At 33.7% G+C, this 144,179-nt stretch overlaps 9 protein-coding genes and 1 non-coding gene across 37 annotated transcripts; 5 read left to right on the forward strand and 5 right to left on the reverse strand.

Moving 5' to 3' along the window:
* Positions 1 to 18,713: 18,713 nt before the first annotated feature.
* Positions 18,714 to 20,810, reverse strand: LOC126657206 (PKS-NRPS hybrid synthetase cheA-like). Its single transcript, XM_050351864.1, has one exon. The coding sequence runs from the start codon at positions 20,808 to 20,810 to the stop codon at positions 18,714 to 18,716; it is 2,097 nt and encodes a 698-aa protein (XP_050207821.1).
* A 2,263-nt stretch (positions 20,811 to 23,073) lies between these two features.
* Positions 23,074 to 30,735, forward strand: LOC126655906 (NEDD8-activating enzyme E1 regulatory subunit AXR1). 5 transcript variants are annotated; one of them, XR_007633123.2, is made up of 16 exons: positions 23,074 to 23,304; positions 23,934 to 24,106; positions 24,211 to 24,374; positions 24,791 to 24,901; positions 25,228 to 25,307; positions 25,481 to 25,631; positions 25,717 to 25,810; positions 26,162 to 26,250; positions 27,292 to 27,365; positions 27,463 to 27,625; positions 28,786 to 28,871; positions 29,570 to 29,653; positions 29,743 to 29,923; positions 30,164 to 30,259; positions 30,332 to 30,370; positions 30,598 to 30,735. XR_007633123.2 is itself a non-coding variant. In XM_050350276.2 (15 exons), exons 1-14 carry the CDS (start codon positions 23,267 to 23,269, stop codon positions 30,245 to 30,247), a joined length of 1,572 nt encoding a protein of 523 aa, XP_050206233.1. In that variant the 5' UTR covers positions 23,074 to 23,266; the 3' UTR covers positions 30,248 to 30,259; positions 30,332 to 30,735. The 5 variants fall into 5 exon arrangements, 4 of the variants coding, with proteins under 4 accessions (XP_050206233.1, XP_050206231.1, XP_050206232.1 ...); XM_050350276.2 differs by having other exon boundaries at positions 30,332 to 30,735; XM_050350274.2 differs by having other exon boundaries at positions 30,359 to 30,735.
* Positions 30,736 to 31,198: 463 nt separating this feature from the next.
* On the reverse strand, positions 31,199 to 39,194 carry LOC126656028 (protein RRP6-like 3). 2 transcript variants are annotated; one of them, XM_050350470.2, is made up of 12 exons: positions 38,902 to 39,194; positions 38,581 to 38,819; positions 38,394 to 38,492; positions 37,506 to 37,589; positions 37,154 to 37,240; positions 36,879 to 36,999; positions 36,367 to 36,554; positions 36,249 to 36,287; positions 34,827 to 35,341; positions 34,252 to 34,750; positions 32,159 to 32,820; positions 31,199 to 31,560 (listed from the first exon to the last, which is right to left on the reverse strand). In XM_050350470.2, the coding sequence occupies exons 1-12, from the start codon at positions 39,149 to 39,151 to the stop codon at positions 31,488 to 31,490; spliced, it is 2,856 nt and encodes a 951-aa protein (XP_050206427.1). In that variant the 5' UTR covers positions 39,152 to 39,194; the 3' UTR covers positions 31,199 to 31,487. The 2 variants fall into 2 exon arrangements, with proteins under 2 accessions (XP_050206427.1, XP_050206429.1); XM_050350472.2 differs by having other exon boundaries at positions 31,453 to 31,589.
* Positions 39,195 to 39,237: 43 nt separating this feature from the next.
* Positions 39,238 to 41,098, forward strand: LOC126657443 (probable protein S-acyltransferase 1). Its single transcript, XM_050352133.2, has 5 exons — positions 39,238 to 39,654; positions 39,857 to 40,039; positions 40,134 to 40,397; positions 40,472 to 40,705; positions 40,872 to 41,098. Exons 1-5 carry the CDS (start codon positions 39,376 to 39,378, stop codon positions 41,037 to 41,039), a joined length of 1,128 nt encoding a protein of 375 aa, XP_050208090.1. The 5' UTR covers positions 39,238 to 39,375; the 3' UTR covers positions 41,040 to 41,098.
* A 799-nt stretch (positions 41,099 to 41,897) lies between these two features.
* LOC126654487 (ubiquitin-like-conjugating enzyme ATG10) lies at positions 41,898 to 78,471 on the forward strand. Of its 22 annotated transcripts, XR_008789497.1 has the most exons (10): positions 41,906 to 42,101; positions 43,829 to 44,171; positions 44,384 to 44,476; positions 44,598 to 44,713; positions 44,896 to 44,993; positions 45,449 to 45,662; positions 62,794 to 62,900; positions 63,022 to 63,922; positions 64,016 to 64,395; positions 64,469 to 64,873. XR_008789497.1 is itself a non-coding variant. In XM_056103701.1 (8 exons), exons 2-7 carry the CDS (start codon positions 43,882 to 43,884, stop codon positions 45,659 to 45,661), a joined length of 708 nt encoding a protein of 235 aa, XP_055959676.1. In that variant the 5' UTR covers positions 41,909 to 42,101; positions 43,829 to 43,881; the 3' UTR covers position 45,662; positions 48,199 to 48,740. The 22 variants fall into 22 exon arrangements, 18 of the variants coding, with proteins under 18 accessions (XP_055959678.1, XP_055959680.1, XP_055959670.1 ...); XR_008789496.1 differs by having other exon boundaries at positions 63,022 to 64,395; XR_008789498.1 differs by lacking the exons at positions 62,794 to 62,900; positions 63,022 to 63,922; positions 64,016 to 64,395; positions 64,469 to 64,873 and adding exons at positions 77,381 to 77,568; positions 77,639 to 78,471.
* On the reverse strand, positions 50,299 to 50,406 carry LOC126658925 (small nucleolar RNA R71). The gene has a single exon (XR_007634491.1). It is a non-coding gene; the product is annotated as a small nucleolar RNA R71 (small nucleolar RNA).
* A 10,115-nt stretch (positions 78,472 to 88,586) lies between the features above and the next one.
* Positions 88,587 to 89,550, forward strand: LOC126657207 (ribosomal protein S4, mitochondrial-like). Its single transcript, XM_050351865.1, has 2 exons — positions 88,587 to 88,649; positions 89,002 to 89,550. The coding sequence occupies exons 1-2, from the start codon at positions 88,587 to 88,589 to the stop codon at positions 89,548 to 89,550; spliced, it is 612 nt and encodes a 203-aa protein (XP_050207822.1).
* Positions 89,551 to 107,923: 18,373 nt separating this feature from the next.
* LOC126656577 (probable beta-1,3-galactosyltransferase 2) lies at positions 107,924 to 112,473 on the forward strand. Of its 2 annotated transcripts, none has more exons than XM_050351171.2 (11): positions 107,924 to 108,511; positions 109,168 to 109,264; positions 109,373 to 109,446; positions 109,677 to 109,888; positions 109,992 to 110,055; positions 110,373 to 110,445; positions 110,579 to 110,699; positions 110,868 to 110,955; positions 111,029 to 111,154; positions 111,281 to 111,390; positions 111,979 to 112,473. In XM_050351171.2, the coding sequence occupies exons 1-11, from the start codon at positions 108,372 to 108,374 to the stop codon at positions 112,125 to 112,127; spliced, it is 1,254 nt and encodes a 417-aa protein (XP_050207128.1). In that variant the 5' UTR covers positions 107,924 to 108,371; the 3' UTR covers positions 112,128 to 112,473. The 2 variants fall into 2 exon arrangements, with proteins under 2 accessions (XP_050207128.1, XP_050207129.1); XM_050351172.2 differs by having other exon boundaries at positions 109,382 to 109,446.
* A 463-nt stretch (positions 112,474 to 112,936) lies between these two features.
* LOC126656336 (11S globulin seed storage protein Ana o 2.0101-like) lies at positions 112,937 to 115,867 on the reverse strand. The gene is made up of 4 exons (XM_050350880.2): positions 115,352 to 115,867; positions 114,429 to 114,679; positions 113,740 to 114,234; positions 112,937 to 113,520 (listed from the first exon to the last, which is right to left on the reverse strand). Exons 1-4 carry the CDS (start codon positions 115,734 to 115,736, stop codon positions 113,125 to 113,127), a joined length of 1,527 nt encoding a protein of 508 aa, XP_050206837.1. The 5' UTR covers positions 115,737 to 115,867; the 3' UTR covers positions 112,937 to 113,124.
* A 17,595-nt stretch (positions 115,868 to 133,462) lies between these two features.
* LOC126656524 (S-type anion channel SLAH1-like) lies at positions 133,463 to 135,521 on the reverse strand. The gene is made up of 2 exons (XM_050351109.2): positions 134,577 to 135,521; positions 133,463 to 133,936 (listed from the first exon to the last, which is right to left on the reverse strand). The coding sequence occupies exons 1-2, from the start codon at positions 135,480 to 135,482 to the stop codon at positions 133,661 to 133,663; spliced, it is 1,182 nt and encodes a 393-aa protein (XP_050207066.1). The 5' UTR covers positions 135,483 to 135,521; the 3' UTR covers positions 133,463 to 133,660.
* Between the last annotated feature and the right edge of the window lie 8,658 nt (positions 135,522 to 144,179).

A 144,179-nucleotide genomic window follows, 5' to 3' on the forward strand; every position in this document is an offset into this window, starting at 1 on the left:
GATCAGACAGACCGTCTTTGGTGTGCTGGGTACAAGTCCCCTTGGTGCTGCAGTAGTATATGTGTGACGAGTCTTAGTCTAGTATAGTTAGGTCTTATAGGTTGTGTACGTGTTTAATGTTTGTTTGATGTGACATCTTTTGGTTGTCAGTTTTTGTATTGATCGATAGATGGGCTAGTACGTACCAGTTACGGAAGTGAAATGCCCACTATGATTGTATCGATGATGTGTCTATATATGATGTTATGTTATGATTGTAAACGTGTCTTTCTTATTATATGTCTATAGGATAGTTGTGTTTGCGTTTCCGCGAAAAAGTTAGAGTGGTTTTAGGCTTGCTACGGGTTTCAGAGCTACCACTCCCATTCCCTAGCGCCGGTCTCGGCTCAATAATTTGGGTCGTGACAAAGTTGGTATCAGAGCAGTTGGTCCAGTTACCTCTGCTAATATATGATTTGAGTGCGGTTGGTCCATGATACCACTGCAAGTCTGTGATTTATGTTTGTTTGTTCCTAGGTATTATGTCATTAGACTAAGTTAGGAACTACTGCAGCTATAGAATTGAGCCATGTCTGATCCAAGTCGTTTGTATTATTTGTTTTAAGATCGAGCTGATTGATTGTGAATTTTTGATTGATTGAGAATTCTTGTTTGTTTCATTATGACAAGTATGATCGATGGATTGTGAAACCTTTGTTCGTTTCCTTGTGAAATATGTATACGATGTATAGATGGTATCGAAATCGAATTATCGAAATGTCGAGATGTGCATGAAGAAGAAGTATGAAGTTACAGAAGTGGAAGAACTTATCGTGAACAGAGTTTAAATGTCTAGAGAACTTACAAAACTCGAAGTTTAAAACTTTTTGAAAGTTGTTTGTTTAAACAATTTGGAAAACATAATTGTGCCTAGACCCGCGATAGTCATCGATAGGTGCCACGACATTGATAGAAATGCATCACTACATATATATGTACACACATCGATAGGACATGCATCATATGCATTATGTTCAGACAAAGAGGTGAGATGTGGCAACTCTTTGGGGATGAGAGACGTCATCACCCTAGTGCACAATTTTGTTAAAATGAAAATGAAATTTGATTTAAAGTTCAAGATGAATCGTTTTATCGAAAGAGTTTTGAAAGAGTTTTGTTTTCATGTAAGTATACCTAGACCAGAACTCTGTGACGGAAGTGAAGTGCTCGCGAGCAAGCTGCGGTCAAGACCAAGAGGCGAATGAATACGTATAGTTGCGAAAATATAGACGTTATGCTTCTAGGATATGAACTTAGTTTCGAGTTAACGAGCTAGTATATAGTTAAGATCGTGAATACGTTGGACAGTGATATGTATCCGATTAGTGGTAAGTTAGAAAGTAAGTATCTCTTTGACGGGATGTCAAAGATCTTAAACAACGATATAAGAGAAGAAGTGGATATGAAAGATGAAGTTTATATACGAGAAGTGAATAATAGATGTGCGTGAAAAACGGAATGAAAATGATTGGACGGTGAACTAGGACGTTCATATAGTATGAAAAGAGGATAGTTGAGTATAGGAATCGATTTATAGTTTATGCTTTGAAGATAGAAGATTGCCCTTATGATAAGATGAGGTGGATATTGTGTGATATTAGAAAGACGTCGGATTTAATAAGGATATCGACGATAGATGTACAAGGATAGGAGCGACGAGTCAAGAAAGCGTGTGATGGAATACAAAGTATATAGTATTGAATGTTAAACAAGGAACAAATGAAAAAGGTCAAGGGTTTAAGATAAGTAAAAAGGTTGTATGAAAATTCGAGGACGAATTTTTATAAGGGGGGAAGAATGTAATACCCTGTAAGTTCAGGTGTCGTTTAGTGCAACGTGTCCGGCAGAGAAGGACCGGAGTTGCAGAGATAAAGATATTGGATATTAAAGAAAAGGATAATATGGAGTAGGACGTAATTGTTTATGGATTGGAATAAGAAAATAAGGAAAAATATCAAGAAAGTCACAAACTAGAGTTCAGGGACTAAAGTGGTAATTTAACCAGTTAAGTCCGAAAATGAAATTATTTCGCCAAGGTCCGCGAAACGTTTTATAGTATTGGTGGTAAAAGTTTCAGGTCAATCGGAGACCTTTTAAAATTTGGACGCGGATTCATTTTGGGCTAAATTGTCAATTTTGAAGAGTTCAAGGACCAAAGTGTAAATTAGCCAATTTAGCCTCGAGAATAGAAATTGGAAGATTATCGACGGAAATAGTTATATTTGGAGTAGTATTATTTATTTGGATATAAATAATACGTAGATATTCGAGTTTAAGTGAATAAATAACCGTTTAGTTTAAATTGAAAGTTTAAAAGAGAAATGGTTTAAGCTAAAGAAATGAGGGATCAAAGTGAACCTTTAGCCAATACATATATTAAGAAAGAAGAAGAAGAAGATCAGAGAAGAAAGGAGATGAGCGAAGGAAAAATCGGCGATAACTTCGATCCGTCGCCGTTTCGCCGTTTCTCGTCCGAATCGAGTGATTCTCGCGCCGTTGGATTAAAAATTCGATTCTCTATCATCTTTAAGCTTCAAATCGAGGTAAGTTTGACGTTTTGGTTTAGGATTTCGAGCGGTTTTACCGTTTTAATGATTTTGAGTTTGAATTCGACGTTTTAAGCTTGAATCTTGAGTTTTTGATGTTATTAAGCGTTACGGATCGATTTAGTATGTCGTAGCACGTCGGAAATGGCCCGGGGAATGAACCCCGGGGCTGCACATCGTGCAGCCAAAGGCTGCACGAACGTGCAGCAGACTGCACGTTCGTGCAGACTGCTGCACGAACGTGTAGCGAGTGCTACACGATCGTGCAGCACAGCAACTGCACGATCGTGCAGCGTACTGCACGTACTGCACGAACGTGCAGTACACTGCTACACGAGCGTGCAGTCCCTCGTTAGCGGGAATCGACGATTTTGGCTTCCAGAGCCCTGACGCGACGCGGAAACTCGATTTCAAACAATTTCAAGTCGTGTAATCAATCGTGATTCGATTGAATATCAAAACGTAAACTAGGACGTTTAAAAGAGAAGTGTGATTAAGAGATTATCAAAGTTAAGAATCGTATTAGAGATACGATTGTGTTAACCTAAGTTTATAACTTAGGAGTTTGAATATTAAGCCTACGTTTATGAATTAAACGTACGTGTGATTTGAATAGGAAGTGGATACATCGACGAGGTACGAGATCGACGAGCTGGAATAGTTAAAAGAGTGAATGATGTGTGGAGCTTACGTTTGGATATAAGGAATAGCGATCGTTGTGAGTTAAACTTTACTTTGAGTATTATTACGCAATAGATAGTTTTTATATTATAAATATAATATTAAACTACATCGCATGCTATATTATTTTATCGATAGAAATGAATTTGTACATCGTATTATCGAATATATATAGATTGTGAAAACTAGTATATGATCCGGGGGAAACAAGCTACCTATTGGGTGTCAATAGGCTGTGTGATCACCAGGGTCCGGGTAAGTCATAGATAGAGATTTCATGGGTCGTCTATCATACTTGTTTGTGCATGCGATACAGAGCCTATCTGGTTGAACTATCCCGGGGCCTGTATCTGCGAGTCGGCTGGTTGAACTATCCCGGACTCATATCGATCGATCGTTAGATGTTGTGATAATGTTCATTATGCATACTAAGATATTAGGGTTTCGATCGGATCAAATGTTTGAAGTATAATATGTTTGTATATATGTGTTTTGTTTTAAGTGCGATGTTATTTTCTATAATACCCTAGTAATGTGTTTTCTCACTCAGTATTTCCCCAAATACTGACCCCTCACATTGATGTTTTTCAGGTGTATAGAGTCGGATCAGACAAACTGTCTTTGGTGTGCTGGGTACAAGTCCCCTTGGTGCTGCAGTAGTATATGTGTGACGAGTCTTAGTCTAGTATAGTTAGGTCTTATAGGTTGTGTACGTGTTTAATGTTTGTTTGATGTGACATCTTTTGGTTGTCAGTTTTTGTATTGATCGATAGATGGGCTAGTACGTACCAGTTACGGAAGTGAAATGCCCACTATGATTGTATCGATGATGTGTCTATATATGATGTTATGTTATGATTGTAAACGTGTCTTTCTTATTATATGTCTATAGGATAGTTGTGTTTGCGTTTCCGCGAAAAAGTTAGAGTGGTTTTAGGCTTGCTACGGGTTTCGGAGCTACCACTCCCATTCCCTAGCGCCGGTCTCGGCTCAATAATTTGGGTCGTGACAGCTTCGGTGCCATAGGCGAGCTTGAAAGGAGTTTCGCCCGTTCCTTTTCTTGGAGTTGTCATATATGCCCATAGGACGCTGTAGAGTTTGTCTACCCAATTTTCTTTATATTGGGCAAGTCGTTTCTTTATTCCTTGCGCTATGATTCGGTTCGTAACTTCAGTCATCCCATTCGTCTGGGGGTGCGGCACCGATGTAAATTTTAGGTTTATCATCAGGTCTTCACAAAATTTCTTGAATCTTTTGCAATCGAATTGTTTTCCATTATCTTCTACTATTGTGTGGGGTATGCCAAATCGACATATTACTTCGTTTTTGAAGAATTCCTCCACTCTAGCTGCAGTTATTGTCGAGACTGGTGCTATTTCGACCCATTTTGTGAAGTGCTCGACAGCTACAATCAAAAATTTCATTTGGTTTCTCCTAGTCTCGAATGGTCCTACTATGTCAATTCCCCATGTGGCGAATGGCCAAGGACTTTCTAGGGATCCTTGTGATACTGCCGGCCTATGGCTGACATTATCGTGCCTTTGGCATTTGTCACATTTCTTGACTAAAGTTTTCGCATCCTCTTTGATGGTTGGCCAGTAGTAGCCTTGAAGCATTGTTTTTCTTGCGATGGTGACCGCTCTTTCGTGTGCCCCGCATATTCCTTTCATGGATTTCTTTAAGGATTGAGTTTCCGCTTTCAGGCGAGACGCATCTTGACCAAGGATGAGTTAGGGACGTTCGTTAGAGAACTCCATTGTGATATGAGTAGTTGGCAGATTTGCGGATGATTCGGACGGCTTCAGTATTGTCTATTGGCAATTCTCCTTGGTCTAAGTACTTGATTTACGGGGTCATCCAGGAGTCGGCTTCGTCGATCGTCATTATTTCTTTTTCTTTGATGCTCGGAGATTCGAGGGTTTCTAGTTGCATCTTTGTGAATATATCTCCCAGCTCGGATGCTGACTTGGCGATGGCGTCAACATCGATGTTTTCTTCTCGTGGGATTTGTATAATTTCCCATTGTCCTCCCTGTGCTTCTAGTTGGCAAAGTAGTTTTGTGACTTTCTCTGAATATTCAATAATTCATGCTTCTTTAGCCTGGTATTCTCCCTTGACTTGATTCACTACCAGCTGGGAGTCGCTGTATATCTTCAAGATTTCTATTTTTATTTCCAGAGCTAAACCGAGTCCTGCGATCAAGGCTTCATATTCCGTCGCGTTGTTGCTAGCGGTGAATTGGATATTTACTCCGTATTTGATTTTTACCTTTCTGGGTCCTTTGAGAATGGCTGCCGGTCCTGCTCCTTATTCATTCGAAACTCCATCTACGTGAAGTTCCCATATTAATTCTGGCACAAATTCTTCCGTTTTGCCGGGGGTTATATCGGCTACGAATTCCGCCAAGGCTTGCGCTTTGAGTGTTGGACGGGGTTCATATCGGATATCGTGTTCGCTGAGTTGGATGGACCAATGAACGAGTCTTCCAGACGTTCCAGGTCTCTGGATCGCCTTTCGCAGAGGCTGATTTGTTCTTACTACCACATTGTGGCTTTGGAAGTAGTATTTCAATTTCTTAGCTGTAGTTACTACGGCGAGTGCCATTTTTTCAATCTCCGGGTACCTTGTTTCCACCCCTTTCAGGACTCGGCTAATGTAGTAAATTGGTTTTAGCTCGCCATCCTCCTCTCTTACCAATATTGTCCCTATGGTTTCTTTCGTCGCACATATATAAGTAGAGCGTTTCCCCTTTTAGAGATCGACTAAGCAAGGGTGGGGTGGTCAGGAATTTTTTCAGTTCTTTGAATGCTTCTTCGCAATCTTTGTTCTATTGGAATTTTTGTGTCTCTTTCAGAGCCTTGAAGAATGGTAGACACCTTTTGGGCGAGCAGGACATGAATCTTCCGAGTGCGGTGATTTGCCCGTTGAGTTTTTGAACTTCGTTTATATTTCGAGGTGCCTTCATATCCATTATTGCCTTGATCTCTTCTGGATTCGCCTCTATTCCTCTCTGGGATATCATGAATCCCAGGAACTTCCCCCCTTGTACTCCGAACGTGCATTTGTCTGGGTTCAGCTTCATCCCAAATTTGTTTAAGATTTTGAATGTTTCTTCCAGATCTTTTGCATGGGTTTCCTCATTCTCGCTCTTGATGATTAAGTCGTTTACGTACATTTGAACTCGCTTTCTGATCTCGTCTTTAAACATAAAATTCATAAGTCTCTGGTTTGTTGCTTTAGCATTTTTCAACCCAAAGGGCATCGCCGTATAGCAGTAGGTTCCTCCCTCGGCAATGAATGACGTTTTTTCCTGATCTTGCTCTTACATCTGTATTTGGTGATAGCCTTGGGTAGCATCCCCTAAGTTATACATAGGGGTGAGCACAGTTCGGTTCGGTGTAAAAATTCTCAAAACCAGATCGAACCGCACCTATAAAAATTAAAACCAAACTTTTGTACACGGTCAACGGTTTTTTCGGTTCGGTGCATCGAAAATTTTGGTATTTTCCGGATCGGTTCGGTCGGTTCACCATAAAAGAAAAACAGACAAAATTTTAATTGAAATCCAAACAAGAAATATACAACTATATATATGGAAAATGATTTAGTTACATTAAATGATATATATAGATACTGATCAAATCTAAATCTAATCTAAAACTAAAATAATCAACCAAACAAAGCTTGTTTTTCCGTAAATGTCCTGCAAAAATTCAAAATAAAAATATAATCAATTATTAAAGTCAAAAAGAACAAATAAATATAAATTAACCAAAAATTAAGTTAAACACAAACAAAATGAAATTCATTAATTTCTCAATTAACAATAAAAAAATTAGGTCAAAATATAAAACCTTGATTTAGAACTATCTGATGTCCTGTAAAACCTGAAAAACCAAAAATTAATTAGAATCGGTAACTAAAATGGAAAATAATTGATAAATATTAAAGAAGGCAAAAGACATTAACTACAGATTATCAAACCTCCAAAGATTTACATTCCTTCAAAGATTTACCTTAATAGAAAAGAAAAAGATTAGATCTATGGAGAAAAAAGCAAAACGATTAAATATATATGAATAATAATAAATAGGGTCGATCTCTTCAAAACATCACCATAAATTCCGTTGGTTAAAATTTGGCAACAAATACTGAAAATCCATTATAGAGAAAGATGGAGATGAAGACGAAAGTGAATAATAACTAAGAAAACATAAAAGAACTAATAAGATTTCATGATTGAGAGAGTGAATAGAGAAGATAGGGAGAGGATAAAAGATGAGGCCGCGTGAGAAGAGAAGAAGAGAGATAGAGACTTAGGGTTTTCTTTCTTAAAGGGACTATTTATAGTAGGGTTAAATATTATGTATAATTGACTGAAACTATGTCGTATTAAGTTCGGTGTTTTTGGTTTGGTTCGGTGACCGAACCTTAAAACCAAATCAAAACTGAAAACCGTGATTTTTATAATTCTTAAACCAAACCACTCCATATTAACCACGTTTCTAATCGGTTCGGTTTTTTTGGTTCGGTTTGACTTGATTTTTTGGTTTGGTTTGATTTTTTCTCACCCCTAACTATACATCGCATGTCCGGCACTAGAGTTCACAAACTGTTGGATATCGGGTAATGAGTAGCTATCTTTTGGGCATGCTTTGTTTAAGTCGGTGTAGTCTACGCACATCCTGTTTTTTCCATTAGCTTTCTTTACGATTACCATGTTGGCTACCCATTCGGGGTAATGCACCTCTCTGATGAATCCAGCTTTCTCGAGTTTTTCCACTTCTTCCGCTATTATCTTTTGTTTTTCTTCAGAGAATTTTTTCTTCTTTTGTTTGACTGGGTTCGCCGTTTCTGCTACATTTAGGTCGTGAGTGATGACATGTGGGTCTATTTCGACGATCTCTGAGGCCTTGGCGGCGAACGTTTCGATGTTCTTTTTTAGCATTGCTGTAATTTCTCTTTCGATCTTGGGATTCATGTTCGCTTCTAGGTTTACTTTTTTCTCCTCATTAAGCTCCAGTTTCTTCATTTCGCCTTCCGGGGCTGTTTCTTTTTCTTCAATGTCATGATTAAGGATTTCCTCAATCGGCAAAGCTTCAAAAGATTCCATTATCGTCCGGTCGTAACACTCTTTCGTCGTGGTTCAGTTTCCTTATACTATGATGATCCCTTGTTTCGTCGGTATTTTCATTGTCAGTGCTCTTACGCTGGTTACAGCCGCCGAGTCGTGGAGGAATGGCTTTCCTAGTATTGCGTTGTATGGCAAGTCGATTTCCACGACATTAAACCGTGTTGGTAATTCTTTGCTTTTCCTCGCCTTTCCTAACTTGACGTCAAGTATGATTGTATCCAGGGGTTTGATGGGAGATCCACCAAATCCGGTTACGGGAGTAGCATGCCTTTTCAATTCTGCGAGATCCCTTCCTAGGCTTTCGTAAGCCTTTTTGGTTATTAAGTTAATAGCACTTCCTTCATCGACCAAGATCCTTTCCACATTCCAATGCTCGATGATCACGGCTACTACTAGGGCCTCATTGTGTTCTTCTGCGATTCTTCCAAAATCCTCTCTGTCGAAAGTCATCGGCGGCGGAATCAAGTTTTCTGGTGTTTTCCTTTTTCTATATTGCGGCAGGTTCCTTGATTTGTCTTTCAGGTTCACTCTGTCAGAAGTCATCTTCTTCAATGAAATATGTCTGAGTTCAGAAAAGCTCCTTCAATTTTGAAGTTTAGTTAAGCTTTTCCCACAGACGGCGCCAATTGATGGAGTTTGCCTTCTGATCCGGTGAATGAGACCTGCAAAATATGGTAGAAGCTAACCGGACGGTGGTTGTCCGATCAACTCTCCGATGCTAAAGTCAGTTTAGAGCTTTGAACAGCGTTTTGAGTATATTAATGTATTTGTGTTTTTAGGCATACCTCATGCTCCTTTTATAGTAGATGATTGCATAAATAACAGTGTTGCAGTAGGAAAGTGAATCCTACTTTGTAGGGATTGATTTGGTGTGATCTTCCTTATTCAGACATGAGTCCTATTTAGAAATGTTTTCCCAAATAATCTTGTCTTCCTAAGTTAGAGCTTATCTTCTTAAGTTGGAGTTTGTATCAAAATAGGAAGATTGTGTAGTAGATGATAGGTGCATTTTACACCTATGTTTAGGAGTTGTTTTCGCTTGTTTTTAGTATATTTTGAAGCGTTTTTTCCCCGTATTGGTGTACTTATTTTGTGTATTAGCGTTTCAGGTAAAATGAAGCAATGCGAAGTGTTTTGGGCTTAAAGAATGAAGAAATCAAGTATCGGAATAGGAGCGAGTTGAAAGAGCGAAGAAACGACCAAGATTTGGGCATTTAAAGGAGGGGCTCGATCGAACCCTTCACTTATGAAGGAAGGCTCGATCGAGCCCTATGAGCAAAAGGGTCCATAAGTTTCTTGAAGGCATAAGGCTCGATCGAGCCCTCACTCTTAAGTGGATGGCTCGATCGAGCCCCTTAAAAAGAAGCTCAGAATTTGAATTTCGAGACAAGACAAAACTTAAGGGCTCAATTTCTATTTTAGGCCCAACACTCCTTAGAAGGGTGTCCTTTGTTTACCTCATTTGTAACCCATATAAATAGCACCTTATCTTTTTTAGGGTAAAAAAAAACAAGTTATAGACATTTTGATTATTCTCTAGTTTTACCTCTTTTAGATTAGCCATCTTCTCCTTGGATATTCCTCCATTGTTGGAGCTTGATGAAAGTTTCATTTGCTTTATGAGAACAAGATCTTCATTTTTATTACAAGCTACTTATTGTGAATCTTCATTATCTTTATGGTTGTTTGTTCTACTTATTTAATCAAGGTAATTATTCTTACTTTAATGTTCTACTTTTTTTATTCCTTAATTGCTAGTGTTAATCTAAATATGAGTAGCTAAATCCCCCTTGTTAGGGGGTTAGTATGATAACTTAGGGGTTTGATTGATTGGTTGGTTCTTAGTGTTGTATGCTTATGTTTCTTCCCTATTACTCATTGCTTGATTAGGATTAGCTATCTTAATCAATGTTTATAGTTTGATTGATACACCGAGAGGTGGTTGATTAGATCGACTTTTAGGTTAGAAAACCTAGATTTTAGAGCACCACGAGAGTGGGTTTGAACCTAGGTGACCTTGGAGCGGATTGATTAATCGTTTGATAATGATTTAGTTTGCCTTGTAACACGAGAGTGAGCTTGGTGTGATTGATTGATTAGATAGCGGTTTTGGCTTTCCTTGAGGCTCGAGAGAGCGGGAATGACGTTTTAGGCCTCGCTCGGTCCTTAGTAGCTTACACTTTGACCAATCATGATTGCATAACCTAGGTTGGATTACTAAATCCTTGACTTTCCCTTTTTATTGAATTAGATTCTTGATAATTAATTCTCTTTACTTGTTTAAATTGCAATTTCACGTTAGTTTAATTCTTAATTAGTAATTGGATACTTGAACCTTCAACTATTTGTGTCGCTAAACGAATTGGATCATAACTAAAATTCATTCTCATCAATTTACTCCTAATTCACTCCTTGTGGGTTCGATCTCGTATTTACCGAGTATTACGAGTTGGGTTTTTGCTCAACAGTAGATCTGACGATCTATCCGAATTCCAGGATCAACGTGCTTTGGCCGAGTCCTCAGGGATTCGGTCTTCATCTTGTTGAATGATATCATGGTGAATCCTACAGATTCGACCATGTTCCTTATATATATATTTGATTCTTCTGGTGGGAGTCCAATATCGTCTGAGAATGGATCTCCTATGACTCGGCTCCATTATAATTAAGATAAGATTCAGTATCCATCAGTTATGATTAGATTTTGAATTTTGGGTTTCATGTATTAGGTCTTGGTTTGAAGTTTTAGGTTTTGGATTTTAAGTTATGATTTATGTTTCTGGTTATTGATTTGGATTTTAGGTTTATAATTCAAAGTTGCGTTTAGAATCTAGGGTTGGGTTTAAAATTTAGGATTTTAATTTGTAAGTTTTACATTTCTGATATCAAATTTAAAAAATAACATGGTCGATTCATTATTTTTCTTTCTTCAGTTTATTTTATTAATTTTGAAAATTCCAATTAAAATAATTTTACTAATTTATACCGTTTTTATGGTATTTTATGGTATTTTTACATTGTTTTTATATTATGAAATTATAACGGCAACGACGATGAGCTATTTTTGAAATTACTTCCACAAAAATGGGGTAACGAATGTAATTAAGAAATCATGTGATATATTTTTATAATTATTTCTTAAAAGTAAGATATTTTTATAAATTTTTCATTTTTAATTTGATTCAAATATAAATTCATATAATTTTACAAAGGTAGATGAAATTTTTTCCAACTCATGTTTAATTTCAATTAAATTGTGTATATTTAGAATTCATAAAAAATAAAAAATTTGTATAATTAATATTTTAAAAAAATATTATGAATTCAATTGTTTAATATCTTGACAAAAATAATTGTTTTATAATATCAAAAAACAAGAATGATAATACATTATGGGCAGGGATTTTCGCACTCCATTATTTTAATAATTGACAATATTATCCTTACCTATCATTATCATTCTATATGCCATCTTCCTAACAAACTCCATAAAACACTAATATAATTTTCTTTATACACATTACAACTAATATATTTTTATCTTCATACGTTTGCAACACTTAAAAACAAGGTCATATAAAATTAAATTAAATATATTCATTAAATTTCTTAATATAATGATATTTCATATAAATAGTACTACTAACAAACATTAGATTTAGTAAAAAAAAATTATGGCTTGAATTTTTATTTGTAATATTCATTATCTAAAATATTTCTTAATAGAAATTATTTATTTTACTTTTTATTTAAAATACCATGATTCATAAATATCATAAAAAATTTGAAGAATTTTTATTATGGCTTGAATTTTTATTTGTAATATTACTATCTATAATATTTCTTGGGTGGCGATATTTCCAGATCAATTATTTATAGGGCCAGAGCAGTTTTTATATTTCAGACATTATTACCCTTCTATTAATTAGGCATTTGTTTTCTTCTTTTTGGTTATATATTTATGGGAAAAGGGTCAGATACACCCCTAACGTTTTCCCTATGGGTTAAGTAGGCCCTCAACGTTTGGAAAGGTGCAAGTAGGCCCCTGACGTTTTACTTTTCCCCTTCACGCTAACTCCGTTTCGTTAACCGTCTCTTTTTGCCAGCGTGTTAACCTCGCTGCTGACATGGACTAACCCCTCTGGCCAAACGTCTGTTGACGTGGATCGTACCCCTTAATTCATCCCCAAAATAAATCACTTAACTTCTTCTTCTTCATTTCCCCCCAAATCTAAACCTAAATTCAGTTTTTCTTCTTATTTCACAAACAGAAAAAATGGTTTACTCAACTTCATCATCGTCCATCAGGAATCGGCAAAGAACTGACGAAGAGGTGTACGAATACGATGGTGGTGACAGGTACTGTAGATGCTATTCAAACCCAATTGCTCGAGTTTATACTTCATGGACTGAAAAAAATCCTGGGCAAAGGTTCTATGGATGTCGAAATTATAAGGTATAGGTATTTCCACTTTGTTTTGGGTTTGTTTGTTTATTCTTGAATTGCAGCTACTGAATTTAGGGTTTTTAATTTTTGTTAGAGAGGTGGTGGCTGTGATTTTTTCGAGTGGTTTGAGGAGCCTATGAGTGATAGAGCCAAAACTGTAATCAACGGTCTCATTCCCCGAAGGTCTGAAGAAGCTATCATGAATAATAATTTTTATACTTGGAGTGATGAAGTTGACTCACTGGCGAATGAAATCAGGAGTTTGAAGATTGCAGAGGAAAAAAGAAATGCTGAGGTGATTTCTGCAAGGAAGAAAATGAAGATTGCATACACTATTGCTGCTATCTCATGGTTGGTTGTTGTATGTATGGTTATGTAATGATGGCAATATAACAGATTTCTCTAAGTTTAGGATTAGTAAGTTTATGAATAATTTGTAAGTTTGAGACAATGGCTGTAATGTTATTATCAGTTTATGAGCAATATGAGCAATATGAGCAATTTATGATCCAATTAATAGTTTATGATACATTGTTTTAGTGCAATTTATGATGCACTAAGTCAAACTCATTCCATTCAAAACTGTAAATAACAAAAACTTGCATAAAAACTAAACTACTGTAAATAACAAAAACTGTCTGTAACAAAATATAACTAAAATTTCCAACAACTAAAACTTGCATTAACAAAATATAACTTATGGCAATGTTTAAAGCCATTACAAGTTCATCATGAACATCCAAAAAACAGTAACATGATCTAAGCACCAACTTAGGCAATGTTTAAAGCTGTGCTGGCAAAAAAATTTCCTAAGGAACTGCTAGGCAACCAAACCAGGCATTTTTTAAAGCCATGAATACTAAAACAACTCCTAAGGAAATTTCAAAAACAAAATTATGCACTAAATGTACAAGCATAAACCACTAGTCTTTTTTCCCCTCTTCCTTGTATTCATTGCAACATCATCATTCTTTTGTCTTTCTAAGTGTGATCTAGTGACTGCAGCAAGTCCTTTCCACTTTAACCCCCCTCTTGGCTTGAAAGGGAGATTCTCTGGATACTTAACATCAGATCCACTTCCCTTGAAACCAATTTTTCTTGAAGCTTCACTGTCATTGCTACTGGACTTCAACCTTGACACTCTATCCTTTATTATGTCAGTCTCATTTGGTATGGAGAATCTGACATTTGGATCAGCAGCCATTGAACTCCTAGCAGCAATATGTTGTTCCCCTAACATACCAGGCTGTTAAGAAAGTTAAACATTACACATTACAACATTGTCACACCATACAGAATATCAAACATAGAACAAATATCAAACATAGAACAAAGTACAAATATCAAATAACTTACATGTAAAATGGTGTCCCCTGAAACTGGATCATAATTGATTCCAGCTCCAACCTTAGGCCTTCTGAAATTATAACTTCTCCTGCTAGGTTGACTTGATTGGGTAGGTTGACTGGATTGAGTTGGATGAGATGCTTGAGTGAGCTGTGAAGCTTGAGACAATGGTTCAGGAGATTGGGCTTCAGGAGACATAGGCTCAGCATTGTCGGCTTCAGGAGACAGAGGTTCAGCATAGGAACTTGCTGTTTGAGACTGCTGCAATCCTGCCTGTGATGTTTGTCCTTGTTTCCCCTACAATAAAATAAGCAATATGTTATGATCATACATTACTGAACCACTAATAAAGAACTTATTACAAAAACAACCTTAGTAGTACCTTTTTTTTGCATGAGGCTTTGTTATGTCCTGCTTCTTGACAATGTCTGCATCTCTGCTTCTGCCCTTTTCTTGCCAGTTTCCCACTCCCAGATGTTGGATTTGGCTCATTAACATTTCTGATGCGCTTCTTCCTTGGTCTGCCAGGCTGTTTTTTCACTTCTGGTGCATCCATAGGCAGGTATTGATCACATTTCATGAACTTTTTCCCAGGCACTGGTTGAATGGTGAAACTGTAGGTAGCATCATATTGGGCCCTATGGTAGTACCCTGAGATGTGATCCAGAGGCTCCATGCCTAGATGTTTGATTGCACAAATTGCATGTGGGCATGGAATGCCAGACACATCCCAAACCCTACAAGTGCACAACTTCTTATCTATGAAGACTGTATGCTTGTCATCACCTTTCCCAATCTCAAACCCATGATCACCATTCCAGACTGCCTTGCATCCTAAAGACATGTCTTTATAGTCATGGAACTTCTGCATACTTGCAGGACTCCAGTCATTGAACCATGTACTGCTCTGACTCTTCTTACTAGCTATTCTCTCCATAACCTTAATTCTGATATCCTCAAGCATGCTCACTATATGTTTGTACCTTGCTTCCTTTATCCATGAGTTGAAACACTCAGTGATGTTGTTGTCTACCATCATTGATTTGGATCTATTGCTAAAGAATGCTCTGCTCCAGTTGTGTGGGGGGTACCAAACCAGATCTTCTGCAGCTTTCTTGCTTGTTTCCCCAATCTTCTTCAAATTATCAATGAATTCTTCTTCATAAGTACTCCATGCACATATCCAAAACTGTTTTTGCAAGTGTCCTCCACCCCATTTCTTGGACCAGTTAGCCCAAATGTGCCTAGCACACCACCTATGTTCAACACCTGGAAGAATTTCTTTAACAGCTTTAATCAATCCCTGCATAAGACACAACAATCACACATCATAACTCATTGACAGTTTCACATAATAGTACTAAAAAAGTTAGAAAAAACCAACCTTCTGCATATCAGAAATAAGGGTAATTGATGACCCATCTCTTAGTTGTAATTCCTTAGCCAGCATTTGCAAAAACCACCTCCAGTTGCTTGTGTTTTCAGTGTCTATAACTCCCCATGCAATTGGGTACATCTGTTCATCAGCATCTTTTCCAATGGCTGCCAGTAATTGACCCTTGCAATTACTCTTTAAAAAACAGCCATCTAACCCAATAATGGGCCTACACCCATGATTCCACCCCTGTTTACATGCATCAAAGCATATAAACATGCGCTTAAAAACTCTCTTTCCAGCCTTCAAACTCCTCCTGCATACTTGTATTTCTGCTGCTGTCCCAGGATTTGATCTTTTCAAGGCAGCTACATAAGCTTCCAAGTACTGAAACTCCTTCACAAAACTGCCCTCTAACTCCTGCTTTATCATCCTCTTGGCCCTCTTACACATTATTTCTGAAACACTAACCTTAAGTTGCATCTCAACAATGTTCCTCAGTTCCTTAACCTTAGTTTCAGGGTTTTTACAAATTAGAGGTCTGAAGTGGTTTGCTAAATATTTAGCTGAGACAATAGGGTTCTTAAAGGTCCTATAGCATTTGTGTTCTAAGTGTAAGGTTCTCAGAGTCAATCCTGGATGGTCTGAATCTTTGGACATGAACACAAGAAATTTACATCCCTTGTCTGTCACACATTTGGCCCTGACACGTCCTGATTCATTAGGATGGATTTTTAACTTCCTACCCACAGCAACTGCATAATTAGCTATAGCTTGTCTGGCTTCTTTTGCATCTGCAAATGCCATCCCTAAGATGAAGTGTGTACTGCCATCTGACTCATTATAATTAACCCTCTCAGTAGGCACCTCTGCAAAATCACTATCACTGTCTTCATCCTCCTCATCAGCACCTTCTTCTTCATCACTACTAGAGCTGCTACTACTTCCATTATCAGGTACAACCTCATCATGCTGCCCAACACTCACACCCTCAGTTCCACTCACAGCCTCACCCACTACCTTATCCTGCTCTCCAACACTCACACCCTCAGTTCTACTCACAGGATCACCCAGGACCTCATCCTCCTCCCTAACACAGCCACCCTCAGAAGGGTCAATCACAGGATCAGGTAAGACCTCATCCTCCTCCCCAACACAGCCAACCTTAGAGGGCTCACTCACAGGATCAGGTAGGACCTCATCCTCTTGCCCACTCACATTTTCAATAAACCTATCACCAAGTCTAGCAGTTCCTTGTACAGCTATAGGCAATGGACTATTTGCAATTACAGGATCATTCTCATCCTTACTAGCATAGATGATAATGTCAGTCTTCCATGAAACCCTATGTATGTGGTTCAGTATTGTTCTAATGGACTCATCATTTTCCACTATCATCAAGCCATTACTTAAAGTTCTCCCAGGCTGTAAAAAAAATATTTTAAAAACACTAGGGTAGTCCAATTCAGTAATGTACTTTCTCCTAATTTGGTCCACACTTAGGTAGTCTGAGTCAAAATTAAATTTCATATCTACTTCTCCATCCACATAATCCAAATAAGGTTCAGCAACCCAGGTCCCACCATAGTTAAAATAAACATCAATTGATTCACCCATGTCTGCCACAAACATATACAAACAACATAAAAAAACAAGTATAAGCACAGCAACCAACTTTAATGTCTCAACAACCAAGAAAGCAATAAACATATACAAAACAATTTTACACATTCTCGTGTCTGGACCACAAACAGTAACAAACTATAAACAATTCTACTTAAAGCAAACAGTTTTCAAAAACAAAATTGCAGTTAACAAATCTTACATCTACACCATGCTTAACCATTTTTCGAGAACCCATCCACTAAATCTTACAAAATATAAGGGGAAAAGAAAAACCTGTAGATTACGAAGCGCTTCCCTCGCAGTTAAAGCAGCCTTCGATTTTTAGAGTTATGAGTCTTCGATTTAGGTTTTCCTGCGACTGTGGAGAAGAGCCACCGCCACCCTCAGATTTGAAAGTATAGAGTCTTCGATTAATCTCTCCTGCAATGGATAACCCCAATTCGATTTTTCAAGTTCTGACTTCGTTTTTTTTGATTTTGCGATTTATGTTGTATTAGATTTAGGAATTAGGGTTAAGTGATTTATTTTGGGGATGAATTAAGGGGTACGATCCACGTCAGCAGACGTTTGGCCAGAGGGGTTAGTCCATGTCAGCAGCGAGGTTAACACGCTGGCAAAAAGAGACAGTTAACGAAACGGAGTTAGCGTGAAGGGGAAAAGTGATGCGTTTTCAAAACGTCAGGGGCCTACTTGCACCTTTCCAAACGTTGAGGGCCTACTTGACCCATAGGGCAAACATTAGGGGTGTATCTGACCCTTTTCCCTATATTTATTCCTTAATTAAGCTTATTTGATATTACTAATCAAAACACTTAAACTTGGAAATTCTTTTTACATCAATATCTTTTTCTTTAATTGAATCAAATCGTTTGATAAATCTCCGCAACTAATTTTTCAACGACATAAGAATAAAAATACAAACCCCTGCCAACATATATCACTTGCACTCAATTATATTGGACAAATGTACGCCAATTGGCATACCACTACTAATGTATATCACACCTGCAATTAATATCACCACTAAGATATTATTTTTCTCAAATAACATGAGAAAATGGACACTTAACGGACCTCAAATTACCAAAAGAAAGCGAACACTTTAGCAAATCATACTAGATCATTATAATTATAAAACCAATCAGAAACAAAGTTTGCTAATTATACCGTCAAATTAAATTGTTACAATCACAAAACCAATAAAATAATAAAACTGCAAACAGAATAAGTATAAACAGAAAGTTACAGCTTTATGGACTAAATTTGAAGATATAATGACTCTTGCCAACATGACGGGGGATTTAAGTGATCAGCTACCCAAAAATGATCCATTAAAGCATTACTAAGTTGGTCTACGTGTTTCCAAACCAGAGATAGATACCTGTATTAAAAATATCATACACAAACAATGAAATCAATTATCACTAGATAGTAGACCGTTAAAAAGTTGATTAGAACTACCGCATTTAAGTAAATTTTTTAAAAAAATTAGATACTTACTTGATGCTTGAATTTTCTTCAAAAATTGATTGGATTGTAATCCAAGTTTAGATCAACTAAATTTGACTGACCACCTTCATTCATAGAAAAATCCATATTCCTTGAATCGAGCTCATCAACTACGATAGTTTCTTTACAAGTACGACTATTATGTCCTACACCCTTACAAACGCGACATCTTCTTCTATTCTCTACCATCTCAAAGTTAGAAGGAATATGCTCTGTAGTACTCGAGTTGTTTTTTCTTGCATTTTTTATGGGTCGACCCTTATGTGGTTGAATAGTCGGCTCAAGATACGACGAAGTTGATATATCTATACACTGAGATAATGTCTCTCGGACATACTCCTTTTGAACAAGAGGACATTGTTGATATTTATATTGAAGCTCAGTAAACATCTCTTGAATGCCATCATCCCTATTTCTAGTTTCACCAAGGCTAGAAATAAAATTTGAATCAATTCTCCATTGAGAGTGAATGAAATCAAGAGGAATCATCCCACCCTTCCAACTCATCATCTTATGAGCACAAGGAAGACCCATAGTTGCTGTAAAATGACCTTTGCACAAAGGTGTTACTTTCCCATATTTCACCATTTCATATTGATTATGCAATTGTCTCATTGCAAATTTTGAAACACGAGTAGTGAGATTCTTAAAAAACAAAGAGTTACAACAATGTGGTAAATGTAACCTTTCAGTAGCCAAATGAGCTTTAATTTCTTGAAACTCATTTTCAATAGCAAGACATATTTTATCTTTTAGTTGACAAAAGTCACCTGTATAAACTTGCAAATATCTTTTGAGTTTTGCATGTGCACTTTCAGCTCTTGAGGAGACACGATTACCAAAATGAAGATGTTTCTCTGTCCATGCACTAATAAAATATTCATGATATGGAAGCCAAGTACCATGAGTATAATTAATGACATTTTGCTTTTGTGCATATTTTCCTTCAAATTGTTTCCAATTTTCTGCATATTCAACTTCATTTGATGCATATATAATTCCATTCCATGAAGATAAAAAAGAATTCCATTCATCTTGAACTTCAAAATATCGCTTGCAGTTTGCCAATATATTCTTCTTAATATGCCACACACATAAAAGATTTATAGTTTTGGGAAAAACTACTCTAATAGTATTCATTAAAGCCAACTCCCTATCAGAAACAATTACAGATGGTTGAACATTATCTCCAAGAATTATTTTAAACATATCTAAAGCCCACACATAATCTTGTTCACACTCCTTCTCTAAAAGTGCAAAACATGAATAAAAGGATGAGTTCAAACTAGAAATTCCAATTATGTCTAATACTGGCATCTTATATTTATTTGTCTTGTAAGTGCAATCCATTACAAAGACATTTTGGTAATTTCGCGTAAGTGTAATAGATAAAGGATGAGCGAAAAATAGATGCGTTAAATGGCCAGTTTCATTATGTTGAACATTGAATGTAAAATCGCCATCTCCAAATTCCTCAAACAATGCTTGAATTATAGTTCGACAACCCAAATTTTCTCTATAGATTTTAGCTTTGGCATTATACACACTCCGAGAGACTGCTTGAAGACTATTATTTTTTTGTCGAAGTGATGTCAAAATATGACGCGGTGCTATGCCTGATTTACTCATTGTTTCAACACTACTGATTTCCTCCTTTGACAAACGACGACAAGATGAATGTCCGGACATGTCTACGGAGGCCTCATGATTATGCAAGTTATTTTTTTCTTCTAATGTCCAAAACCCTTCATCTTGCTTTTTTCCTTTAATCATGAATGAACAATTTCTAAGACGGCTAGAAGTTTTTCTTTGTCGTTTGTCAAAAGGAACACAATGCCTATTTCGGTAAATACCTCCTAAATCACAACCAATAGTGACATATTTATCTTTTCTAGAGCTTTGAATGGACAAAACATAACCTTTCTCAAAGAAAAAATTTCGAACATGCACAATGAGCTCATCATGAGTTTGAAACTTCTTACTCAACAAATCTAGCATGTTTCGTTGTTCATTGCATTCTTGGCTCTCCGCTTCTGTATTTTGCTGTTGTAAATATTCTGTAGAATTTTTTTCCATCATGCTTTCAATGTTTAATTTGTCTTCCATTTTTCTGTAATTAAGAAAAATAAATAATATGATAAATATCAAAAATATACTACAGTTTAATAGAAGTGATTACTTTAACAATTTAAATTTAAAATAAATTCATAAAACCAATTCTGTATACATACGAAACAAATTGATATCACAAACATGTTAGAAAAATAACAACAAATCATCATAATTTTATGATTGATTTGAACAAATTAATTAGTGTAATTATGAGCATAGCTAGAAAAACGTGATTATTTAACACTCATTAGAGAAAAATATATGAGAAGAAGTATAGAATTTTTAAAAGACATACTAGCATACCTGACCAACAATGATGAATATGCGTGCCGGTAGAAAATTAGTTGCAGATATTATCAAAAGGTTTGATTCAATTAAAAAAAAGAAATTGATATGAAAAGAGTTCCAGGTTTAAGTGTTTTAATTAGAATCAAATAAGCTTAATTAAGGAATAAATATATAACCAAAAAGAAGAAAACAAATACCTAATTAATAGAAGGGTAATAATGTCTAAAATATAAAAACTGCTCTGACCCTATAAATAATTGATGTGGAAATATCGCCACCCTATTTCTTAATAGAAATTATTAATTTTATTTTTATTTAAAATACCATGATCCATAAATATCCTTAATGTCTCATCAAAATTTGATTTTTTTTTCAAAAATAAAAATTTGGGACAAATAAAAAATAATTTTATTAATAAATTTAGATCATTGTATAAAATTATTTTATGATTAATATAAATACAACACAAATTGTTTCATTTATAATTACATAAATATTACTAAAATTATACCATTTTAATATCACAAATTAAATTTAATTAAAACATTATATTTTGATTTCAGAATTATAATTATAAATTAAACTAATAATTTATGGATTAATATTATGTAAATTTTAGCTACTAAGTGTAGAATAATGACTATTTTAATTAGTAACGAATGAGTATACAATTCTGATGGACTTCATAATATTTTACTAAAATAAATTAATATAGTAATCAATATATATAATTTAAATTTTGAATGAATGATAATAATTTTGGATAGGCTATAATTATAATAAAATTATATTAAGTAAATAAAGTGATGAATTTTGTATGATAAACAGTTTTAACACTTAGAAATGTTTTTTTAAGAGCAAATTACTTAAAAGCCTCTGAGATATACCATAATTAACAGTTTGTTATCTCTTGTTTCAAAAATCTACTTAATGGTCCCTCAGTTTTAATTCCGTTAACTGAGAGATCTTTTTGTTAATTTGAGGGATCAAATCGTTTAACGGATTAAAACTCGGGTACTAAATCGTTTAAAAGTGAGGGAACAAATCGTTTACAAAAATAAAGGTGGTGTACCAAATCGTTTGAAAGTAAGTGTTGAAATTAACGTAGGGAACTAACAGTTAACGAAATTAAAACTGAGTGACTATTAAGTAGATTTTTGAAACAAAAGGTATCAAACTGTTAATTATGATACACCTCAGACGCCTTAGCGTAATTTGCTCTTTTTTTAATTGTATTATACAAAAGAAAAACTAAATTACAAAGTATTATTATTGTAGCTTTTTTATTTTTCAAGGCTTTTGTGAAAATAGATATAGAAAAATACTTATATTTGAGGTAGAGCTAGTCACGTTTCATAATCCGGCGGTTCCGAACTCACGGTGCAAGAAAAAGTGGAACCGGCCCGATTCCGGTTTAAGACGGTTTAAAAAAAATAGTGAAAATAAAATTAAAATTTAATTACTAAAAAATGTAATTTAACAATAAATTAACTCATGGAGATAGTATTACATGAAAATAAAGAATATTTTTTTTAAAAATTAAATATTAACCAAAAATTTAACTAAACCATATATATTTAAATTGCAAAAATATATATATTATATGATAAAAATATAATATATATTTTAAACATATAATATATTATTTTTTATCAACGTGTTCGATTCTTGAACCGCTGGTTTAAACTCGAAACTACCGGTTCACGGTTCAAAAAATTTAAAACCAGCCCGAAACCGTCCTTTTTACGGTTTCGAACCGGTTTTAATCCAGTTTCAGATTTGACCGATCCGGTACCGAGCCGGGTCACTAATTTGAGGGGTTAAAGCAAAATAAAAGGATACATGCATTGCAGGGATAGATTAGTCTTTGGACAAAGATCTGGAGTGCGGTTATAAAGAGCTGGAGTGCAAAAATCGGTTCCCTACATTATAATAGCTCATAGTTTTTTGTTTGTTTTTTTGTTTTTTTTTTTAAATTTAGGAAAACTGTTGATAACTTAAGTATCCTGATAATAATGCATTAAAGCAAACAAATTATTTCTTGATTATTGGTTGTCGTTTTATTTCCTCTTTAGTTTCTCCGACTCGCAGACCTTCTGCGTAGCTACTAAGCGAAAAAAACAGACATTTTAACAGTAACCTAAAGCCCACACAAAAAAAAAATGGCGGAGCCAAAAATCAAATACGATCGCCAACTCAGGTACTCCTTCTTCTTTAACTTAACCTAACTTTTTAAATGATTTGTTAATTTTGTTTAAATCTTTGTTTGTTTGTATCAATTTCGTTTGAAGTTGCATTACTCAATAATCTTAGGCTGTAGTAAAAAAAATCATATGAAGTTCTTTAAGTAATTTTGGTTTAATATTCAAACTTACTCTGCTTAATGTGTTACTTTGTTTTAATTGAAAGTTTGTTTATTAATTTTGCAATTGGAGGCTGTTGCAGTGAGTAAGTTTGATTGTTTAGTTATTTAGATAAAACTGGAGATAATTTATTTTATTTATAATCTAAGCATTTAATTCTAAGTATTTAATTTGTGTTTATTATTGTTATCTCTAAGTATTCAATTCAAATAGATAAGGTACAGATTTAATAATGAAAATTCAGTTATATAAAAGGATGACGGAGTGAAAGCGAGCTTAGATTGTAACTAGGGTGCATTGGTTTTAATTTACAATGCGGACGTTCGGAATATAACATAGACAGAAATGCATTAGTTTGTTTAGCTGATGAAGAATGTAGTTGAAGATTTATGTGTAGAATGCTTGCTTTCTCAATGCAATCTATTGCGTAGACAAACTTTTAAGCGCTTGGTTGAATAACTTTTAGGATTTGGGGTGAGCAAGGGCAGGCAGCACTAGAGAAAGCCAGCATATGCTTACTTAATTGTGGTCCAACGGGTTCCGAGACGTTAAAAAATCTTGTTCTTGGTGGGGTCGGATCTATCACAGTGATCGATGGCACTAGAGTTGAAATTGGCGATCTTGGGAATAATTTCATGGGTATGTAGCGATGTGTGTTTTTAAATTGTTACATCTTATTTGCTTCTATATTTATGTGTTTTGCTCATGCTTATCTTTCCTTTTCTTTTGTCATGTTCGAGTAGTGGATGAATCAAGTGTTGGGCAATCAAAAGCAAAATGTGTGTGTGCATTTCTTCAAGAGCTTAACGATGCTGTTAGAGCCAAGTTTATTGAAGAGCTTCCTCAAACACTAATTGAGACTAATCCATCTTTTTTTGCCCAGTTTACTTTGGTTGTAGCCACTCAGGTATGTAATATTGTTTTCATTAATCAGATTTTTTTCTCTAATTTTACTAAAATTATATTTCTGTATCAAGAGAGTTTGTGCCTTAATTAATGGAGCGTCTCTTGTATTTACAATCTTAGTATCTTCAGTGTGCTTTAAATGGTTTTGGCAGTCCACTTTGTTATATCATATATGTATATATGCAGTTAACTTTGTTCATACACTTATTCTTTTTTCTCCTTCATATTGATATTAATAAGCTGATGTTAGTGATGTAGCTGTTGAGTTTGTGGTCTCATTTGTATTTTCTTGCTTTGCAAACATTTAATTGTTAATTTCTTTGATGGGTAATTTTGATTCATTTTTATTGTGACAATCTTTAATATCTTCTCTTATATATGCAATATTTTGATGGATAACCACTATATCATTTGCAGCTGATGGAAGATTCAATGGTAAAGCTTGACAAAATTTGTGGGGAGGCAAACGTAATGTTGATATTTGCACGCTCCTATGGCCTTACTGGATTTGTTAGAATCAGTGTGAAGGTAATCTGCAAGAACTGAATGTATTCAAATTGTTGCAACTATCTTGACATACCAGTTCAACAAAACAAATAATTAATCAGTGCACCATCATGTAAGGCCATTTAAGGGAGTACTGGTCAGTGCATGCATGACATCCTATAAACCTTATGCCTTTGCTGATATTTGATTTTCCGCAGATAGTGTAACAAATTATTATCAAGTTGTGAATACTTGAAATTTTTATGGGTACATACATGAGAAGAAAGAAACAAGTTGTGAAGTCATCATATCTGGGAATTGCTTGTTTGTTTAATGGTTGCTAATTGCCCTTTCTTCATTTTTGTTAGGAGCATACAATTATAGAGTCAAAACCTGATCATTTTCTTGACGATCTTCGATTAAATAACCCTTGGCCTGAGCTCAAAAGGTAAAGTAACTCTTTTATACTAGCCTCTATTATTGTTATGGCTGACAAGCATCTACACTTTTTATTTTTTTCTTCTTTTTTTTTTTCCAATTATTGCTGGTTGGAGCATAATTTGTTCAAGTATAATTCTATCATCTAGCCCTGGTTTCTTATTCTGTATTTACATTCGGTAGTTTTGCAGAAACCATCGATTTAAATGTGGCAGATCCAGTTGCTCATAAGCACACGCCTTATGTTATTATTCTTGTTAAGATGGCTGATGAATGGGCTAAAGCTCATGGTGGCAGCCTTCCATCAACCAGGGAAGAGAAAAAACAGTTCAAGGTTCATAATTTGATCCAAAGCTTATGTTCACTTTCACTCTATTGGTGCATATAGTCTTATCCTCTGGATTTTTTGAATGTTTCAGGAGCTTCTGAAAACTGGGATGATTGCAATGGATGAAGACAACTATAAAGAAGCAACTGACGCCGCTTTCAAAGTCTTTGCTCCTAGAGGAATTAGTGAGTAAAATTTTTAGAAGCATGTATTTAATTTTTTATGAATATGATTCGACCTGTTTATTGGGATGGGTTTGGCTAGCATTATGTAATATGCTTCTAGGAAATGGTGTTCTGCCGTAATTCAACTGCTAAAACTAGTCTATTGTAACTTGTCAAGATGCTATTAACATCACGAAGTTCTCGTTTTCTCTGATTTTTAATTTAATAGCTGTTTACTTGATTTTGTTGACAGATTTGTTTAAGATGCTCGAATGTGAGGCATATGTAATAATATTGGTGGTAATTAAAAATGTTTTGCTTTCAAGTCAATGCCCGCTAATATCTTACATTGTTGTCTCTCGTATGCCTTAGGTCCAGAACTACAGCAGATAATTAATGATAGCTGTACAGACTTTGATTCTAATTCATCGGAGTTCTGGGTGATGATGGCTGCTTTAAAGGTGATAAATCACAGTGAAATTCACATTTTGCTTTGTTGTCATTAAGTTTACAGTGAAATTCATGCAAATATACTGAGGGAAACTCATGTGCGTGCTTGTTTTACAGACCATAGAATTAATTTGTGGATTCTTTTTCCTGGTCACATTGACAAGCATGTGGCTATTTCGAGGAAAATAAACTCTGATCATTAATGAATATTTTTGTTGCCAATCACTGTCTCGTGTTGTTTATATGTAGCAATGCACATTTATTTTGGTCATCAGTGGATGTAATTCCTTAACTTTTTAGGACATGCTGAAAGAAGAATTTTGGTGAGCTGTCAATTTTACCTGCTTGTGTGGTGAGGGATGACAAAATGGGAGTAATAGGAAAATGTGGTGAAATTTGGAGTGAGAAAGGTGGATGGGCGCACCATATTTCAGCCAACTTTAGGAATTTTGAGTGGAAATGCTAGAATTATTATCTCTATTATTTTTATGAACCGGCTTCTCTTAATTTCACCTTGTTTTATTTTCTACTCATCCAAACAATTGGTGGGGAAAAATGCAACCCTCTTTTATTATTTTCTATTTTTACTTCCTGACATTTTGGCTTGCCCCTCCTTAGTTGTAGACTGACATATTTGAAGGGGTTCAAGGCTTAGGATTTCAAAGAAAAAAAAGGAGATTCATTGGTCGATTGGAGTTTTTGGTAGATTTTTAAATTGTCTTGTTATGAATTGTTTCTGCTTCCATCATCACCCCAGCCCAGTCCTGCTGTATAATATTCTAAAGCAATTTAGAGGGGCTCTGATGACTTCTGTACCCCCCCCGCGCGTTTTCTTAAAGCTTCAATTTTTTTTTTCTTCCATCATTTTGCACATTGTTTTTTTTTCTTTAAATTTTTTTGGTACAACGTGTAGCTCCTTTTGATTTGTGCATTTTTGTATGTTAATGGGATATAGTTCCATGATAGCATTATATTAAACATTTACATGGTTAGGCATCCGCACCTTATTTCATATGTTGTTGGTTTTTTGAAGTTACTGTGTACATTTCTAGGAATTTATTTTGCATGAAGGTGGCGGGGAGGCACCTCTTGAGGGTTCAATACCAGACATGACATCTTCAACTGAGTGAGTAACTAGTCTAGGATTTGCCTGTACTATTTAAATTTTTAGAAGGAATGAATAAAGATTTTGTTATATTATATTTCTATCAAATTGTCTGTAGGCTTTATATAAATTTGCAGAAGATTTACCAAGCAAAAGCTGAGGCAGATTTTCTTGCTATTGAGAAACGAGTTAGGAGTATATTGAAGAAAATAGGAAGAGATCCTAACAGCATATCAAAGGCAATGATAAAAAGCTTCTGCAAGAATGCTAGAAAACTAAAGGTGAGTTAATTTATAAAAAAATACCATAATTATCCTTATTTAGTTAAGTAGTGATTTTGCATCTTTAAGTGACTTTTTTCCTTTTCAATGCATTCTACTATAATTAATGAGGTATAAATAACTTTTAATCACTTAAGTAATAATTTACCCGTCATACATCAAAAGGGCATAAGTTGATGAGTTCCCCTCCTACCCAGGAAGATGGACAGTTATCTACTTTACTTAAGTTTTTTTTAATCCTGTTAAATCAGTTTATTAATTATCAAGTACCTGTTGATATGAATAACAAACAACTTTGGTGTCTTTGTTTAAGTATTATATCTTTCCTATCTTATACTGTTTTACCAAACTTTATGATTCCCTATTCCATAATTAGCACGACTTATTTTGTGTTGATAGTTGCTGTGGAAATCATTGGAAAAAGTAGTCTACCAAAAAACATTCCTCCAGTTAATAATACAACTACATTTACAGCTGTTTATCTGCATTTTATAAAACACTGTCCATTGTGGTTAGTTATTGCATAAAGAAAATTGCCCATTGCTATGAAATGTTTATGCAGAAGTTGTGAAGTGCTTACATGCAGAGAGTTGACAGATAAGAAATGCACATGGCTAGTAATGAGAATGAGCATAAAAGATTGATACATGATTTATTAGTTATTTATCAAACTTCAATAAATAGTGCAAAACAAAGGAACTAAGTTAGATTACAGATCTAGCTGTATCAATGCCATAATGAATTCCTCAAAGCTTTTGTGTAGAATGTCAAAGTTAACATCTTACTTTTACAAGAATATTCAGTGATGAGGCAATGTTGGGGTTGCAAAGGGAGTTGTTGGCTGCAGAAGTAGGAATACAGAGGTAGGTTGGCTGCAGGAGGACAGGCCTTTATAGTGGATAAAGGTCGTTACTTTACGCAAAAATAATAAGCAGAAAGGCCAGTACTGCCATATTAACAGTGCTTGTTGCCATTATATTGTGTTCTTTGTTACGCATGTTAGTACAGGTTTTAGCAGTGCATGCCCCTTCGTTTCTGCATGTAATGATTTTATGTGTCATATTGGCTGTTTGGAATAATGTGTCATTTTTTTCATACCTCTTTGGATAGGCTAGTAGTATACCTGACTGAAGTGAGAGTTTTTAAACTTGTCTTTGTAGGTGTGCAGGTATCGCCATATTGAAGATGAGTTCAACAATCCTTCCCTACCACAGTTGCAGAAGTATTTAACGGATGAGGATTACAGGTGACATGAAGTTTATTGCTATGTTATTAACTTATGAGATAGCATATATATGAAGCTTGAGAATTTAAAGTTCAGAGTAATTGTAGTATTCTGAAGTTGGCCTACCAATTGGAAAATCTGTGTGTTTGGATTAGCTTTTTCGGCATGTTGGTTTTAATTCCCTCGATTTTGTTTTTAGTGTTTCAAGTTGTTTTAATTTGGCACCGAACTTTTTATTTTTGCTACTCCTGAAACGGTTTTGACTATTAAATGAATAGGCTTTATACAAAAAGACTTTCGTGTTTCCATGGATGCATTTCAAATGACACCTACCCCAAAAAGTAGTGGTATATATTATGGAAATTTAGAACCCAGAACTTATCAATGAGGGGTACACAATCGTTCTCGCGCTTCCTGCCCGTCTCTTTTCTTTAGATTTGGGATGATTTTGCATGAGCCTGTTGGTCCCTATTTCATATTGCTTGTTAGATTAAAGATCCATTTTGTGACCAGTTATTGTCTTGTTACTTTTGTTTCTCCTAGATTATCTAGTTACTTTTCTTTTCTCCTTCCTCGTTTCTTACTCACCTTGATTATATCATGTGGTTGTCATGTTAGCAAGAAGATTCATTCGAGTTTCATATGAGACGGCAAATGGCTACATAAATGGTTTTTGGTTCTGCCTACTGATTTACAGTTCCAATTTAATTGTCTTGCAGTATTGCGATGGGGTTTTATATCCTGCTTCGAGCTGCTGATAGATTCGCTGCTAATTATAACAGTTTTCCCGGGCAATTTGACGGGTAATACCAAATTACCTGGCCTGCGACTTTCTCTTCTTTGGCTGCTTTTTTCTTGCAATAATAAATTAGTGTTTGATGGCATCTTGTAGGGCAATGGACGAAGATATTTCTCGTTTAAAAACTACAGCCGTTAGTCTACTTAGCGACTTGGGATGCAATGGAACACCCTTAACCGAGGACCTTATCAATGAAATGTGCAGATTTGGTGCTTCAGAGCTCCATGCGGTGGCTGCCTTGATTGGCGGAGTTGCATCTCAAGAAGTTATCAAGGTTTTTTTTCTCTCCCTTTAGCATAGTTTATTATGGATCTATGACTTAACACCATTACCTATTGTTGCATCTTCAAAATTCCATACTTATAATCTATTCTTATGAAAAGTATCATTTTTCTGTTTTCCGCTTCAGTACTTCCCGTTTCAGCATTATTGTTTCCGTTCTACATAGACCATTACAATTGATGTCAATTGAGCTTTGCTGTTGCTAAGATTGCATTTGTTTAAATCATTACAGCTCATAACAAGACAGTTTGTTCCCATTTCTGGGACCTTCATATTCAACGGCATTGATCACAAGTCTCAATTGTTGGCATTGTAGAATGCATCAAAAGTAAGTTCCATGTTTCTCTGAAAGCAACTACTGAACAATCATAGTTTCTTTTTTCGATATCTACCCTTGTAGATCCTTTTTTTTAACTGGACAGAGCAGCGAACAGTTGCAGGTATTATTACATCACCTGGTTGAGGCGTTTGTCACATTATTGAAAGGCGCAGGTTACTTATGCTCTGCAATGTAGAAAGTGTTTGCGATTTAGTCATTGATTCTAGATTCGGTAAATTAAAAATTAAACTAGTGAAAAAAAAAAACAATGAGGTGGTTGTCACCTTTTTTTGTATTGGCTTATATTCCTGTTTTTTTTTTAATATTATTTTCTTTACATGTGTCTTGGGAGATCTGGACGCTTTTGGGAGACTCGATCCCAAGACTATATTTCACTTGAACAGTTCATGCTAAACCTCCTCAGTAACCAGAGACATGCTACATCTTTTTTATATTGTTTTTATAACAAATTGCATTTTTCATTTTTTTTGATGTTTTATTTTTAAATTTAAATTAATAGTCGTTTTAAAGAGTGGAAAAAGTCAACTAATATATTTGGAATATGATAAATAAAATCTGATATTTTTTGTAAAAATCTATTAATGTGCTTGTGCTGTTCCGGCCTCCATGTTTATATGTGAACTCGAAATTGGTTGGTTTTTGTTGCTATTCGTTATTCAACATTAGAATGAGATGACCAAGTAAAATTATCGATTTGCTTCATTTGTTTCAACTTTATATTTTATACTAAAGTGAACTGGTAACATATCCAATCTGAAACTGAGACTTTAGTCAGTCCCAAAATAAATCAATTTTAACTGGTCTAACTAAAATCTAAACCAACCAAGCCAATAAAAAAATCATTTTGTTAATTAAATCCAAAAACAAAAAAAAACAAAAAATTTAAAATGTTATTTAGAGACCGATTGAACAAACTGAGAATCAATCTGAATAGAAAACTACAAATGACCATCCAATTCAATCACCGGAACAATTTTTAATACAATGTCTAGCGGACTAGCACAACTTATGTATATTGTTCTACATATCATTTTATGCATTGCGATAAATTGATTTTACTTGAAAAATAATAAAGAAAAAAAAAGGTCTAAGTTCGACCTGCCTACCTCTAAAATGGTAACATGAGAAAAAAAGAATTACAACAATTCCTAAATTTCAAAATAAGATTTCTTTTAATAAATCTACGTGACCCTCTAGAGTTTGGCAGCATTTGAACTCAAGTTGTTGCACCAGATGCTGCTCTCTTGGCCGGATTGTATACACTGAATTCACCGAAATCCCTTCTGCCTCTGGCAAAAATAGTGCTCACAGTCAAATCCTTTTACACAAATAAGCACTAGTTTAGCAGCTGAACTCATGCATATATATTCTATAAATAAATTAATAAAATAAAAGGGATAATAAGATTGCACCACATCCTAAGCACATCTCAAGAAATTAATAGAAAAAATTCAATAAAAAGACAATGACTCTGCTTGCAAATCTCCTTAAAAACAAGTCACATGCAAATGCAGCTGCGCCGAGCAGAATAGTGGTTACTTGCCCTAGCTAGGAGTGTACAAATACCAAGCCAAACCGAATAACACAGCAGAACCAATAAATTCGGTTTGATATTATAAGAGTTTTAAGTTTTTCAGTTCAGTTCAGTTTTCGAAGTAAAAAAGTTTCAGTTCAGTTCAAATTATTTTAAATCTTTATAAATTTGGTTTGATTTGAATTAAAGAAAATTAACATTTCAGTTCGGTTCAAACCAAATACACACCCCTAGCCCTATCTTCTTAAGGCATGCATGGTCAGAGTCTTATTGAACAATCAAATAAATGGTGTACTCTAAATTGTGTAAAACCCTGAACCAAGTCATATTACTAGCTTGATAAAGCAACATACCTGTGCATTACATCCCACCCAGTTGGTAAGTGTCGGGGATGAACTGTCTCGACAAAAACTTGCCGCCATCTTTGACAAAATTCACGAATGCCATCATCTCCACATTCTTTTAGTAATTTCTCCACAACTTGCTGTCCATGTGGCCCATGTCCTAACAAGGATAATTTTGAGTTATTCTTGGGCAGGACAGGTTCATCATGTGTAGGATCATCAAAACCAGCTATTTCATTTGGCGGACCTACTTCACAATCACCACCATCATTTTCAGCATATATTTCTTTTTTATCAGAAACTTCATTATCATCGGAATTCATATCCTTGCATGCAGTCGCAGAGTCTTGTACTGTAGAAGAGACATCTATATCAGTGTCTGTTATTTTACAGAACTCCTGATCTTCGTTTTCGCCAGTTGTTGGCTCTATATCAGTACTTTGTGAACCAGCTAGATAATCAATCACAGATTTGTTCTCAGTGGGAGATTTGGAGATAATAAGATCATGCACCAGCACATTGTTTTGAAGGCCATTAGTGGAAGAATGCTTCGAAATCAACCCTTTTTTCTTCTCAAATCTTCTTCTCTCATGAGGACTCATTCCAACCAGCAAAGCTCTTTCCAAATCTTCCTGCGATATTTCCCTTCCTCCATAATATTGTGATACAATCTGCAAACAAATAATTATGAAAATGAAAATGAAAAAGTTAATAGTTTCTAAGAAAACAAAAACCAACAAATAGGATCATGTCAAAGTGCATGAAAATGTTAAGCAATGATATGATTTTACATTCTTCATTCCAAATGAAAATGTATTTGCCACTTATGAGGAGGTATACATTTTGAGCACAAGTTCAATAGGGGAAGTTGTGGAGATTCTCACTACCATCTCATAAGCACGTTGAGTTTGAACATTAGAGTTACTAAGTATGCCAGAGTTAAAGACATAAAATATTTTATTGTCCGTTGAAGTATTTAGGTTCAAATCAATACTTATGTACATTAAACCAGTCAGCTTTGTGCCTTCAGACCCAGTCTTTTATTGAGACATTCTTGTTCTTTTATCTGAAGTTTTATATTGCAGTCCAAATTTAGCTTATGCTGCGGTAAATGTATTGTTGTTAATATAGATAATAAAATATCAAGCGTGTGGCTCAAATTCATAGTTCAACTAGAGTTCAATATCAATGCCTGACAAACCTAATTATTAGAGTGAAAAAATCAAATTTCATATATTGCATTCTGATTCTTTGACCGAGTAACACATTATTTAAAATTAATTATCAAGCCAGGTTTATAAATTGACCACATTTAATCAAAGAGTTGAAACCATATTATGAAGATCATTTTGTACAATAATCAAGTTTATGTAAACGTGCTTGCCATTGTTTGTACGCATATGAAAAGATGAATAAAAGAAAAGCTTAGAGAAGGCAGTGTGTTTAGGCTTCTAAAGAGAGAAATAAAGGACAACAAAGAAAATGAAGATATAGCTAACAAATTAATTTCCGCTTTTTGCCTTTGTATAAAGGCATTACTCAGACTCGTTGCTGTCTCATACACAGACCCATGAACAGTTATGCCATCAAGCCTTCAAAACATCTTATCGACATGGTTGCAAATTCAATGTTCAAAATTCTAGCCTCAATCACAACACAGGAATTGCTTCTTGAAAGAGCTTAAATCTGTATCCAAATGCAAGCGGAATTCTACGACGTTGTTACAAGTATCATATCTGCCGATTAAGACCAATGATTTTCACACTTACAGCTTCTAAAACAAGACTTAAGGGGAATATAGCTATCAGGTATACATAAGAACGATATGCAGCTATAAGAGCATTTAATAAAATCACAAAAATGTTGAGCTATTACCAATCATATCCACTTCAGTCCTCATAGAAACAAAGGAAGGCACTACCTATGAAATAAACCTAGATTGCTTTTTTGCTACTTAATCAACAATCAACAATAAAGAACTGTTACTAGTAATAATTCTGGTAAAATAGTCAATCCATTAACATTCCAGATTATAAGAATAATAAGAAATGTAAACAAGTATATATTTCAGATAAAATTAAAAAAATATTGTGTGCACTGACCTGTGTCAGTTCTTCTTGTCGCTTGGGTGGCATTTTTGACCCATGGCGCAACAAAGCCATAGCAGCTGTACGCAATTGCAAAGGAGATACCCCTGCCTCCTCAGCATTTATAAGAGATGAAGAAGGCCCATTTATAACAGAGTTTTCTCTACAGTCAACTACTTTAAGAACGAACAATGGAATCCCAAACTCCACAGCCACATGCCTTTTGTATTTCTCAGCAGCAGCATGGGCAACTTCATGACAGTCCACACAAAGGAGGACAATGTCATGAGATCGATGGCTTTTCAAATGCTCAGGGAAGTGCATTCTGTAGCATGAAGGAATTATTCGATAGCGTAAGTAATGACTTCCTTCACCACAGCCAACACAAATATTTTTCTTGCTTTGGATGTAAAAGTCATTGCCTTCATCTTCTGGACGACCCTTAGGCTCAAAAAGAAGCATTATGGCCGGAGGATTTTCATCAAGAAGTTTTGCTAGCTTTCTATCAATGTACCTATTCAACAATAACCTGGTTCTTAAAAGCAGCACATTTCTATAACAAAAGATTATAAAGATGTCGGCCCACTAACCATTCAAGCTTTCTCTGATCGCAGTAACAAAGCAACCGTCCATCATTTGCATAGATCCTACAGTTGTGATATACTGGAGATTTGCAGGAGAACTTCTGAACAAACAGTTTTCGCGATAGCGAAGCCTTTCCAGCAAATTGCTTAGAATTTTTAGCTACACTTTTCTTTGAAATTGATCTACCTTTTGGTCTCAGTTCACAGTTGACCAATAATCCATAATTAAAAACTGACAATGGGCAAGTCCCCTTTGTACCCAGGCATTTTTGAATCAGTGAGAAAATATCATCAGTGTTACATTTATTCTCCAAGATTAAGCAACAAAATTCATCAAAATGGCTGCAAACGATAGGGGAGGGAGATGGTAGAGAAGAAACAGAGGTCGGAGGACCCAGATTCATATCGGCTTGAGCAATTGTGTCATATATTTCCATAGAATTTGTTAAAACCTTCTCGGCAAGAGAAACAACAGCCTGGTCTGACAACACATATTTTAAGTTCTCATCATGCACACGAGCCTGAAAGGGAACCCCAAACACATGATTTGATTAGCCAATCAAAATGAAATAACAAATCTGTAAGGAGTGCAATATTCAATAATGAAGTACAAATTTGAGAAAGAAGATCAAGGATGTCCTCTAGACAGTACCTAATATAATGTTAAATCTAACAGCACATTTAACTACAAAAGGGAGAGCAAAAGGTTGGACGTTATTAAGTTGAACAGATAAATAGCAGTTCCATAATTAGTACCAAGTATTGATAGATGCTTTGACCCATTTACTCCAAGGAAAAGGTAAGTTGACACCTATAAGTTACCAATGAAAGAGGCAGGTTCATGCAATTTATTTGCGAAACAAAATTGCATATACCAATTTAAGATAGAATGGTTCAACTATTCAATTAAACTATGCTACAATCTTATTTAGTCCTAAAAGTGAAATAAATTCCTTGACATATGGTAGCCGAAGACCAAGAAAACCACTAACAAGAAGTGCACAAATATTATTATCCCCATGAGAATTGCATTCTACATGGTGATGCCACGAACAAAAGCATGGTCAAAATGTGAAATTACATTGTATTGCATATACTTTTGTCTCATGATGCAAAAACCAGAAGACATTATTTTCTAACTAGACCATAAGTGAAACTCAACCTCTATAAAGTCCAGCAAGAAACATTTCATGCTTACAGATATTCATTGGAGGATTAAACTACATGTTGTCTGTGTCGTCATTGAGCAGGTTCTAGATGGATCTAAATATAAATTCTAAAGTAGGCATCCTGCGTGATGGTTGATTACTTGTGGAATGAAATGTAATTTCCGATCTATGCAAGCTTTGTTCAAACTCAATATGCCAACCTAAAAACAGTAGAAAAATTATTCTTCATATCATCAATTTATTGAATAATTTTACTAACCATTAGTTCTCTCCAAGTGCACAAGCGTCTCACAAGATCCTGAAAGTAAGACTGTAACATTAGTATGCATATAAAGCTTACTTAAAATGGTCTGATAAACATATGTTTAGTAATAGACCTGTGTCTCACATGAAACTGATGAACCTCCTTGGCCATTCAAATGACGAGAAAGAAGCGATGATGCAGCAGAATCACCCGGAAATTCTTCAACCTCTTTAGTATAGAGTTGTAGGCAAACCATGTTTGAACGGCGACTAGCCTCAATAATAAAATTTAATTTGTCATCCGGACAAGAAGATGAATTATCTGGTGAATTAATATGTTTAGATCTTTGATGCTATGAGGTACAGTTGATGCTTATTTTGAATGGCAATCTAGATAACAATAAGTACAGAGCATGCAAAAGAGCTGCTCTATGAATTAACTGTTCTTCTACAAAGCTATTCTACTAATAACAATAGTCCAGACAAAAACAAGTCCCTGTCTTTTTAGCTGAACGCAAAAGGATTACATAAGATTTCATAAACAACAATTGACTGATCTGGATTTTGATACTTTTTGTGCTTAGGTGATGCATTTGTATCATTTCTCTTTGACAAGGTGAAAATAAGCACAAACATAAAAACATACCATCATTTTGTTGTTTGAGCTCAGCAATTAAGCAACTTGCAATATACAACAGATAATGTGCATCCGTTTGAGCATACTGTAACATCTCTGCAGACAATGGACGTTGTCTCCAATCTTCACGCTACCATTCAATATGAGGAAGTATTTCATGATACATAAATAAGGCCACATCAACGAACACAAATTTGCATAGTTCTCTCAGGAAAAAAGAAATAGCTAAGATGCTTTATCATAGGAACGGAGATGCACAACCATTATAAGAATCAATCCCATACCTGTAGTAATTTATTTGTGGATACACTGCAGTAAGTTTCAAGTAAGTATGCCAGTGATTTCTGTGGCTTTGAAAGCACTTCACATGCCTGCAATATAGATATTCCAAGCAATTGCATTTAACTGTAACAACATAAACAGAAATCCATTTTTCATCTTATATGCAGTAATTATGCTGATAAGGATTCATTAATATAGAATGATGCAGAAGCGTGCTGTTTAAGGTATGTTCACGCAGACAAGAAACATCAGAATTCACCTTAGCAGTGTCGAATAAATTAACAACATTAATATGAAAGTCTCGTTGTGCTGTTTAAGGTATGTTCACGCAGACAAGAAACATAAAGAATTCACCTTTGCAGTGTCAAATAAATTAACTACATAAATATGAAAATCCCGCTGTAGCCAAAGCACATCATTATCAGCTCCATGAAACACCTACACCACAAAACTAACTTACAATCAATTACAAGAACCAAACTAAACTCTCACTATAAAAACGTCCTTCCCAGTGTTATTAAAAGCGCTCGCCTGAGCGCCTAAAGCGCTCAGGCGAGGCGCCACAGACTGATGGCGCCTCTAGACCTTCCAGTCGAGGCGCCTTCAGTAAGGCGAGCGCTTTATTTGCTTAAGCGCTTGCCTTGGCTCGCCTTGGAATATGAAAAAGCACGCTTTTTTGAATTTTTTGTTTTTTACGTTTTTTAAGTAACTTTTACTCTAATCTAGACTTTCCTATTTGATAGCCTTAATTAATGCTTTAAATGGATTTAACTTGGAAAGTTTAAAAGTCTTTTAGGAAGTATAAAAGTCTATTCAAGTTTCTATATGTAAGTGTTTAGGATTAAGTAAAACACAATAACTTCAAATTAAAATATACGTTTAGTAAAAAACAAAGAGCAGAGCCCTTTATTCTTTCTTCTCACGCCATGGATAGCCAACCTCAACCATGCACTGTTGGTTCAACACCCACTGAAAAGAAGAAGGATCCCGGATGGAAATACAACTACGTGCAAAATCCTAATGATCCAAATCCAGTGATTTTTTATTAAATATATATATAATTATATATATTTAATATTTTTAGGTATAGGCGCCTTACTTCGATAAGGCGAGCGCTTTTTTAGCGCTTCTTGCCTCGGGCGATACATGGCTATCTCGCCTTGAGAGCGCCTTGCGCCTTAAACAACACTGGTCCTTCCAACAAATACATTCATGATTCATGTAACTGCTAAACAGCTTTACCTTGCAAATTCTAGGATCAGCAAACACCGGACGGAGAATCCCCATAAAATCATGTAACGCAATCGTATCCAACAAGTAATCTCGTTCCCGAGTAGAAATCTATTCATGGACGATTTACAAAAATAAGACAAACAAATACACAATATGTAAGCCAAAATAAAACAAAATGAAATGAGATTATTAGAACCTGGATAAGAGCAGTAAAACCGAGAAAAGAACGCAAACCGTGCTGCTCAGTATCAGTAGCAAAAACTCTCTGTTTACTCAATTCATCAGCTAACTCCTTTAACTGAGACTCAGTCTCAATCCAAACAAAATCATTCTTCATTTCTTTCAAATCAATTGTATCAAATTCAATTCCATTGCTGTTATTCTCTATCAGATATGCAATTTCTTTTTCATAAGGATGCGAATTCGAAGAATTATCTGCCACATTATTAACAAATTTCAACATTTAATATGCAAAAATTTCAATCACATAAACAAAATAAAATGTATAAAATTGTACCATTTTTGTTTCCGTTTAGCTTCAAGTGTTTGAACTGAGAGAAGGAGTTATCAGCTAAAACACGTTTGAAAGAAGATTGCGGCTTGTGGTCCGACTGTAAATAACATGAGTTTTGAGTCCGTTTGTATTGCTTCCTTATACTGTAGCGTCGTTTACTACGATACTCCGTCGTTAAAATAAAAATTGAAATTGCAGCAACCGACGCTACTGCGGCGGCGATGGCGATTCTGATTTTCTCTTTGTTTTCCATTTCTTTCTGTTTTGTCTTTTCTCTCCGCCGCAAAGGTGGCGGCAACGAGGGTTTAAGGAGGCGGCGAAGGAGGGAAATCTTAAGATTTAAGGCTCAATTGGGCCTATTCGTCGGCCCAACATAAATTGGGCTTTTCAGGCCCATTAAAAGGTAACCGCCTTTTTTCAGTTTTTAAACTATCTTTTCCTTTGAAGAAATCAGAAACTGAACAGAAACGAGTGAAAATGGAGTCTGATAGTAATTCACAAGAAGGGAGTAGCGAAGATGAAATCCACATGGAAGCGATTTCACTCTCAACTCCTCCGCCAACCACCGCGACGGTGAAGAGAGCAAACGAAACCAAGGTCAACAACGCATCAAAATGTTTCAGAGATGTTTTTGGTAAAATAAAGGAGAAAATGGTAGCAGTTACAAAATTTGCCGAGGAGAAATGGCTTAAACAATGCGGATTTTCTGCTTATTCGGATAGAACAAGAGCTTATCAGATTTGGCCAGGGAACAATGTACGTATAAACAGGGGCGGAACTAGCTTAAGCGGAATTAGAGGCTTAATCGTATACAATTTTTCTGGAGGGCTAACTGTATAAAATTGACTATATTAAAAATTTGGGCGGGGAATGCCCCCTCAGGCGGCCGCCCCTGCGTATGAACTTGTGACGAAATTAATGAAAAACTATGAAAATTCATGTTTAATTCAATATGCAGGTGTTTTTCTTCCATGGAAGGCTTGTATTTGGGCCGGATCCTAGAGGATTAGTACTGACTACTGCTTCAATTATAATCTCAAGTTGGATTTTTACAATGTATAACGATGGTGACGATGGCGATGATCATTTACCAGTTCATTCTACTCTGCTCGTCACTCTCTCCTTGCTTCTAACAATAACTGTAATTTGATTTTGATTTTTATTTTGATCTTCTCGTTCTTTCTTTTAATTAATTCTATTCAATTTGATTTTGAATTTATAAAATGTAAATGCAGGCTCTAGTCAGTTTATTTCTAGTGAGTTCAAGTGATCCAGGTATAATTCCTAGAAATGATCAAACAACAATGGAGGAAATTACCGGTACGAGCAACGGTAACAGAAGGAAGAAGATAACAATCAATGGAGTAGAATTGAAACTGAAATACTGTCGAATTTGCAAGATTTTCCGGCCTCCGAGGAGTTGTCATTGTGCAATTTGCAATAACTGTGTAGAGAAATTCGACCACCATTGCCCTTGGATTGGTCAATGTGTTGCACTGGTAATCCTGATTTTATTCCATTCTCTATATAAATTGCAGCTTATTATACTTACATGAATTGCAAATTTGTGCAGCGAAATTATCGATTCTACATGACATTTTTGATCTCAGCTTTGTGTTTGGTAATCTTCATATTCGTATTCTCGTTTTGGAGAATTCAACGAAGAATGTTGCGAATCGGGTCTGGATTGCTTGGGATGCTTATGAACTCTCCTGAAAACCTAGCTTTAACTTTGTTCAGTTTTGGTGCTATTTGGTTCCTTGCTGGCCTTACTATCTTCCATTTCTACTTGATTGCAATTAATCAGGTTGGTTCTCAAGTTTAATTTTTTTTTTTAAAAAACCGGGTGGCATTAACTTTTTACTTTTGATCAATTTGGTACCTTAATCTGAAAAAAAATTAGTATTTGATTTGCATTATAATTACTACATTGTTGGGTTTCTTAGCAATTATAATTTTTATTATTTTGGCAGACATCGTATGAGAATTATAGGCAAAGCTACGTGGAGTCTGAAAATCCATTTGATAAGGGGTTATTACGTAATATTAAGGAGGCTTTGTTTTCGAAATTGGCTCCTTCTAGAGTTGATTTTCGTGTTGAAGTTGAACCAAGTGGACATTCAAATGCTGAGGAAGTTTAAGATAAATATGTGAAGATACATAAATATTTTTCTACTCTTTTTTGACAACTTTTATTGTAAATGGGATGGGTCAACTCGTGATATATTCAACATTGACTCAGTATTAATCACTTTAATGTTGAAATATCTCATACTATAGATTCAACATTGACCCGGTATTAATCACTTTAATGTTGAAATATCTCATACTATAGATTCTTGATCTAACCCAATCCACCTCCTTTAGTAAAATGACCATACGCAAACAACCATTTTAATTATAAAGAATATGGTATTACCTTTAAAATAAGTGATAAAATTTTATTAGTATATGAAGTTTTGATACCTCTATCATAATTTTAAATATCGTATAACAATAATAATATAAATTTTTGAAATATTATGCTTAAAGAATAAGTTTATCCAGTGCAATAAGCAGATGAAGTTGAAGTCTTTTGAAAAAAAAAAGACGAAGGTACTGTTAACTAAATGCTACAAATGGCATGAATTAGAGTTAACGGTTTTAAAAAAAAAAAATAAAGGGTCAATTTCGGTTTTTGAATTGTGACTCGGATCAAATAACTTACTCGTATCCATTTTGATTAATTAAAAATAAGAATCTTAATTTTTAGATCAATTAAGATAATACTCTCTATTTTTAGATAATTAAGGATAAAACTGGATCATCTTGATATCGAACTTGTTCATATTAAATATTTTATTCTTAATAGATCTAAAAATAAAAAGTTTTATCATTAATTGATCAAAATAGCTGAAAGTGAGTCATTACAGCTTAAATTATAAATTGAGGGACTGAGTTAACCCTTTTTCTGGGACCGATTAGCGACAAACTACTAGTCCGTACTTATTCTTGAAACGGTGGAGACTGAAAATAGTGACAAACGTTTCCGTCATCGCTAACTTTTAATTTTCCTTCGTTTCAAAAAAAATAATATCGATTGTCTTTCAGAAACTTGATTTGATCGTCGCTGCTCCTCCCTAGATCTCCGTTATACTCCTCCCTCCGCCGTCTTCCCACTTCCTTGTTAATCATCCAACGGCGATCTGGGTCCATTAAACCGGGTTTGTTTTTTATTTATATTTTTTTTATATAAATTTTCATTTGATCTTGTCTCATTTGCAAACAATTAATGAGGATTCTCATATATCAATTTACTGTGCTGATAGTGAGGATTCTCAGATATCAATTCAAAATTATTCTGTTGCATTTTTAATTTTTTTTTGTTTAAATAAATGTACTTATTTTAGAGGTGCATACTCTGCAAAATTATCTTGTAGCCTATGGATAATTAAGTTCTCTTAGAATTTTGGTTTTGTTCTTAGGAAGCTGGTGTATATAATAAGCTGTAAGCTGCACCCATGGTATGCTTATCATCCTGTATTAAGCTTGGGATTATGTCTGTTTGATTAGGCCTTTAGGTCAATAGATTTTGAATCATATAGGCTTTAAAATAGCAGAAATTATAATCTCTTGAGTAGAGAAACCAACTCCATAGCTTTCGATTAGCGGAGGGGGAGAGAGTTGAAAATGTCAGCAATAAACGCTTAACAACGGAATCAAAATGTCAACAATAGGACTGAGTGTGTGGCGTATGGAATAGAGGTGGCCAAGGACCAGGTTGATGGGTTGAACCGTGAACCGGTCTGGTCTGGAACTGAAACCGGCGCAGTTTCGGTTCCAAACAAAATTTCTTTTAAAGAATATGTTTTAATTATTTACTTTACGTATTTATTGAAAATTAAATGATTTTATTAGTTGTAAGTATAATTAGTCACTTACTGTAAAATTTAATTATAATTGCAACTTAATTTGACATATATAGATTTCAGGGGCGGAACTAGCTTTTGTGAAATGGGGGGACGAAATCATACAAATTTTATTTTGAGGGGGCGAAATACATAAAAATTACTATTTTTTTTCAAAAAAAATAAAAATTCAAGGGTGTTTTTGTTTAAAAAAAAAATTTGCAGGGGCGGTCGCTACCTGGTTCCGCCCCTGATAGATTTACTATTAACTTTTTTTTATTTTTATTTTTGGAACCGGCCGAAACCGGAATTATGAATTGAAACCGGCTGGTTGCGAACTGGCCCATAACCATCCAAGGGCCGGTTCAAGTGTTCATTGAACAGTAAACCGGCGGTTCCGGTTTATGAACTGTTGCCACCTCTAGTATGGAAGGAAAATATATTAGAGATGACTATGCTGGGAATACGTTTGCTTCTCTCCCTATTTTCTTTGGGTTATTGCTTTTTGATTAATTAAGCAAGTGGGTATGTCTGTGTGTTTCACTTAGTTCATAGATGATAAGTTTAAATACAGAAAAATTGGATACATGGAAAAGTTTATTGAATTGATCCATAGTTTTGGTTTTGAATTTGTTTATTGGGTGTTTTAGATACTGGACTCTTCTTGATAATAGTACTTACTTCCATTTATATACATATCTCCAAAACTGTTGCGAGTTGTGGCTTGTTGACTGTCCGCCATAGTGATGAAAACTAAAGTAGTTTGTTATTTTTTTACATGTATGTAATAGTACTTGCATCCATTTATATGCATATATCCAGAATTTATGGTTTTTTAATGTAATTTTTTGCGCATTCCTATAGTAGTTTGTTAGTTAATCCTTGGTAATTGATTTTGGTTCTTATTTTTTGTTTTAAATTTGGGTTACTCTTTGATTATAATTGTAATTCTGATTTTGAGTGTGTATTGTCAATTTCTCATGCTTATGAAATGAACCCTAAAAGCTTAAATCTAGGGCATTTCCTTGTGGTCTATGTTGTAGAAAAGGCAAATCAATCATGGAAGTTTCAACTTGGAGTGGAACACTTACATTGGATGAGTTCACAGTTGCAGCTAATGCTTTTGCAGATAAATGGAAAAGGAGTAACTCTTCTTTCCCTCCTTGGTTATGGGTTAATAACACCCCGAAACCGCCTTTTCTTGGTTCTACACGAGTTAATTATTCTACTTTCAAGTAGCTATTATTGCAATACTGATGCAGATTCGCTATCTTTACGTAGCTGTCTTACGACTCTTTATCTTTGTTTTCTCATCAGATGGATGTTTACTTATCATTGGAGAACATATGTCTTCATGATCTTGACAACAAAAATGATAAAAATGTAGTAATTATCTACGTCCTTATTTGCTGTTCATCACCATAATTGTTTCTATGTTTATCGTTTACTCTGGGTTTGCCACACCTTGCTATTTCTATATTGCCACTGAGAAGTGATTTTACTTAGAATAAGTGGCGTTCAGGATTTTGGATTGGTGTTGTAACACAGCTCGAATCACAAATTTTTTTGCATAATTAATGTGAATTTTTTTTTTCTAGTACAATTGTGATGAAGGAAGTTGCATCAAGGAAGAAGAGGCTTCTTTCTCTCGGAAAGAAGAGGCAATTGATGGCGAAGATGATGCCACTTTGGTATTCTTTTCTCTTATCTTAAGGCCTTAGCTTATGTAAAGTGGTTCATGTTTCAGTTGTGCTAGTTTGTGTTACAGTTAATGGATAATTTGTTCTTGATCTGGCTTTTTTTTGTACTAAGGTTTGTTCAATGCTGCAAGGTACATAGCAATAATCAGCTACATTACTACGATTTCCATATAGTTTACAGTGCTTCATACAGGGTTCCGGTGTTTTATTTCCGAGGATATTGCAGTGGTATGTTTTGGTCAGCAGAGCACTATGGTTGTATGATATAAATTTCTATATGTTTTGACATGTTGATTTCGATCAGCTACTTGATTAACATCCTAGCAGCTGTTTTAACTAAAATTTAATTTTGCAATTAATCAAGTTAATTGGATGTTTGTTGAGCTCCCTGATTTTGGTTTATTCTATAGATGGAAGTCTGTTACAGTTGAACCAAATTGAAAAGGACCTTCCTACTTGCTCTGCAAAGGTGTTGCTGGAATCAAAATGGACTTTTATAACTCAGGAGGTGTCTTTTCCCTTTTTCTCATTTCCGGCTCTTGGTTCAATAATCTCTTGCATATATTTACTAGTGTCTACTACTTGCTCGTTTGTTGTGGTTCCATGTTGAATATGATGCAGGAAAAATAAAATTGCATTGTCCATTTCATGTAGTATTTACTGATGTGATCTTTGTTTTTTTTATTAAGAATGAAGTGGATTAGTTTTAGTTCATTCAGGGAAGTTATCACATGAAACATTCAACAGATGTTATAGTTTGTGTTTGGCAACATCGTCTATGAAATTGCAGTGTAGAAATATAACAATTAGGCTGTATTAGAGGCTTACAGTTGTAAATCCTACATTATGCAATTGATATGATTTAAACGAGGCATTGCCCTATGCATTTTAATTGTGAAAGAAATTTCTTTACTTATTAAATTCATGATAATAATTTGGCAATAGTAATTTATATGAATACAGGAGCATCCATACTTGAACAGGCCATGGTATAAGTTACATCCTTGCGGAACCAGCGAATGGATGAAATTGCTTTTTATGGGCGACGCTGCATCAATTGAGAAGAGAGTGCCATTTGAATTGTATCTCATTTCGTGGTTCTCGGTCGTCGGACAAGTTTTTAGTTTCAGGATTCCTGTAGCAATGGTGAATCATGCTACTGTAACTGATGGCTAAGGTATGCTTTAGATAACAAATATGAGTTGGCGGCAAATGATCAAACAAAATCACCTGTCTTATAAGAGTGTGTGGTGGGATTCTTCCGATGAGCATCAGTGTTGGGGTTTTTTGACATTTTTGTGCCGGGTTTTTGACATTATTATGCGCCCATTGCATTGGTATTTTCGGATTTGTGCCCCAGGCAACATAAATTCTCATTTTGTGCCTGGGGCTCACCCAGCCCGCAATGGCATATTGCTGGCTAGTTTCTCCCCAGTCAGTGATACACTCTCTTTCCAATCATTGGACCAGACTATGATTGGGTAATTATTAATTGCCAAATCAATTATTTAAAAATAAAATCAAATAAAATTTATTGTTTTGATCGTTTTTAACGTTGAGAAATTTGGCAAAAAATAGGATAATAAATTTAGTGTAGACTATGATTGAGCATTTTTAAGTATTTTACTGTTATAGGATTTTGAGTGTTTTCAATCTTTTTTTACCGTTTTGAAATTTGATAAAAATATATGATAGTAATAAATTACTAGTGTTTTGTACATAATTTTTAAAAAGACATACACAATAATGGAAGTAATCGTGAAATGTTATATATATAATTATTTGTACAACAATAAAAAATATAAAACACAACTAATAGTTTGGTTTATCCGGGGTCCGTAAGTTTGTCCTCATGTCGTAACCCCTGTTCAGACGTCGATTCATTTAGGAATTAGTCAATCGCCGGTAACCTCTGCCATCTGGGGTGGTGCTGCGGTCATTACTATCACTGTTTGGACTGTCCACATCCTCTCTCGTCCTCGCCACAGTCGTCATCAAGAGTAGGCGCTTGAGACGAGGGGTTCCCTAACCCCAGGGAAAAAGGAGGCTGAATGTCACGAAACCCACTGAACGACTGTGAGTCAGGATCTAAATTGTACACCTAGTCGTCAGTAATCGAAAATGCAGCTGGGAGGGACTCTGAGTCAGGTGGAAAGAGGACGTCGGGTCATGTGACGTCGGGTCATGTGACGTCGTGCCATAATCAAACTGACGTGGCGGCTCTGGAATGTAGCCCTCAAGAAGCTGAGTAAGACTCCCAACTGGAAGTGCACACGGAGTGGACCAGTTGTCATCAAATAATCCACCAAACTGCTGAGCTGGAGGTGTCTGCGTCGGCGGTGGAGCCTAAAACGGGGTAAAAGCGAAACCCGGATGCTAGGAGAAGTCTACCGGCGTGGCCAGCGGAGTAGTGTAAGCTGTCTGCCCAAATGACTGGTCAACATAAGGCATAGACGCAGGCATTGCTGAAAAAAAAGAAGCTGGTGGCCCCTGGGTCTGCGAAGAGGTGCTCTCGTGGTAATGCATAGGTCCGAAATACCGCCGCATGAAGTCCTCAATATCTCCGTGAAAGTCAAACTGAAAAAAATGAGCTAGTCACTATAATTATTGATTTTAGATCCATAAATATGTAAACTGAAACTGAAACATACCGGCGTGGGGAGAGGGTCCTGCGGCGTGGCCAGCGGAGTAGTGTAAGCCGTCTGTCCAAATGACGGGTCAACATAAGATTCCAAATGACGGGTCAACATAAGACAGACGTAGGCGGTACCGAAAAAGACAAAGCTGGTGGCGCCTGAGTCTGCGAAGAGGTGCTCCCGTAATAATGTGTAGACTTGTAATACCGCCGAATGAAGTCCTCGGTATCCCCGTGAAAGATGACCTAAAAAAAACGAATTGGTCATTATAATTACTGATTTTAGAACCATAAAAATGTTAATTAAAATTCAAACGTAACGGTTGGGGGAGAGGGTCTGCCGGGATCTCATGGGTCTCCTCTTTCTGTCTGGCTCTGCCTCTATGACGTCCTCGTATACGCTGTATATCCACCGCCGGGGGATCGATGTGAGGTAATGTGTGTGGCGGAACAGCACGCTCGGGTGGTGGCCCTCTGACGTCCCGCTTGCTAACTGGGAACTGCGAGCGTAAGTCCCAAAACTCAACCCGCCTCAGACTGCAAGCGGATCCTCTCCATGGTTTCTCGCTATAAAAAGTAAAATTAGATCGTCATGTATTATATATTATTAACAAAAATAAATAATGAAAAATAGTAACAGGGTTACGTACATGAGAATTGGTCTCTGCCCCGTGATGCGTAATCCATCTCCTGCTGATGCGCCTACACCAGTCCTTGTACTCTGAATGGAAGTGGGGCTGATGCTCGAATATCTTGCTGTGTACCACAAATTTCTTTCTAGAGTTCCAAATGTCGATATACTCTCTAAAAGCGGTCTGAAAGTCTGAGCTCCCCTTGAATTGGACGCCATGCTGGATGTGGAGCTGCATGGGGGCTTGCGGAATAGGCTGAATCAGTCCAAACTGCTGAAGCACCCTGTCCGGCTGGTGCCACTCGATAATGTGGTAGTAGATAAGTGGGACGCGCGTGATAGGAGTATTTTACTCCTATCTAGAGTGTCGTTTCCGCATGCTTTTATAACGTTTTATCACGGTTTTATGGTATTTCGAATGCTTTACTACGTGTTTTAATATTTCAGGTACTTAGGAGCATTGCGGAAGCATTTTGGTGCAAAAGTTGGAAAAGACGACAAAAGCAATGCGGAAGCTCATTTGCAAATCTGAAAATCTGACCCCTGTGCACTATTTGACCAATTTGGACTAGCTAGGAGCCTCAAATGAACTCGTGATCTTCACGAAAGTTAAAGTAGACGTCCTAAGCTTTGCAACGGTTCAAGAATCGACTCAATCGGACATTTCTACACCGAGTTATGAAGGTTTGAAGATCGAGTTCCGGAGCAGAAAATGGTTGCTCGAATCGAGCTCCTCATTTAGCCCAAGGAGCTCTATTCGAGTTTGGGCTTGCTGGAAAGGGGAAATCTGATTTCAAGATGCAACAAGGCTTTATTAATTTGCTATTTTGGGCCCAACACATGTGTAAATGAATGTTTGTCTTTTTCATTCTTTTGTAAGTACTATAAAAGCAACCTTACCTCTATTTTAGGTTAAGAATTATTCCTAGACTTTATTCTATGATTGTACTTTTGAATTCTCTCCTAATTTTAGAAATCCCTAAGTTTTAGTCTTCTTCTTCAATAGAATTTCCAGATTTTTATATTTCCACCATTGTTGAGATCTTTGAAGCTTTATTGGATGAACAAGTTTTATTTTCTATTGCAACTTTTATTGTGGGTTTTTCATCTTATTGTAAGTACTCTTTAACCATATCTTCCATTTATGATTTTGTTAATTTAGCTCTTAGTATGTGTAGCTAATCCCCCATGTTTGGGGTTGAGATGATTTCATTCATGTTGTGTTAATTGGTATGTTTGATTGGTTATATGCTTGTTCTAATTCTAGTTTCTAATGCTTGTGTTAGCTTAGCTATCTAATGCATGATTTAGTGTTTGCTTGACTCATTGAGAAATGGTTAGGTGAATAGACTTTGGAATTAGAAGCCTAGATTGTAATACCACGAGAGTGGATTAGGATTTAGGTGACCTTGAATTTGTTGATTAATTGATGTTGGGTAATTGGTTTTGTTTAGTATCACGAGAGTGAGCTAGGCATTAATTGATTACTTGATTATTGATTTTGTCGTTCTTAGAGGCTCGAGAGAGCGGGAACGGTGCACTAGGCACAACTAGGCCCTTGCTAGATACCAATTCATCCATTACTATGTATGCATGACCTAGGAATAATTTCAACCCCTAGGCACCTTTTACTTATTGATTAAAGTCGTTATTATTATAGTTGCTTGAATTGTTAGTTTAATTGTTTAGTTGTTTAGGGGCTATTTAGTTATTAATCTTACTTGAAACTTCAACCATTTATGTTTCGCTAAACGAATTGAATCATAACTAAAATTCATTCTCATCAATTGCTCCTAATTCAATCCTTGTGGGTTCGATCTCGTATTTACCGAGTATTACGAGTTGGGTTTTTGCTCCACAAGTTTTTGGCGCCGTTGCCGGGGAGTGACAAATGTTTATTGATTGATTGAAATTAGTTATTGTTCGGTCGAGTTAGCTCTATTTTCTGTTTTTATCACTTTTGTTGTTTTTGCTTCTTTCCGAATTTACGCGTGGTTTGTTTGTTGTTGTTTGTGTAGGAGATCGACTATAATGTATGCACAATACACGAAGGGCCAATCTTCCGCTAGAACCGTTTCAAGACAACCTCGGGAGATTGGAAAGAAGTGTGAGAAGGGAGAATCGTATACCTGTTATCATGGAACATGGGGAAGATAACTATGAGGAGGAGCAATATCACCCTCAAAACGATGGAGTGAGGCAACATCCGCCTCCTCCACTCGATGAGAGAAATCGGCAAGAGCAACAAGGGGACAATCACCCTCAAGTTCATTGGGTGCTTTGCAAGACCGGTCACCGCGGCTACTTTTTGAAATCAAGCCTAGCACGATTCAACTCCTAGAGAATTGGTGCCAATTCTTTGGGTTACCAAGTAAGGCTCCGAATGAACACATAGCCAAGTTCTTGGGAGTGTTGGACACATTCAACACCGCCGATCAAATCAAACTTCAGATGTTTCCAGTCTCACTAAGAGATAAGGCTAGCTTGTGTCTTCGGTCATTACCTAATGCATCATTTCACAAGTACTTTCTGATGGGGAGAACCGCAAAGTTGACAAAAGACATCATTGATTATTACCAATATGAGGGGGAATCTCTCTATGAAATTTGGGAGAGGTTCAAGGATCTCCAAAGGCACGTACCTCATCATCGACTTGTAAGGGAGCATGTGCTTCAAATATTCTATAATGGTTTGGGTGAGATCTTGACCATTGATTCGGCCGCGGGAGGTTCTTTGATGCAAAAGACGCTTGATGAGGCTAATGAGTTGATTGAAAAATTGGCTATGGTGAGTAGCACTTGGTCCTCGAAAAGGAGAAGACCACCGGCTCAAAAGGCATTAATGACACTTGACCAATCCAAGGAGTTTGAAGCAATGAAAGCTATGAATGCCTCTTTGCAAAGTCAAGTTGATGCCTTGAAGAAGCAAGTGGCTCCACGGAATGCTCCGGTTGCGTATGTCCAAGTAGGTTGTGAGCATTGTGGAGATTTCAATCATGGAAGTAATGAGTGCTATGCCACGGGTCAAGCGTGGAGCGAACAATGTGGGAGGTCAACGCCAAGGGAATGATCCTTACTCGAATACCTATAATCCGGGGTGGAGAAACCATCCTAATTCGGATAGAAGAATCAAGAGGGCCAAGGCAATGTGCAAGCAAATCAACAAGCGGATCCTAGTTTCCAAGGAGGAAGTAGGCCCCAACAACAAGGTCCTTATCAAGGCCCTTATCATAACCATAAAGGGCAAGGAAACAACTATGGTGGTAGACCTCAACACCCTCCGGGATTCAAACCACAAAAGAATACGGATGAGGGAAATGTGCTTTCCAAGGTACTAGCGAAGTTAGAGAAAATGGAGCAAAGGGAGAAGAATCAAGCTTCTACTACCCATCATTTGGAAACTCAAATTTCTCAAATGGCGATTTCGCTTCAAGGAAGATCTCAAGGAGGGTTGCCATCCACTACGGAAAACAACCCTAGAGAACAAGTTAAGGCGGTAGAGCTCCGAAGCGGGAGAAACCTTGAGAAAGCCAATGGGAAGAAGCATGTTGTTGAGGAGGATGAGCCTCAAGTGGTTGTTGATGTAGCAAGCTCAAGTCAAGAACTACAAACAAAATGTGAGGAAGTGGTTATCGAGGTTGAAGAGCCCTATGTGAGGCCATCACCGCCGCCACCGTTTGTACCACCGGTTCCATTCCCAAGCCGGTTAAGGAAAGCTTAAGGGAACGAAAAATTTCACAAGTTCCTTGAGATTTTCAAGAAATTGCAAATCAATCTAAGCTTGGCGGATGCACTTCGGGAGATGCCCCAATATGCCAAATTCTTAAAAAAACATAATTATGAACAAGCGTAGTTGGGAGCAAGGTGGGACAATACCGCTCACGGAGCATTGTAGTTCCATAATCCAAAGCAACTTACCGATAAAGCTTAAAGATTCAGAGAGTTTTTTTATACCTTGCACCATAGGAAATATGAATGCTATAAATTGCTTATGTGATCTTGGGGCAAGTATTAATTTGATGCCATTGTTTCTTTTTAGGTCTTTGTTTGGTGATCAACCGGTAAAACAGACCTCGATGGTATTGCAACTTGCCGATCTCTCTCAAAAAGCCGTATGGGATAGTGGAAGACGTACTCGTTAAAGTGGATAAATTCATCTTTCCGGTGGATTTTGTGACCTTAGACTATGCGGTAAATAAAGAATGTCCTATGATTCTTGGTCGCCCTTTTATGAACACCGGGCGTGCTCTCATCGATGTTCATGCCGGCAAGCTCACCTTGAGAATTGATGAGGAAAGTGTGGAGTTTGATATGAAGAGAGTGATGTGGAATGCCATCGAGGAGGAGTATTGCATGAGGATTGATGTGATTGATGAGATTGTGGAAGAGCAACTCCGGGAGAATGTGCAGTTGTTGAACGAAGCAAAGAGGGTAGAAATTTGTCCTCAACAAATCTCTCAAGTTTCGTTTCATTTCGGGTCGGGGAATGATGAATATACTAGAGAGGATGAACCGAAGCCGGAAAGTTTAAACAAGAGCAATGGTGTGACTCCACCATCTTCGGAGTTTCCCCCGAAGGTTGAAATGAAGTCGCTTCCGCCACACCTCCGGTATACTTTTGTTGGGGAAAATGAGACCTTGCCGATAATCATCTCAAATAAGATCTCTAAGGATCAAGAAAGGAAGGTTGTGCAAGTAGTGAAAGAGCACATGTTAGCAATGGGTGGCAAATCTCCGACATTCGAGGTATAAGTCCTCAAATTGTGATGCATAAGATTAATCTCAAAGACGAGTCAAAGAAGTCGACTCAAAGGCAACGAAGATTAAATCTGAATATGAAGGAGGTAGTTCACAAAGAGATCGTCAAGCTCCTCGACGCCGGAATAATCTATCCAATTTCGGATAGTGAGTGGGTTAGTCCTATTCAATGTGCTCCTAAAAAGGGAGGTATGACAATGGTGGAGAGCGAAAAAGGAGAGCAAATCTCCACAAGGACGGTAACCGGTTGGCGAGTATGCATCGATTATCGGAAGCTCGACGAGGTAACCCGAAAAGATCACTTTCCGTTACCATTTATCGATCAATGTTAGAAAGGGTAGCGGGACACAAGTTTTATTGTTTCCTTGATGGGTACTCCGGTTACAATCAAATATTAATTCTCCCGGAAGATCAAGAGAAGACGACCTTCACATGCCCCTACGGTACCTTTTGCATACCGGCGAATGCCCTTCGGACTATGCAACGCACCCGCCACATTCCAAAGATGTATGACCTCAATCTTCAACGACATAATTGAGGATATAATGGAGGTGTTCATGGATGATTTCTCCGTGTTTGGCGATTCGTTCGATGGTTGTTTAGCGAATCTAAGGCGGGTTTTAGCACGATGTGTGGAGACAAATTTGGTACTAAATTGGGAAAAGTGTCATTTCATGGTGGATGAAGGCATTGTACTCGGGCATAGGATATCGGAGGCGGGAATTGAAGTGGATAGGGCAAAGACGGCGGTTATTGAAAAATTAGTCGCTCCGGCTACGGTCAAAGGAGTTCGGGCATTTTTGGGCCACGTGGGTTTTTACCGGCGATTCATTAAGGATTTTTCATCTATTGCACGGCCTTTGACAAGTTTGCTAGTAAAAGATGCACCGTTTGACTTCACAAAGGAATGTCAAGATGCTTTTGAGAAACTAAAGGAGGCACTTGTGACCGCTCCCATTATCTCATCTCCAGATTGGAGTTTGCCTTTTGAGCTAATGTGTGACGCTAGTGACCAAGCATTGGGTTGGGTGTTGGGGCAAAGAAAGGACAAGCGGGTGCATGTGATCTACTACGCTAATAGAACTATGGCGGGAGCACAACTCAACTATACCACTACCGAAAAGGAAATGTTGTCGGTTGTCTTTGCCCTCGACAAGTTTAGACAATATTTGCTTGGGTCGAAATGCATCATATACACCGACCATGCCGCTTTACGGTATCTATTCACTAAGCAAGATGCGAAGCCAAGGCTCATTCGGTGGATTCTTCTCATGCAAGAGTTCGATGTAGAAATCCGAGATAAGAAAGTTACGGAGAATGTGGTAGCGGATCACCTTTCGAGATTCGAGAATCCGGAACCAATTCCTATTGGTGTGGAGATTAATGAGCGGTTTCCAGACGAAACGCTTATGATGATTCGGGAAGTGGAGACACCATGGTATGCCGATTTTGCAAATTACCTCTCATCGGAAGTCATGCCTCCGGACTTGACATCCCACAAAAGGAAGAAGTTCTTATCCGATGTTAAAAGGTACTTGTGGGATGAACCTTTCTTGTTTAAAATATGTGGGGATGGAATGTTGTGACGATGTGTGGCCTTGGGCGAAATGATGCCCATTTTGAGTTCATGTCATGAGACCGGACATTATGGTTCGGCAAAAAACTCAGCTAGAGTGCTTGAGAGCGGGTTCTTTTGGCCAACCTTATTTCGTGATGCCAAAGAGTTTGTTGACCATTGTGATCGGTGTCAACGTGTAGGCAACATCTCAAAAAGAGACGAGATGCCTTTGACTTCGGTTCAAGAAGTGGAAATATTTGATGTATGGGGTATTTTCAAAGGGTAAATTGTTGAAGGGATGGTGTGTTAACATGTGTTACAATTCGAAAGAAATGGCTTAAGGCTCAAAGGGGGTGATCTAGTGGTAAGGGTAGACTTTTTAAGTGGTCTTGAACAAAATGGTGATCCTAATGCCATATTCATTTAGCAATTGACACTCAACTATATAGTCTTAAATGGACACCAAGCAAGTTCTAGGAATATAGCACACAACAAACAAGAATTGTAATCAAGGCTCAACATTTTAGAAAAGAATGTGGTGTTATGCACTTATTCAATTCCTATGTTCTCATGCCATTCATGCCCAATTTATTCACAAATGACACAAAATTTTCAAAAATTTGCACATCATGCATCCAAATCCCAAAACAACTATCATGCTCACAATTGTTTTCACCAAAGAACATTTTCACCCAATTTCCATCAAAATTCGTCACACAAAAGCATTTTCATCAGTCAATCAATCATCCTTAGAAGTTGTTTGAATTAGAAAAAAACACATTCATGCCATTAAAGATCGAGAGATGTCACAAGTTGATAAATTTCCAAATTCCGCCGCAATCACAAACATTCAAAACATTCACTATCATGCTTAGAACAAAGATTTAGCGGAGGCGACTCGACAACTAGACCACTAACACAACTAAACAACAAAACAAAATAAAGCACACTAAAGCATAAAATAAGATAAATTTCAACTAACGACATACAATTGACTAACCCTCCTCACACTATTTCGAACTTAGTCCCTAAGCAAGAAATATAAAGCAAAATTGTATGAGTTGAGTTAGAGAAATGCAAATCTTGTTTTAGTCGAATTCCGGTGGTTCAGGCGATGGAGTTGGAGATGGATAGGGGCCCCCCTTGGGCATTGAAATAGGCACGTAATTTCTCCTCGTGACGCCTTTGTCGATCATGAAGCCTCTTTTGGCGATATTCCATACGTGCCCACATCTTGCGTTGATCTTCCATGAATCGGAGTTGTGCGGCTTCAAAATCATTCCTTGCATCCACATTAGGAGCCGGTGGTTCCCATTGTACCCCTTCCGGGACATCTTGATTCTCGGCACTAGTGCCGGCCGCATGTTTGTCTTTCCTCCGCACCGGCTCTTTAGCTCGCCTCGGCTCTACCTCTTGCCTTGGTGATGCGCACAATCTAGGCGGAATTGGTTCGCCGGGATGTCCTTCCACCCAATTATCGTACTTGTATTTTCCCAAAACTCTTTTGTTCCTCACATACCCTCCTATACTCAAGTGATCCATATCGATCATTCGTGGCGGTTGAATTTGATACTTGCTTTCATCAAACTCCGGATCTTTTCTTGCAAAAAACAACACCAACCATCAGAAACCTTTCTTCTTTTGAACTCTAGGAGTCTCTTGGAGCAACTTCATCAAGCGATACGCCAAATGCACTTGTTTGTCCGGTTCCGTGGGTGATACAAAGCTTGCAAAAGGAATAAATCCGACTTCGTTATTTTGTTATGTTCATGGCGTCCATAAAAGGTGTGGCCATACCACTTGAGCAAGACTATGGTAGCAATATCCCGAACCTCTTTCAACTTGGAGACATGTGAGTCGTGGCTCGGTTTACCCGATACCTTGTTCCACACCTCGCTTGCCTCAAAAGCACCCATTTCCGGCAACTCTTTCAATCCCTCATCATTCAATGCAAAATCTTGAAACAAGTTTTCCATGGTGTATTCCAGCTCCTTGCCATCCAACCGAAATGTAATAGAAGTATCGTTGGTTGGTGCAAGAGTGGTGAAGAATTTAAATGTGAGCGCCTCGCATTGATCGTGCGGTATCCTTATCAACTTGTCAAGAAAAAGGAATTGAATATCCCCCTCCAACTTCTCATGAATGCCCAATTTCTTCATAGTCTCCCAACAAATAGCATAAGCATCGGTGACACCCAATTTTGAAAGCTTTTCATAGCGTTCCCCCTCTCTAACCGAACGGATTTCAAAGGGTGCCTTGTATTTCCTTTTGAGAGATCCCGGAGTGTTTACTCCTACTACTCTAGCCCCGGAGGCGGTTGTTTTCTTTGAAGAACGGATAGGTTGTGGTGGTAGCTCCTCTTGAAATTCTTGCTCACTAGGAGGTATGGATTTTTTCTTGGAGGCTCGGCTTGCTCTTGTATTCCAGGACATTGTAGAGGAAGGAAAAGGGTGTTTGAAAGTGTGTTTAGTTTTGAGTTTGGCTTTAGTATGGTGGAGATAGATCTTGGGGAATATTTGTTAAGAAGTTTGTCTAACTTGAATGACTCTTAACTATTAAGAAATTTGTCTAACTTGAAGAATAGGAAAAACATGAGCAAAGAAGTAATTATGTGCCAAAAGAAAAGAAAGAAAAGCAAAAGAAAGAAAGAATAAAGAAAGATAAAAAAAAATAGAAAAAAAAAACAAAGAAAAAGAGTAAAAAGAAACGTTGAATAAAAGGCATGAAAATCAAGATGAAGTTCAAATGTGCAAGAAAATTCCAAGTTAGACAAATAAATGTGATCAAATATCTAGTCGTCAAGTCAATTTTTGTAGCCAAACTATCCCCCTTTACCTACCCCCTAACCCCTAGCCAAGTTACAAACCATACAAAAGACCATATGATAGCAATTGATTACCGAACTAAGTAGGGGAGAATCGGACTAAAAGCAAGCCTATGGTGAATTAGCATTTTTCTTGAGCCTAATTGTGTACACCCCAAACACTTGTGTGTTAGAGTGAATCTTGTAAGTGTAGTTTAATTGTCATCACATTTTATCATTAAAAGTGCATTCATCTCTTGTGTGCATCATTAGCGGTTGTTGATTTTAGACAATATCATTTGAGCCATTGATGAATAGGAGTTCATTTGTTGATACTTGTTCGAGATCGCCATGGTTAGTTACCGTTTGATTTGCCTAAGTTCATTTCTTGCTTGGGACAAGCAAAGATTTAGTGTGAGGAGGTTTGATATGAGTATTTTACTCCTATCTAGAGTGTCGTTTCCGCATGCTTTTATAACGTTTTATCACGGTTTTATGGTATTTCGAATGCCTTATTACGTGTTTTAGTATTTCAGGTACTTAGGAACATTGCGGAAGCATTTTGGTACAAAAGTTGGAAAAGACGACAAAAGCAATGCGGAAGCTCATTTGCAAATCTGAAAAGCTGACCCCTGTGCACTATTTGACCAATTTGGACTATCTAGGAGCCTCAAATGAACTCGTGATCTTCATGAAAGTTAAAGTAGACGTCCTAAGCTTTCCAACGGTTTAAGAATCGACTCAATCGGACATTTCTACACCGAGTTACGAAGGTTTGAAGATCGAGATCCGGAGCAGAAAATGGTTGCTCGAATCGAGCTCCTCATTTAGCCCAAGGAGCTCTATTCGAGCTTGGGCTTGCTGGAAAGGGGAAATCTGATTTCAAGATGTAACAAGGTTTTATTAATTTGCTATTTTGGGCCCAACACATGTGTAAATGAATGTTTGTCTTTTCCCTTCTTTTGTAAGTACTATAAAAGCAACCTTACCTCTATTTTAGGTTAAGAATTATTCCTAGACTTTATTCTATGATTGTACTTTTGAATTCTCTCCTAATTTTAGAAATCCCTAAGTTTTAGTCTTCTTCTTCAATAGAATTTCCAGATTTTTATATTTCCACCATTGTTGAGATCTTTGAAGCTTTATTGGATGAACAAGTTTTATTTTCTATTGCAACTTTTATTTGTGGGTTTTTCATCTTATTGTAAGTACTCTTTAACCATATCTTCCATTTATGATTTTGTTAATTTAGCTCTTAGTATGTGTAGCTAATCCCCCATGTTTGGGGTTGAGATGATTTCATTCATGTTGTGTTAATTGGTATGTTTGATTGGTTAAATGCTTGTTCTAATTCTAGTTTCTAATGCTTGTATTAGCTTAGCTATCTAATGCATGATAGTGTTTGCTTGACTCATTGAGAAATAGTTAGGTGAATAGACTTTGGAATTAGAAGCCTAGATTGTAATACCACGAGAGTGGATTAGGATTTAGGTGACCTTGAATTTGTTGATTAATTGATGTTGGGTAATTGGTTTTGTTTAGTATCACGAGAGTGAGTTAGGCATTAATTGATTACTTGATTATTGATTTTGTCGTTCTTAGAGGCTCGAGAGAGCGGGAACGGTGCACTAGGCACAACTAGGCCCTTGCTAGATACCAATTCATCCATTACTATGTATGCATGACCTAGGAATAATTTCAACCCCTAGGCACCTTTTACTTATTGATTAAAGTCGTTATTATTATAGTTGCTTGAATTGTTAGTTTAATTGTTTAGTTGTTTGGTGCCTATTTAGTTGTTAATCTTACTTGAAACTTCAACCATTTGTGTTTCGCTAAACGAATTGAATCATAACTAAAATTCATTCTCATCAATTGCTCCTAATTCACTCCTTGTGGGTTCGATCTCGTATTTACCGAGTATTACGAGTTGGGTTTTTGCTCAACAGCGCGCACGCCAGAATTGTGCCCCCTCCAATGAATGCGGTTGTAGGTTTCTGATAAGCTCCTTGGAGTATGGCTGCCAACCGATTTGCCCACGTAAATTAAAGAAGTTAATATAATTTATTTGTACTTTTGATTATGGAATGAAATGTTTTAAAAATAACTCACATCCGAATAGCGCAGCCCATCAAGTGCTAATCTGACGGCCGTCAAGTTGCGTCTCGAGACGTCTTGAAAAACGAGGTGGTCTGTCCATCTACGAAAGTGAAATATTTTTAGCTTGTTAATATTTACAACATCACACTTGTGTAATAAACTTTAGTGAAAAAGCAAAAGTTTGATAATAAATATATACATGTCGCCCAACGGTAGGTGCGGTGTGATGTTATCGCGTCTCAACGTCGGCCTAAACAGTATAAGTCGCTCGAATGCCCAGAGCTGAAAAATCCAAAAGCACCCCCCCCTAATATTGACCATCCTCTCTGAAATCATGGTGGAGAAGCACATCTCGTGTTAAAGGTGTGCGAGAACTGCTGATTCCCAGCTGACGGCTCGTAGTCTCGTCAAGTCTTCCAGATGCGGGATGATCCTCAGTCCAGTCTGACCGCGTTGTTCAAGTCCGAGAAACACAAGGTCTGTAGGGCAACAAAAAGATAGGCCCGGGCGGTCCATTCCACCTGCTCCTGTCCACCTAGTGCGTGCAACTGCTCAAATTTGTGGAACTCTCCGTATAACCAGCTCGTGGTCACAAACCCGCCATTGGGAGTCTTGCTCGGCTCCCTCGGTCTCCCAAGTAGGCTAATGGTAATACTGTTCCAGTCTCTCATTCTAGGTCCGGTCACAGCAGCTCCATCAATTGGGAGTCCCGTCAAGATCGCCACGTCCTGAAGCGTGATGGTGCACTCCCCCTCCGAAAACATATAAGTATGAGTTTTCGGTCTCTACCGACCAGGGCAGTTACCAGGGACTAGGGGTGTCAAAATGGGTTCGTGGGTCGTGTTCGTGTCGTGTCGACCCACTCTGTTGACACGATTAGGGTCAACACGAACACGACCCATTTAACTAATCGTGTCAAAATTCTCAACCCTAACACAACACGAATTTTAAACGACTAACACGACACGAAACGATTAACACGTTAAGATAAACGGGTAACACGATTAACACAATTACACGGCTAACACGACACAATTAACACGACCCACTTAACATTTAAGAATTTTTTGAAACCATATAAATATAATTTTAACCTCAAATTTATCAATTAATCTTGTAAAATTTAATATAATTAATTTTATTTTTAATATTAATATCATTAATTTAGTAATTTTTTTTATTTTTATAACTATAACTATTTTTATTTTATATTATTATAAATATTAATATTTGTAAACAGGTTAGGTGGGTTCGATGGGTTCGCGAGTCAACCCGTGACACGACCCATTTATTTCGTGTCATAAACGGGTTGACACGCTTTCGACACGAACTCGTTAAGCCTCAACCCGGATTCGCCAAACTTACGGGTTAGGCGAATCGTGTTATCGTGTCATTACCCATTTTGACACCCCTACCAGGGATGTGTCCACCTGTTACTGCCTCATCTCGATGAATCATGAAAGTCCTGTCCGGATGACTCCCTCTCGAATGAGCGGATGAATCGAGTCTAACCGAAGTACTGAGGCGCTCGAACGCGAGCATGACCCACTGGTTTTCTGAAATAAAAAATGTTTCAAAAAATAAGCTTGTCGCCAAAAAAAACATCACAAAACATTGTTATATAAAAAAACACAAACATTGCTTACCGGATGCTCTCTAACAGTCGTGGACCTGTGATCAAACTGTCTATGCAGTATGACCCCATCTAGGGGTCCGGGATGGTAGTAGTCGTGGGGGACAGGGTCAACCATACCTACAAAAAACAATTAGCGCCAGTTGTATTCAATTTTTGTTATAAAATACGAGTGAAATTATAACATACTATATTATAACATAGAAATAGAAAAACAACTACATTTTTATCAACTTAATAGAAATGAAGTACGAGTTTACAAATTAGATAGGAGTTTACAAATTACAAATAAGGTATGACTTTAAAAATTATAAATGGTAATTAGAACATTGTGCACAACATCTTGGCAAAGTCCACGGGAGATATTTCTTAAAATCTTCGGAAACACTACAGTCGTAATCATGTAATTCCAAAGTATTCCATGCCGGGGGACAGCTTTCTTCAACTTCAAAGTAATGACTCAGGCCCAATTTTTCATGATAAACCGCCAGTCTCCGAGTCATTACATGAATTTCAATCCTGAGACGTTCCATCAAAAATTCTATTGCCAATTCCGAGTTTTTCGAAATTGTTGCTAACATCGGCTTTGGTACAGATATGCCGTGAAAATCACAGTAAGCCTCCATTTCGCATTTGATTTCCCATAACCTCCCCATGAGGGCTCAAATGATACAATAGCATCTTAGAAATTAGGCAAATTTTTGAAGTGTCGACCGACAAATATATGTCCGGCTTGTGTTTTATCCATGGAAGGACGGATTGGGCTGTTTTCAAATGCTCGTATTTTTCCATGCCAAACTTCACAAAAGGAATCCTCATATTTTTGCACAATTTGTAATGTCGAAGAATTCTACGTCTTGCAAAACTCATACCTGAATATTAAACAATACGATGTAATAATTATAGTAACGTCAATTTTGTAATAATTAAAGTAACATCAATTTTGTAATAATTAATATAACATCAATTTTGCAGTATTAAACAATAAGGAAAGGTAATTTTACATATCACATATCTCTATTGTTATTGGTGCAAGTAATAGTATTGTGGCCGGCGATACTACATTTACTTCAAAAGTTAGGGATATTGTCCTCTCTATAAGTCTGGTCCATGTCGTTTCTGATCTGTTTGTTTACCGGTCGTCCCTTTTTTATCATCATGTGAGAACCTCCTGATAAATTATTACGTGATCAAGAGTACTTGATTGGTTCTCAAGAGGTTCTCTTTATTCCAGACATTAACATGATGAGAAAGATGGGACGACCGATAACAGTAGAGATATGTGATATGTAAAATTACCATTCCTTATTATTTAATACTGCAAAATTGATGTTATTTTAATTATTATAATATTGATGTTATTTTAATTATTACAAAATTGATGTTACTTTAATTATTTCATCGTATTATTTAATATTCAGATATGAGTTTTGCAAGACGTTGTAGAAAGTTTTCGACATTATAAATTGTGTAAAAACATGAGGATCTCTTATGTGAAGTTTGGTATTAACAAAAACGAGCATTTGAAAACAGCCCAATCCGTCCTTGCATGGATAGAACACAAGACGTGCATATATTTGTCGGTCGGCACTCCAGAAATTTGGCTGATTTTGGAGATGTTATTGTATCATCTGAGCCCTCATGGGGGAGGTTGTGGGAAATCAGATGGAGGCATACTGTGATTTTCACGGCATATCTGTACCAAAAGCGATGTCCACAACAATTTTGAGAAACTTGAAATCGGCAATAGAATTTTTGATGCAACGTCTCAGGATTAAAATTCATGTGATGACTCGGAGACTGGCGGTTTATCGCGAAAATTTGGGCCTGGGCCATTACTTTGAAGTTGAAGAAAGCAATCCCCTGACATGGAATACTTTGGAATTACAGGATTACGAATGCAGTGTTTCCGAAGACTTTATGAAATATCTCCAGTGGACTTTACCAAGATGTTGTGCATAATGTTTTAATTACCATTTGTAATTTTTAAAGTTGTACCTTATTTTTAATTTGTAAGCTCCTATCTAATTTGTAAACTCGTAATTAATTTGTGAACTCGTACATTATTTTTATTAAAATGTTAGATATGTAGTTGTTTTTCTATTTTTATGTTATAGTATAGTATGTTATAATTTCACTCATATTTTATAACAAAAATTGAATACAACTGGCGCTAATTGTTTTTTTATAGGTATGGCTGACCCTGTCCTACACGACTACTACCGTCCCGGAACCCTAAATGGGGTCGTACTGCATAGACAGTTTGATCACAGGTCCACGACTGTTTGGGAGCATCCGGTAATCAATGTTTGTGATTTTTTTATATAGCAATGTTTGTGATTTTTTTATATAGCAATGATTTGTGATGTCTTTTTTTTGCAGCAAACTAATTTTTTTTTTGAAACAAATTCTATTTCAGGAAACCCGTGGGTGATGCTCGCGTTCAAGCGCCTCAGTACCCCGATTAGACGTGATTCATCCGCTCATCCGAGAGGGAGTCATCCGGACAGGACTTTCAGGATCCATTGATATGAGGCAGTACCAGGTGGACACATCCCTGGTGACTGCCCTGGTCGAGCGGTGGAGACCGAAAACCCATACTTTTATATTTTCGGAGGGGGAGTGCACCATCACGCTTCAGGATGTGGCGATCTTGACGGGATTCCCAATTAATGGAGCTGCTGTGACCGGGCCTACAATGAGAGACAGGAACAGTGTTACCATTCACCTACTTGGGAGACATAGGGAGCCGAGCAGGACTTCCATTGGCGGGTTTGTAACCACGAGCTGGTTGTACGGAGAGTTACACAAATTTGAGCAGTTACCCGCATCAGGTGGACATGAGAAGGTGGACTGGGCCGTCCGTGCCTATCTTTTGGTTGCCCTACAGACCTTGTGTTTCTCCGACTAACAGAGGGCAGACCGGATTGAGGATCCTCCCGCATCTGGAAGACTTGACGAGATTACGGGCCGTCAGCTGGGGATCGACGGTTCTCGCACACCTTTATCACGAGATGTGCTTCTCCACCATGGTTTCAGAGAGGAGAGTCAACATTAGGGGCACCTTTGGATACTTCAGCTCTGGGCATTCGAGCGACTTAGACCGTTAAGGCTGACGTTGAGACGCGGTGACATCATACCGCACCTACCGTTGGGCGAGTATATATTTATCATCAAACTTTTGCTTTTTCACTAAAGTTTATTTCACAAGTGTGATGTAAATACTAACAAGCTAAAAATATTTCACTTGCGTAGATAAGCAGGCCACTTCGTTGTTCAAGACGTCCCTATACGCAATTGATGGGTTGCGCTATTCGGATGTGAGTTATTTTTAGAACATTTTTATTTATAATCAAAAGTACAAATAAATTATAACTAACTTCTTTATTTTACGTGGGCAAATCGATTGGCAGCCATACTCCGAAGAGCTTATCAGAAACCTACAGCCGCATTATGTGGAGGGGGCACAGTTCTGAAGCGCGCGCGTCCCACTTATCTACTACCACATTATCGAGTGGCACCAGCCGGACATGGTGCTTCAGCAGTTTGGACTGATTCAGCCTATTCCGCAGGTCCCCATGTAGATCCACATCCAGCATGGCGTCCAGTTTAAGGGGAGTTCAGACTTCCAGGCCGCTTTTAGAGATTATATCGACATCTGGGACTCTAGAAAGAGATTTGTGGTACACAACAAGATACTCGAGAGCCCTACTTTCATTCAGAGTATATGGACTGGTAGAGGCACATCAACAGGAGCTGGATTACGCATCACGGGACAGAGACCGGTTCTAATGTACGTAACCCTACTAATATTTATTTTTGTTAATAATATATAATACATGACGATCTAATTTGACTTTTTACAGCGCGATACCATGGAGAGGATCCGCTTGCAGTCTGAGGCGGGTTCGAGTTTGGGACTTACGCTCGTAGTTCCCAGTTAGCCACTAGAGAGGACCGGCGAGACGTCATAGGGCCACTGATAGGAGTGAAATACTCCTATCTTTAGGATGTCTTTTCGTATGCTTTTATGTGTTTTCACCCCGCTTTTATATGGAATTGATTAGCTTATAGAGGGTGTTTATGTTTCAGGGAATCAAGAGCATTACGAAGAGTTTTGAGGCCAAAATAGTGGAAAATGAGCGGAAGCGGAAGTCGAGCGCGAAAGAAGTCGAAAGCCGGAAGCAAAAGAAGCAAATCCTCCCCCTTCTGAAGAGGTGTCTCGAATCGAGACATCCCACTTAAATGGGTGTCTCGAATCGAGACACAAGTTCTAGAGAAGCAGATTTTTCTGCTTAGTGTGTCTCGAATCGAGACACACTCATAAGTTGAGTGTCTCGATTCGAGACCAGAGTAATAGAGGGAGCTCAGATTTTCTTGGTTTCTTTCCCTACTGGGCCAAACATTCTAGATGGGTTGTATTTTTATTCCCTATTTTGGGTAGTACTATATAAGGATACCTTATTTTCCCTTTTTAGGGTTATGCACTAGATTTAGATTTGTAGCCCCCATTTCCTATTACTATTCTCAGATTTTTAGATACAATTGTTCTTAGTTTTAATTCCAGATTCTTGTTCTTAACTTTGGTGATTAATGCAAGATTATTATTATTCAAGCTTCATTATTATAGTTATTGTTGAATGTTTTTCTTCTACTTATTAAAGGTAATCTTTCTACATCTTAATAGTATGTTTAATTCTTGTTTAATTATTGCTTTAGTTTTGATAATGGCTAGCTAAACTCCTTGTTTGGGGGTTGTTGATGATTGCCATGATTAGTTGAATAGTTGATTAAGGTTGATTTGTGTTGGGAGTTTGTTGTGATTATTGGGGCTTAATGCTTAGATTAACTTGATCTATTAATCTATGTTTAGAGACTAGTTAATTAGGCGAGAGTCAATTAATTAGACGGACTTAGTTGATCACAAACCTAAAATCTAATCACGCTAGGGCGGTTTAGGGATTAGGTGGTTAGAAGTTAGCTTCGCGATTGGATTAGATTGTCATTGTTGAATTCTAATTACGCGAGAGCGATTTAGACTTCAACTTGATAATCTAATCTCAATTAGACCTAATTGCGGACTCGAGAGAGCGGATTAGGCAATCTAGGAAAACTTGACCCGAGCCGATAACACTACTATACCCAATTTTCTAGGATTCGTTAGTGGCATGATTTAACAACCTCTAAACGCCTTTTCCTATTGTTTTATCCCGTTTATTAATTAATTGCTTTAGTTTTTAATTGCGTAAAGTGTTGATTTCACTAGTTTTAAATTCCGTAGTCATTACTATAAATCCAATTGATCGTTGCTTTCCGAATTGAATTTCCAATTACATGTTCGCTCACTTTAAACCTCTTGTCTTCGTGGGATCGATTCCGTATTTCCGGATTACTACAAGTTAGTATTTTTGCTAACAAGTTTTTGGCGCCGTTGCCGGGGACAAGGTTGCGTTTAATTGATTGAAAGTATTGTGAAATTCGGTCGAGTTAGCATTATTTTCTGTTTTTGGTTTATTGTTATTAATTATCTTTCGTGGTTTACACTCGGTTTTCTTGTCTTTGTTTGTGTAGGGAATTTGATTTTCGTGTATGCACAATACGCGACGAGCAAATCTACCACTAGAACCGTTCCAAGATAACCTCGGTAACTACGAAAGAGGTGTAAGAAGAAGAGCCCGTATACCCGAAGTTATGAATAACGAGGGGAACAATTATGATGAAGAGGGGAGGTTCAATCCTCTAATGGATGGAGGGGAACAACAATATCCACCCGCTCCTCCATTAGGGAATGTGAACCGACCAAGGCAACAAGACCACCTAAGGGATGATCGACCCCAAGCGCACGCGCAAGTGCCAAACCAACAAAGACAAACTTTGGGTGAGTTTTTCTTGCCGGATGTGGACAATGCAACTTTTGGATGCTTCGCAATGCCGGTTCAAGCGGCAACTTTTGAGATCAAGCCGAGTACTATTCAACTTTTGGAAAATCGTTGCGCCTTCTTTGGGTTGAGTCATGAGGATCCTAATGAGCATATCGCCAAGTTTTTGGGTGTTCTAAACACATTCAAGCTTCATGGGATAACGGCGGACCAAATTAAACTTCAGATGTTCCCTTTTTCCTTGAGGGACAAGGCTAGCATTTGGTTGCACTCTCTACCTAATGAGTCCATTCACAATTGGAGGGAGTTGGCTCAAGCCTTCCTTAACAAATATTTCCCTCATGGCAAGACTACAAAGTTGACTAAAGACATACTTGAGTTTGTCCAATTTGAAGGAGAATCACTTCATGAGGCATGGGAGCGGTTCAAGGATTTACAACGAAGTGTACCCCATCATCGGCTCAATAGAGAGCATGTTATACAAATCTTCTATGATGGGACGAATGTCACTACCCGAGCTACTATCGATGCGACTTCGGGGGGTTCACTTATGCAAAAGACCTATGAGGAAGCCCTTGAATTGGTGGAGAAATTGGCCGTGGTTAGTAGTACTTGGGGTCCTATGGAAAGAAGAGCGCCACCTACTCAAAAGTCACTCATGACTCTTGATCAAGTGAGGGAGATGGAGTCCATAAAAGCCGCAAATGCTTCGCTTCAAGCTCAAGTGGATGCTCTCAAGAAACAAGTCGCTCCTATGCAAAGAAACGCTCCGGTGGCTTATGTTCAAGTAGGTTGTGAATTTTGTGGTGATTTTGGCCATTCGGGAGGAGAATGCCTAGTTACGGGTCAAGCCTTGAGTGAGCAAGTCAACTACATCGGGGGACAAAGGCAAGCTAATGACCCCTACTCTAACACCTACAACCCCGGATGGAGGAATCATCCAAACTTCGGGTGGAGAAATCAAGAAGGGCAAGGCAATGCTCAAGGGCCTAATCAAGCGGGTCCAAGCTTCCAAGGTGGAAATAGACCTCCCCAACAACAAGGAAATTACCATCACAATCAAGGTCATGGCAACAATGCGGGTGCTAGACCTCAACATCCTCCCGGGTTTCAACCTCAAAGAAACATGGATGAAGGGAATATGCTTGCTAAGTTGATGGATGAGCTTAGAGAGATGAAGCAACTTCAAAAGAATCAAGCCGCCACTAATCAAATGCTTGAGACTCAAATCTCTCAACTTGCTATCAATCTTCAAGGTAGACCACAAGGGGGATTGCCATCTACTACGGAGAACAACCCTAGAGAACATGTTAAGGCGGTAGAGCTCCGAAGCGGGAGAACTCTTGAGAAAGCCAACGGAAAGAGGCAAGTTGTCGAGGAGGATGAGCCTCAAGTGGTAATTGACATAGCAAGTTCAAGTCAAGAGTTGCCAAAGGAATGTGAGGAAGTGGTTGTCGAGGTTGAAGAGCCCTATGTGAGGCCGCCACCACCTCCACCGTTTGTACCACCGGTTCCATTCCCAAGCCGGTTGAGGAAAGCTCAAGGGAACGAAAAATTTCACAAGTTCCTTGAGATTTTCAAGAAATTGCAAATCAATCTAAGCTTGGCGGATGCACTTCGGGAGATGCCCCAATATGCAAAATTCTTGAAAGACATAATTATGAACAAGCGTAGTTGGGAGCAAGGTGGGACAATACCGCTCACGGAGCATTGTAGTTCAATAATCCAAAGCAATTTACCGACAAAGCTTAAAGATCCAGGGAGTTTTTCTATACCTTGCACCATAGGAAATATGAATGCTATAAACTGTTTGTGTGATCTTGGGGCAAGTATTAACTTGATGCCGTTGTTTCTTTTTAGGTCTTTATTTGGTGATCAACCGGTAAAGCGCACCTCGATGGTATTGCAACTTGCCGATCACTCTCTCAAAAAGCCGTATGGGATAGTGGAAGACGTACTCGTTAAAGTGGATAAATTCATCTTTCCGGTGGATTTTGTGATCTTAGACTATGCGGTGGATAAAGAATGTCCTATGATTCTCGGTCGCCCTTTTATGAACACCGGGCGTGCTCTCATCGATGTTCACGCCGGCAAGCTCACCTTGAGAATTGATGAGGAAAGTGTGGAGTTTGATATGAAGAGAGTGATGCGGAATGCCATCGAGGAGGAAGATTGCATGAGAATCGATTTGGTTGATGAACTTGTTAGGGATACTCTTGAAGCAAGTATGGAAGAGTTTAATCAAGACGGAGTGACGAAAAATCAACTTCTGGGTTCCCTGCATGAGTGTCTCGATTCGAGACACCCAACTAAAGAGAGTGTCTCGAATCGAGACACTAAGAAAAAGGGAGCAGGAGCTCCCTATGGTTTTGTCTCGATTCGAGACAGTCCCATAAGTAGACTGTCTCGAATCGAGACAAGAGCAAAAGAAGGGGACCCAAATTTTTCTGAAATTTCGAAAGTCACCTTCCATTCCGATAATCCGAGTGATGAGTATTCCGAGGAGGATGAACCTAAGCCGGAGAATTTGAACAAGAGTAGTGGTGTGACTCCACCATCTTCCGAGGTGCCACCACAAGTTGAGTTGAAGCCACTTCCATCTCATCTCCGGTACACCTTTGTCGGGGAGAATGAGACTTTGCCAATAATCATCTCGAACAAGCTTTCTAAGGAACAAGAGAGGAGGGTGGTACAAGTGGTGAAGGAGCATGTATTAGCAATAGGGTGGCAAATCTCCGACATTCGTGGAATAAGTCCTCAAATTGTGATGCATAAGATCAATCTCGAAGATGAGTCAAAGAAGTCGGCTCAAAGGCAACGAAGATTGAATCCGAATATGAAGGAGGTAGTGCACAAAGAAATTGTTAAGCTCCTCGACGCCGGAATAATCTACCCTATTTCGGATAGTGAGTGGGTAAGCCCAATTCAATGTGTCCCTAAGAAGGGCGGAATGACAATGGTGGAGAATGAAAAAGGAGAACAAATATCCACAAGGACGGTAACCGGTTGGCGAGTATGCATCGATTATCGGAAGCTCAACGAGGTAACCCGAAAGGATCACTTTCCGCTACCATTTATCGATCAAATGTTAGAAAGGGTAGCGGGACACAAATTTTACTGCTTCCTTGATGGGTACTCCGGTTACAATCAAATATTAATTCTCCCGGAAGATCAAGAGAAGACGACCTTCACATGCCCCTACGGTACCTTTGCATATCGGCGAATGCCCTTCGGACTATGCAACGCACCCGCCACATTTCAAAGATGTATGACCTCAATCTTTAACGACATGATTGAGGATATTATGGAGGTATTCATGGACGATTTCTCCGTGTTTGGCGATTCATTCGATGGTTGTTTGGCGAACTTAAGGCGGGTTTTAGCAAGATGTGTTGAGACAAACTTGGTGCTAAATTGGGAAAAGTGCCACTTTATGGTGGATGAAGGCATTGTACTCGGGCATAGGATATCGGAAGCGGGAATTGAAGTGGATAGGGCAAAAACAGAGGTTATTGAGAAATTAGTAGCTCCGGCTACGGTCAAAGGAGTTCGGGCATTTTTAGGCCATGCGGGCTTTTACCGGCGATTCATTAAGGACTTTTCATCTATCGCACGGCCCTTGACGAGATTGCTAGTTAAAGATGCGCCGTTTGAATTCACAGAGGAATGTCAAGGTGCTTTTGAGAGGCTTAAGGAGGCACTTGTGACTGCGCCAATTATATCGTCTCCGGATTGGAGCTTGCCCTTTGAGCTCATGTGTGATGCGAGTGACCAAGCTTTAGGGTGTGTTTTGGGTCAAAGGAAGGATAAGAAGGTCCACGTGATTTACTACGCGAGCCGGACCATGGCGGGAGCTCAACTCAATTATACCACAACCGAAAAAGAGATGTTGGCGGTGGTATTTGCGTTAGACAAGTTTCGGCAATATTTGCTCGGATCAAAGGCCATCATTTATACCGATCATGCCGCCTTGAGATATCTTTTTGCTAAGCAAGACGCAAAACCAAGGCTTATTCGATGGATTCTTTTAATGCAAGAGTTTGATGTAGAAATCCGAGACAAAAAAGGAACGGAGAATGTTGTGGTGGATCACCTATCACGGTTAGAAGTTCCGGAACCTATTCCAATTGGTGTCGATATTAATGAACGATTCCCGGATGAAATGTTGATGGTAATCTCGGAAGTGGAGACACCTTGGTATGCGGATATAGCTAATTACTTGTCTTCCAATGTCATGCCACCGGATCTATCGCACCATCAAAAGAAGAAATTTCTGAGTGATGTGAAACGTTTTTTGTGGGATGAGCCGTATCTTTTCAAGATATGTGGTGATGGGATGATTCGGAGGTGTGTATCTTTGAAGGAAGTGATGCCAATTTTGAGCCATTGTCATGAGGCGGATTACGCCGGGCATTATGGGGCGTCAAGGACCGCGGCTAGAGTGCTAGAAAGTGGGTTCTTTTGGCCTACCCTATTTCGCGATGCCAAGGAGTTTGTGGGGCATTGTGATCGTTGTCAACGAGTAGGGAACATTTCCAAACGAGATGAGATGCCATTGACCTCAATCCAAGAGGTGGAGATCTTTGATGTGTGGGGCATAGATTTCATGGGGCCATTTCCGATGTCTCATGGAAATCTTTTTATCTTGGTTTGTGTGGATTACGTATCGAAATGGGTAGAAGCGGAGGCTTTACCTACAAACGATTCCAAGGTAGTGGTGAAGTTTCTCAAGCGTCTGATTAACCGATTTGGGACTCCAAGGGTTATCATTAGTGATGGGGGGTCGCATTTTTGCAACCGGCAATTTGAGGTTTTGATGAAAAAGTACAATGTGTACCACCGAGTTGCTACCCCCTATCACCCCCAAACGAGTGGCCAAGTGGAAGTTTCGAATCGTGAATTGAAGAGAATTTTAGAGAAGACAGTAAATGGGACAAGAAAGGATTGGTCCCTCAAGTTGGATGACGCCTTATGGGCCTACCGCACGGCATTTAAGACACCTCTCGGTATGTCGCCTTATCGAATTGTGTATGGTAAAGGGTGTCACTTGCCGGTTGAATTAGAACACAAAGCCTATTGGGCAATTAAAAAGTTGAACTATGACTTCAAGGCGGCCGGTGAGAAGCGGTTGTTGCAACTTAATGAGTTAGATGAATTCCGACTTGATGCTTATGAGAATGCCAAACTTTATAAAGAAAGAACGAAGAAATGGCATGATGCTCACATCTCACCCAAGTCATTTGAAGTTGGAGCTTTTGTGTTGCTCTATAATTCAAGGTTGCGGTTGTTTCCGGGAAAATTAAAATCTCGGTGGAGTGGTCCGTATAAGATCCGGCACGTGGCGGTTCATGGAGCAATAGAATTAGAAAATCAAAAGGGAGAGACGTTCAAGGTCAACGGAAACCGTTGCAAGCCCTACTTGGGACCTTTGACGGGTCAAATAGATGACAAGATCTATCTTGCTCCCCCTTCAACTTAAATGCCACGGATTGACGGTCGAGCTTTCGACCTTAAACAAGCGCACTTGGGAGGCAATCCCAAGAGGTTTGAATTTTAATGCTTTTAGTTGTTGTTTTTGTTTTACAATTACCTTACGTTTAGTGTTCTTTTGTAATTGTTGATGATTTGGCGTATTTCATATGATTGTTATGTTCGAGATAATGCGTGGTATGTTCGGTTTTTGGATGTGTAGGAGTTCGGTGGAGCGATTCTAAAAAAAAAAAAAAAATCAAGGTTCCCTAAGAAAGGAAAAACAGAATAATTTGTTTTCCCTTGTCTCGAATCGAGACAAGCTTCTTAGGAAGTTGTCTCGATTCGAGACAAAAGAAGCAGATTATTCTGCTTCTCTTTTCTTGGTGTCTCGAATCGAGACACCTATTTAACAAGGGTGTCTCGATTCGAGACACTTGACTTAAGGGGGGGACTTTGAAATTTTCTCATTGGCTCTTATTTGCTTCACATGGATTGATGATGTGGCACGATCCTAACCCTTTAAGATTCAAATTTTTGACATGGATCACCAACTTCCAACACATCTTGGCCCTTAAATCCATAGCTATGAATTTAGCCATAAAAAGGACTCCATCACTTCATCTTCTCCACCATTCCATACCTAAATTAGAAAACCTCCATATCCAAAAGCTTCTTTCTCTTTCATCAAGCCAAACCTTCAAGAAGCCCTAGCCATCATTCAATCTACCCAAATTCAATTCCAAACACATTTCCGAACACCCTTTACGCCACTCTAGCCATGTCACGAGTTACACGATCAAAGAAGACCGTCGCGCAAACTTCGAACCCACCACCACCGGAGGTTGAACCAACGCTAGGAACCTTCCGTTCCAATCGTAAGAAAAGTGCTTCCGGGTCCAACGTTTTCGGAGTTAACACTCCGGGGGCTCTCCGACACCGTTTTGATACGCCTTTTGATATCCGTACCGAGGCGGAAGGAAATATGTTCAAGAGCCTTAAGAAGAAAGGTATTTCCGTTCCATACAAGATTTGTTGGGAGAGCATGACGAAGTTGAAAATTCATGGGATTGTAAAGCCCTATTTCGAGTGGTTGGATTTTACAAAAATGGAGGCTTCTCCACATGAGTATTGTGAGGAACTTACTTATGAGTTCTTCACCACACTCAAACCATCACCAACAAGCGAGACAACTCTCACTTTCCGGCTAGAAGGGAAAGAGCGGGAATACACGTTGGCCAACTTGATTGAAGATTTTTCGTTGTGGGATATGGGATTGAAGTTTATGCCGGAAGAATTTGATGACAATTTGGTTTGGAATGGGGCATCGGGTAAAGCGGTTTTTGATAGCCACAATGCGAAGCTCAATGAGGTGAGGGATATCGCTGCCATAGTCTTGCTCAAATGGTATGCTCACTCTTATGTCAGGCGCCATGAGTCCAACAAGGTAACACGATCGGATTTGCTAATTCTCCGGGTACTCAAGGATGAAACCAACCCGTATGTGCAAGTTAATGTGGGCTATCGATTCATGAAAATTTTGTTAGAAGCTCCGGAGAAAAATAAGAAACTCGGCCATGGTTGGTTTGTGATGCACTTAGCAAGAAAAGACCCCGAGTTTGATGAAAGCAAATACAAGTTGTTACCTCCAAAGATGATCGATGTGGATCATCTCTCGCATGGGGGTTATGCAAGGAAACAACGGGTTGTTGGAAAATACGTACAAGAACATTGGGAAGACACCCATCCCGGCCAACCTTTCCCTAGAGCGGGTTGGAGTGAGCCAAGAGAAGAGCCCATACCGAGGCGGCCAAAGGAGCAACCTAGAAGAAAAGATAAGCATATGGCCGGCACTAGTGCCGAAGGTGGGGAACAATTTGCTAGTGTTCCGGAGGGAGTCCAATGGGAGCAACCGCCCCCATACGATTTCCAAGCGGATCAACGTGCTTTTATGGCGGAACAAAGAAAGATGTGGAAGAAGATGGAGTATAGGCAAGAAAGGATGCAACATCGCATGAGGAGGCATGAACAAAAGATGCAAGAGTTTTACAATGCCCAAGGCGGTCCGCGTTTCCCGTCTCCAACACCTTCGCCGGAGCCACCCGAGTTCGATTGAACTCGAAGATTTGCTTTCTTCAACTCTAACTCATGCAATTTTCCGTTTATTTCATTGCCATGGGGACATAGCATAGAAATAGTGTGAGGAGGGGTTGTTGAAAATATGAATGCATTAGAGTCTCGGTTTTATTGTTTTGTTTTTAATGTTTGCGTGTAGGAGTCTAGGTTGTTTGTTTTATGTTGTTTATTTTGAGTCACCTCGCACTAAATCGTTGGCTTGTGTATGTTGAAGCATGATTAGTGACCTTGGTGTATTTGTGAAATGAAAGTTTTATTCCCGATCAATGAAGTTAGCAAGTGCATTTTTCTAGTTTAAATCAATCAAATGTGGATGTGTTTAATAAGATGCAAGTTGTATGACATGGTTCAATGAAATTCGAGTTAATTCCATGTTAATTGGTGTTGGGTTTTGACAAGTTGTAGTGCTTAATACGGATGCATGATGTGTGCTTTTAAATTGACAATTTGTGCCATTTTTGAAAATTTGAGTATGATTGGCATGTTTTCATAGGAATTAAGTTTTTGGCATGACACCCTTTTATTGAGTGATTATTGAGCCTATTTGTTGTTGTGAGTATTGATTGCATGCTAAAATTCCTAGAACTTGCTTGGTGTCCGCTCAAAACTATAGAGGTTGAGTGTCAATGACTAGATGAGTATGGCATTAGGAATACCCCAAATTTTTGAACAAAAATCACTTAAAAGCCTACCCTCTACCTTTAGAATCACCATTTTGAGCCTAAGCCTTTCCTTGTCAAACACAAATGACACAACTCCTTTCAACAACTTACCTCTTAAAACACCCAATTTGATTTGAATGACTTAATGATGAGAAAAATGCGACACTAGCTTGATGACTAGAAAGAAATGTGAAAGTGTTAAAAGAATAGAAATTTGCCTCGAGAAAAAGAAAATCAAAAGAAAGAAAGAATAAAAACAATTTCAAGAAAAAAAAAAGAAAACAAAAAAATAAAAAGAGGAAAATGAAGAAAAGAAAAGAAAGAAAGGATAAACAAAGGCAATAAATAAAAATAATTCAAAAGTTCACAAGTGTTGAAAATCCGAGCTAGGTCGAAAGTATATTAGAAAAGAGTCGTTCAAATCAAGTTTTAGCCAAGTACCCAAATCTACCTACCCCTAACCCTTAGCCAAGTTACAACCCTCACAAGTCCATATGATAGTTGTTGATTACCGAACCAAATAGTGGAGTTCGGGACTAAAGGCAAGCCTATGGTGAATAAGCACGATGTGAGTTTAATTGTTTACCCTAAACACTTGTGTGTTGGAGTGATATCTTGTGAGTTTCATTGTGCTTTGCTTGGTTCCTATGAGAATAATGCCATGATTTACCATTTCATTTTGGCCAATGTGTGCATGTCCCGTAGATGATTGTAACTCCGAATTTGCTTAACACAAATGCCTTACCAATAGTATTCTCAATGTCATTGGACTATGTCATTATAATTGCATTCATCGTTGGTTGCATCGCTTACAATTGATAACACTAGAAATTTGTCTTGTGCCTTCATTGGTTGGGAGTTCGTGTGTAGTCATGTGTTTACAATCTCCAAGGTTGTTAATTATTGTGGTTGATAGTGAGATTCATTTCTTGCTTGGGGACAAGCAAGGTTTTAGTGTGAGGAGGTTTGATAGGAGTGAAATACTCCTATCTTTAGGATGTCTTTTCGTATGCTTTTATGTGTTTTCACCCCGCTTTTATATGGAATTGATTAGCTTATAGAGGGTATTTATGTTTCAGGGAATCAAGAGCATTACGAAGAGTTTTGAGGCCGAAATAGTGGAAAATGAGCGGAAGCGGAAGTCGAGCGCGAAAGAAGTCGAAAGCCGGATGCAAAAGAAGCAAATCCTCCCCCTTCTGAAGAGGTGTCTCGAATCGAGACATCCCACTTAAATGGGTGTCTCGAATCGAGACACAAGTTCTAGAGAAGCAGATTTTTCTGCTTAGTGTGTCTCGAATCGAGACACACTCATAAGTTGAGTGTCTCGATTCGAGACCAGAGTAATAGAGGGAGCTCAGATTTTCTTGGTTTCTTTCCCTACTGGGCCAAACATTCTAGATGGGTTGTATTTTTATTCCCTATTTTGGGTAGTACTATATAAGGATACCTTATTTTCCCTTTTTAGGGTTATGCACTAGATTTAGATTTGTAGCCCCCATTTCCTATTACTATTCTCAGATTTTTAGATACAATTGTTCTTAGTTTTAATTCCAGATTCTTGTTCTTAACTTTGGTGATTAATGCAAGATTATTATTATTCAAGCTTCATTATTATAGTTATTGTTGAATGTTTTTCTTCTACTTATTAAAGGTAATCTTTCTACATCTTAATAGTATGTTTAATTCTTGTTTAATTATTGCTTTAGTTTTGATAATGGCTAGCTAAACTCCTTGTTTGGGGGTTGTTGATGATTGCCATGATTAGTTGAATAGTTGATTAAGGTTGATTTGTGTTGGGAGTTTGTTGTGATTATTGGGGCTTAATGCTTAGATTAACTTGATCTATTAATCTATGTTTAGAGACTAGTTAATTAGGCGAGAGTCAATTAATTAGACGGACTTAGTTGATCACAAACCTAAAATCTAATCACGCTAGGGCGGTTTAGGGATTAGGTGGTTAGAAGTTAGCTTCGCGATTGGATTAGATTGTCATTGTTGAATTCTAATTACGCGAGAGCGATTTAGACTTCAACTTGATAATCTAATCTCAATTAGACCTAATTGCGGACTCGAGAGAGCGGATTAGGCAATCTAGGAAAACTTGACCCGAGCCGATAACACTACTATACCCAATTTTCTAGGATTCGTTAGTGGCATGATTTAACAACCTCTAAACGCCTTTTCCTATTGTTTTATCCCGTTTATTAATTAATTGCTTTAGTTTTTAATTGCGTAAAGTGTTGATTTCACTAGTTTTAAATTCCGTAGTCATTACTATAAATCCAATTGATCGTTGCTTTCCGAATTGAATTTCCAATTACATGTTCGCTCACTTTAAACCTCTTGTCTTCGTGGGATCGATTCCGTATTTCCGGATTACTACAAGTTAGTATTTTTGCTAACAGTCACCACCCGAGCGTACTGTTCCGCCACACGCATTACCTCACATCGATCCCTCGACCATGGATACACAGCGTATACGAGGACGTCGAAGAGGCGAGCCAGACAGCAAGAGCAGACCCGTGAGATCGCGACAAACCCTCTTCCCCCATCAGTACATATGAATTTTAATTAACATTTTTATGGTTCTAAAATCAGTAACTATAGTGACCAATTCTCTTTTTTTTTCCAGGTCATCTTTCACGGGGATACCGAGGGCTTCATTTGGCGGTATTATGGGTCTACGCATTATTACGGGAGCACCTCTAACAACTTCGTCTTTTTTGGTACCGCCTGCGTCTATGCCTTATGTTGACCCGTTATGTGGGCAGCGGCTTACACTACTCCGCTAGTTACGCCGCAGGATCCTCTTCCACACCGGTACGTTTCAATTTCAGTTAATATATTTATGGATCTAAAATCTATAGTGACTAGCTCGTTTTTTTTCCAGGTCGACTTTCACGAAGATACCGAGAACTTCATGCGGCGGTATTTCGGGTATACGCATTATCACAGGAGCACCTCTGCGAAGACCCAGGGGCCACTAGCTTTGTCTTTTTCTGTACCGCCTGCGTCTATGCCTTATGTTGACTCGTCATTTAGGCAGACGGCTTACACTACTCCGCTGGCTACGCTCGCAAACTTCTCCCAGCATCCGGGTTTCGCTTTTACCACGTTTCAGGCTCCACCGCTGATGCAGACACCTCAAGCTCAGCAGTTTGGTGGATTATTTGATGACAACTAGTCCACTCCGTGGACACCTCCAATTAGGAATGTTACTCAGCTTTTTGAGGATTACATTTCAGAGTCGCCACGTCAATTTGATTATAGCACGACGTCACATGACCCGACGTCCTCTTCCCATCCGACTCAGAGTCCCTCTCAGCTGCATTTTCTGTTACTGACGATTGGGTGTATAATTTGGATCCTGACTCACAGCCGTTTGATGGGCTTCATGACATTCAGCCTCCATCTTTTTCCCTGGGGTTAGGAAACCCCTCGTCTCAAGCGCCTGCTCCTGATGACGACTGTGGTGAGGACGAAAGTGAGGATGTGGATAGTCCAGCCAGTGATAGTAGCAACCGCAGCACTGCCCCAGATGGCAGAAGTTACCGACGATTGACTGATTTCCAAATGAGTCGGCGTCTGAACAGAGGTTACGACCTGAGGACAAACTTACGGACCCCAGATAGACCAAACTATTAGTTGTATTTTATAGTTTTTTTTTATTGTTGTACAAATAAATATGTATATGACATATTAAGGTTACTTCCATTTATTCTATATGTTTTTTTAAAAATTATGTACAAAACACTAGTAATTTATTATTATCATAAATTTTTATCAAATTTCAAAACGGTAAAAAAAGATTGAAAACACTCAAAATTCTATAACGGTAGAATGCTTAAAAACGCTCAATCACTGTCTTTCCTAAATTTATTATTCTATTTTTTTTGCCAAATTTCATAACGATCAAAACAATAAAAAAATTTTAATTTTATTTTTCAATAATTTATTGATTGGGCAATTAATAATTGCCCCAGAAACCAGCCTGCAATGGCATATTGCGGGCTGGGTGGGACCCAGACAAAAGGTGAATTTTTTTGTTGTTTGAGGCATATATTCAAAAATACCAATGCAATGGGGGTATAAAAATGTCAAGAGCTCCAGTGTTGGCATTTAAAGAGTTCCAGTTACATGTATCATCTCATAAAAAAGTTATATATCCTTCACACATTTTTAAAAAATATGTATAATTTATACTGAAAGTTTTTATGAAAATTGTATTACCTTTACACACGTGATAGTGATTCATTAAATTATTTTGTTATTGTTTATGAGTTCCCACTTCCACTAATAATGGAAGAATGGGTCCAAACTCCTTATGAGAAAAAATAAAAGAGAAATGAGTTGTTTTGCATTCATTATAGAGAGTGAAGAGGACCAACTCTTAGCCTGTCCACTCCATAACCAATCAGTTTAGGAAATTTATTGTATGCAATCAGTCTTTTTCCCGCAAGTATATAAGATAGAATTATTACATCTCTAAACGTATATATATAAGTATATAACTATTTACAATTTTTTATATGCCATTAAATTTCCATGCCGCTTATGTTGATTGCATCGCGAATAGTTCTATTATCGTGAAGGACGATGCCTCAGTCGACATTTCTGACGTTCGTAACTTGATATTATTCCCTATGGGACTCGACAAGACCTCTAAGATCTTAGACCTTCCTCCTAACCAATTGAGATAGGCGTTTATTGGTTTGTACTTTGTATACAATCAGCTTAATAAATAAAGATTTTAAAAATAATAAATATAACCCGGCATAATTAGTTTGGAATTGCTATAATATTTCAATATATTTTATTTTTATAAATTTTAATTTTAATTCAATTTAACAAAAACATTAAATATAAATAGTTCATAATTTATGTAATTTTGACCGATTAACTAATTATATAATAGTTATTATTTATATTAAATAAAATTTAATATTAATACTTTAGAATAATCCTTTATAATAAAATAAATATGTGCTTTATATATAAACTTAGAAAAAATATAATTCATATATCCAAGTAAATTTAACTAATTTTTTAACTTTTACAATATATAAAATTAAGTAATTTTTTAGAAATAATATTTTTTATAATATAAAAATTTAATTTAAAAATTGATACTTTAAATAAAACTAATAGTTCACTAAAATACTCTGTTAATGACATCTTTATTAAAATAATAGCTTTTTGGACATAATAACTTTTAAAATGAAAAATTTATTTTAAAATAATAACTTTTAAAATAAAAATTAAATAATTAAATTTTATAAATTTTATAAATTTAATTAAAAAATGTAATTTTGTTAATAGTTTGCACTACTTTTATAAAATTTAATGATTTTTATAAAAAAATATTTAAATATTTTCCACTATTTTAGATTTTAAGAAAGATAAATTTATATTGTTATTAAATGAAATATTTATAACCTATTAATGTAATTTTTTTATAAATTTCAATACATATATTTTTGAGATGTTCTTATGAACTTATCGTTAAGAAATTGATTCAGAATAAGAATAAGTTAAAACTTAAAAGTCTAACTTTGATTTTCTTTTCATCAACTCATCTCTTTTATTTTTTTTACTTTTGAATTTATTGAAAATTTCTGAATTAAATTAATACATGTTTTATTCATAATAAATTTATTTACGACACTATATTTCAAATATGTAAGTTCGACCCTTGTCTCTCCTCAAGCTGATTTGAAAAATGCATACAAATTTACACTGATCTCTGCTAACAATTAATTTAAAATAGCTCTATATCCCATAAAAAAGGGAAATTTAAATATTAAAAAGGCCAAATATTGTAAAAAGGCCAAACATTTTATAAAAGTTCCGATCTTTCAATTTTATCGATTTTAGCCAAAAACTGATTATTTAGTTTCACAAAAGTCCTGACTTTTCAATTTTGTCGATTTTGGCCAAAAATGGATTATTTGGTTTCACAAAAGTCCTGACCTTTCAATATTTGGCATGCCACATAGGCTCCACATAGGCAAATTGAAATCAAATTGAGAGTTGGCCACAATTGAAACCAAATAATTTGTTTTTGGCTAAAATCGACAAAATTGAAAAATCAGAACTTTTGTGAAATTTTTATAAAAGGTTTGACCTTTTTAAAACATTTGGCCTATTAAAAATCATTTTGTTTCTCCTAAGTATGACAACATCTTTGAGTGGAAAGTGGTAAGGTAAAGATGTGAAGTAGGACAATAGAGTATATGGCTTGTCGTTATTTCCTTGTCGAATTCATGCAAACGAAAAAGAAATGTGTTGGTATTGCTAAAGCAAATATGCAATCATGCTTTTACCACTATTTCAATCTTATAAAATATTGCTCTTTAGATTAAAAAATTTCATTATCATAATAGATGTGGGATTTACTCCAATATAATATGCTTGAAAGCTTAATTGTAAATTTATTCAACCAAACCAAATATAGAAAATTAATCATTCCTGTTATCGTTTTGTTTCATTCTCATTCTATTTACACTTTTTCTCAACTTTTAACTAAACAATAGCTTATAAATGGATAAATTTTTAGTTAGACTCAGTCTATCATATCATCTATGGACTAAATCTATCACATTATAATACGTTATTAAAATAATGGCAATATCGCAATATTACTATTTAAAAGTATAAAGAAGTAATAAATAAAATTACAGTAGTGTCACTATTTTAATGACGTGTCATAATATGATAGACTAGTCCACGAATGACATGATAGACTGAGTCTACCTAAAACTCTCTCAAATAAATAATTAGATATTTGTTTTTTTACTAAGATTTGGAATTATTTTCTAAAATATAGTTATTAACTTTCACCCTCAAACTCTCTGTCAGATAATCCAAAAATACTTGATTTATCTATTGTAAATGAATTGTGAAATGAAAATTTAAAAATAGAAAATTATTGTCGTTAAGAGTTTTCTTTTTGTTTTTCGCTTCGACTACCGTCAATAGCGTATTCTTTCAATTGGCGGTAGCCATTCCTTTTCTTATTGTTTTATTTACATAAAATAAAATAAATAACCACCTTTTTTCATCTTTTTTATTTTGTTGGTAAATTATCGATGTGGCACATCATATCAATATATACCAAATCAAAAATCTGAGATAAATGAAAATTTTTTCAAGACTGAAAATGAAATTGTTTAGATGTTATATTAGTTTTTTTTTGGATACTTTTTACTATGGTGTTTGTCTTTCTTTTTTGAAAGTTTTGTTGTCTTTTATATATCGAAAGGTTTGTTTGTTGCTTTTTTTTATGAAGTTTTGGCGAGTCTTCTGTTAGACAGTAATAAATTGGATTCTTATTATGGTAAAACAGTTATGTAATTTTAATTTTGATTTTGTAAAGCGATATGCAAATAAGGCTTTACTTCTTGTTTTATGTCAGATTATAGAAACGGTTAATACCTTTTTAAATTCTTACACTTGTAACTGCTTGATATTAATGAAAGATTATTTTGATTGTCAAAAAAATCTAATGTAAATGAATTACATAAAATTATGTTCAATTTATCATAAAAATATATTAATTGTGTTTGATTTAAATGAAAATTTTAAAACTCTACTTAATTCTTTTAAAGTGCTAAATCCAATAAAATTCACTTTAATTTTAAACAAATAAAGAATACAAATTTCCTACAACTCACATTAGATTCATATCTACCCACCAAATTGGTTAATTAAACAGTTATCAATCTAATTTTTATATTTAAGAATTCCATATTTTTTAATGTGGAAATATAAAATTTCAAAAAACATTTTTTTTATTTTATAATAACAATCCATTAATTATTAATATCTAAATTATAAAAGTAGTAATTTACTTCATTCGCCTTAAAACTATCATTTTCATACAATCTAGCAAAATACAATTAATTTTTTAATATTTATAAATTAATCTAAATTTTCTATTTTTTATTAAATACTACGAGTAATCAATTTTCTTGTAATAATGGTTATGATAATGATGAACTTACAATAATGAAAATATAAATATGTTATTTTAAAATGATTTGTTAGATATATGCAAGTATTTGAGAAAAAGAAGAAGCAGAAGAAAATGGAAAATGATTTTGAAGTACATAATTTTACTCCACTTAATAATAAAAAAGAAGAAGAAGACTTAATCAACCAAAAATATCCTACCTTCCTAATTTTTTCCGTTTATGGTCTCAATTTTTAAACTCTTCAATTTTAGCCTATTTTTCAATTTTCACTTTCAATAATAGCCATTTATTTAAATTATAATGAAACAAATTCAAAAACATCTCTCATATTACTTCATTTTCGAAATTAATTATAATAAAAACACAATTTGGAAGAATATAAACGACATATTTAAACTTTTTTCCACTTAAATTTGGACAAATGACTATAATTAAAAGTGAAAATTAAAAAAGGAGTTAAAATTGAAGATTTTAAAAAGTGAGACTGTAAACGGAAAAAAAAAAGATGAAATATTTTTGGATAGTTAAGCTAAAAAAAGAAAAAATAATCTCCCTTTGTTCCACCTCAAATGTCAAGTATCTTTATACAAATTGTTTATTACAATACATTAAATATAGTATAATTTTACTTTTTTATCAAATGGAGAAGGCCAAGCTTAAGGATCAGTCGCTTCTACACATTATAGGGAAGCATACTACAGCAATATCATCCAACATAAGGCATGTAAGGCCTATAGGAATAGAGTCGAAAAGAGTCAGTCCAAGAGCGAGCGATAAACCATGATTGACCATCCAATCTGCGCATCGGTTTCCCTCTCTATGCGTATGGCGAATGATCACTGTCCAATTCCTCTTCGAAATAGTTCTGATAGCATTGAAAAGGTTTGTGCTGGCATTGATGTGTTGCACACTGTCTAAAAGGGCGTCTACGACAAGCTTACTATCCATCTCGAGTATGACAAATCTATACCCCTTCGACCAAGCAATCTCAAGGCCATCCAGTGCACCCCGAAGTTCGGCTTGTAGGACTGAACGACTGCCAATGAATCTGTAGTAGCCAAAGGCCCAAGCACCATCTTTACTATGTGCAATGCCACCAAAAGAGGCAATATTGTTAGGAGTCTTCATCGCTCCATCCGTGTTAAGCTTAATCCAATTTGAGGGGGCGGAGACCAGCCAATGAGACAAGGCTTACGAGGCGCCACATCCATATTAGCAGATCGAGCGGAATGTTGAGCTTGCAACGTGAAATTCATCATGGACTTAATCAAGAGAAATATGTCTTATGTACTCCATCTTTCTCCTTTGAATCTAAAACTTGTTGCGCTGATTCCATAGACACTAACAAGTGAGACCAAAAAGGATATTCCAATCCTTCCTTTGCACATCCGAATCAACCTGCAAGTTTTTTAAAAACTAATCAATAAAATGTCTATTTTACTTTTATATCCTCTCATCACATTAAACATTACACAATTTACTAAAAGTCTATTTAAAAGTTAACTATAAAATAGAAAGAAAAAAAAACTAATTAAAAATATGATACAAAAAAATTGACTATTAAAATGGAATATCCAAAAATAAATTTTTGCCAATTAGAATGAGACATGATGGAAACCCAATTCCATATAAACATAATAGCTAGCCGAGTTCTGTGGGATTCGTCCATTGAGGCGGACCTCGGGACTCGCTAAAAAACAATGAGTCAAAGATAAGATCAACACTGACGAATCATATCGACGAGGTTGAATCCTACGAAGCTGGCCCGTCTAAGAACGAAGTTCATATAGATTCATTCAATGAGAAGAAGACCGAATCTCCTAGGATTCAGCAACTAAAAATGACTACTTAATCTTATTCCGAGATTGGATACAAAATCAACTACAATAACATTAATAAAGGAACATTTTAGAAGATCAAGATCTTCTAAATAGGCTAAATATATTTTCCTATTCGAAGTAAAATTCCTAATCAACAAGTATAATCCTATTTAGGAGACTTATTTTTAAATAGATTTACATGCCAAATAAGAATCCCTTTCATATTTGAATTCATATGCTAAATAGAAATCTCTTTTCTATTTAGATTCTATAAATTATATTCACTCACTACTATTATATAAGGAGTTTGAGATATGCCTAAACACAATAACCACATTGAATACAACTATTCTCCCATAACCTCAATATTGACTTAAGCATCGAAGAGTTAATCGGACAATCACCGTCTGATTAGTCATCTCTTTTAGAGGTTAAGCCGTCGAGATGTCCGGATCCATCAATTGACGCCGTATGTGGAAAAAACTCATAAACTTTGAATTGAAAAAGTTTTTTTACGAACCAAATAAATTCTCATTGAAAGATGACATAAGACAGTACTGATTCTAAAAATATCAACAACATATGATTCACGATGTATAATTCTTTTAACAATACTTACACTACTTTTATTAGAAATAGTAATTTTTATATAAAATATTTATTTTCATAAGTTTTATTATAGTTTCTAAATTTGATAATCTGTATGAAAAATATTGTACCTTAATAATTTAGGTCAAATATTACTAGAATAAATTTATTAAATATAATAAAAACGCTAAATAATGTTTACTATTTCTAGAACTATTGTCTAATATTATTTTTTATACTATTTTAGATTTTAAGAAAGTTATAAGTTTATATATCTATTAAATGAAATATTTCTAAAGTAGTAGTATTTATTTTACAAAGTTCAACATATATTTTTTGGGGATACTTTTATCAATTAAGTAACTAATCCAAAATAATAATACATGATTCATGTAAGTCTATATTTGATTTTCTTTTTATCAACTTGTCTATACTTCTTTTTAATTTACTTTTATAAAAATATAATTAATATAAATTTTAAAATGGCTGAATTAAATTAAGAATGTTTCTTTAAAATAAATTAAATAACTACACTAAATTTTAGATATTAAAGTTTATTTTGAGTTTGAGACATACAATTAACTTAAAGAAGAAGGGAAATTAAATGTAAAACATCATTTTGTCTATCCTAAGTATAACAATGTCTGTGAGTGGAAAGCTGTAAGGTAAAGATGCAAAGTGAGAGCGGGACAATAGCATACGGCATGTCGTTGTTGTCAATTTCATCCAAAAAAAAAATTGGATTAACTAAAGCAAATATACAATCATGCTTTTATCATAACTTCAATCTCATAAAGAATCTATCAAATAACATCTCTCTCTCTTAAAATCTCCCTTTTCTTTAAAAAAATCCAAATAAAAATCAATTTGCTGGCCGGAAAGTCACCTTTTAATTTTAACTAATAATTTTTTTCAAATTTCTATTAATAAATTTTTTTAATCAATTTGAAGAATCTTTACTCGAATTAAAAAAATTAAAAGCTCTTTTGATCGGATCTAAATTTTCAACTTAAAAAAAAATCTTTATAATTTTTTTTTAAAAATATGTTCTTTGATGTTGTGCTTGTATCTTATTAGATCTAAATTTTAGATTCATGTTGAACATGGGACTGAAAAATTTAAAGTTTTAAAGATATAGCGGTTTAAAGATCGTACTTTTAATATTTGAACTATAAATATTGAGTGGTCCATTCGATGGTTTGAAAAGCTCTAATCAATGACTGTATTTACAGCTCTCATCACTATCTTAAAATAATTTTTTCAATTTATTAAAAAACTGTTTGTTTTTATAATTTTTATTATTATTAATAAAAGTTTTAACATTGGAAAAAAAAAAAATCTCATAAAACATTCTTCTTTATACTTTAAAGATTGATTATCATAATAGATGTGGGATTTACTCCAATATAATATGCTTGACAGCTTAATTGTAACTTTATTCAACCATGCCACATAGAGAAATTATATTATTTCCATTACCCAACCACATGTAGAAAAATAATCATTTTCATTATGATTTCGTTTTGTTCACATTCCTATTCATTTTTAAATTACAACTTTGAACCAAATAAACCTTACAAAAAAATAAAATAATTTGCTTTTTACTAAGATATGAAATATTTTCTCAAAACTATAGATATTAAATTTCACTCATTTTTTTGTTAGGTATACAAAAATACTTAATTTATGAATTGCGTAAAATTTTATACATTTATAGAAAACAATAACCGTGTTTGATTTAAATGCAAAATTTATTTAAAACACGACTTAATTTTTAAGCTAAAGATAATAAGTATAATTAAGCCAATGAAATTCACTTTAATTTCAAATAAAACAATGAAAAAGCATTTCCTACGCCGTAAGAAATTATACAATCTTACTCGTTAGATTCATCCCTACTCACCAAATTAGTTAATTAAACAAATCGGCACTGATTTAATAAATCAACATAATTTTGATTTTTTATTAGATTAGTTTTGATATGTTATTATACTTTTTTTTGAGTTCTTATTATACTTAATAATATTATATAACAATATGTTAATATACCGGTGGCCTCATACAATCTAATGTTTTTAGTTTGTGTTTGGCAACCGCGTTGACATTGCAGTATTGCATTGTATAAAATATAGGCCTAATGGCAAAAAAAACTCAACCCTTTACGACTTGTTACAATTATATCCAAACTTTTTAATTTTTGCAATAATATCAAAATTGCATTATTTTGTTGCAATAATATCCAAATTGTATTTTTTGTAGCAATAATAGTCAAATTGATGGCTAGACTTGTTGTTTTTAATTAAGATATTAATCTATTATTATGTTTTGATGCATAGTAATATAGTAAAAGTCCCAAAAAATGACAAAAAACTCAAAAAAATTCACATAAAAAGTGCAATTGGATATTATTGCAACAAAATAATACAATTTGGATATTATTGCAAAAATTAAAAGGTTTGGATATAATTGCAACAAGTCGTAAAGGTTTGGGTTTTTTTTGCCATTAAGCCTAAAATATAACAATTAGCCTGTAGTGGAGGCGTATCTCATTTCGCGGTTTTCCGTCGTTGGACAAGTTTTTAGTCTCAGGGTTCCTATAGCAATGGTGAATCAAGTTACTGTAACTGATGTCTAAGGTATGCTGATTTATATTTTTAAGAAAAAATCGATTTTTTTTTTGTATTTTTGGTCTTTAATTAATTTGTTACCTATACAATATTACTGCGAGTCTGAGACCTTATTATAAAAAAATAAAACTAGTATAATTCCTAAAGTTTGCTGTATTTTAGAAAGGTCTAATGTCTTAAAAAACCCCGACCTTTTAGCCCCTTTTCAATCATACCCTGACGTTGCAAATTTGTCAATTTTACCCTATTTTGCATTTTTGTGTTTCAATTGTACCCTGAAAAATTAAATTAACGTCTTTTGCGTTTGGAAATTTGATTAAAACATTCTACATGTCTCGCATATATTAATTGTATATTTTTAAAATTTATTTAAATTTAGTTAAATTAATTAAAAATTTAAATTAGTGTTAATTTGACTATGGTTTTTAGTTAGTTTTTAAAAATAAAGGACTTATTTGTATTTTTTTGAATAAAAAAGAATTTAATTTCATCTTTAGACTTAATTAATTGAATGATTTCATCATTTAAGTAAAAAAATTAACAAAAATTAAAATATTGGGGTACAATTGAAAACGAAAAATTCAAAAATGGGTAAAATTGACAAATTTTTAACGTTGGGATAGAATTGAAAAAAAGTTTAAAAGTGAGGGGTTTTTGAGTGATTAGGCCTTTTAGAAAACATATCACCTAAGTGGGTCAAAGGTTGCATGATTATATCTCTTGACATAGTGGCTAACATACAGAAGTGGTGCATTGGTTGATGGGAGTGAGCGGAGAGCACATGTTCTGTAACCCCAGAGTATGTGGTGGGCTTCTACAGATGGGCATCAATGTTGGCATTTAAAGAGGCCCAGTTACATGTACCATCACCACATAATTTTACTTTTCTTGAGGTAGAGTTTGCATTTTTTTTTTATGAAATCAGAGAGTTGAGAGAGCCCTTGTGGGAGTTATTAAACTCATAACTTTAACAATTTATTTTCCAGTCGTGTTTTTAAAAAAGTAACGGAATTACTTTATTTAGAACATTTGTTCTTCGACAGTATCTATTGATACTTTCAAATCAAAGTTATAAGAGGAGTTCTCCGATTTCTTTTTCCTAGACGGCATACTATAATATTTTCTAAATTTCTATCGATCCAATATCATACCCATTTTTCTAGACTAATAGAAAGACTAATAGAACCTTATTCTATTTATTTTAGTATCTCAAAAAATTAAAATCGTTTTTTTTAAGTTCATCAGTATTTACTCCAAAAATTTCCCTTTCTTTTTCTTTTTTTGTTTTACATCCAATCACAAACTACACGAAAGTTGCCCCTTTTTCATGGGGATTTACCCATCACAGAGATGCACAGAGGAACAGAACGAACTTCATATATCCTTTTTCTACTTAATCCAGAAACAAGATCGGACGTTATTCCGGTTCGTCTCCATTTTTGTGAAACTATTCCTCAAGCAAGGCAGCCGATAAGTCATCGAAGGCTTTGTGTGAATAATGGAATGGTAAGCATTACTCATTTGAAAGTTTCCCACGGTGATTTAATATCTTTTCAAGAAAATGACGCAAGAATCCGCGGTGAAGAAATAAGGAGATTTTTCTATATCGAAATATCAGTTGAAAAAATCATAGGCAAATTCCTGGATCACCCGGTAAGAATGTGGAGAAGAACCAAAACAGAATGGTTCCACCTACTCAAAACTAAGAGGGGATGCCGCCTACTACTAAAATCCCGGTTTTTGCAACAGTTGCGTTCTTCTATGCAAGAAGAAGTTATAACAATTGATTTATAGTTAGGGGCAGAACCAGTCCTTTGAACCGAAATAGCGATTGCCCCCACAAATTTTATTTTATTACAAAATTACTCCTTTAAGTTTAATTTATTTTTTTATATATGATTACTAATTTTTAACTATTATACAATTAGCCCCTCAAATTATATTTTGTGTAAATTCGCCACTTTATAGTGAAATTTATAGCTCCGCTCATGTCTACAGATCGTTGGTTCTTTTTTAAAATTATTAAAAAAATACAAGGTTTGTAATTATGTATAATTTGCAAAAACAGTTCTATGTCCTTCACACAATTTCTTTTTGAAAAACTTATTATTTTTACCGATTTTGTTTTAATAAAATTATATTACCTTTAAATTGTGGAGTTTACATATACGGTAGTGATTCATTAAATTATTTTCTTATTGCTTCGAGTTCCCACTTTTCACTAATAATAGAAGAATGGTCCAAACTCCTTATGAGAAAAGAAGAAGATCAGAAATGAATTGTTTTGCATTTATGATAGAGAGTGAGGACCAAGTGTTAGCCTGTGCAGTCCATAACCAATCAATTTAGGAGATTTATTGGCAATACAGTCAGTTAGATAGATAGACTCTCTTACTATTTTATATGGTTAACCACAATTTGTATGCAGTGGTTTTAATAGCCGAAAAATTACCTTATAGTTTTAACTAGTAATTTTTAAAAATATTTATCAATTAACTTTTTTTTTTGAGTCGGTATGAAGAATATTTACTCAAATCAAAAAAGTAGAAAACTCCTTTAATCGGATTTAAATTTTCAATTTAAAAAATAAAATCTTCAAAAGTTCTTATGACTGTTTAATTTATTTATAGATATTTGTGTTTGCGTCTTATTAGATCTAATTTTTGGATTTATGTTGAGATTGAGGCTTGAAAAACTTGAAGTTTTAAAGATAAAACGGTTTTAAGATCGTACTTTCAATATTTGAATTATAAATGTATTAGGTGATCTATTTGGTGGTTTGATAAATCCTAATTTGTAGTTCTCATTATTTTATAAAATAGTTCACTCAAATTTGTTAAGTTTTTGTTAATTTTAATGAAAAATTTAAACTATGACAAAAAAGGGATATTACACCAAAAATTATCAAATTTCGCGTGTTTTTAGTATTTCATATGATCTTTTTTTACATATTTAACATTAATTTTCGTTTTTTGACATAATTAACATTAACTTTCGATTTTTGTCAAATATATTTATGACGCATTTAGAGACGACACATCACAATATTACACATTCACAATTATAAAATTATCATACTTGACATATTTAAATTGTGTCACGTCTTTCACAGAATTGAACAAATTGTAATCTGTTTTCTTAAAATGAAAAAGAATACAATCTTCAGCTTTTATAGTTAGCTGGAAAACTAGCAGAAATAACTGCTCATGACAGATGTCATGATTACATTGGCTAGAAATCTAACAAACTAATCACACAATTTACATCATTCTATAACTAACTCAACACACCAAAAGGAGATGACTTCATACACACGGCATCAATCCAGCTCAGCATATCAATCCAGCTCAGCAAGCTTTAGCAGAAGTTAAATCTGTTAATACCCCCTCTCAAGCTGGAGTATACAAATTTTGGATACCCAGCTTGGATATAGAATTCTTGAACACAGCAGGAGGGAGTGGTTTAGTAAGAAAATCAGCAAATTGGTTTTCTGAAGAAACTGGCAAGAGATGAATAACTTTTTCTTGAAGCTTTTGCCTAACTAAATGGCAATCAATCTCTATGTGTTTCGTAAGCTTTTGCCTAACTAAATGGCAATCATTCTCTATGTGTCTCGTACGTTCATGAAACACGGGATTCTGAGCTATGTGTATAGCAGATTGGTTGTCACAGAACAACAAAACAGGCTTGGAATGAGGAATACTAAGATCTGTTAACAGATAAAGAATCCACTGAATTTCACAAGTTGTTGCAGCTAAAGAACTGTATTCAGCTTCAGAAGAACTTCTGGAGACGGTGGATTGTTTTTTAGACTTCCAGGAGATTAATGACGAACCAAGGAACATGCAAAAGCCCGTTATTGATCTCTTAGTGTCAGAACATGCAACCCAATCTGAATCAGAAAAGGCCTTCAAGGTTAAATCTGTAGCAGCAGAAAAATTAATGCCTTGTCCTGGAGAAGACAAATGAAATATCCGGTCTAGTTGTGCACAGATAGATCAATTTGCCAATCAATCTTCTGTAGACAGAAGCATCTTCAAGAAGTGTGCCAGAGGAATCTGAAAGTTTTAGAGTAGAAAGCATGGGAGTGGAAACTGGTTTGGAGCCAAGAAAACCTGTTTCCTGTAATAGATCAAGTGTATACTTCCTTTGACATAAATTGAGACCTTTTTGAGATCTGGCAATCTCTAATCCCAGAAAAAAATTTAAATCACCTAAGTCCTTAATCTTGAAGCTGTCATGAAGATGTTCTTTGATAGACTGAATCTCAGAAAGACTATCACCAGCAAAAATCACATCATCTACATAGATTAGGAGAGTAGTAAAAGAAGAAGCAGTTTGTTTGATGAACAAGCTTGAATCTCCAGTAGCTTGGGAATACCCTTTTTGAGAAAGAGAATGAGATAATTTTGAATTCCATTCCCTACTTGCTTGCTTAAGTCCATACAAAGACTTTTGTAGTTTGCACACTTGATTAGATGCTGAAACAGGAAAGCCTTGTGGTGGTGTCATGTAAATTTCTTCATGTAAATCTCCATGAAGGAATGCATTATTAATGTCAAGTTGCTGCAGGTACCAATTCTTAGTAACAGCAATAGCAAGCAAGAGTCTGATAGTTGTCATTTTGGCAACTGAGGAGAATGTTTCTATGTAATCAATACCTGCCTGTTGTGTATAGCCTTTGGCCACTAATCGTGCCTTATGCCTTTCAATAGTCCCATTTGAGTTGTATTTGGTCTTATATACTCATTTACAACCAATTGCTTGCTTATCTTTAGGCAAAGTAGTAACTGTCCATGTTTTATTCTGTAATAGAGCATCCAATTCAGTTTGCATTGCATTTCTCCAACATTCATGAGTAATAGCTTCTTTATAATTCTTTGGTTCAGGTGTGGTTGTAATAGAGACTGAAAAAGCTCTATGTGAAGGGGAGAGTTTGTCATAAGACAAAACAGAATTAAGGTGATGAGGAGTAGAAGAAGCATAAGGAGTTTTTATATTGCAATGATAATCCTGCAAAAAAGTAGGTGCATACCTTGTTCTGGTGGATTTTCTAGTCTCAACTATAGGTGGTATAGAAGTAGAAGTAGAATGGTTAGTGTCAAAAACAGGCTGAAAAGATCCAGAATTGGATTGTGTAGGTGAATTTGATAGATTTGAAATGGCTTGTGTATCATTATGTGGTGTGAAATTTTGGGGTATAGGAAAATCTTCAGAAATTATATCAATATCATTAGTGAAAAATGTGTTCATAGCAGGATTAATGGAACAAATATTGGTAACATCAGAAAAAGCATTTGTTTGTGCCATAACAGAAAATGGAAAAATACTTTCATAAAAGATCACATTGCGTGAAAGAAAAATAGTTTTGGTTTGTAAGTCATAAAATTTAAAGCCCTTTGTAGTTGGACTAAAACCAATGAAAACACACTGAGATGCTCTAGCATCAAATTTTGAACGCAAGTGATTAAGTATACTAGCGTATGCCAAACAACCAAAGGTCTTCAAATTACAAAAGGAAATACTTGTGTCTATAATGAGAACTTATTTTGAAAGGACCCCAAATATCCATATGTATTAGATCAAAGTTGGATTTTACAACTGATGTACTAATTGGAAAAGGAGTTTTATTTTGCTTTGCAAAATGACAGACTTTACAGTGATGAATTTTTTGTTTTGTGATTCTTGAATCTATTGAATTCAATACATCCATTCTGGAATCAGAAAGGTGGACTAATCTATAGTGCCAGAGTTGAGAAGGTTCAATAAGAGGTGTGAAAGATTGTTGTGCAGTTGTAGTAGCTGCAAGCTTGATTGTAGGAAAATGAGGTTTATCCAGGATGTATAATCCATGTAGCTTTCTAGCTAATCCAGTCGTCCTCATTTTTTGGATATCCTGGATGAAACATATATCACAATAGAGGAGGATGTAAATCTGTTTTGTATCTGTCAATTGACTAGCAGATATCAAGTTGAAAGAGAAAGCAGGAACATAAAGGACATTTTGAAGAATGAAAGAGTCTGAGAGATGTACAATACCAACATGAGTAACTTGAGCCTTTTGATTGTTTGGTAAGTTTACAAAACAGTTTGAAACAGCTTTATATTGTTTAAAATAACTCAAAGAGCAAATAATATGGTCTGTTGCACCACTGTCAATGATCCATTTTTCCTTTTGTGAACATGATTTTTCAAAACATTATAAAGACATTATACCTGATTCTTTGCCTATGGAGTTGATTGAAGTTGAGACTATGTTGACATATGGTGATGAGGCATTTGCATTCTGCAGCAACTGCATAAGCTGAGAGTATATACTGAGCTGGATTGATGCCGTGTGTATGAAGTTAGCTCCTTTTTGTGTGTTGAGATAGTTATAGAATAATGTAAAGTGTGTGATTAGTTTGTTAGATTTCTAGCCAATGTAATCATGACATCTGTCATGAGCAGTTATTTCTGCTAGTTTTCCAGCTAACTATAAAAGCTGAACGTCAATTACAAACTAAGTATAGATATATTAATTCATAAAAAAATATGAATATATTTGATAATATTAAAAAAATAATGAATCAAAATAATAAAATTTTAAAACTATAATATATTAAGAAACGAGTTATAATCGCTCAAGGGAGCAACACGGATAGATGCAAGATTTTTTCTGCCACCCTTCACTTAGAATTATTGATTGATAAAAAAATTTCGCCTAGAATATCTTTAATAAAAAAATACTATAATTTTTAATATATAGGTTTATTTTGAGTTTGAGACATAATTTTACTTTTCTAAATTAATATAAATTAGGAAAAATGGTCGTTTATTTCATTAAAGTTGTCTACATAATCAAGTGAGCCTCTAACGTTTGAAAAGGTTTAAATATGACCCTAATTTTTTTAAAAGTGAACAACCATTGTCCCAATTTTAACTCATAAATGAGGGGTTGGGGACTTGATTGTCATAATCGGAAGACCTAATTATTTATTTTTAAGGCGTTAAGAGCATATTTAAAACTTTTCGACGTTGAGAATTTATTTAATTTTTGAGTCAAACATTAGAAATCCAAATAAACCTTTTCCCAATATAATATAATTTTGTCTCCCCCAAATATGACAATAAATCCGTTTGGAAAGAAGTAAGGTAAAGTTGTGAAGTGGGACAACAGAGTATACGGCATGTCGTTACTTCCTTGTCATTTTCATGCAAAAAAGAAAGAAAGAAAAGTATTGGATTAGCTAAAGCAAATATACAATCATACTTTTATCATTACCTCAATCTCACAAAGCATTCTTCTTTAGACTTAAAAGATTCATTATTATAATATGCTTGAAAGTTTATTTGTAAATTTAGCTACCTAGTTTGCCATAAATTAATCAACATTTTCAATTAATCATCGTATGGTCATACTAATCTACAACAAAAATTATTTAGTCCTTAAACTAGTCATAAAAAATCAAATAAAATTAAATTTGTGACTTAAAAAAAAAGACCTTAAATTTAATATTCTATCTCGTTTTACTTCTTCGGCTTTAGATTATTCGACGGTCTTCGGTTACCTCAGCTCCACCTTGTATATAATACCTCAATTAACAAGTTTGCCAAGTGAGCTTGCAGTCTAATAGAGAGGTGATATGGATGTTTAGACTTAATCTTCTTTAAGATTAAAAAAACTAATATTAAAACTAAAAGAAATTTAAATAATTATATATTCTAACTAAGATTCGTAATAATTTGTTTAATATATAAAAATTAGATTTCACCCTCAATCTTTTGCTAGGTATACAAAAATATTTAATTTATCAAGCAGAAATGAAATGGATTAAACTATACATAACCGGCATTAATGCTCTAAATTAAAGTTAAAGAAATTGGAAATCTGCATGAATTCTTTTGTGTGAGAGAAGTTTATAATAGTTTGAGAAGTAGAATTAGGTTAACTTGTAGTACAAGATAAGTAGAGAGTTTCCAACAGAATATCAGATTTTGTAATTTGCTGATAAAGCAGCAACACCTACTGCTCTCGTGCAATGGCAGCTTTCATAATTTTTATTCATTTTATTTATTTACTTATTTAGTTTCATTTGGATTGAATTGCAAGAAATGAAGAACAACACTGCCAAAGTGGTGTAGTAAAGCGACAGGGAGTCCTGTTGCAAGCAAACTACCCAACAACTATGTGATTTATCTCCATCATTTTCGACATGTAATTAATTCAATTCAAACCTCAAACTCCATTTTTATCTCTAATGCTTCAAAAATGAATTTATATATTTATATGAATTTATCGGTTTGATCCACTAATTTTATATTCTATGCTGATTATATTCAAAAAATTATAAATGGAAAATAAAAAGTCTAATTAATAAAACTAAAATACAGTTTAATATATGAAACGTTTTTTTTATGAAAAATTAGTATATTTTAAAAAATTTACAGCAATTTGTTTTGATAATAATGTAATTTTTAAAAAACAATTGATAATGATATGGACTTTTGATAATACTAAAATGAATAGACGATTCTTTTAATGACTTATAGTCATAAAAATATATTAAATTACAAAATTGTATTTTATTCCTAGCAGCTAAATTATTTTATCCTTTTTATTTACTGTAGGGATATAATTAATATAGATCATAATATATTATTCTTAGTAGATTTTATCACTTTCATAGAATACATAAATTTATCAAATTTAAAACACTCATAGTTCTTTTTAATTACAGTCCATTTAACGGATTTTAAGTAAGTGCAGAAGTTCTAGGGTCAAGCGGTGCTCTCTCGCTAGGGTTCTAGAGAGAGAAACATCAGTTTTTTTTAAAGAAAAAAGGGTTTTGATCATCCGATTTGGTGGGTGGGAGATGCTGATCTCCGGTCTTTGGCTGGAAATCATTGTCCTTCCGCTTGTTTTGTATATATTTCGTGTTTTTCATGAATAAATTGCTCAATTGTGTGGAGATTTGGTGTGTTCAGAGTATTTTTGCATAATATTATTTTTTTGGTTTGTATAAGTTCGTCAAGTGTTTTGCGGATGCGATCAAGATCTTTCGTTATGGACGATTACCTATTCCGATTCTTGATGAATCATGTTTTGTGAAGCTTTTTTATTTCTTTAATATTCTTATGTTGGTTCCAACTTGTTTTGTTGCGTGGATTCCGCAATTTTTGCGACGTTCCAAGTTTCTAGCGACATATTTCTTCGTAAACTCAAAATTCTATTCAACTCCAATGCAATTATTTATTTCACCTTTTTAAAGGCTTGTAAGGCAGATCTGCAATCAAATCGTTTATCATTGTAGTATAAGTAATTTTTTCTTTGCCAGATATACATGTTACTCTTCATCTTACACTGTAACTGCTTTTATTTATGTGTTAATACAATAATATCTATGTTGATCTCAAACAAATTAAATGTAGAAGTCAAATTCTTATTTAGTTTTTTTTTATGAATCTATTCAAATCTTTCAAAATTTGCATATGTATTTCAATTTTGTACAATCAATTAAATTGTGCCAAATTATAAGTTTTTGAACTTCAATTTTAGTTGAATTTTTATAAACTCTTAAATTAAAAAAGTTATTTTTCAATTATGAACAGAATAGGCAAATGAGTTTTGTATTGAAGTGATTGAGATGATTAAATTAATTATACTGAAAAATTAGATAAAGTTCAGTGAAATTCTCAAATTGAAATGGATATACATGCTTTAATAGTTATGAATAGATTTGTAAACTTTAAAAGTCTAATACAGATTCATAAAAATGTTAAATTTTTTTGGCTTTTTAAACCATTAGGTGAATTTAGATTAAGATGAAAACAACAAATAAGAGTAGATTAGATTCAAATTATAGTATTATTAACTAATATAAAATATTCTTCATGTGAAATTATGCCACAATAATCCAATCTAAACAATTGAAAATTGCAATCAAAGACATATGAGAAACAATGTTGCTAGCTAATTGGCTACTTATATTTTAATTGATTAGTCCTAACATAGGAATGTCAAAATGATATTTATATTAATGAAGATTCGTTAAAATTTACTGTTGTACATTACTCAACTCATATCATATAGTCAGTCCAAACCGACCAATAGCACAACTCCCTCGATACAGGAACTGCATCTGAAACTATCGAGAATCCATCATTTTAATTTTACCGTTAATTTATTTTATTATTTATAATTATTGGACCAATAATTATATATTTAAGGGGTATTCCTATTAAATAGCACCACCTTTAGCGTTTTTTGCGATTTAAGCCACTACTACAAATTGTCTCAATTGTTAGCCCAAACTTTCCAATCTTTTTAATTATTAGCCCAGGTTTCAATTCCGGCATCTGAAATCCCACGTGGCTTGCCGGATTGCCTCGTCAGCGCCAGCGTGGCTTTTTTATGCGACGTCGTTTTGGGTTATTCCTACCAAATAACACGAACTACCATTTTGTCTCAAATATTAGCACAACCTTTCAAATATTTTTAAATTTTAGCCTAAAATTTATTTTCGGCTATTGGAATCACAACTAACCCTACGTCACAGTCATAAATTTATAACCCTAAAATCACAACTATAAATTCACAAACTCTAAACGCTATGTATGTTATGTTACTATCAACTATTACAGAATGCTATATATGTTATCAACTGTTACTCACAACCAGTGTTTTAAAAACCGGACCGGACTGGCCGGTTCGACCGGTTTAACCGGAAACCGGACCACTGTCCGGTCCAATTACCACATAAGAACCGGAAATCCGGTCCAACCGTATTAGACCGGAAAAAACCGGTAAGAACCGAAGAACCGGAAACCGGATTGGAATATTGAACCGGACGGTCTAATTTCTCATATTGGAGAAACTCTGTATTTTAATGGAGCTTTTAAAAATTCAACAATCTTCACCTTTCATAAATATAACTCGTATTTATCATCTGTTTGTGAGAAACTTCAAAAAAAGAACCAATATGGACTCAAGAACAGAATATATAAATTACCCATAAATTTTCATGAGGCAAAAATAAATACCATTAATAAAATTTAATATCAGAAAATAACTGTCAAAGAGAACAATAGAGATGAAAAAGTGTAAAGAAGATGTTTATGGAAAAAAGAGGAAGGGGGAATAATATAAAGAGCAGAGGCGGAGAGAAATTTAGGTTTTATTAGGGTTTTGTTTTGAACATCTTAAAACAATAAAGACAAAACTTATTAGGTAAGTTGTGCACAAATTTCAATATAAAAAGCAGGTGTCAATAATATTAGTGGGATTACACAACTATTTTGTCACAATTATAGTAATTTATGGAAAGTCAGATGCCATGCTGCTGTAGGCCATAGTATTTTGTACCATATTATTCAACCGGTTGAACCGGCGGTTCAACCGGTTCAACCGGTTGAACCGGAATCTGGTGGTCTTACCGGTTCGGTCAGCGGTTCGGTTTTTAAAACACTGCTCACAACTACTGAATGCTATGTATGTTATCAACTGTCAAGCCATATAAGTACAATAAGTTAGTACTTGTGTTAATAGCGCCTACTTCATCTTAATAATGGGTCATATAAGTGCAACAAATTAGTTTAATTGATATAAATATATTTAACGGGTTATATAAATGTCGCTCTCATGCAAACAATTACTATTTAGAAATAAATATTATATTTTGATATTTTAATTAATTTTAATTGTAAATGAAAATAATTTATTTAAAGACAAAGTATTATATTTGACAGTTTTCTTGCAAGTATTATATTTCTAATTTAAAATACTAATTAAATTAAACTACTATATTAAGATAATTGTTTAGAATACTAATTAAAATAAACTATTATAAATATTTAACAATTACTATTTTAATTATATGTATATGATATAAAATTCTAAATAAGGTAAACTACTATCAATAAATTAATATTTTAATTATTATTTGATTTTTTTATTTAAATTCTTTATATATAATTATAAAATTTTATTATCAATTAAAAATGTTAAACTATTAAATTAATCATCCAAAGTATTATATAAGATAAACTATTCCTAATTAACAATTATTTTAAATATTATTTAATAATTTGACGAGTCACACTGCGAGCCAAGTGTGAAACACATGAAACGACACTAGTTATTCTTAAATGTGCACATTAGATTCCAATAGCTGAAAACAGATTTTAGACTAAAATTTAAAAATATTTAAAAGGTTGTGCTAATATTTGAGACAAAATGGTAGTTCGTGTTATTTGGTAGGAATAATCCAAAACGACGTCGCATAAAGAGGCCACGTTGGCGCTGACGAGGCAATCCGGCGAGCCACGTGGGATTTCAGATGCCGGAATTGGGATCTGTGCTAATAATTAAAAAGATTGGAAAGCTTGTGCTAACAATTGAGACAATTTGTAGTAGTGGCTTAAATCGCAAAAAACGCTAAAGGTTGTGCTATTTAATAGGAATACCCCTATATTTAACTTACTTGAAGTGTTGAACTAATTGCAATCTCCTGCATTAGTAAGTTGTTCAATCTGATAAATCCAAGACGTGTATGTGTTTCCAAGAAATAGATTTCATGATTCAAAAAAATGAATACTCCATTCGGTTAATAATATTTACCGTTTTGAATTTTTTTAATTATATGATCATTTTAGACTGACAACAAATTGATGATATCAAATGTGGATAGTAAATGTGAGACTAAAAGAACATCACAATTTCGAATTTCATATCTTATAAAGACTTATTAAAAACATTTGTAAATGAGTTGTTAAAAAATCCGTGCTAATGATCACCTTCAGAATTAGATATAATTCAGTAATTGCACGTAATTTTCTAATATCAATTGATCCTCCTATATTTAAATTTTACTTACTGATTTTATTTTTCGTTGGATTTTGTGATCTTATATAATTTGATTAAAAAATGAATTGTTAAAAATAGAAACTTATTTTAACATAAATCTATAAATCAACAAAAATTAATTTTGGTCCTTGAATTCAACATAAAATATCAAATAAGATCAAACTTGTGGCTTCAGATAAAAATGCCCTAAAAATATATTTTTTTTCTTGTTTTACTCCTTAGATGAGATAAATTAATTGAAACAAAGATGACGGCAAACTATCAGATAATTTGAAGCTGAAGGGTTAGAGCGAATAAATATTCGCTTTGTACCAAAAGATAAATTATTTTATTATTTTGAGCGTCCTAAGTTATATGCCACCTTCTTTATTTGGAAGATAATTTTAAAACTAAAATAGTTAGCTTCAAGTAAATTAATTGCTGCCTATTCCAATATAAAATAAATATCATTTTTAACATCTATATAAAATACACCAATAAAAAAAGCCACTATAGTGTATTATTTATATTATATTTTAAGAAAATTATAAAAGAAAAAAAATAGAAAATTAGACAAAATAATAAATTAACCAGCTTAACTATATTTTTAAATATCGTGTTTGTCCAAATAGCCTATCATTTTAAAACAAAAGGAGTATTTATTTGATGATATTTTTGTTCGACGTCAAAATGTGCTCTTACTCCATCAATTCCATAATATTTATCGTATTTGGCCATTTTATATATTTAAGAAAATAATAAATATATCTTAATTTATATATATTTTTAGTAAAAAAAATAAGGTTTTATTAATTGTTTTAGTCTCATTAAGTCATTTATGTACGAGGATAATTTTTTTTTAAATAACAATAAATATTTTTTTGATATTTTAGAGTGATATAAATAATGAAATAACTTTTTAAATACGATAAATATTATAAAAAATATTTGATTTTATTGTGCCGAATTTGAGGGACACAAATCTATAATTTTTGGACCAAGTCACTATACTTAGGGTCACAATAAATGGAATTGAATTAATCAAAGAGAATTAGTAGTAAATTAGATTTAACCTAGGATAATGAGAAATTAGCAAACCTATGATGATGCTAATAGTAATTTCTTATTCTTAATTCATTGCATGCATTAGGAATTAGTGACGAAATGATCACACAACTTATCCAATCGCGACGACTAAAGGTCAGCTTAGAAAAATACTAAAATCTTGATGTCATATTTAATTTTTTTAATTGGTGGAAGTAACATGAAACTCAGTGCATGTCAACTGTGTTATGACACGTGTCGACCTATGCTCGTGATGTGGGCCATGTCCCATGCAATGTCTTACAATATCCACGTGAGCTAAAATGCAATGTGTCACATGATTAATGGACATTCCAATGTGATTTCGCCCATTTTAAAATGCCACGTACCAACATGCTAGATCTAAAATCACGTGTTCATGACCAACATTTCCAAAATCCAAGCCTCAGTTTTTGTAATAATTGGCTAAATGAGTTTTTGAATTGTTAATCATCTATTTAGTCGATACTAATATTCTGTTTTATTTAAAAAGAAATATATTTTATTTTTATTTGTTTATTTAAAAGTCCATCTCACAATTTGAATGCTAGTTTTTATAATTTTTCTTTTATTTCTTTTAAAAAATAATTAATGACTATTACTTAATATAAAAATTATAAGACCATCATTAATAGAGATAAAATAATAATTTTTTAATTTATATGTAAGCATATTTATCTGTTTTTAAATGGAATGAAGGGAATAGCTTTTTCTGAATTGAACTTTCAAGATTTCAATTTTAATCATGGCAAAACATATATATTTGAGTTCTTATAGTATTATATTATTTTTAAAATTGGATTCTTTCATTTATATAGTTTATATTTATTGATTTTTTTTATTTTTAATTGTGTAAATATTAGGTACTCTTATCACATCGTCATAAATATAATATTAAGGAATAACATTGTTAAGTTGGATTGAAAAACCCAATGAAATGACTTATTTTTAACAAAAATAAAAATACAAAAACTCAATTTTTAAAAAATTAATGTAAAAAATGAATAAAAATATCATCTTAATCGTATTAACATAGTATGTGAAGTAAACGTATTTCATTTATATGACAAAAGGACTTAATATATATAGAGAGATTCAATTTCGACAAATAAAAATAGGAAGACTCAATTAAAAAAGTAACAACTTATCTTCATTGTATGCATAAATTTGAACATAAAAAAAGTGGCAAAGTGATTCAACTTTATCATCAATAATTCAAATTTTATAATTATTTTAGTCATGTCTAACTAAATTAAATTATATTATTGAATATCTCATTTATTATAACAGAACATATTTAAAAAAATTATTAAAAGACACAAAATCCCTATTTAATAAAATAAAATAGTTGTTGATTCATCAAAAAAAAGTTGTTGATTTGTTACAAATAAATTTATTCTTTAACATATTTATATTTGTCTTAAATTATCTACCAATCTGAAATAAATAAAATATTTGTTATTATTTGAAATTAAAATATCATAATGTCAAAATTCATAGATTAATAAAAGAGAGTTAGTATATAATTTTTTTTTATTTATCCGTGAGAATAACAATAATTTTAAAAATCAATTTTATTTGTGAGAAAATATGACTGCTTACATTTCTGAACTATACACTAATAAAAAGAACAAATGATTAAATATGAGTTGGCCTCCAAGTGCGTTCATCCATTTTTATATTTATTTTTAGAGAGAGTTTTGGCAAGAATTAATTTAATATTCCATGACTAATAAAAACACCCACAAATAAAGCTCCTGATGAACTTCATTACAAAACATATGTTAGATATTATTGAAGTATTGCATGTGCATGTCTTACAATCAAAGGAAAAATGTTTATTTAGTTTAGGGGATGTCTGAAATTATGAGATTTATCCAAAATTCTGAAGTTCTAACATTCTTTTTCTTTTTTCTAATTCAGTGCAATTTGTTTTTCTTTTAATTATCAATTTAGAATGGATGGCATTAACTTTGAGATATATTAAATCTCATTTCAAAAGCAAGATAATAATTCAAATCATGTGGACATACATCTAACAATAATATTATCACAAAGTTACCAAAGGAAGCGATAAAATGAAATTGCATTTTTGCAATTTAATCAAATCATTTCACCTTTGGTATTTTTATTTTATTTTCTCTAACTAATTGTAAACTTACATGCCTATCAAATTTAATTAAAACATTGTGTTAATTGGTTCTTAAAAGCATTATCGGAATCAGAAATTTTGCTCAAAAAAACAAAAAAGTTAGTCGAATGATATATCGTTAGACTATTTTAGCTATTCATTTGATTAAGTCAATGACTGAATTGAGTAGATCAATAATTAAACCGATAAAATCATTAACCGGACTGATTGAATCATTAACCGAACAATTGAACGATCAACTAATGGTAACATTATTTAGCTATTCACTTTGTCTTTACTAAATACAGTAAAATTAAAGGTAAAAAAAGCTATACAATATGATTTGCAACCATAATTCACAAGTTAAGAATAATAACCATATGTATTGTAAAGTGACTAATTTTACAAAAGGCTATATATCGACATATACCTTATCTATCCCTACCATGTGATGGTGATTGGTGCAAAATGATAAATAGTGATTAGGTAGGTTTGTCATTTCGATCATGTGCTTGCTTATCTTAGAGGACCACAATGCCATTGCCACCGAACGATAATTTTTAAAGAGAAAAATAATTCTTTATTCTCAAGTCTCTTTAAGGGGCACATATATGTCAAAAGGTACCTTTGTCTAGAGAGATATTAGAGATTTATTACTCCTAAAATAAAAATTAGAAGAAAAAATTTGAATAAAATAGTTCATGAACTATAATGTAGAAGGATAAAATGCAAATGGATATATTTATTCTATTATTTTTCCTGAAAAATAGTCATATTTGAACTCAAAATGTACAATTTGACAGTTTATGTGATTGATATATTAATTTAGTCAATGGATTGATTTTTTTATATTATATAATTGTTTTAAAATGTTAATCATAAGTGTTTAGTAGAACAAGGTACCAAAAACTCCCAAAGTTTTTATTAATGAGCACTTGAGTCCTTATATTATTATTTTTTATCATAAAAGCCTTCAACATTTTCTAAAACAATACAAATAAACTCTAAAGTTAAAGACAACTAGAAATTAGCCATTAACAATATGTACGTTTACATGGAAATGATTAACCATTTAAAAAAAATCACACAATTACATGTAAGAAACATCGTGAACCTGACAAAGCAACAGCGACCACCAGGCCACCTTTGTCTTCTAGCGCATCGGCAACCGCATTACCGCCAATACAGCTACAACAATATTGTCATTCTAAACAACACCGGCACAATGTTAGATGCGCGCCCATTATAGCAATTTCGTCGCCGACTACAATAACATTGTTTTTGTAGATTTTTAGTTTCGCCGCACCTGCAGTCTAGGCGCCTTTAACTTCGCCATCGGCCACCGTATATCTTTACAACAACAACAACATTCACAGTTTCTTTCACCTTTGTAGTAGTCAATTCCATATAACTTTATTTAATGAGTTCACGCCAGCATATTAATTATCTTAATATTCTCTAAATGGCTAGTATTTTCACGTCAGCATGTTAACGAGTAATTTCTAATGATATTTAACTTTAGATTTATTTGCGCCATTTAAAAAGATTAAATGTTTTTATGATAAAAATATAACAAAAAGCCTCAAGTGCTTGCTCATTCATAAAAAAATTAAAAGTTTTTTTTTATATATTTCTCCTAATTTTTTTAATGAATTTATTTGAACAAAATTTTACATTTTTTAGAAAATTAATTTATATGGAGTCAATTAAAAAAAGGTAATAACGATTTTTTAAATTCCAATTAACCTTATGCTTTGATATTGATAGCTAAACTTTATAATATTGAATGGTTATTTTTATAAATGAATAATATTTTTTTAAAGAGTTAAATAAATATTTTATAATGTAAAAAGGTTATCAAATGGTGCCATTTTTTTCTTCTATAAAGAAAAATAAAGTGTAACAAAAAGGACTGAAATGATAATTCTAACATCTTGATGAAGTTCTCTTCGGATGAGATGGAAGTGTCACTTTCCCTAAGAAAATTCAATGATAAAAGAATACAAATTGCAAGCCCTCATATATTTCTATTTCATGTACTATGGACATAAAGATCATTTGTAAACACATATTTCTTCTTAAAATTGATATATTTTTATTTTAAAAATAATTACCATCACTTTTAAATTAAATTAAAATCATTTTTTAATATTTTAGAAATTATATATATACCATGATATTAAAATTACATTTTCCATGATATTTTAGTTATATTTAATTAAAATTAAAGTATTAGAGAGAGAATTATAAATTTCTAAAAAATTGAGAAAAATAACAGTTTTAATTAACTTTTTAAAAATTAAATTAAGTATTTTTAAATATTTTTTTAATCATCGGAGAGAGTATTTACCAAAGAAATTGAAAGGAGTGTGAATATCAAAACAAGATAGATGTAATTAATTTTATGAGGTTTTCAATTTGATGTACATATATATGAGTAGAATCACATACCTATTTAATGGAGTGATAGAATTAGTGGATGGAAAAGTTAAGATCCCCACCTTCCCATATAAGCTATAAGTCCATGACTCCAGAACCATTTCGTAATTATGAAAAATAGTTAACTATATGGGTCGGATTTAATGTATGGAATGTATGAAATGGTTAAATGAAATATAAATTTAAAAAATTAGAATATGCACCATCTTTTTATACATTAACTATAAGTTTTTAGGATACTTATTAATTTTACTATGATATTAGTTAATAATTACTAATTCTTTCATAATTTTAAAAATTAAATATTTATCTTCTAATGTTTGATTAAATTAACTACTACTTTTCTGTTAATTAATTTTGTGATTTGATTTGGTAAAAGGATATAAATATAAAAAATAAAGTTCAATTGACCTTTATTTTTTAAAAAAAAGTTCATAAAATTACAAAATAATGAAATTATTTTTCAAAATATATTCATATTATTTATTGATGGATACCGAATCCTACAATAATTACAGTGGAGCCGAGTCACAGTAGATCCATTCTTAGGTGATACCGGACTCCCAATAAAGACCTAAATATACGAAGAAGGCGCCGAATCCTTTGAGATTCGCCAACATACCGATGAAGACCGAATTCCGTAGGATCCGCCCAAAGCGCGATTAATCCGGGACTCGGGTAGATCGCATATCTAAAAGTATCTTCCTATTTGGACACAATCTCCAAACATGGAAGGATAAGCTCTATCTTAAGAAGACGAGACTATTTAGGAAGACGTTCCTAAATAGAACTCATATCTGAATAAAGTAGATCACGACAAATCAGGGTGAATCCCTATAAAGTAGCCTGATCCCTACAAAGTAGGATTCACTTAGCTACTATGACTCTACCATGTATATTCAGCTACTATAAAAGGAGCATGAGGTATGCCTAGAATCACAACTACATTATATACTCAAAACGCTGCTCAAAAATCTAAACTGACTTTAGCATCGAAGAGTTAATCGGACCACCGTCCGGTTAGCTTCTACCCTGTTTTACAGGTCTCATTCACCGGCTCAGAAGGCAGACTCCATCACTTATGAAACCATAATATTATTACAATATTTTAATTAAATAAAAAGATTAAAAATAAATTTAAAAACATTTAAAAATTAATTAAATTTAATGTAATTTAGTTGATTAAAAAATTTAAAATTTAAAATATTTTGTTTAGTTTAAATTTAATATTTATATAATTTAAAATTAAGTCATATTGAAAATATATTGTACAATAAAAATTTGTAAATAGTTTAAAACAAAAATATTATTTCTAATTCATTTTCTTTAAAAAGGATCACTTATGTTTTTAAGTTTTAACTCCGAAATCAAGTAACCTTTTAGTGTTTAAAAAAATTCAAACACGCTATTAAAATTTTAAAAAGTGAACAATCAGCCCTTTTTTCTTTCCAATTTTGACAATTAGACCCTAGCGTTATATTAATGCGTTAAAATTGGAGCCTGCTTGTTCACTTTTCAAGACGTAAGGGATATAGCCGAATCTTTTCAAATGTTAAGAATTTATTTGATTCTGAAATAAAACTTTAAAACATAAATGATTCTTTTTTAAAAAAAATTGTTTAAATTTTTACTATTAAACAAGTTTTGAAATAATTATATAAATATATTTAAAGTTTGTGAGAAGCTGACCGACATGAAGAGAGTAGCGGGCGGTTAAGTAGAGTGGGAGTGGGTCGTCTTCTTCTCTCCTACTTACTTGTTTTCAACGTCCCTTGCCTCCAAAGCAGTCCTCCGTACCACTAATCTTATATTTTCATTTCTTCTTCATTTTCCATTTCTTTCTTTCGAATCCAAAAAAAAAAACAAAAACTACAAAAACTTGGAATAAAGAAAAGAACAAAACCAGAACTAACATTACCATCTTCATATTACAAAACACAGCCACCCAATTACTCTCTTTTATTCATTTCTTTCTAAATTATCCAATTTGGTGGATTCTGTTTCTTTCTCTCATCTGGGTTTGTTTTTTATTGCTTCAAATATGAATCTTTTTTTTTTTGATATTTTTCAAATATGAATCTTAGTTAGCTGTAATTGTATATAAAGAAGAAGAAGAATTGGTGATAGAAACCCAAAAATATGTCTTTGAAGAGTAAAGGTGGTGATCAGCAGATTAATTATTTCTCTTCTTCTACTAATAAAAATAATTCTGTAACTCAAAGATGGACTCTTTTCCTTTGCTTGTGTTGTTTCTGTGGTGGAATGCTCTTTACAAACAGGTATTCATTCAACTTCTTTATTAATTTTTATCTTACTTCAATCTTTTTTTAGATTAAATTTGATTCAATTGAGCTCAGTTTGTGGTTTGCTTAAATGGGTGGAGCCTGGTTTTGATAAATTTAATCAAATTCTCTTGCTTTTTGTGATCTGTGTTCATATGATACTTGGTATTACCTGGTTTTGTGAAGACAAATGTTCTTAATCAAAAGGGTAATTTTTCTTTAGTATTTGTTTTTTGTTGTTGAATTGATTGTAAATTTTTTTCATTATGAAATGTCTTATTTTAGGCCTAATATTTGTAAAGTGAGATAGATCCATATTTGGGTTTTGATTATGTTTTCCCATCTTTTATGAACTTTATGCTGTGATGACCAGTCAATAATGCCACCATAGTGAATGCCATTTGTAAGTCCTTATAGTTTTACCTTTTTTCAGTTTAACCCTTCCACTTATTTGCAGTAATGTTCTTGGCAGTGAAATTTGGAAAAATACTGGCAGAGTCAGATTTTCTCATCAAGTCTATATGTTATTATTGAATTGATTTCTTTTTTGGGACCTTTTGTTTTTAATATCCGTGTGCTTTCAATTTCATCAAGGACATTTTTAGTTGGTATATAAGTTATGATGTCCTGTTAATGAGGAAAAATGATGACAGGATGTGGACAGTTCCTGAGTCTAAAGGTATCACCCGGACAACTGCAATGGAAGCTGAAAAATTAAAGTTAGTTTCAGAGGGTTGTGGCATTAAATCTGTGGGTATCTCCATTTTTTAGTTTGTTTTATTTCTTTTTAGCTTTAAAAATGTACGTTTAGTTTGTTACTTTTTACTCATTTTGTAATCTGATTTTTGGTTCCTTTAGTTGCATCAGAAAGAGGTAAGGCGTGACTCGAATGATCTCATCGGTGAAGTGTACAAGACTCATAATGCCATCCAGTGAGTGTAGCTTATGCTCTTAATTCTTTATGTTGCACGGAGAACATTTTTTATAAGAATATAAATATGAAGTTTCGGAGTTTTAGAAGTGTTTTTCGCAAAGGGAAACCAAATACCAAAATGTAAGACTTGACAAGTTCCCGTGCAACATAATTATATTAAACTTGTTATCTTTGGAACAGTTACGTCTTTGAGTGCGTAGCTTATGATTAATAGTATGTGTAATGTAGGACATTAGATAAAACTATATCAAACTTAGAGATGGAACTAGCTGCTGCAAGGGCAGCACAGGAGTCCATACTGAGCGGTGCTCCTTTATCGGAAGACTTAAAGAAGACTTCATCATCTGGGAAAAGAAGGTATTTAATGGTTGTTGGAATTAACACTGCTTTCAGCAGCCGGAAAAGAAGAGATTCAGTTCGTGCAACGTGGATGCCACAAGGTTTGCAGTTCGTTCTTTTTATGCCTTGTCTTTTTCTTTAATATTCGTATGCTATTCTCTTGATGGTTGGATTTGCTTTTCTGATCACTGTTTCAAAACATAGGCGAGAAAAGGAAAAAGCTGGAAGAAGAGAAGGGTATCATTATTCGCTTTGTCATTGGTCATAGGTGAGGGTTCTAATCCCATTTTAACGATTTCAATGCTTGGATAATTTGAGGTGTTCTATGTAGCACAGAAACGGAAACTCTGAAATAGAGAACACCAAAACAGAAAACGGTGAAGCAATAGATTTTACAAGAATAGATTATAAATATAGAGTTTCAGAAGTAGTTCCGTTTCAGAAATGTAAAACCGGAGAAGTTTTTGTGCAAGATAGGATGTGTTTGATAAGCTTATTGTTTTCCGGATTAACATGAACTTTGGATTTTCTGGAATTAATGGCTCGATAGAGTTAGTGCTAATGAAACATTTTTTAATTTTATAGTGCCACATCAGGAGGAATTTTGGACAGAGCTATTGAAGCAGAGGGCAGAAAGCATGGAGATTTCTTGAGGCTGGTGAGACATTTGTATTCTCATCTTCCTTTCTTCTATGATAATCTATTAAACATATTCTTGCTAAACACAAAAGTAATGTCAAAAATAAAATAAAAGAATTAGTTGACACATCTGGATCCTATCATACTGGCAGGATCATGTTGAAGGGTACCTTGAATTGTCTGCCAAGACGAAGATATATTTTGCCACTGCTGTTTCTTTATGGGATGCAGATTTTTATGTCAAAGTTGATGATGATGTCCATGTAAATATAGGTATGACAATTCACCGTTCTCTATTCCTCGGTTAGTTGAATAAACTATTAGTTCGAAGATTAATTTATTAGTTTTAAATGTTATTTTGTAATGAGAATTAGCATCAATTATTATTGTTGTATATTTGTTTAAGTAAGATTAAGTCCTTTTCCTTTTAACTTGATGCAGCAACACTTGGAGAAACTTTAGCTAGACATAGAAAAAAATCGCGGGTGTACATCGGATGCATGAAATCAGGGCCAGTCCTTAATCAAAAGTGAGTTTTTGGTCTGTCAGAACTATGAAGAATTTGAAAATGTAGATTCTTAACTGCTCATTTCAATGAACAGGGGAGTAAGATATCATGAACCCGAGCATTGGAAATTTGGGGAGACAGGGAACAAGTACTTCCGCCATGCCACGGGACAGCTGTATGCCATTTCGAACGATTTGGCTACATATATATCAATAAACCAGTAAGTCTTTTTCATGTGAAAAATGTGAGATGGAAGCTTATGATCAGCAGATCTGTAGGTCTGTCAATGTCTACTTTATGTCGTGTTCTTACATTTTGATGGCTTTTCTGGACACATTTGTATCAGGCATGTTCTGCACAGGTATGCTAATGAGGATGTCTCGTTGGGGTCTTGGTTTATTGGACTTGATGTGGAGCACATCGACGACCGGAGACTATGTTGTGGCACCCCACCAGGTAAAATTCAATAACTTATTTGAAACCTATGTTCCACGGAAACTTCTTGACACCTATATTTGAGGTTTTGCACATCTTTGTAAAAGATAGTTTATGCATTTCCATTTTCGTGCTACATCGTTTAAAACTTTGAAAAGTATAGTTATTTTTAAATGCATTTTACCTTCCTGCTTAAGTATAGTAGTAGGGGTTGAGCCTCTATCTCATCAATCTTTACAGTCTGCAAAAATTGTGCTTCACAGCTCAACACCAGAAATGAATTGACTGAATAGCACATTGATGTGATTAATTATTTATAATTTTTAGTGGAAGGTCAAGAGAAGTTATCATAATCATTCATTTAAGAAAGCTACCATAAGGTTCACCTGCCTTGCAAATGATTTCTTGATCATGGTCATGGGGCCCATTGATGCCTTAACAATAAATATTAAGGAAACTTTATTCAAGACACCGACAATTATCCTACTACTTAATGAATAATTATATACGTGTATGCGTATATATGTACTGGATAAAGAAAATTTCCTTGCGCTTGAAGGTTCAACAAGTTGAAGTTATAATACTAAAATTCTTATGCTAATGCTGCAGATTGTGAGTGGAAGGCGCAGGCTGGCAACATTTGCGTTGCTTCATTCGACTGGACCTGCAGTGGGATCTGTAAATCTGCCGATAGGATTAAGGAAGTTCATCGGCGTTGCGGAGAAGGTGAGAATGCTTTGTGGAGTGCAACTTTCTAAGAGTTTAGCTTTTGAGTCTTCCAAACTTAGGAAGTTGATAAGCTAGTCTCATTTTGTTTTAGTATAGTAACAAGTGAAATATAATTACACGAACTAGTCGTAGAGGAACAGGGAGTTAGCGCACGTCTGCGTGCGTGATAGAGTGAGAGAATGAGGAAGAAAGAAGCCCTTTTGTGTGGATCTTTTCCATTTTATTTAAGGAAATAGAACACATTGATTGCAAGGAAAAAAGAAATGGAGAGGTAAAAATGTGGTCACCATTCAACCATTTTTTGATGCTTAGAAAGCCAAATTGTAAGTTACATTTTCACTGATAATAAGCTAATAATAAATGCATATTCTTCTCTGTTGGCGTTTGTACATCTATACAACTAACTGACTAAGCTCTACTGACATGAGAAGTGTATTAGCTTAGTATGTGCATTTGGTTTGAACGGAACCGGATAAAACCAAACTGAATTTTTATTTTTTTTAACTAAATTGAACCAAATTTACAATAATCTAATATATTTCAAAGCAAACCGTATTGAACCAATTAGTTAGATTGGTTATTTCGTTTGATTTTTTAGGTCGGTTTGTACAGAAGCTGTACTGAAATCTCTTTGCTTTCAAAACCAAACCAAACCGTACCAAAAACTGAGTTTTTTTATGATGTCAAACTTAACCGAACTGCGTTTGTTGGTTTTATTCGGTTTGATTTTGGCTTAGAACTGTGGCCAGGGCTGGTTTCTTGTATTCCAGACCTATGTCATTCATCATTTAGATTGATAATTCTTATGACTGTTTGTGTATTTAGTAGCAAATTTAGTGACGATACAGTTTATATATGTGGAGGAAGATTCAGTTGCATTACTAAGTTCATTTATAAAACAAACATTTATTTTCAAGTAGAAGCTCTTTTTTCTTACAGTTTAAAACACAGAGACCATTCTTCAAAGTCCCATTTATTTTTCCTGATTCAGTACTGACTTATTACACATCCCCAAAATTTCAGTACTTAAGCATCCAACCTTCTTCCTGACTGAAACCTTGAGCTACTACCCAAGGTTGTTTCTTTTCTAGAAAACTTGATTCTGCTTGCCTCTTCTATTGAAACCCTAAATGCATTGGCAAGCACTTCCACTGGCATACCGCGAAGGGCGGAGGTGCGTCCGGAAAGATCAGATGTCATTGCGTTGTCATTGGTCTTGAATGCAACATACTCGAATCTCTCGCTTTCTGCCCTTTTCACCACCACAAAGTTCTGCGGCACCGTTAGGACCTGTCCTTCCCTTACGCTGCCGTCGAAAACACTGTTTCCATTCTCGTCCACCACCTGAATTCTGGCTTGGCCTCTCACTGCATAGATTAAGCTGTGGGCATTCAGATTCCAGTGGGGCAACCTCACAGCATCCTGCCAATACCATATTTACATCAGTCACAATAATAATCAAGATAGGGCACGCGACATTGCTCGACAATCTATGTTGCACGGAAACTTGTCGACCTCTTGTTTCTGTTTCCAGAAACAGGAACCTTATAAAACTACAAAATTCTATATTTACAACCATTTCTAGTCAAGAATATAGTTTTGATCATTTGCATTTCAGCATTTCTGCTTCTGACGACTTACATTGCGGAGAACCACATGAGAAGCGCTGAGTTGTAGCGATCGAAGAATGGGGAGGTTGTGGCTGTTGACTGTGCTAACGCGGCCGACTTCTGGGACAAACACATCAGCGCGGGAGGGATCAGCGATGTTCTCTTTGATTCTCATGGTGCAAAATGTCTCTTCAATGCCATTATAGTGTGGTCCTGTTCGACGTTCGCGCATTCGCTCTTCTTGCTCTTGTCTCTCTTGAATAGTTCTTGGTGGCCTCACTACTTGAAGTCCACCTTCGACATGAACAATGCTGCCCCTGTAGTCATTTCGGCTTTGAAGCTTCCTAGCCAACTGCTCATCGATGTCGAAAGCTTCCGATAGAACTCGCGAGTCCATTCCGCAGAACAGATTGTTGCAAGAACCTTGTTGTCGCTCTCTAATACGGCGAAGTGGCCGCTGTTCACGCTCGGTGCCCCGTTTGAACTGCTCGAACTCATCTTCCGGGTTACCAGCAAGATAGAAGTTCTGTAACAAATTCAAGAAAAAAAAACATATTTAAGCATCCTCAGTATATAGCATATTCTTGAATGCTAAAAAAAGTAGGGCTGTAAAAAACCGACCAAAACCGAAATACCAAACCAAATCGACAAATTTAGTTTGGTTTGAACCGAATGCACACGGCTACTAAAACATGTTTAAAAGTATGGTTTGGTGTTTACTCTAGGGTTGATGTCAAGCTGGTTGTGATTGTTGGCAGTGTCAAGAACAGAAACCATAACAACCGGTTCATTGCCATCGTTGTAACACCAGTGAGCGACTCCGGCGGGCAGAGCAATAATATCTCCCTGACGGAAATGTCTAACCTTCTGGTGCTGGTCTTGAAATTTACTACTGCTGCCTCCTGCTGATTCTTGAGATTCTTGGAATGTTTCAGCACATCCAGGGAACAGCATACCAGTCATACCCCTACCTGTATGCAGTTTATGTATAGATATTAATCATCTACAAATTCATTTTAAACACATAAAATTCAAGGCAGAGGGGGTGAGGAGTATGCATTCTGTTTCAACGGAACCAAACTAAATTTTTGAATTTTGAAGATTAAATTGAACCAAATTTATAATATTTTAAATTGAATCAAACTGAAACAATTCGGTACAAATAGCTAGATATTATATTGTTCCATTTGGGGTCTAAAAATTCAGTGTGTACATAAATAGACATGCATGTTAATTATAGGCATAACACTTTTTTGGTCCATACACTTATATTGAGACTTGCACTTTAAATTTTATAGACATTGAGTCCTTTCGTCACAAAATGTGTAAATTTTATAGATATTGAGTCCTTTCGTCACAAAATGTGTTAACGGTGTGAATTCAAATAAACAATAATTTAAGGACTTAATGTCTACAAAAATAAAAGTGTTAGGACTAAATTTTAATAACATTAAAGTTGAAAAACAAATAAATAACTTATTCAATCGCACCAACGGCGCGTGAAAAACAATGTTGCAGGGAGACCTAATGGCTATAAAATTAAAAGTGCAGGGAATCAATATTGACAAATAAAAATGTAGGAATTCAATGAAAAAATGGATAAATGAAAAGGATCAAATATGCATTTTGCCTTAATCATATACCTTTAACTATGTATAAGAGTTGAGGAGCATTGCTATAAGATGGCAACAAAAGGCCATTAGGCTGAATGGTACGCCTAACCACAGCCACACCAGCGCATTGAAACTGGTCGCGGTTCGGGTTCCACGACTCAACCAGACCAGCTTCACACTCGACACGGTTATCCGGTTCGAGAGCATGGAGCCGACTGAGTTGGCACTCATTACCCTGCTGCATAAACTCACGGCGAGCTACGGAGCCATGGAGCAGAACAAGAAGAAAAACAGTAACAGAGAGCAGTACTGCACAAGGCTTAGCCATAATGGTGTGTGTTTTGTGCTGATGATGGGATGAAAATGGTGATGGTGGAGATTGGTATTTATAGAAGAAGGTGAGTTTGATTTGCATGGCTACGAATGGTGTAGGTGTTACACATAATAAAGTTAGGTTATGCAGGTGTCTTGAAACTCCATAGAAGAGTACAAAGTTGCGCCTGTGAAACGAAATGGAAGAAGACAATGTTGGGTTGCGGAAACCATTACTAGAATATAAGAAACTGTTCAAGTGACTTACCGGGTATAAGTTGTAGCATGGGTATATACTTCATTCGATGAACGTTTTTCGTTTCATAAACACGTCGGAAATTTGACGTTTCGGATTTGGAATTTCTTTTTTTTTATTTAAAATAAACTTTTTTTAGGCTTAATAGTATTAATTGACTTTTTATAATTCTATATATCTAAATTTTTCAAAATTTATAAATCAATCATAATTTAGTCATATATCTGATTTTTCAACATCAATTTAATAATTTTTAAAATTAATTTATCTGAACTATGTAGTATCACAATCGGTAACTTTTTTTTTTTTTAGTTTTTTTAAAAAACACATTCAATTGCTATTATAGCCACAATTAAATTGATTTTAATTTTTTTTATAGATTCTAGCGAATTTATTAAATTAAGATAAATTTATAATTTTAAAAGGTTTAAATAGATTTCCACGAAGTCAAAAATGTTTGTTTTTTTTAGCATCATTAAACTATTTTTTTATATTAGACCATTTTTTTTAAATGACACCATTGGATAATTTTTTAAAAGGGATTATTTTCCAAATACATGTTTTGGGTAAAGTATTTACACCATTTTGACACATCTTTTCCTCTTATCCTACATTACCTGATAAGCTAATTTATTTACCAAAAATACCCACTATATAAAGAAGTCTTATCTCATTTTAGGTTAAATTTTTATATAGCCACTTTTTTCTCTCTCTCTTCTTCTCTCTTCTTTTCTTCTTCTTTTCTTTTTTTTTTTCATTTGATTTTCAGTTTATCTCCTCTGATTACTTTCATGTTCGTCTTTTCCGTTCGTTTTTCCGGTCGCGCTTCCGTTCGTCTACTTCCGATAGATTTCTCGTCGTTTTCGGTCGTTTTTCCGTTCGCGCTAGTCCGTTCGTCTTTTCCGTTCGCGCTATGGATTTCTCGACTCGTTTTTAGATTTGTGTAATTTTTAGGTTTTTTTAATGATTTAAATATTTTATAAATAAATTATTATAGATTTATAATTGTTTGTTTATAAATTTGTTTTATTGTTCATATAATTATTTATTTTGTCTTCTCTTATTCATAAATTTGTTTATTGTTACTGATTTTGTAAAGAAAATATTGATTTATGGTGCATTTGTAATAATTTTATAATATCTTTACGTTTTAGTGTATTTTTGGTGTATTAATGGTGTATTTCTATCGTTTTTTAGTATATTTATGGTGCATTTACAGTGTTTATGGTGCATTTGCAATGTTTATGGTGTATTTGCAGTGTTTCATGGTTAAACCACAAAAAAACACTACAAAACGCTATAAATACACTACTTATACACTATTTATACACCACTTATACACTAATTTTACACTATATAAACACCATAAAAACACTATATATACACTACTGTTACACTATAAAAAATAAAATAAAAAATTCCAGGAAAAAAATCTATAAAAAATAAAAATTAACACTATATATACACTAATCTTACACTATATAAAAAAACTGCTGGTCGGTTTGGTCGGTTTGATTGACCAAACCAAAAAACCGAAAACTGAAATTGAAAAACCGAAAAAGGTATTTTGGTAAATAAAAAAAACAGGTAAATAAAGTTAGGGCAAAACGTCAAAAAATAAAACTCAAAACTTGCAATGTAAAGTTGTAATTATTTTGGCGAAACATGTATTTTGGGAAATTAGCACTTTTTAAAAATGACACTATTTCACTATGTCCGTGTTTATGTGTCTGATTTTTCCGTATTTGTGTCCGTACTACATAGATAGCAACTCATCGACATTTAAAAATGTGTCGAGGATCGCATAGACGAATAAAATTTTATATTTTGTCATAATACATTTTATTGACGATTTTTTAATTAATCAAATAGTAGTTTTTACATTTTGAAAGTCTAATTTAATTAATGACAACACGTCAACGATCAATATACATTAGCTACATCCATGGCATCCGTTGCTTTTGGTTAATAATTATCCATGGGCTCTGATTTTTTACCTACCTTACAGTAAACCTCTTAAATTTCAAAAACGATCAATAAATTCCTTAAATTATATGGCAGCGCTCACTATACCCTTCCGTCTAAAAATCTGTTAACTCTGTCACAATTGATGAGTTGTCATTCTAAAAAAAAAATGGCGGCCCTATATCAGCTGCCACTTCACTAGAAATCCAAAAAACTTTAAAAGACTAAAAATATTCCTTAAAACTATTAAAATTTAATTAAAACATTTAAATATTTATCCAACCGAATCCAACCGAATCAAAACTAACCATTCAATCCCTAACCGCCACCTACCTTTTTTCGGGTGCCTCCACCCACCGCCGACATCGTTTTTCGACTGCATTCACCCACAACCGCCGCTAGAATTTTTTTCCGGCATGTTCTTTCAATGGAAGAACGACTCGAAGAAGACCGCCAGATTGTAGGAGGCGGTGGCCGGAAAATAATGGGTGGGGGTTATAGATTGAGTGGTTGGGTTGGATTTGGTTGATTTGGGTGGGTTTGATTGGGTTTGGGTGGGTTAATTTTTAATTTTTTTAATTAAATTTTAACAATTTTAGAGGTATTGTTTAGTGTTTTAAATTTCTTTGGATTTTTGGTGAAGTGGCGAATGACGTGTGCTGCCATTTTTTAGAATGAGCTCATCAATTTTGACAGAGTTAACAGATTTTTTAGACAGAACGGATATGATGAGCGCCGCCACATAATTTAGGGGTTTACTAATCGTTTTTGAAATTCAGAGGATTTACTATAAGGGAGGCCAAAGGTCAAGGTCCATGGATTATTTTTAGCCATTGCATTTCGACCAGATTTCATCATTGTTTCTGAAACTCATATGTTATAATTTATATTTTTTTGTTCCTTTTATTTGAAAAATAAAACGATATAATTTTTTCCTTTAATTTCCGTCAACGACCCTCCATTTATTTTTGGTGTTAGTTAACTGAGTCAAATGACTAACATCAAAAAATTTAGTTTTATTTTAATCTTAAACTTGTTTTTGACACAAATATAAATATAAATTATAAATTTATGAAATTTAATGGTTTAATAAATTCAATTTTCTTAATTTTAATTTTTTTATTTAATTTAATTTTTAGAATGAAAGAATTAATAAATATTAAAAATTAAATTGAAGCCCGTAACTCACAAAATCTCATAATAATGTTGTTTTATCTAGATATTAAAAATATAAGTTTGAATGTTTGAATTTTTTTTTTAATTTAATTTTTTAACTCAATTGACTAACATCAAACGTGGACTGAAAGACTGAATTGTATATGAAAAGAAATGAAGGATTATATCATTTGAGTTTCAAACAGGAGGATGAAAGTGTGTATTTTAACATTTAGGAGAAGTCTCAAAGTGATTTGCTCCTTAAAAATCATTCTCTTATATTGACTAAACTAGTATAAAATAAGTGAAACAGTTTCCAAGATTTGAAAATATTTGAAGGAAGTGTGAGTGTTGGCCTAACGGAAAAATCGCCTAAAACGGGAGCAATTTTGTGAACGAAGTAATGCACTGTGAATTTTGTAAAACAAACATATTAAACCTTTTGCATGAGCACATGCATAGGGACACCTGGAAATGTGGATGTATACTCTCCATTTAACCTCTATCTTATACATAATGGTAGAAGTTTCATTTTGGCTTTTCCTTAATTTTTATCTCAAATGTGTAAAATGTAATGATTAGTTTGCGTAATCACTTTGACAAATTAACCTACTACAACATTTGTCCCATTTGTATCTTTGTCTCACTTGTAAAAGCCTAAGGCAATTAAACGGTTATATTTTGGATTCAACGACCATTTGTTTACCCTTATAACCTATAGCTTCACATTTTATATTTGTCGTTTCAAATTTTATGTCGTTTTCTTTCAGTTTTAATGTATAAGTATAATTCCTTGACATTTCTAGAATAATAGTTATTTTTATATTTATAAAATAAACTAAATTTCATTTTACCCCGTTTTTGGTTATTTCTGCTGCATTGAAGTGTTGAGAAAATTACACAATAATTACAAATGCGGTAGTTTTTTTCTCTAATACCAACACTTTGATAAGTTTTCTTCACTATCCAAAGAACTTCACATTAAATAACTGAGTTGGCATAATTATTACATTTTATACCCATTTGTATTCTCAACATGTATTCTCTACTCCACAAAATTCTTCTCTATGAAACTTTCATTCAGACCTCTTCTATCTCCTCCTTCTCTGATGCCTAGCTCTTTTCACTCAGATGAACTTCTAATCTCCGCTTCCGATCTTTCTGTGGATAAATGGGTTAGCAATTTTGTTGTTGGTGATGGGTTTTATGCTTGCATGTGTAAAGATTTGATCTTTAATTTGTTGGTTTTTGGTTAAATGAAGTTTCAAGACACGGCCATTTTAATATGGGTTTGATGGATGATTACTTTTTTAAGCTTGATTGACATTAAAGTTTTTAACTTTTGAATTTGGTGTGGATGATCTTGGCCGTGCTCGATTCCTGCTAATATAGAAGATTTCTCGGTGGTTCTTTTACTCTTTATTTTTGTCTTTAATTTATATTGAACTTTTTGGAATTTTGTAGTTCTCTAAATTCTTTAGCTGTGAGCTCAATTAGAATAGCTAGAAAAAATTTGTTATAATATGTTATCATATTTTGATAAATTCAGTTTACTATGGTCGTTGTTTATGGATCTTATTTACTTACTTTTTCTTATTTAATTATTTATATATATTATTGTGTATTGGAATAAATAAATTTAATAAATTTAAAAATGAAAAAGATAAAAACTTCAGGAAAATTCAAATTTGATGATTGTTAAATTAAAAGTTAAAACAATAAAAGAAATAAAATGTTTTTGTTTAACAGGGAAATTCATATCATGATGATGATTTTCACGTGTTTGGGAGCAGAGAAATGAACTCACAAATGGAGATGAGACCGACATAAATTTAAACTATTTTTTTATTTTGATAAATATAGTTGATCTGGTTCTGAGACGTATTAATGTATCGGAGATGTATCGAAAATGTATTTGAGCTGTATGTGATATGTTTTCGAAATGTAATTGAACAATTTTTAAAATCTGATTTTATGCAAAATAAAAATTGTAAATTTGCTTCTATATTTTCGAATTTTTAATATATTTCATGTCGGCTATTATTGTTTTGAGACATATCTAGACTGTTTTTGAGATTAACTTAAACTGTTGATAAATTTAGTGAAAGCACTATATAGTTATTGGTTTAATTGTGTATACATTATTATACACATTAGATATATCCATAATGTATACATCGTATATACACACCACCGATACGTTGCAGATAAATTGTCGACACATCATAAAATACACCATTAATACATTGTAGATACATGTTCTTTTTTTATTATTATTATTTCAACGAAATGAATTTTGTTGATACACCATTGATTATAATTTTTAGAATCCATCTCCAACTCATAATAATTATTTTCAACAAAATAATTTTCAAATTGACCGATACATGTGTGTATTAGTGATATATAGATGATACATTTCCAATACGTAGCAGATACATGTTTAAAGTTTTTAGATTATTTTAACGAAATAAATTTTAAAATGACCGATACATTATTGATACATCATAATACATTACCGATACACATAAATACATCATCGATACATCATAGATATATATGAGAAAAATTAATAATAAAATTTTAATACATTACCGATGTATCATCTATATCTTGCAATACATTGTATACATCGTAAATACATTATAAATATAAACAATAAATTGAGCTAAAAAGCAAAACCTCGCGCAACATGGAAAAATAAAAGGACGGAGCAAGCATCAAATATTTAATAGGAATACACGTTTTTTAAATACATATATTGAATACATATTAGAAGCAATTTATATGTGATAGATATGTATATTTTATTATATAATATATAATATATATATACTTTTTATAACGTAATTTATGCATTTTTAAAGCATGTGATATATATATATCTTTAAATTTAAAATATATTATACATATACACATAAATAGTACATAAAATAATATGTGTGTGTGTATATATACACGCATAAATTTATTTATTTATTTATATTTTTAAAAATATGAGAAAATGAATCAGTGACAAATTCCAGATACATAGCAGATACATAGTTGATACATGTTTAAATTATTTTGACATGCTGAAATTCGCTGACACGCGCTGACGCGTCACTGACGCGCGTGTCAGACGCGGTTCTGACGCATGCCAGACGCGTTTTTGACCAGTTAGGACACGTTTTTGACCTTTTTTTTGCTTTTTATTTGTGCCATATGTGTCTCCTACTTAGTGGTTTGGTTAGAATATGTAAACTTTTATTTTTTTTGGTATCAATGTAAATTATTAGATTGGTGTGTATTTTTGTTATTTTCTATTTAAATAGTAATATTTTTGTGGTTTTCTCTTTAGTGTTTGTTAGTCATATAGTTGCAGAGAAACAACATTAAGTTTGTTACAGTATAGGAGCTTTTAGCTCAAGTAACAATGGCAATTCTATTGTTTGATTAGTTAAATATTAAAAACTAAAAATGTATAAGATTTTATATATTTAATTAGTTTAATTAATTAACTTTTTCTGAACCGAAATGGATAAAAGATTTAATAATAATATATGTTAAGCAAGTTATACATCGATGCCAATCTAAAGTGGCCAGGCCTAGTTGATATTTCTTTTATAGCAACGGTAGAATAATGAGCTACACAATTTCGTGCGATCTTTAATGACTAAAAAACAGCAAAATAATGTTAATGGTTTATATAATTACTTACTAAAATAAAAAAAATATCCTTAAAAAAGGCTGTAAATAATCTATCAATTTAATTTGAATCCACCGTGACTTCATACCCCTTTGTAACCTAAAATTAAAAGTTAATTGTGTGACATAATCATTCATGAAAACTAAATTATCAATTTTAACAATATATTCCAAAAAAAATTCAAATTACGGATCGAACATAATTAATAAAAATTGCATAATTAATGGATGAGATTGTCATAAATATGTTCTACAGATACTTTTATCATTTTTGATCAGAAATTTAAATTTATTAAATTGTTTTACCTAAAAAAAAGCTATAAGGAGGGTTAATAAGCATATGCAATGCAACAACCTGCAGGGAAATTAATGGAGAGAGGCCATATCAATTAATTGTATTTGGCAGGGAATCTCCTAGTGCTAGCAACCGTCTGCCCAATTGATGCATGCATAGGGTATACTAAATATACTACTTCGACCCTAGCTTGTCTTGCCTAGTCTAAGGATTTATAATAATTAAAACCATTGAAAAAAAACCCTATTGGGTAATAAACTCTTCCATAACCGCTTATAAAAGATTGCAATATGCTAAAGAAATGTGGAGTTATCAATAGTACGATTTGAAAAAAACTCTTTGTATAAGTGATAATCGGTTCGATATCGCTTAAATAAAATCTCAAATTCTAGTCTTGTGAATACAGAAAATCTCCGCTTACAAACTCACTTAGCATACTAAATGCGCGAAGCGGGTCAGATCCAGATTAGTTAAGGCAAAATCCTAAAAACCGGATGGGCAATTAAAATAAAAACCTCTTTTTCTACAAATATTCATTTTTTTTGGCTTTCATTAATTTTATTTTATTTTATTTGTATTTTTAACTAATAATTATTTTATTTGTATTTTCAATTAATAATTATTTTGTCAAATTATAAAATAAAAAACAATTAATTATGTTTTTCATATTTTTTCATATTCTTTTAATTTATTTTTTTACTATTAAAAATTCGAACATGAAGCAAATATGAAAAGTATATTTAAACTTTTTTTCACTCCAATTTACATAAAAGTTACAAATAAAATTGAATATTAAAAAATGACTTAAAATTAAAGATTTTAAAAGTATAAATCATAAAATAAAAAATATATTTCTACGATTAAGCCTAAAAAGAACAATGTGAACCACTGATAACATCATTATAAATTAATATAATTAGACTAATTTATCATTGATTGAAATTCTTAAGCCCAAGGTTTATCATATTTTTCTAATTTTTCATTGATTGATATTCATTTAAATAAAGAGAATTAGTAATTTAATAACTATACTTTAAATCTGCAATAGTTTTATAGTATACATTTTTTCTACTATAATTTTCTCATGTCATATAGATTTTAATTGTTTATTACTATTTAAGTTGAAAATAGAATCAATTTACTATATTCTACAAAATTATTATAATAAATTATTGAAACCAATTTTTGATTTAAATATGATATCATATATAATAATTCTAAGTTCGTTTTGATTACTATCAATAAGTGGATTTGTAGAGCAATGAGTTCTTCTAATATTTATATTTAAAAAGTTTGTTTAAACAAAACAAAGTATCATTTATATAAAAAACACATTAAGTATATTATTTTTACATTTTTATTCAAAAAAAAAAGTAAATTAATGAATCGTAAATAAATATAAAAAACAAGGAAAAGACTACTTATAAAATCAATGAGACTTCGAAACATTAATTATATGCAAAAGAATTCTTTATTTATTAACTTAATTCTTTTATTAAAATAAAATTAGAAGAGTGATATGCATTAAAAAAAAAAAACAATGCCAAAAGTAAATATTACCTGAAATCCATGAAGAAATGAATGAGTGAGTAGTAGTAAAAGAGAAGGCAATTTACGTGATATTGGCACGGCTCAATCAAAAAGCAGAGCTCACAACATTTTGAACACTGTTTTCTTATTGAACCGGACCAATATCCCGTTGAACCAACATATTCTCAATCACATATATCTATTTGCATTACATAAAAACATAATCTATGCAGCGCGAAAACAAGAAATATCAGAAAGAAAAACGTCGATCAGAAAATGGCGAAACCCTAATTTTTAGTAGAATTAATATATGTTAGTTTAAAATGGAATTTTTGTTTCCGTAAACGGAAACGAAATGGCAAAATGTAAGACTAGATAAGCTTCCGTAAAATGGAAAATGCATGGAGAAATATATGTAGGGCATGCAGAAAGAACATGAAAATGTTCTGAAATGAGAAATGAGAGAAGAAGTGATGGAGAGTAGAGAGTGAAGAGGGGAAGAATGAAAAAATGAGTGTGTTTATTAAAAAGGGAAATAACCAAATTGCAAGAAAAGTAAAAAAGTGGGCAGATATAGCATTAAATAAGTGAAATTAAAAGAGTTCAACTACCCAATAAGAAAAGAAGTTGGAAATATTAATGTTGACAAGGTACAAGAATCCTGAAATTGGTCCGTAGGAGACAAATATGAAGCTTTTTTATTAAATAAGTTGAGGCAGCATTTATGGATTTAGTGTGGGTAGCTTAGAAGGGATGTTGGGTTCTGTTTATTTTGTATTTATTGCACTTTCAAAAACAGCTACAAAAGCTGTGTTTTTGTTTTGGTTGTGCTAGGTATTGGGTTTTCATAGGTTACTTGATTCTCACTTGGAATTTCGTAGGTTTAGCTTAACTAGTTAATGTGTCTTTGAAATTGTTTATCACCCCTTTTTTAAAATTTTAGTAGAAATTGTCACCAAAAATATTGTGGGAAGTGTAGTTTTACCAACAAAATCCTTCATCTGTTTACAACTTTCGCTAAAATATGTTGGCAAAAGTGGCACAACTATGTAGCAATCGGTAAGTGTTTCAAAAACAACAAATTTGACGATGAATTTTAACCGACGGATACATAAAACTATTGCCAAAAACTGTCAGGCAGGTCGTAGCGTCAATAATTTAACATGATGTAGTTGATAGAATACTTCGTCAGAATACAACTATCGTAAATCGACAAGAGATAGTGCCCCTATATAGCAAAGAAATGTTGTGTTTTTGTTTTGTAATTTTTCAAAAGACCAATTTCCACATGAAAAGTGTACACTACTTATATTTATTTTGTGTTTATTAGTGAATTTCAATTATGGGCTTGTGAAGTATTGAAAGGGAAGCAATGGGCTAGCCCTCCCTTTTTTCTGGAATGAGTGTGGGGTGGAGGATGAAAAATGAGAAAATTACACAGATTACGGGCTAAGCCTAATTTATTCTCAAATATACGGGTCACAATTTCTCTTTTGACATATACGATCTCTCTTTTGATAAATACAATTTCTAAGTTTATTTTTAAATTAATAACCTTTATTATTGCTATTTTGTACCTTCATTAAAAGGGAAAACTATTTTACAATCTTTCAAGTTTGGTAATTTAAGATTCATGCGAGATTCTTGCCATTAAACTCTCCACTATCTTCAACCATTTAATTCATCAATCTAACCTACCCATTTAGAATTTTTGATGCACAAGAGAAAAGAGTTTGCCATCGCTTCTACAATCTGAGGCAGATCTCGCTTAAAAATGGTGGCTACATCGGTTCTCTGCAATTAATCTCTTGTTTTTTCTTCAAATAAGCGTCTTTTCCTTCCAATCGGCTTGAGGAAGTAGTTGTTGCCGTGAAAGTCCTTTCCATTTTCATATTTTGGTTCTGAGGAAACGTCGGCCATCTATTCACAAACGACGGCAGCTTCAAATCCAGACCGCCGCTGATTTTGATCGATGAAGGTGATGATCCACGCCGCCGCTTGGATTTTGGTCAACAGAGATTTATTTGTTTTTTTTTTGTTTATGAACACAGTTGTTATTAGTGAACAAAATGTTACTTTGTTCTGTTTAAGCTTCTTGTTTTATGATGTTGGTTAAATGTTACTAAACATTAAATGTTATGTTTAGTTCTGTTTTAGTGTTATATATGTTTCTTGTTGGTTAACCAATGGTGTACTAATTGTAAACCAATAATTTTATTTTTTAATACACTAATGGTTAACTTTGGGTAAAATGTTGGATGTCTTCCAATGATGCTATTGATTTTCTGTTTGTAATTTTTTTTTCACTTATATATCTGTAGTTGTTTATTGGTTAACCAATGATTTACTAATGGACATCAATAATTTTATATTTAGTACTCTGTTAGTAAACGTTGGGTTAACCGTTGGTAAACTTGTAATAAAATTTATTTTGAATAAATCATTAGTAAATTTGAATTTTGTATTTTAAACAAAATTTGTTTTAAATTTACCGTTAGTAACCTGTTTGCATGCCGCTGGTTAACCAAACCGTATTTTGTTTGAATATTGAATATAAAATAAAAAATTTATTAATTATCTTTTTTTGTTAGTTAAAGTTAACTAATAAGTAATTACTGGTTAACTGACAGTTAACTAATTTGGTGTACTGTTAATTTTAGGATATATTATTGTTAGATTTATCCAAAAATGATTTTATGATGTTAATAGTTTTTTTATTAAATTTAATTTATTAGTGGTTAACTACATATAAATTGACAGTATATCAGTTTTTTTTACAAATAAATGAATTTATATTGTGTATTCATATTTGTTAATTGTTTATGATGAGTTGATGAATTTCTTGTTTTGTTATTTTTTTTTGTTTCTCAAATGCTTGTTGTTTTTATTTTTTTAATCATTTTATTTTTTTGGTTTCCCTTTTGCAGTTTATGGCATATAATTCAAATTATTAGTTATTATAATTAAGGATTATTAAAGATTCTTCAATATTAATTGCTATATATTTATGCTTTGAGATTTTGTAGGAGATTTTGATTCTATTAATCACTTCCTTCCTTTTTTATAGTTGACAGTAATCCTCAAATATCATAAAGTTATTTGTGCAATTTAGAAACTTAAAAAATATGTCATCAACTTTTTTTTGGTCAACAGTAAAAATCTAATTAATTATAGCCATGTAGGGTACTTATTTAAAGAAGCCATGAAAAATCGATGAATTTTGGATAGACTTGGCCCAAGGTTTTATAATCTTTTTGCAATCCGAAAATAATTTTTATACAATTATTTAATTGTTATGCTTACATAGTGTTAAATTCGTTCGGATAAATCTCTAAAATTGCGCAACACGTTTTTACTAAACCATTAAACATATTTTTATTAACTTAAAAATTAAGTCATACAGCTTTCTGATTTTTAGCCACTATGATTTTTAGTTACAACGTTTATTTCTATCTTTTATTTAAATTAAATTAGCTGGATTGATTTAGATACGAACAAAGGGTCAACGCGCCCCCTGAACTTGTGACACGGGGTCATCTAACCCAATTTATACTTTTTTGAGCAACTAACCCCAAAACTCTTCATTTTAGGGTCAAATAACCCCATAATTTATATTTTTATTTTAAAAAATAGGTTTAGAATAATTATATCGCAACAATTAGGGAAATATCTAATTACCTTTTTGCATCCATCGCCTCCGATTTATATTTTACACATTTTAAAAATATAATTATGGGTTATTTGACTCAAAATTGAAGAGTTTTGGGGTTAGTTGCTCAAAAAAGTATAAATTGGGTTAGATGACCCCATGTTATAAGTTTAAGGGGCGCGTTGACCCTTTGTTCTTTTAGATACTAACATGTCAAATATTCTGCTGCTACTTTATACTAAAGAGTTTGTTGTATCCAAGGGCATACAGCAACTTTGGCAAAATATTTTTTAGAGCAGTGACATGCACACCTCAAACAAAATCCTTCTCTCATTCGTTTTACCTACGTTGCGAACAACAATCTAAAGAATTTTTTAATATCTATTGAAATTCTGAACTCACAACTTTGGCAGTTTGTCATCCAGCGCTTATACTATTTGAGTTACAGCTCGTTGGTTTATTAAAATAATATTATACATTAAAAAATATTACTTTCTAGATTCAGAAAAAAATAACTAATCTTTTGCCTAAAAACTCTTGGGATATATATTCCTTTGAGAATTTAATAAGGTTATTAATTTTATAATATATTATTTTTAAGTTTAAAGTTTGGTTTATTCAGTCGGTTCAGTTAAAATTTTTAATGGTTTGATTTTACTTTGTAAACATTTTGTTCTTTGGTTTGGTTTTCATATAAACAGGAAAACTGAAACTGAATGTTTAATTATTTTTCTTTGTATTTGTATTGCTTTTAACCAAACCGACTAATATTTCATATTCTTTTGGTTCGATTAGGTATAGTTTTGTTTTTTTGTCAGTCCAGTTTGGATCAAAGTATAACTCCAGTTGATTTCGGTTTTAAGCTGATCAAATTTTGGTTTGGTAAATTTGAAAAAATTTAATTCATTTAATCGACTGATCGAATTGTCACCCTAGATAGAATTAGCCGTAAATTGGGAAAAATTATCCAGTAAGCATTTTTCCATCTTCATTAATTCAAATGTTCCTTAGGCATCAGAAAAATGAGAACATCCGTTTTAGATGGTGAAGAGAATTGTATGCCATGTCTTTTCCGAAAATGTAACTATAATCCATTTCAACCTTTAAGTCTATTTGGGAGGGCACTGAGAATTTATATCTAATCAAAATGGCTTTTCAACTAATATTTTATCTTCTGTAGTTTGTTCAAATAGATATTTTTATTCTCTCTGTAAATTAAATTGGATCCAGAAATACGATACTGTAATTAAATTGATATACAAGAGAAAAATATAAATTTATTTTTAGGCAAAATAAATCAATGTATATAAAATTATATTAAAATTGATGAATATATATCATGAATAAAACATATATTATAATTATCAAAATAAAATATAATGTATTTTATCAATGTGCTCGAGCTATTTTATAATGTGTGTGTGTATTTTAGCAATAAAAAAAATCTAGAAAATTGATTAAAATATATATATATATATATATATATATATATATATATATATATATATATATATATATATATATATATATATATATATATATATATATATATATATATATATATATATATATATTTCTCTCTTTATTTTTATGATAAATTAGTTTATAATTTGAGAAAAGCTCGTGAAAATTTAAGAAATTATCTGTAAAAAATTATTTAAATTCTATAATACTATAAAATAAATTTTTGAATGTTTATATAAATATGTACCAATTTGTAGTGAAAGCAAAGTTTAACCTATCTTAAGGTACTTATACTTTTTATTTTTATTTTATCTCTATTTGCTACTTCACTTGGTCTCTACACTTTCCTAAATAATTTTATAAAGGTTTTTTTGTTTCTTTACATAATTCTTATACTTTTAAAAACAATTTTATTTGATCTCTCAGACTTCTGCAATTTGTTAATAAAAGGACTTTATAAAATTATTTTTAAAAATACTTAGATCAAATAAAAAATAAAAATGCCTCAAAACAAAATAAAAATTATGGAAAGTACATGGATTTTAGGAACAGTTTTTCCTAAAAAAATTATAATTATTAAGGTCTCATCTTGAAGAAAAACAAAATATTTTCAGCCTATTCTAAATTTATTCGAAACTTTCAATATTTGTAAAATTCCAATTTAATGATTTCAAAGAAAATTAATCCAATTTTTTTTTTTTATCGAAAGATTGAGCTATTGATTAAAAATCAGAAACCGAAGGAAAATCTTCGGTGATACAAGCTCGAATATGATTTGGAACATCCTCCATAATCACAGAAATATCCGGAATAGATAAAGCCCATCTAGCTATCGAATGAGCCGTTTTGTTATTCTCTCGACGAGTGAAAACAAAACTAATACAATTAAACCTCGGAAACAACGACACTATATCCTCTATAATCAAACCCTGAGGAGAGTCGTTCCAAACCCCTCGCTGCAAATGCTGGACAACAGACAAGGAATCACATTCCACAACAACTGTTATCAAACCACAGTCTAAAGCTATGTGTAATCCAAATAAAACAGCAAGACTTTCGCCATACTCCACACTGCAAACCGCTGGCATACACTTCCCTGCAGACACTAAAACTTGGCCTTCATTATTTCTTATTACAATCCCAAGACCAGCTTTCCTTCCATTCGCATCCATCGCTAAATCAGAGTTAATTTTGAACAGATTGGGCGCTGGAGGGATCCAGCCAGTCGTTGGAGTATAAGAGGGAGGTTGGACAACCTGGTCACCCTGGAAGTCATCTACTGCCAGTAGCCCAGCTCTGCAACTAATCAACATGGACTCAACAGAATCTAGCTTCCCCTCATGTAGCATCTTATTTCTGGAGTGCCAAATTTGCCAACACATGACAACAAACAGCTCCAAGTGATCCGCGCTCAACTTTTGCACCATCAAATCAAACCAAGTAGCAAAGTTCTGGGCATCTAGAGCATCAACGCGCAAGCCTAAGGGGGAGGCCAGCCAAAGCCCTCTAACCCAACCACATTCCTTAAAGACGTGCAGAATTGACTCTGAGGCATTCCCACAACGAGGACATGCGCCATCCGTCATAACACCTCTACTGCGAAGAACATCAAAACAGGGAATAATGTTGGACAACACTCGCCACAAAAAATACCTCACCTTAGGCTGAACATTAAGCCTCCAAACAAGTTTCCAGTTCGCAGAACTAGAAGAAAAAGACCCACTGGACTGATTAACCAGACGCGAGAGGCGTTGGCTCACTTGATATCCCGATTTAACTGAATATCGACCATTCTTTGAGTGAATCCAAAGCCTTTTATCCGCAGGTAACCTTGGACTGACAGCCATCCCCATTATTCTTTCCGCCTCGAAAGGAAGAAAAGAGGTCTCGACCATGTCGCGTCGCCACATTTTCAAATCTTCATCAATAAGACAGCTCACTGTCGCTTCCGGCGGTAGGCGTAGTTGTAACAGCGGGCGATTGATCAGGTCGCCACAAATCCATCTCTCGCTCCAGATGTTAATATCTTTTCCATTCCCCACACGCCAGCCTAAGCCTGCCTTCAGCAGGTCAAGAGAGGAAAAAACACTTCTCCAAAAATAGCTAGGGGAATAGCCACAACCAGCTAACAAAACATCACTACGAGGGTAATATTTGGCTTTGATAACCCGCGCACACAAAGATTCTGGGTAAAGGAGTAAGCGCCATGCCTGTTTAGCCAATAGAGCCAAATTAAAATCATAGAAATGACGAAACCCCAGACCCCCATCCATCTTCGAAGAGCACAGTTTGGCTGAACTGACCCAGTGTAATTTCTTATCATCCTTACTATTTCCCCACCAAAAACGGTTAATCAGCCCCTGTAATTCATCGCAGAAAGTTTTAGGTAGAAGAAAGCAACTCATTATATAGGTGGGGATAGCCTGAGCTATAGATTTGATAAGAACCTCTTTGCCCGCTCGGGAAAGGACCTTTTCTTTCCAACCCTTTAGTTTCTTCCAAATTCTCTCTTTAAGAGAAGCAAAGATAATCTTCTTTGATTTGCCAATCACAGTAGGAAGACCCAGATATTTCGGAAGATGCCCCACCTCCTGAACCGAAAACAAAAGCCTCACCGCTGCCCTTCTATCCTCCGCCACTTTAGAGCTAAAAAACACTTCGGACTTACTCAGATTCACTTGCTGACCTGATTCCGCCTCATACAACCGGAGGATATCCTTAATTGCTCGGCATTCCTCCAACGTAGCCCTCGAAAACAGAATGCAGTCGTCTGCAAAAAGGAGATGGGTAATACTCGGACTTCCTCTACATGCCTGAACCCCATGGATGGTCCCTGTCTGAGCTGCCCTATTAATCAACGCCGATAAGCCTTCAGTACACAGGATAAAGAGATATGGAGATATGGGGTCCCCTTGGCGAATACCCCGGCTCGGTTTGAGAAAACCTTTGACCTTCCCATTAATAAAAAAAGAGAATGATACGGTCGAAACACAGGTCATAATCAGATTAACAAAATGGACGGGAAAACCAATTTTCAGCATAACCTGATGCAAATAGAGCCACTCCACTCTATCATACGCTTTACTCATATCGAGCTTCAGGGCAGCAACTCCCTTTTTACTTTTAATCCTGTGTTTCATCGAGTGAAATAACTCAAAGGCTATGATGGCGTTATCCGTAATGAGCCTGTCAGGAATAAACGCACTCTGGGATTCATCAATGATACTCGGCAGAACTCTCTTAGTGGTGTCAATCTTTCACCTACATACTACAATCACTAAAAAATAAAAATTTAAAATTTTATTTTGCCATGATTTAAAAATGGATTAGGAGTTCAATTTGCATTATAAACATGTGTTTTTGAAGTATAAAAATTCACCTGAAAATTTGAACAATTAAATAGATTGAAAAATTTAGATAGATTTAAAATGAAACGATCATTGAGATATATTCGCAAACTTTTAAATCTTTGAATAAATTAAGACTTTTAGTGGTGATTTCTTTCCTTATATTTCATTGGTTGCTTGTATATAATTAATTCAAAAAAATAAAATTATTAGATTAAATTTGTTATTTTTTAAGATACATTTATCAATTTCTCATAGTTGTGCTATGTGAATCCATTTTACCTTAATTATACTACAATCTTTTTTATCATTACTTTCTCTTCATCAACCTTTAATTTCCTATCTTTTGAAACGATCAAGCATCACTATTCAAAAACAAATCCAACAATCTTTTATATCCAAATATAAATGAAATTCTTATCTATAGATAACATAAGATAAATGAGCGATAGACGACAAAAAGAATTTAATAGCTCTACCACTTGAATTATAAAGCAAATGGTACATCAGTTCTATTTACAGTTGAAAATTATGTGTAACATTTTTTCTTTAATTGGGTGCTACTAGTGCTGCATTTCTAATTTAGAACTTTATAAAAAAAATCTACATCCCGATGACGGTGATCATCTATCAGCTATCAGGTATCAGTTGCACCAAAGAGCGGAACGTAGATTGAAAACTATGTGTCTGCAAGATGAGTGGTGTTAGGGCTCAAAGACGGATCAGTGGGCGGAAACAGAACGTTAGTATTGAAGGCGGTGAAGGCGATCAAACCGAGCGAGACAAGAACTGATAGTAGAGATAAAATGAGCATAACTCCATGAGCTGCACCTCCTTTAACTTGCTGAGCATAATCAGCTGAAGCTAATGCCAATACTGTCAAAGGGAATGAATATGCCCACCATGCTACGTTGAATTTTCTTGTCGATTTCTTGAATAGTCGTGGCCTCGATACCTGTTAGACGATAGTTATAAATTAATATATGTTTAAAATATAATGCCATCCATTGCCATAAGTTAAATTTGATATGAATATTCAAAATATTTTTACTAGAAATGAAAATTAAATTTGTAATAATACCCCTGATGTGAACACATTATATGTAGCCTCAAGAACTCATATGTTTCAAAGTTCAAAGATTTTTGTGGTCCTACTTGAAAGCTTCTTTTGAGACATAAACACAACCGATTACAATATAATAATTCAATTTTAATTTTACTTCTCCTCACATTGTCAATATAGAGACTAATACCTATAATTAAGCTTTTAGTTTGAAATTTGAGTCCTAATGTATCTCTATCAAAGTAAGAAAAAAAATATAAAATATATTCACAATTTAACTCTTTTGATAGATATATTTCTTAAAAAAAAGTTTACAACTGGTACGATTAATTTTACGAATTGAAATTTGCATATTCAAAACATGTCTTGTCTGGTAGGGTTAATTATTCGAATTCAATAAAATGATGGATCAAAACGGTAAAATTTTATTTGTTAGGATATATTTGTCAAAAGTGAAAGTTATAGATATATAAAATTATGTTGCAATTTAGAAGTAAATAGTTATAAAAACCCTAACATATATATTTCTTACCAGTGATAAAAACAGGAAAATGGAGAGAAAAAAGAGCATCTTTGCGAAATTATCAAAACTTCCGGAGATTGAATTCCAAGCCAGACTAGCCATGCTCGGAGCAGCAATAAACAAGAAGAAAACTGGCCGTAACATTGTCGGCAGACAATTTCCACCGGACAATCTTTGATATAATGTCACAAACAGCACTAAATAATGTGCCATACCCAACGAAAACAAGCATAAAGAACTCTCATTCCACCCCATTTGTGCTGCGGCTTGAGCTCCGACCAAGTTTCCGATCACCGACAACTGACTCGTCGGGTTTGCAGCCGTCGATAACGATCTCTTCCCTTTCGTAAACCATTGGCCGTATATTTTAACATCAAGAATCAAGATCGGGACAACAAAAACCCACCAGAGAGCAAGATAGTACGTAGATTTTGGAGTGAAAAAAGGTGAGGACTGAAGCAAAAGAAGCCATGAAATTGAGGGAGCAAATAGGTAATTAACCCCTACATGATGCATGAACTCAGTTTTCACCATTTGAAAGTGAACAAAACATCTAAGAATATAAAGAAACGAGAGTGAAGCAACTGTAAATAATGCCATTGACCAAAGAAGGATAAAAGCTGTAGATGGAAAAAATTGAAACACTCGTCGAAAAGCATGCGCATGATCGATCGATCCGTCTCCGAGAATTTTCCATAGCAAAGCTTGACTGCACAGAGATAAGCTTATTCTAAAGTATCCAGCATGAAACCTAGCTAGAATGGAAATGAATGACCCTTTAATGATCTTTAAAGAATAACAAAAATGTGATGTTTTTGTTGTTGGTTGTTGCGGTTCGGTCGATGAATTAACGTCGATTACGAGCTCGATATGGGGTTTGGTGCTCTTCTTCATCTCATCTATTGAAACCTCCATTGTTGTGTTGGATATCCAAGAATGAATGCATATGGTTTCTTGAATAATTTGGTGGGTTTATATAGAAGCTGATTTGGAATGACGCATTTATGTTATGTTATGGATAATATTTTTTTTAGACTATTTTATTAAATATATTCCTAATACAAAATTTGGACAATCTGATTTATTAAATTATAAATTGAAACAGTTAATACCCAAATCTCAATTAACACGTTTCTTGTTGGAACATGTTGTTTTATAAGTGAATCCAGTTAAAAAAGAAAAACTCCAAGTAAATTTTATACGTCGGATTTATTCAAGAATATTTTTGACAAAATTATCAAAATGTAAATATAAAAAATTATTGAAATATTTCTTATTTCGATATTATTTATTTTGGCGCTTTTTATTTCCATGCTTGCATATCATATACATATATAGTGACAAGAAAATAGAGCATGTGCGAGTGTATGCGACATGACGAGGACTAGTTTGTAAGTTTGAAGTAGAGGCGGCTGACGCTGTGCTTACTACTTGGCTAACTCTTTTGGACTTAGTTTTTAATAAATCTTGAAAATATGAGTTGTTTTCAGGGCTTTACAGCTAGACCCCATGGATATTGGGACCCCATTTAGTCTTAAATTAATTTTCTTGAGTTGAATCATGATGGAACCATCGGTACTTTTCTCTCGTACGTAGTTTCAATAGTGGCGTGACTAGTGAGTGAGTCTATGCACAATTTACAAAGATTCTGAGTAATCTAACTCATTTGTTTTACACCATTCATATTTCTGTTGTAGCACTATGCCTTGTTGCAACAATCTTGGAGCTAGCTTTGTACCATTTCATATATTCTTTCTTCTTGTGTATATATGTCTTCTTTTGTTCGTTCAAAATGGCTAAGTGGGTACTTGAATTTTTCATCTCATAGTCATAGCTTTATGTTCATTATTTTATTTCAATTGGTGATCAAACTCTATTTCATTTTAGTTATCGAATTTTAATTTTATGTAATGGATATTTTTAGCCAAAAATGCATATGCGGCAATTGGTTTATATTTATTTTTGTCATGTGGTAATCGGTTTATGCTTTTTTTGTCTACTATCACGTGTGCGGAATTATATTTCAGCATGAAGTTTTAGATCAAATCATGCTCGCGTGATAAATTTTCAAGCAAAAATCAGTTGTCATGGATGTATATATATAGGTGGGAAAATATCCCGTTAAAATAAAATAAATCAAACTTTAATCACTAAAATAAATGAGAAGATAGATTGGATATATTGAGAATCAATCACCTCAACTATCCATTTACATAAATATATAATTACTTCATGTTGTACTTAAATAATTAATTGAATGGATTTGTTAGTAAAATTATTATTTTTTTCATTTTAAAGTCTTTAACATTATGCCAAATATATTAAAATAATTAATCAATTAATTAAAAAAAACTAAGATATAAGGTGAATGTTGAATAGTGATTTTAGGTCAAACGATTTCATATATTTATATTTTTGTCCAAAATAATAAATATATTCCTTTTTTATGAATTAAAAATATATTTAAAAATAATTTGTGACAATTTAATCCATCAATTTTATAATTTATGGTAAATATAATAAATCTACAATTAAAAAATATTTTTGGTCATATAACCCTCATTTTAAATTCATTTATATTTGTCAATTGAAATAAAAGATTAATTATCTAAAAATAATCATTTATAAAATCAAATCTAAATATTAATAATAAAAATAAATATAAAATGAGAATTAGATATATAAATTGTCACAAATCAGATTTTCATAATTATTTAAAAAATATATTTATCATTTCAATCAAAAAATTTATGATACAAGAAATACGTTTGTCATGATATTATCATCTCAATCAAACACATGATGATATGAAGGGAAGTTCATGGATGCTTCTTCTCCGGACGGTCCAAATTGCAAAGAATGGTGTATAATAATTGCAAGTGAACACATTTGTTGGTTGGTGTTTACTCGGAAAGAATCCACCGCTTTTTGTCTCTTTATTATTTGTTGTTTTTCGTTGGATTCTAAGCATTCTTTCATAAATGTTCAAAATGCAAATTGAATAATTTAAAGAAGTCTTAGGTGATGTATAAGAAAAATAAACAAAAATTAGTTAATTTTATGTAAAATACACTCTAATTTATTAATCATTCTCAGATTTATAAAAAGATTAGTATATAGTATAAAGTGTTAAATAAAACAACCATTGAACGATTATATGCTTGTATTGGAAGATCTAATAGTAGGGGTGGGCATGGACCGGTTAACCGGTCCACGAGGATAATATATAAACCGGTCTATAGTAGTTCGGTTTTTAAAATTAAAAATCTAACCTAAAATTTTAAACGGTTAACCATTAAATCGGTTAACCATTTAAAACGGTTCGATTTTGCAGTTTTGCGGTTTTTAACCATGTAACTATTTAAAAAATTAGATATAAAAAGATAAAATTTTAAATATAGTCTAATAATTAAACTTTAATTTCTATTCTATTTAATTATTAAAATATAAATTTTATATATTCCTATTTCAATTAGGTAAATATTTTATTAAGAAAAATAAAATTTTTTAGAATAAAAATATATTGATAAATAAAATATTTTTTAAATATATTTTTGTGTTTAGAATTTTTTTGTGTGTAGATTATAAAATATATTTTATTTACAAACGTATGTATGTATGTATGTATATATATATATATATATATATATATATATATATATATATATATATATATAATATATAAAAATATATATTATCTATAAACCGGTTAATCGGTTAACCGCGGTTTTTAAAACTCCAAAACCTAAACCTAAACCATTAACCATAAAAATCAAAAATTAAAACCTAAACCTAAACTCTTGGACCGGTTAACCACATTTTCCGGTTCGGTTTTGCGGTTTCGGTTCGGTTAATCGGTTTGACCGGTTTTTTTGCCCACCTCTATCTAATAGTTGTACTAACAAAAGGGACCAACCAATGAGTTTTAGCTCAAATGGTATAAGCGCTTAGCAGAAAAACTGCTAGGTTGTGGGTTCGATTTCTCTCACAAACGCTTCCCCCTCTTCAAATTATAAAAAAAAAAAGGACCAAACTCTAGTTAGTTATTAATTTTAAACCTTGGAAATGTAGGTTGATTGCTCAGAATAAAAAAAAACTCTCTTTACATTCATATTTGAAGATATAAAGTTGGACTAAAAAAAATTCTTAATGGTTTTATATCTTGGAGAAATAATAAGTCAAAAAGTATCAATTATGAAAGACTCATTTATATATATATTAATTAACTGATATGTTTCATACTCAATTGTACAGTTGACTCTCTGATAATTAATACACATGGTAAATCAAAAATTTATTAATTATTAGAATTATTAATTTATAGAATTTATATAAAAAAAATTATAAAAAATATTTTAAAGCATCTACATTAATAGACCTAATATTAATATTATATTATAAAAAAACTAACTAAATACGCTTTACAATTACTCAATTTAAAAGAAATAATTTTATATTCAATTTAAGAAATACCGATTGATATCAAACTAAAAAATAATTATTAAGAAGTTGTATTTATAAAGTAAAATAATTTTTAATATTTTTTTATACTAGAGATACTTTACTTACTTTAAGTTGTTTATCTAATAACTTTTTTTAAAATTTCTCAAAAGAATAAAAAAGTCATAATTTGATGGTATTTTAACTTCCACTTTATGAATTAAGGTTAGTATTGCCTCAAATAAATCATAAATTGTTATATATTTCTTTAAAAAAATCTCTCTAATAATTAATATTCATGTAGAATATATTTTAAATTTTATTAATTATTAAATAATAGAATTATTAATTATCCAACGTGGAACGAAGTTGGTTCTCTCAATTTTCTATTAATTATTAGAATTATTAATTTATAGAATATTAACTATTAGAGGGTCGACTGTATTGCATTTGAAGGAGGGACAATGTTGAAAATATGAATAAATGTCATATTGAACAATTAAATAAAACCTGAGTAATTTAGAATTTATAGCATTTTAAGGCAAAATTGGTGGAAATGTTTTTTATTCAAAGATAGAAAATAAAATAAATAATTAACATCCACACAATCTAGAACCTTTCTACATTCCCCTTTTAGTGACCATTTATGCGTGCATCAATTTGTACCTATTTGAAGACTTCCAATGGATGACTATTTCTGACTCCAAACATATCAATAAATTAAGGGTTAATTGCAAATTAATACACGAACTTTACCCTAATTTGCAATTATAATACGAACTTTGAAACTTGGCAATTTAATACACCAACTTTCATTTTTTTGGCAAATTAGTACACCGACCAATCATACAACAACACGTGGCTGTATATGACAATATCCACGTTAGTATTTTTCCAGTTCGGTGTATCAATTCGCCAAAAAATGAAAATCGGTGTACTAATTTGCCAAGTTTTAAAGTTCGTGTTGTAATTGCAAACTGGGGTAAAGTTTGTGTATTAATTTGCAATTAACCCATAAATTAAAGAGAATATTAAATTATTAGTTTCAATTTTTTTAAAAGGATATATATCATTTCAGCATTTAAATTTTTATTTTTTTTATAAATTAATATTTCTATTTTTTCACCTCATGTATGCTCAAAAAGATAAAACTGTCTCAATATTTATATAAATTTTACAATCATATTAGGAAGAAAAAAATGATAATATGAGCAAAAGAAACACTTATCTATATAAATAAATGACAAATTGCATAAAAATAAAATTTATATTTTTATCGTGTTAGTAATCTAGTGATCAAAAAGTAATTAATAAAAAATATTTATGTAAACAATATTATTTAAAAATAGTTATTTTTAGAAAACTAATTATTAGGAAATAGTAATTTAAAAAATTATTCTAAAGCTAGTTATTTAAAAAAAATTGGAAAAAAATATTTTTTAACTCTGTATTTGTTCTTTTTTGTTACAACTAAATATATTATATATAAATATATATCAAATTTGAATTGGTCAAGATTGAATACAGTGCGGGAGAATTTCACAGTTAAACAAGCTATGGGTGAAGCAATTTTAGATTGAATGACCTAACTGAAAATTTATGAAAATTTCAAGTATGATAATACAAAAATCTCGAAATTAATATTAAATAATAGTTAATCTTAATAGTTATTTGTAATTTAATAAAAAATATTTTTTAATTTAAAATTTAGAAATTTTACGTGAAAAACTATTTGTGACAGATTTGTGAAGGACGAAATCCGTCACTAATCTGTGACGGATTTGTGACGGACGTCACAAAAAAAAGAATTTGTGACCTAGGAAATTACTGACGAAAAAAATATGTCACGATCTATTTGTTACATATTTGTTTTTGTCGCTAATTAATCATCAGTTTTTAGTAGTGTAAAATCACTCATTATATGTATTTTATAATGTTGAATATAAATTCAAAATAAATAAAATACAGCCACTAAATTTTCATATATCCAGAAACGTTTGAGAATTCATTATATGATTTTATTTTTTCTAAATCAAATGAACTATGCCTTTTTTTAGTAAATGATGCTAAAAAGGCACATTTTTCCTATTTTTTATAATATTTAAAAACAAATTAAGTTTGCAAAGCTATTCCAATCTGATATTATTATAGTAATTTTATTCATATTTTTCAGTAAATTTAATTAATCTTATTTTTAGTTGAATTGTTTTAGTAATTTTTTTAGTTAACAAACCTTATTTTTTAAAATTGCAAATTTAACTGTTAATTAAAAAAAAGCTTCTGCAGAATCTAATTCTAAGTTTTCTATAATAAATAGCTGAAGTAAAGACAAAATCAAAATAAACATTAAAAATAAATAGGTGTTATTTATAAGCTAAAAAAATTGACATTTTTAAATTGATTGATTTGTTTTTTGAAAAAAATTATAATAACATTATAAAAATAAAATAAATTTATAAAAAGTTAAATAAAATTTGACTTTTCCCCATCATTTAATTTATTTAATAATAACAAAAATGTTTAACATCCAAACAAACTTTTAGAGTTAAAAAATAATATTTTATTACTACACTACCTAAAATATATAAAAATAGCATTCTACAAAAAAATTAAAAAGATTATGTAAATTAAATAAATTATATCCAACCACTATTAATTATTTATATATAAAAAATTATATATGAGAGATATAGTTATCTTTTATAGTCGCACTATTCACAAAAGTAATTTTTATACAAATGCTAGTAATATTATATTGTCATTTTATATTTTTAGTTCTTTAGAGTATAATATATTTATATTTATAAAAAAAAACAAGTATAATATATTTATGTTTTACACTACTGGCCATATATTTAATACTTTACAGTTATATAAACGGTTCAAGTAAAAACAAATACAGTAACTTTAAAGGCACAAGTTAGGTCATGGCTAGTGCTAAAAGAGCTCCATTCTAATAGATAATATTAATAACCATTATGTTAAAAATTAATAATAATCGTTAACTTCTTAACTATTAATTAGTACAAATCGAAAACACTTTTTGGTATAAAATAATTCTTATCTTATCTGCATAGTCAATATATCAGAAGTGTGACGTAGAGATTGTACATGGAAAAGTGCAATTAGTCACTAACTAAGTTAGTTCACTGAATTCCTAAAAAAAGATTAGCTCACTGAAAATGTACTTAGAGAGAGTAATATATGATCTTCGATTAGTCTCTTAATTTATCTGTGTTTATAATTTCTTTGTTTTTTCTAACTAATCGCTCTATCATGAAATCTATTGTATCTTTAGCGGGTTTGATGTTGTGTTTTTATGTTTGTTTCTGGTGTTTCTTATTTCCATCAAAACTGTAAAGCGTTTGTTCGAATTTCTACTACAGGTTCTTGATAAATTCAGATGTTTTGACATTTATCGATTCAAGTATTTTACGTAATAGTTCAGGTTGGTGTGTTAATTTTTAATTATACCTAAAAAAATTGGCGTTTATTCGACCTTTAAATTCAATTTTTTGAAGTATCAAGGTTGATTCATTGAAATATATATAGAACGGAGCACGTCTGAAGATAGAAATTTGAAAGGTATAATAGTACTGTATGAAATTTTTTACCACCTGAATTCTTTTGGTTTTTTGGTCGTCACAATTTCATTTTTAGATTTCTATTATATTCTTTCGTTTTCTATAATTTGATTATTCATCTTTAATTTAATTTTTGATTATTCAGTTGATTTACGATATGCTTCAATGAATTTATCAATTTATGTTCAACCTTTTAAAAAACAAAGTTAGGCATTTCATTTATTAATAAGGTTAATATGAAAATCAAAAGGATCAAAATACCCGCAAAGAGTATATTCATGAGTACATATTGAAAATAACAATCATAATAAAACACAACAGTCAACCTAAACTTCTAAAGTATTTATTAATTACTTATATATGTGTATGTATATATTTTTCATTCTATTTAAATCATCTAAAATTTTCAATCACACTTGATACTCTAGCAATCTCTTTTTTAAACGTTAAATTTATATAGCCGCCTTAATTTCAACTAAAGTTGTGAGAATTTTGAAATTGTTTAGCTTATTTGGAGTTATTTTATATTCGCCCGGCCGAGTGAGACTCTGTTATCAATTGATAAAAATATATATTTATTGAGTGTAAAAAAAAAAAGAGCTTTAGTCAGGGCGAAGTCTTGGAAACCGGATGAGCTAACAAAAAATACAATCATGGAATCAATGCTATATTTAATTCAAAATCTTAAAATAATTAGTTATTATTCATTTGCATTTATATATTTCTCATTTTATTTATATATTTTTAAAATATAAAATTATAACTACACTTGATATTCAAGTCAGTTAATTAATTAATCATTTCTTTGATAAAAAAAAATAATTAATCATTCATCAATACTCCTATGATATGCTAGCAACAAGTTACAGGAGTAATTTTAAATAAAATGTGAAAGAAATGATGAAGAAAACTTGAAACTTCAACTGTAAACCTGAAACTTCAATTGTAAAAAGAAAATGGTATAAAAATGATCCCTGTATTTCCGCTTCACTACAAAAATAATCTTAATAAGTTTTTTTTTCCGATAATTCACTCTTAATAAGTTTTAAAACGTAAAAATAACCTCATATCAAAACTAATGGAGTTAATAAACCTAACTTTTGTTTATTTCTTCAGAACTTATCATTTTTAGTTAAATTTCTGCAACCGCCAACTAACATGTTAAAATAAATTATAAACTCTAACTTTGTCTAAAGTGTTCAATTGAAATTTTTCTCGCTATCCTAAACCCTGCTAGGGAAAATCATCGTTAGGGTACATTGAGGTTATTTTTGCTACACAAAATTCATTAAGGTCATTTTGCAACAAGGTGGAAAAATTAAGGTCATTTTTGTATATTTTTTTCATGTTAATGATTAAATAAATAAAAAGCATGAAGTTTAAGGAAATATTTCTAATTTAGGTCCAGTAAATTAGTACAATTTGTACAAATGACATCTGACTAGAGATCCCACTACTATATTTACTTTCTTTGCCATTACCAGGGATTGCATGGTACACACTAGTATTGTATAGTGCGTGACACATCTTTTTTCTTGGTATAAGTACGTAGTTCAAACTTATAAATATTACTCCCTCCAGTCCATAA

This window comes from Mercurialis annua, linkage group LG7 (genome assembly GCF_937616625.2).
Source record: "Mercurialis annua linkage group LG7, ddMerAnnu1.2, whole genome shotgun sequence".
NCBI lineage: Eukaryota > Viridiplantae > Streptophyta > Magnoliopsida > Malpighiales > Euphorbiaceae > Mercurialis > Mercurialis annua.

What these genes read in the sequence shown, in the direction of transcription:
- LOC126657206 (XM_050351864.1), bottom strand. Translation starts at nt 20,810, where the DNA reads ATGGAAGACAAATTAAACATTGAAAGCATGATGGAAAAAAATTCTACA.
- LOC126655906 (XM_050350273.2), top strand. Translation starts at nt 23,267, where the DNA reads ATGGCGGAGCCAAAAATCAAATACGATCGCCAACTCAG. An exon ending in CTTTGCTCCTAGAGGAATTA is followed by an intron (nt 25,811 to 26,161) that starts GTGAGTAAAATT and finishes CGTATGCCTTAG; the next exon opens with GTCCAGAACTACAGCAGATA. An exon ending in TTAACGGATGAGGATTACAG is followed by an intron (nt 28,872 to 29,569) that starts GTGACATGAAGT and finishes ATTGTCTTGCAG; the next exon opens with TATTGCGATGGGGTTTTATA.
- LOC126656028 (XM_050350470.2), bottom strand. Translation starts at nt 39,151, where the DNA reads ATGGAAAACAAAGAGAAAATCAGAATCGCCATCGCCGCCGCAGTAGCG. An exon ending in ATTTATTTGACACTGCAAAG is followed by an intron (nt 37,241 to 37,505) that starts GTGAATTCTTTA and finishes TCTATATTGCAG; the next exon opens with GCATGTGAAGTGCTTTCAAA. An exon ending in GGGTGGGATGTAATGCACAG is followed by an intron (nt 31,561 to 32,158) that starts GTATGTTGCTTT and finishes TATTTTTGCCAG; the next exon opens with AGGCAGAAGGGATTTCGGTG.
- LOC126657443 (XM_050352133.2), top strand. Translation starts at nt 39,376, where the DNA reads ATGGAGTCTGATAGTAATTCACAAGAAGGGAGTAGCGAAGATGAAATC. An exon ending in CCTTGCTTCTAACAATAACT is followed by an intron (nt 40,040 to 40,133) that starts GTAATTTGATTT and finishes ATGTAAATGCAG; the next exon opens with GCTCTAGTCAGTTTATTTCT. An exon ending in ACTTGATTGCAATTAATCAG is followed by an intron (nt 40,706 to 40,871) that starts GTTGGTTCTCAA and finishes TTATTTTGGCAG; the next exon opens with ACATCGTATGAGAATTATAG.
- LOC126654487 (XM_056103695.1), top strand. Translation starts at nt 43,882, where the DNA reads ATGAGTTCACAGTTGCAGCTAATGCTTTTGCAGATAAATGGAAAAGGA. An exon ending in ACAAAAATGATAAAAATGTA is followed by an intron (nt 44,172 to 44,383) that starts GTAATTATCTAC and finishes TTTTTTTTCTAG; the next exon opens with TACAATTGTGATGAAGGAAG. An exon ending in GGACTTTTATAACTCAGGAG is followed by an intron (nt 44,994 to 45,448) that starts GTGTCTTTTCCC and finishes ATATGAATACAG; the next exon opens with GAGCATCCATACTTGAACAG.
- LOC126657207 (XM_050351865.1), top strand. Translation starts at nt 88,587, where the DNA reads ATGTTGGCATTTAAAGAGGCCCAGTTACATGTACCATCACCACATAAT. An exon ending in ATAATTTTACTTTTCTTGAG is followed by an intron (nt 88,650 to 89,001) that starts GTAGAGTTTGCA and finishes TAAGTTCATCAG; the next exon opens with TATTTACTCCAAAAATTTCC.
- LOC126656577 (XM_050351171.2), top strand. Translation starts at nt 108,372, where the DNA reads ATGTCTTTGAAGAGTAAAGGTGGTGATCAGCAGATTAATTATTTCTCT. An exon ending in AAGACTCATAATGCCATCCA is followed by an intron (nt 109,447 to 109,676) that starts GTGAGTGTAGCT and finishes TGTGTAATGTAG; the next exon opens with GACATTAGATAAAACTATAT. An exon ending in ACATATATATCAATAAACCA is followed by an intron (nt 111,155 to 111,280) that starts GTAAGTCTTTTT and finishes CATTTGTATCAG; the next exon opens with GCATGTTCTGCACAGGTATG.
- LOC126656336 (XM_050350880.2), bottom strand. Translation starts at nt 115,736, where the DNA reads ATGCAAATCAAACTCACCTTCTTCTATAAATACCAATCTCCACCATCA. An exon ending in ACTCTTATACATAGTTAAAG is followed by an intron (nt 114,680 to 115,351) that starts GTATATGATTAA and finishes AACTGCATACAG; the next exon opens with GTAGGGGTATGACTGGTATG. An exon ending in AGCTTGACATCAACCCTAGA is followed by an intron (nt 114,235 to 114,428) that starts GTAAACACCAAA and finishes AATTTGTTACAG; the next exon opens with AACTTCTATCTTGCTGGTAA.
- LOC126656524 (XM_050351109.2), bottom strand. Translation starts at nt 135,482, where the DNA reads ATGGAGGTTTCAATAGATGAGATGAAGAAGAGCACCAAACCCCATATC. An exon ending in TTTTCCTGTTTTTATCACTG is followed by an intron (nt 133,937 to 134,576) that starts GTAAGAAATATA and finishes ATCGTCTAACAG; the next exon opens with GTATCGAGGCCACGACTATT.